This window comes from Rhea pennata, chromosome 3 (genome assembly GCF_028389875.1).
Source record: "Rhea pennata isolate bPtePen1 chromosome 3, bPtePen1.pri, whole genome shotgun sequence".
NCBI classification, from domain to species: Eukaryota; Metazoa; Chordata; class Aves; order Rheiformes; family Rheidae; genus Rhea; species Rhea pennata.
Window position 1 is genome coordinate 62,166,768 of NC_084665.1, and position 121,896 is coordinate 62,288,663.

The following is a 121,896-nucleotide window of genomic DNA, read 5'->3' on the forward strand; positions in this document are numbered from 1 at the left end:
AACCCAGCCCAACCCTCTCCCAGCTTCTGCCCCGTGTCTCTCAACCTTCCATCACTCACCGCCATGCAGTGCCTGGCTCCAACTTCTTCCAAGCTCCCTGCAGTGCTGGTGTTGTGGACGTCTCCCCTCGCAGCCATCTCTGCCCCGGTTCAGACCAGCCCCAGTGTGAGGGATCCAGCTCCAACCCTCTTGGAGGGCCTCTTCTGAGCTCACTCCCCTTGAGGATTATTCCTTCCTTTGCACACAAAGCAAGCCATGAATTGCCAAGGGAGCTTTCTTTAGACCCTCTCCACTGCCCCCCTTTTCTGTGCTGAGCCCCTCCACTTTCCCTGCTGCCCTTTTCAACTTGTCCTCTCTAGTGACCTACGTCCTTCAAAGTGGCAGTTGAAGTCTAGTGAGGTTCCTTCACTTGGAAAGGATGTAAGGTTTGGAAAACTTACAGAGACACTAAGTAGCTGAAAGTAACACCAAAAAGGTTTTCAACTGCTTTTCAGAAATAGACAATGTTTTGGTGGACTGCTTCGGTTCAGTGTTTTCCAACCCCCAAAAAACCCCAATCATGCTATGTGCAGCCAGTCCCCTGGCAAGTCTTTCCTCCTGGCACGCTGCACAGGCAGTTTATGTTTTTGTCTAGAAGAGCTATATTTTACAGCAGCGAGAAGGACTCGTCCTGGCTACCCAGGCCGCGACGAGGCTCGAGGCAGCAGCACAACAGCCAACACCCTCATCACCTCGGGAAAGCGCCGCGCTGCAACAGCCAGCGCCCGCCCCGCTGCGCCCGCGCAGCGCCAACGGCTGCCCCGGCCCCAACGGCTGCCCCTGCCCCAACGGCTGCCCTCGCCCCGCCCCCTCCGCTCAGCCCCGCCCCGCCCCGCGGCCGGCGGCCGCCCCCGCGCTCGCCCGCCCGCGGTGCTCGGGGCCTCTCAGGCCACTCTCGCCGGCGGCGCGGCGGTACCGTGGGGGCGGCGGCGCGGGGCCGCCAGCGCCGGCTCGGGGCCTTGCGGGCAGCTGCGCCGGGGCGGCGCGGCCCCGGTGTGACGGGGCGGCGGCAGGTGCCCGGCGGGTCGGGCCTGCGGGGCCTCTGCTGTGGAGAAGGAGCCCGCGCTCCCCGGCGGGTCAGCGGCCGGGCAGGCCGGGCCGAAGGGTGGCCGTGGCTGTGGCCACTGGAATTTGACAGGAGATACTGCAGCCCGACCCAGGCACTCTGGTTAAGCTGTCATGGAATAGGTCTAGCTTTCAAGTGCTTGATTCCCCACCCGCCTCCCTCCTGCACACGTTTTCGCAGTGTCATGATGCTGAGCAGAAGTCACTGCTGCATCACCTGCTGCCATATTTCTTCATAGATGTCGTCAGTGGGGACAGCAGCTCTTGGGGAATTCAGTTTCTGGGTGCACTGGGGCTCCCTCACCTGGAGAAGCAGAGCTGTGTAGGCCTAGGGCCAGCTGTACAGAAAAGCTGCTTGTGTGGAGGCAAAGGCATTGGCTTTTGGCATTTACTCCATCTCCTGATGCAGTAGTAAATGTTCTAGTGGTGTCTTATTTTTCAGAAGCTATTTATTAACAAATAATCCTATAAGAATCTAGAACAATTGTGTATTTTCAAAAGCTCCGTTGTGGAAGTGCCCTGGTGATGTTCTATAACTGTTTCTTATGGTGAATTATATGTGGTTCTGTTTAAATAGTTGGGAAGTGATTTTCCTTCCAATCCACAAACACAGGATGGAATTGCAAAGTTAGTCTGGTTTTGTTTGCTTTTACCTTCAACAGGAAGAAAGGTTCTCTCTAGCAAACAGTTCTCTTGATAAGGCAGAAACTGGATTGAAGAACTTCTAACCTTCTAAAAGCTTCCCCCAGAAGGTCTTGGCTCATTTGTGAGCAAGAACATGCCATTTTACTATCTTCTATATCTTGCCCGGTAAAAGTCTGCATGTAGAAGTCTCCATTTCCAAATAGCAGTGGATTGCTCGTAGTGTGAGATCCTGCTATTATGTGCCTGCAGGCAAACAGCGTACCTTATTAGTTTCACACTCTACATTCTTCAAGGGGACTGACCATTTAGTGAGGAACCTGAAGGGTAAATCTGAAATACTACATCTATAGGAATTTTTTTTTAATCCCTCGACATGGGATTTCCCCCTGGAAATCCTTTCCCAGTCCACAGACTTAAAAACTAGGCAAACTCTTGTGGCATACACTATTACCATGTGGTCTGGTGTTCCTGAACTGTTTTCTGTGGCCCCATCAAGCTGTTTATACCACTTCTGATGGCCACAGTGGGTAGCTGTCACAGAAAAAACTACTGGGCACAGAACGAGAAAGGCAGCTGGAGGAAAAACGCCCGCTTTCAACATAGCTGCAGCATAGATGTAGAGGGAGTGTCCCTTTTGGCTCTTCCAGGCTGGCGCTAGCAAGACGTGTTCCTGCTGCACGGTGGGCAGACACGGTCTCCACTCCCACTTGTGAAACCTGGGGAGAAGGGGCAGTGTCCTTCCAGGGCTCCCTATGCAGAAGGGCAGGAGGCATGCGAGAAAACCCAGCAGCAGCACAGGCCCCACACGGAAACCTGGGGTACCTTTGAAGGTGAGCTTTTCTGGCTTGACTTGACTAGTCCCTTTCCTGCAGACACCTGCGAGACAACTCAGCCTGTCTGCTGCTCTGGGATAACCCTGGGTTAAATGAAACACGCTCCAACTGGCAGGCTTCCCCTGGTTTTTGGAAGCTCTCCAGAGATGCATGTGGAAGAGCCTCTTGAGCGTGCAGTAGGGATGCCCGTGGAGTGATGACAAGGTGCACGTCTGGCCAGAGCCCACTGTCCACTCCTGCACACAGGCAGCACCAGGAGGAGATGTGGCCACGCCAGGAGGCCAAGCAGAGGTAGGAGGCAAAGTCCAGGCCACCAGCACTGGTGTCCCCTGGATGCAAGCAATCTGCTGCTGCCAAAGGTAGGCAGAAGCCTTGGGGAACTTCTCTTCACAGAAAGCTTAAGAGTGCAGCGCTGAGGAGGGGGCTCCTGCGTCTGCAGCAGCCGTGCTCCTTTCAGCTCCCAATGACAGGGCTGGGAAATGCTCTGCCCTGGAGCATGAGCGTCCATATTGAGAGTGGGTGGGAAAAGCCAGCTGCTCTTGTGGGTGCCAGGGCCTTGCAGGAGCACAACAGCAACTTCTGATGGACCCAGAGTTTGCCAGATTTCGAGGGATGTCACGCAGGCCTTTCAGACAGCCGTCCCTTTCTGCTCGGAAGCATTTCCAAGGCCACGGAGGCAAGCAGGAGTGCTGCAGCAGATTGGGGAGGTGTTTGGGGGATTTCACTGACACGTGTTGGGGGGATTTCAGTGAGCCAGCTGCTGAAGCCAGGCAATGCTCCAACATCAAGCCCACCTGGTGCATTTTCCCAGCGAGCTTTTGCTCCCCTGCAGCCACCAGCGGGACAGAGAAAGGCAGCTCCTAGTCTCCAAGCACATTTTTGAGACCCTCTCAGTGGCAGGAACTGCTGCTGGGCATGTGGGGCCCAGACCTCGTGAGCAAGGGGGCATGATGTCAGCCAGCAGCACTGTTCCAGCCCCACCATCCATGCTCCTACACTAACAACACGGAACCCTGGAGGCATTGGAGGTGTCGGTCAGCCAGGGACACACTCCTTTCTGCCCAGATCCCCCAGACTGCTCTCCCTTACCTGCCCCCCCCCGCCCCGAGCTGCCTCTTGGTCTGGCCACCGCATCACAATATGCCGTGGTGACACCCACTGTGACCTTGGCCACGACCACCAGCGTCCGTGCTCCAGTTCGTTGCTGTGCCGGTGTGGGGAGACGCAGGCTCCCAGCTTCCCGACACTACCTGGAGCACGAACTGTTTGGAGAACTTCTCCTGCCTTCCCGTGACACCATGGGACAGGCAAACTGCTGCGGCAGGAAGGGCGAAACCAGCCCCGCTCCCGGCGCGCAGCAACAGCCCGGGGCGCCTCGCGCCCGCCACGGGCTCTTTGGCAGGAAAGCCTCTCGGCGCCCGCAGCCGCTGAGCACCTTCGTGTCGCGCAGGAGCCCCGAGCTGCTCCTCAGCGACCGCGTGTGGGTGACTCGGCACCGGCGGACCAAGGAGAGGCACCTGCTACTCTTCCCTGATGCCATTGCTGTCGCCAGCTTCAGGTAAGAACAGCAAACACCACCCTGCTTCCTCCCCACCACCACCTCTGCCCCCAGCCCCACGGCACTGATGCACAGTGCCCAGCAGCCACTTCTTCAATGTGCCTCCTGCTGACCGAGGCTCCTTCCTCCTGACCAAGGCTCACGGGGGCCACCCAAGCCTCTGTCCCCAGGCCCTGCCTCTCCCCCGGTGGACTGCTCTGCCAGCCCTACACCACGGCAATCTCCAGGTCACTCCCCGCTCTTGCTCCTTGCAGATGCCACTCCACCTTCTACCTGAAGCACCGCGTGTGCTTCAGCGAACTGTTGGTGCTGTGCGGCGAGGACGAGGCGGCGAGCCAGTGGGAAGAGCAGAGGGAGGAGGAAGGGCAGAAGCGGGAATTCAGCCTCGCAAGGCAGAATACCCTTATCCTCGTGTGGCCCACCGACCTCAGCGTGGTCACTTTCTGGTGAGTCCTGGGGCTACAGGGTCGGCCCGTGCGCGGGTGCAGGGCAGCGTGCTCACCTTCAGTGCTCTGCGGGCTCCCTGGGGCTCCCATCAGGCTGCGGGGAAGGGGGACGTGTGGAAAGCAGAGGCCCCACTTTAGTTTCACACCAGGACCCCGTGGGCTTTTAAAGGTGAGAACAGGGACGCTGGGGCTCCTGCTTCCCCTGTGGTGAAGGCAAAGCCTTTGCAGGAAGGGAAGGAAGCAGCCTTGTTTCCAGGGGGAAGCAGAGCTCCCCCACGGCCTCTTCCAACAAGTCCCAGGGGAGCCCAGGGCCTCCCGCGTGCCCTCCCAGCTGTGTGAGGGTGCCCGTGGCTCTGAAGGAGAGTGTAGGGGCTTGGCCAGCGAGACCTGGGGAGGAAACGGCACCACCCAGCGCGTCCAGGGGTGCACAAGCCACCTGCCCCCTCCACGTCCCTGCAGCTCTGCTGAGCTGAGGGACACTGCTGGAGGACACAGGGCAGGCTGCTTTGGGGCATCACACCCCTTGGAGCAGTGCCAAGCAGCTGAGATGCTTTAGGGCCTGCATGTGTCCAGAGGATATGGAGCAGCAGGGGATGAGGCTGTTTCTCCTTTGCTCTGCAGGTCGCGCGAAGGGAAGGAGCGCTGGCTGCAGGCCATGCTCAGGTGAGTGCTGCCAGGGCATCGAGTGTGCCTGCAGCATCAGGTTGGAGGTGGTGGAGAGCTCCAGGTGGAGCTGGCCCTAGAAGCGCAGCCGTGGAGGTGGGGGGAAAGGACACCCACCGCAGAGCGGAGGTCCTGGGCAGAGCAGCGTGAGGTGCTTATCCTTGTGCCTGGAAATTAACTCCAGCCCCGCAGAGCCATCAGCACAGCTGCTTGCTGGCATGGATTGGAAGTTTGAGCTGCTGCTCTCTTTTTCCATATGGAAGAAGCCTCTAGACAGCAGGAGCTTTAGAGGGCTGGGGAGACATGTTCCAGAGCGGTGCTGCCAGCGAGCGCTGTGGGAAGCTCTCCCGTGTCAGGGTGGCGTGGAGGCACTGGGCTGGTGGCAGGGGAGGGAGCAGAGAGCGCTGGGTGTGACAGAGCTCTTCCTTTGTCCCTGCCCTGCAAAGCCGAGGAGACCAGGGGCCCACGGTCATCCAGATGCCCTCCCTTCGGTTCCTCATGGAGGCCATCAGCTTGTCGGACCCGGTAAGTGTCCCCAGGCTTTCCCCTCTGCCAGGAGAGCCACTTGGCTTTTGCAGACAGCCCCGGGGGCGAGCTGCCCACCTTGGCTCTTTCTTTCCTTGCCTAGGGGGAAGCTGCCGAGACCATCAGGATGCTGCTTTTGGCGGATGTAAGCAGTGGCTCCCTTTGCCCTGGCCCTTGCTGGGTGTTGGTGGGAGGGCTCTTAGTGCGGTGGGGGCGGCTCCGTGGCAGCTGCAGAGGCACCCCAAGGGATACAGTGCAGGAGAGCCATGGGGCTGGCCAAAGCTGCAGCATAAGCCTTTGCCACAAGCACCGCTGTGGGGCAGAGAGGGGATGTCCCCCAAGTGAGGCCTCTCCTCAGCACGTGCCTGACCATCTCTGCCTTTTCCCTGGAGCCTCTCCCACATCACTGCCTTGCAGAAGCAGCTTCCTCGTGGCCCTTCGTGCTGAGTGGCAGCTCTGTAACCTGAACACGTTTCTTGCAGGATGAGGTCAGTCAGTCCCCTGTCTGGGTCCCCTCTGACACTGAGGAGGAGAGCTGCCTCTCAACAGGTGAGACTGCAAAAGAGCCTGCGGAGCTGCCTTCTGCCCTAAGGCTTGACAGAGGCTCCAAAGCTGTTTCTTGTACTCTTGCCATCACTTGGATGGGAGCATGCTCATGCTGAGCTGCCCAAGTGACCGATGTGCCTTACAGAGATGCCTGAAATCTCTGCAATGCCAAAAACCTCTGTGCATGTCAAATACCTTGCAGTTCTCTTTCTGCCCTCTGGGTTCCTAATTTGTGGGAGGAAACTGTGGCTAGATGGTTGGGAAACCCGGAGAGGTGGTGTCCTTGGAAGGATGGTCTCAGCCTTCAATGCAGGTGGATCTTTGTTTGGGAGACACTTTGTTGTCTCTCCGTTTCCTACTGCTGAGTTGGAGTTGCTGATCCAAGTGGAGTCGCAGACATCACCGAGAGCTAGGGAATAGGCCCCAGCAGAGGCCTCCTCAGTAACCTGGTGTCTGCTTTCAGTTGGCCTTTAGGTTTTGTTTGTTCCCTTCACAGAAGTCATTTGCCTGCCCATTCGTTGGCTATCCTTCTCCCTAGAGAGCTGTCAGGGTTAAAAATCACGACTACCAGCAGAACATCATCCAACCTGCAGCTTTTACTTTCTAGAGCTGCCGTTCGAAGAGCTTTGGGAAGAGGCAATAGGAGTGCATGTGGGGTGCCAGAAAAGTACAACTGTGGACAGATCAACCTCTCCACTCACCATCCAGACAGCAGGAGGAGGACAAGATGTGGCTGTGCAAGCAGGAGAAGGAGAGGTATGGGGCAAAGTCAGGGCCGCAGGAGCAATCAAAAGATGCTTCCCATATGAAGCAAGCTTCCGATGCAGGACAGGGGCAGCAAGTACAGGAATTGCTACTGACAGAGCATATTTAAAAAAACTCTCGTCTCTAGTGTTTGCTGTAAAAGTAGGGAAGGTGCTTCTGCGAGTGCCCTGGTTGTGCTACTCTCAGCTAGTCACTACCATGCTGAGAAATGTTCTCCCCTGTAGAAAGAGCATGCAGGCTGAGAGGGGCTGGGAAGAGGGAGGTGAACAGAAACAGGGTCCAGGGGAAGGCTCTGCCTCTCCCCAGCAGCCTCCAGAGCGGCTGTGAGGGGCTGTGTGGTGTTGCAGGGTCCAGGCGAGAGGCCCAGCCTCCTGCTGGCCCATTCAGCATTTGGCCCCCAGCTGTGCTTGGGCTTCCTGCCAGAGCTGGCAAGGGGCCTCCACGTGCACAGCTCTGCACTGCCTTGAGCGCAAGTGCTTTGCTCCTCCTGCTTTCCTGCTGCGCTGTTGGGAGGGCTGGTGATCCGGGGTCATCTGCCTCTCTCTCCCGGACTGCCATCCTCAGGTCTTTGACTCTGACACCGCACTCCACGCGCTGCTGGAAGTGCTGATTGACAAGACTGTGGAGCAAGCTTTAGTGGAAGCTGTGGTGGAAGAAGAGCTGGCCTACCGGTGGCAACAGCAGTGTGTGTATATAGACCGGTACTGCGCAGAGCTGGCTGAGCACCTGCAAGAGCAGGAGAGGTGATACAGCGAGGAGAAGGTAGGAGCGACTAAGAGCAAAATGGGCCTGTGTGAATGCTTGTGGTGAGAGAGAGAATCGTTTCCAGCAACAAAAGCCAAGCTGTGGAATTAGTCGGCTTTGCCCCAGAGGGCACCATCCGGTTGGACGCACCTCCGAGCAGTCGGGTGCCGTCTGGCTGCAGTTAGCTCTGCTGCAGCAGCATGACGCTGCTGTGTTTCTTGGGAGCTGGCGCGCTCCAGGGACACCGAAGCAAGAGGCCAAACCCAAGAGCATTTTCCTTCTGTAGCCAGTGCTGCTGTCAGTCAGGCAGTTAGCTTAGCCACTTGCATTACGAGAGCAGTTGGCTGAACACTCCCAGTGCTCCAAAATACGAAAGGCCTCTGCCTCCTCTGCCTAACCTTTAATGTGTGTAGTGCCCAGTGTGCACAGGCAAGGGGGTAGTTTGGTCTATCACAACATCATTGCTTTACAGAGCTACCAAATGGAAAGAAAGGGCTACGGAAGGAAGGGCTTTCCCTCTGGTCCTCGTGGGTTTTGGTCTGCCCTAAATGCAATGTAAACTTGCTTTCCAACGCTTCTTCCTAGGAAGGGTTTTGGTAAAAGGCAAGGCCCTAAATACTGGAGGCTACCTGTACTTATTCCCTTGGTTCTGTCTTCGCCGCATGGGTTTCACGCTGTGGTCATTCTTCAGACGCCAGAGAAAAGGAGGAATAGCTAAAGGCCTCCAAGTCTGACAGGCACCATTGTCTTGGCAGGAATGCTGCCAACACCAGCAGATGCGAGGGCAGCAGGAACAAGACGAGACCTCAGAGCAAACTGCAGCTCAGGCGCCTGCCCAGTGTTGCTCGGCCGATTCCACCCCATCAGTCTTGAACAGTCTTCATGACAGCGAGGACTTCTGTGGCCCAGCAGAGAGAGGTTTGTGCTGGTGGGGTTCTTGCCCATGCGACCTGCCCAGTACAACAGGCAAAAGACCCATGAAGCATGAAGTCAGCTTCCAGTCCTGTTAGCTACAACATTCTTGCTGCATGCAAAGAGCAAGGTCTGGGAAATACAAGCACAAGCAGCAACTCTTTAGCCAGACAGACCAGCCACTTTTGGCAGATCGGAGACCAGGACAAAGTGCTTTGCACTTCTTAGTGCAAAGCAGGAACTGTTGTTAGCCTGAACTGCTCAGGACATTTTCCTCTCAAACGTTGCTCGCTTGGGTCTCACTTGTGCCTGCCCTCTGATTGCAGCAAATGAAAAGCAGCTCCCACGACCCTCTGCTTCATTGCTAATAGAAGATTCCTGTTTCTTGATTGCTTTTTCCTCTCACATTCTCACAGATACTGGGACAGAATTCCTTCCCCGGCAGACGGTGGAAGTGGAAGAAGCACTGGAGAAGAGGGATCTGGAGAGGACAGTACCTGACTGTAAATTAAGCCAATGAAAACAAGCTCCCAAGATCCTGTCCATCATCCTTAATAAAACAATTTCTTTGTCCTGTTTTCTTCCTGCCACGTTGTTTTCCCTACGCTAGGAGCTCTTATTCCTCATGCTGTGCAGCCATCGCTGCTGCGCTCTTTTCCAGGCTGGTCCCAGTTGTGCCCCACTGTGCCCGTGCCCATACCCTTGTTGTGGTAACAGACACGTTGATACTGTCTGCGGTCACTTATACACTGTAACAGCCTTTGAGCTCCGCTGTAGAAGCTAGCTGAGCTACGGAGTGCTATGTTCATGCCACACGCAAGCAGAGGTGGTCGTGCTTGGTTCAACAGTCAGGTGACCAATACTTTTCCTCAGAACAAGGGCTTGCCTCCTCAGCAGTCAATTATCACTTGCTGGCTTTGGAAACAGATGAAAACATCTGTACGTCTGCTTTCTGGCAGGCCAATTCCGGACAAGCATTTGGGTTTTGGTATCAGTCAGTCCTCAGAGGCTGTGACTGAAATGCATGAACACTCTGAAATCCATCTAGTATAGAAGCCACACCATTATGGTGAACACGTGTCCACCTTGGTGGTCCTCAGCGAAGCCATTTTTGAAACTCCCATTAAATTTTCATTCCCTTGCCTTTCCTCCCACTGTGCTTTTGCTAGCGTTACAAGTGCATTCGTGTGCTCATTCCCTCTGTGTTTATTTTCTGTTTGGTCATGACAATGAATTTCCCGGATTCAGGTATCCTTTGGAGAAGAGCAACTGGTCTGCCAGGTATTTGATGCTGTGATACGTATGTCCTGGCAAGTACGCTCAAGGATAACTTCTTCATGTAGCTCTTCTGCAGCGAGAGGGAAGGAGGTGTCACTCCTTGGAAGAAAAAAAATGTTGCATCCAACTACTGAAGAAACAACCCAAGCAGACTTGGGTTAGTGGAGCACATCTGCTTTTCTTTCCTTTTCTGCTTGTCAGAAATAGACAATGTTTTGGTGGCTTGCTTTCGTTCAGTGTTTCCACCACCAAAAGGAAGAAACAAGAACAATCACACCGTGTGCAGCCGGTCTCCTGGCTAGTCCTTGTTCCTGGCATGCTGCACAGGCCGTGCATGGTTTTGTCCAGAAGACCTGTATTTTACAACGTTCTTCAACGGGGATGAGCCACTGCAGCGCAGCCGCAGCCTTTAACAAGGTCTCCCCTGAACCCGCCCTGTATTGCCACCAGGTGGCACTGGTATCCCTGAAGCCAGCTGCATTCACCCGCGGGGAAAGCCTTCGCCCTCCCCTGCAGCCCTGCACACCCACCCGTGGTCCACGGCTTGCACCGCGGCCGCGGGCGGCTGGCGCTGCAGGCATTGCTGTGGTGCCTGCCACACGCCGCTCGGTGAGCGCAGAGCCCTGCCGAGCACCGTCCCTGCTCACTGCGCGTTGCGAGCTGGGCGAGGGGCCGGGCAGCATCTCCTCGGCTTGCACTGGCACAGGCTCGGCCACCAGCCACCCGCCCATCTTATACAGCCGGAGGAGCAGCTGCGAAACCGGGCTCAGACTGACGGAGGTAATGAGGAGGAGGTATGAGGAAAGACCCTTTCCACACCCTTGGCTCAAAACCAAAATCCTAAGAACGAAGGTGGGAATTACACTTCCACACACCACATCCAAACTAGTGGGGAATGGTTGTGGCCGGAAGCAGAGCTTCAGGCTCAGCCTCTGGAAAGCTTCATGAGGCTCTTGGTTGCCGATGTGGAGGGGACAAAACACTGCCATCGCCTCTCTGCCAGGGCGTGCAAAGGGACTGACAAGGCAGCCACAGCCCCGACACGGGAACGACGAAGGGGAAAGCTCCTGTGCCGTCGCTCCCTCCTTCCCCATAACCCTGGCCGGGCACCTCACCAGGCACGCCACCAAAGGCTGTTCTTCCCAAAGCTCTTGGACATTTTGCAGCTACCTGCCACCAGGGCTTTCTGGGGCTACCAAGTGCTCCTCGTCCTCACAACCCCACAGCACTGCTCAAGGGTTCGAGCCACATGTTACATCCAGCCTCAGTTTTGCGTCTAACTGGAGCAGTCTCATAAAAGTACATCTGTGTGCTCGTGTGGCAATACAGTTCCCTTTACTAATTAAACCTGTGGAAAAGTGCCGCCTTGTCAAAATTGCCTTCTTCTGCCTCCTCTCAGCAGTGCAGAGGAGACCTGTACCAACCTGGTAGGCCAGGTCCAAGTCTGTAAGTGAGACTTCAGAAAGGACCTACGAAGAGGCAAGTAGCTGCTCCGCATCTCATATTCTAAAAAGGGACGTCTAGATTTTTGCCTGCTCCACTTTTGTGTCTGACTTTAGAGGTACACCCACCTTTCCTCAAGTTGAGCTAGGACAGCAAATGATAGCCAGTGCAGCTGCTGCAGTGAAAATCTGGCTGAGGTATTGAAGTCAGCGGGACCACAGGTTCACATTAGTTTTGTTCTCTTGATCCTGCAGACTCCTGTCCTGACTTCACATAAATCAGTCTCGTTCTGGCTGATTTCATCTGGATAAAATTCAACACAAAAGACAGTCAAAGGTGTTCTAGCTATGCTGCTTGTGCTTTCCACCTCTGCCTGTGATGATGAGGGTTGAGAGCCTTTCTGGAAAATTAGCTGCAGCTGAGGTCCTTATATTTCTCCTCTATGGTCTTCATATCAGACAGTGACATTTTTACTTCGTTAGAATTTAGGAAAACAGTTCAAGCCTATAAACCACACCTATATTTCTACGTTTGTACTCCAGAAAGTAAATACGGCATGAGGAGAAGGCTACATGGTAAAAACGGTCCTGCAACAAATTTGCAGGATGTATTAGAGTAGCAGAACCAGCTCCTCTTAGCTCTAACAGACGGTGCAATCTACGTTCTTCTGTCAACAGTTAATGGCTGTGTTTGGGAAAAAGTTCATAAACCTGTTTCCATCCTCCTGCATACAATACTTGTTTAATGATAATCGCAGGATATATGGGTACCAGAAATGCTCACCTGATGAAAAATACTTCTTCACAGGGATAAAGGTGTACCTGTACCCCAGTTCAAAAGATTCTAATGACCACCCCTACCCCCCGCCACCTTTCGCACGTGGCGGTTCCCTGTGGGGAGAACATGATGTGCTTTGCAGTCAGCCTTGCAGCCACATTTCTCTGGCCACAGGAGAGTTCTTTAAGGTAGCCTTAAAGTTAGCAATGACATCAGAATCTACTTAGGAGCCTTTCTTGCTGCAGATATGCCAAGGAAACACCGCAGTACTCTGACCCAAAGAGTGCATCTTGCTCTTAGACAGATCAGCGGTTGGGCGGCTGCTGCTGCTTTTCCTTCTTTCTGCTCCAAAACATTTGCAAGAAGTAGCATCAGAAATGTGCAGGAGGAACATTCTCACACCTGGGGAGGGAGCTGGTTGGTAACGAGAAGCAGAGGAGTGGTGTAGTTGATGCAAGCGGAGTTCCAGCTGATCCTTGGGTCTGTGCTGTGTGGCAGTGGCTGGTGAATGTCTGAGGCTGGAGGAGAAGTGAAGGTACTCCAAGGCGACCAGTTTTCAGGCTCCTGTGAGCTGCCTGCCAAAACCTTTGCGTGGCTACGGTTTAGTGCATTGGAGAGAGCTCCAGGAGGGCTTCCCAGGCTCCCCACAAGCCCACCATCTCCATGGGGCTGGGCAGCAGCCCCTGCCCGTGTGCTTCTTCACAGAGCTGGAGCCTCAGGTTGCCTGGCAGTGTCTGGGCCTCTACAGCCTTCGGTGCACTGTGCAGCATCCCACCAGGAACCACGCGTGCCCTGCTCAAGATCCACCTGCAGCTCAGCAGCCGCAGCTGGCCACCTCTGACCTGCACTCCTCAACAACTCCCTGTCTCCTAGACTTTAAGTCCAGAAGCTTGCGTGCTGTGGAGCATGCTGGACATGAGCTCAGGAGCGGAGGCAGCAAGGTGCCTTTGTTTGCAGCCGTGCTTTGTGTTGAAGGGCAGCACAGGGCAGGGTGACTTGTGCCAGAACAGCAGCCAAAAGTCAGTGCATAAGACCTTCTCAATCTGAGCCCTGGCCTCTGCCCGGATTTTCTAGACAGTGCTTTGATAGAAATAAGTGTTAGTGCTCCGTAATTCTGAAACAGCCCACAAGCCACAAAGTTGTAGATTCCATGGTCCCAATCTGTACAGCCTTTCATTCACTCTTGAGGAACACACGATGGGACCTTACCAATCCACTGAAACTGGGTGCCGTAAGCGATGTTAAGTGGGGTGAACAGAATGGGCGCAGGGACCACGCAGTGTCTTGCCCAGCACAGGCTGCTGTGTACCATGCAGGCATGCGAAGGCCACACGGTGCCGCTGTGTCTACCCCAGTGTAACTGGGCAGGGGCTCCAGGGCACGTGGAGAGTCTGTGGGCATGGCAAGCATTGTCCTATTCCACCTCCACCCGTGACAACGCCTTCATGTTGGGCTCCTTCTGTGGCAAGGACTAGGTGTCTCCAAAGAGGCACAGCAGGCCCCGCAAAGGACTGAGCAGGGCCCTGCCAGACACCAGGCACCCAGAAGAGGCTCAAGGCCTGGGGGTGCTCTTGGACATGCTGTCGCTGGATTTCGTCCTTGCAGTTTTTCCTTATGGCAGCGAGATAGAGTTTGCCCTGTGCAACACACGTGGCTCTGTTCCACCCTGCTACCACAGGAGGAAAGTGGATGCACACATTTTCTGTTGCAGATTCAAATGCCCACATTCAAGGGCCTTCCTTCCAAGGAGAAGCCTGATTTTAGTGCTGAGCAGATGGAACCGCCCTGCAATCGCATGCGGAATGGGAGAGCAACCCTTTCACTACATTGCACAATATTCAGCACAGGTCTTCTGGAAAAGCTCTCAATTCCTTTGCTGCAAAGTCTGCAACTGTCTGACCACTCACGACACAAATCCTGTAAGGAAACGGTCTGGATTCCAGTTTTCAAGAGCTAAGCCTGATCCTCATTTGTAAGAACAAAATAAATCACAAAGAAAGAAAGAATGAAGGAAGGAAGGAAAGAAAGAAAAGAAAAAGAAAGAGCTCAGCAGCATCCTTACAACCTTGCAAGAATGCCTGGAAGGGCAGCATGCTTGTATATGTGGCAACCTGGAGTGCCTTGGTTAGCACTTGAGTCCCTGCTTAGGGCTCCGTGTAGCCTTGCAGCAGCAGCAGGGAGACTTTTGTTTGGCTCCTGGGGAACTTCACTAGAAAAAGCACTTTTCGGCATGACTCTCTGAGTGCTCCTTGTCTCTCTTTGAAACCCTGGGGCACTTACATGCACCATTCCTACGCTCATACGCCTCTACAGGCAAGGCAGTTCTCTTAGCATGAGTTGACACCTCTGCGCAGCAGCGAGGCAAGGACCTGAGCAGCAGGATCACCGCAGCTGCTGTGGCAAGAGCCTGCCAGCTGGATTTGGGGAGGGAAGGCCTCTCTGTCAGGCCATCCAGGCTCAACCGCAGAGAACAGCTGTTACCAGTTGGCAGGGAAAGAAGTTACCAAGAGGTGCTGCTGCTCCACCACTGGCTTCCTAGAAAAGGAGCACAGAAGCCTCACAGGTGTCATGTTTCCCAGCTGCAGCTCTTCCCAGGACACCAAGGAAAGGGGCACCTGACAGGGGCAGTGCCAGGGAGATGGAGAGCATCTGAGCAAGCTGCAGTGGCCCTGCTGAGCAGGGGCACTCTCCTCCCAAGGAAGCCACCTGAGAGGGTCCCGTTGCAAGGCACAAAGGACACTTGCCGTTTTCTGGAATCTGGTAATGATTTCAGGGTGGGTGGATTTACAAAACCGGGAGAAGTGCTGCATCACAGGCTAGGCAGACGGGGTCTGGGCTTTCTGAGCTGACCCTCTCCTGCAGCCCACCGAGCTGCCCACTTCTGACGCCCACAGTGGGTTTTGCCACAAAAATACCCCTGGGTGCAGCAGGAGAAGGTCTGGTGCGGAAATATTGGTCTTGTCCCCTTCCCACTGATTAATGCCAATAACCTGATGGACACCACAGCCTGGCTTCCCTGCGAACAGCCCATAGTGACTCCTGGAGGAGACAGGCAGCTGGAGGAAAAATGCCCGCTTTCAACATAGCTGTGGCATAGATGTAGAGGGAGTGTCCCTTTTGGCACGTGCTCTTCCAGGCTGGCGCTAGCAAGACGTGTTCCTGCTGCACGGTGGGCAGGAACTCCCACTTGTGAAACCTGGGGAGAAGGGGCAGTGCCCTTCCAGGGCTCCCTTTGCAGAAGGGCAGGAGGCATGCAAGAGAACCCAGCAGCAGCACGGGGCCTACACAGAAACCTGGGGTGCATTTGAAGGTGAGCTTTTCTGGCTTAACTTGACTGGTCCCTTTCCTGCAGACACCTGCGAGACAACTCAGCCTGTCTGCTGCTCTGGGATAACCCTGGGTTAAATGAAACACACTCCAACTGGCAGGCTTCCTCTGGTTTTTGGAAGCTCTCCAGAGATGCATGTGGAAGAGCCTCTTGAGTATGCAGTAGGGATGCCCATGGAGTGATGACAAGGTGCACGTCTGGCCAGAGCCCACTGTCCACTCCTGCACGCAGGAAGCACCAGGAGAAGATGTGGCCATGCCAGGAGGCCAAGCAGAGGTAGGAGGCAAAGTCCAGGCCACCAGCACTGGTGTCCCCTGGACACAAGCAATCTGTTGCTGTCAAAGGCAGGCAGAAGCCTTGGGGAACTTCTCTTCACAGAAAGCTTCAGAGCGCAGCACTGAGGAGGGGGCTCCTGCGTCTGCAGTGGCCGTGCTGCTTTCCGTACTGACAGGGCTGGCAAATGCTCTGCCCTGGAGCAAGAGTATCCACACCGAGAGCGGGTGGCAACAGCCTGTTGCGCTTGTGGGTGCCAAGGCCTTGCAGGAGCACAACAGCAACTGCTGATGGACCCAGAGTTTGCCAGATTTCGAGGGGGGTCACACAGGCCTTGCAGGTAGCCGCTCCTGTCTGCTCGGAAGCATTTCCAAGGCCACGGAGGCAAGCAGGGGTGTTGCAGCAGATTGGGGAGGTGTTGGGGGGATTTCACTGACACGTGTTGGTGGGATTTCAGTGAGCCAGCTGCTGAAGCCAGGCAATGCTCCAACACCAAGCCCACCTGGTGCATTCTCCCAGCGAGCTTTTGCCTCTACTGCAGCCACCAGCGGGACAGAGAAAGGCAGCTCCTAGTCTCCAAGCACATTTTTGAGACCCTCTCAGTGGCAGGAACTGCTGCTGGGCATGTGGGGCCCAGACCTGGGGAGCAAGGGGGCATGGCATGAGCCAGCAGCACACTCCCAGCCACACTCCCACGCTGAAAACATGGAAATCTGGGGACGTCGGAGTTGCTGGGCAGCCAGGGACCTCCAGAGTCACCAGACCGCTCCCTCCTCCTCCCCACCCCCCCGCTCCGAGCTGCCCCTTGGTCTGGCCACCGCATCACAACGTGCTGTGGTGACACCCACTGTGACCTTGGCCACGGCCACCAGCGTCCGTGCTCCAGTTCGTTGCTGTGCCGGTGTGGGGAGACGCAGGCTCCCAGCTTCCCGACACTACTGGAGCACGAACTGTTTGGAGAACTTCTCCTGCCTTCCCGTGACACCATGGGACAGGCAAACTGCTGCGGCAGGAAGGGCGAAACCAGCCCCGCTCCCGGCGCGCAGCAACAGCCCGGGGCGCCTCGCGCCCGCCACGGGCTCTTTCGCAGGAAAGCCTCTCGGCGCCCGCAGCCGCTGAGCACCTTTGTGTCGCGCAGGAGCCCCGAGCTGCTCCTCAGCGACCGCGTGTGGGTGACTCGGCACCGGCGGACCAAGGAGAGGCACCTGCTACTCTTCCCTGATGCCATCGCTGTCGCCAGCTTCAAGTAAGAACAGCAAACACCACCCTGCTTCCTCCCCACCACCACCTCTGCCCCCAGCCCCACGATTCCGCTCCTGCCCACGCCTGCTCCCCTTGGAGCAGAAAGGGCCTCCTTGGTGCTGCCTGCGTGGCAGCTGGCCCACATCGATGCGGGCTTGGTCCTTCTCACTTGGGTAGAGCTGCAGAAGCAAATCAGCCCATGCTTTCCCGTGAGCTTGAGTGGCCAAAGAGGTGGCCAGAGCTGGGCAGCAGGAGGGATTTGAGCCGGGCTCTTGGCATTTCTTTCTTACTGAACAGCATCTCTCTACAGCAAATATCAATGCTGCCAAGGATTGCTGGGTGAAGCCTCTAGTATCCAAGGGCCACATGCAAGTGGCCCACAGGGAGGCCTTCCTCCCATCCTCCCTGGTGGCGGATTGCCGTGGCAGCCCCCTGCAATGGCAACCTCCAAGTCGCTCCCTGCTCTTCCTCCTGGCAGGTGCCGCTCCGCCTTTTGGCTGAAGCACCGCGTGCGCCTCAGCGAGCTGGTGGTGGTGAGCGGCGGGGAGAAGGCAGCGAGCCAGTGGGAAGAGCAGAGGGAGGACGAGGAGGAGGTGTTCAGCCTGTCAAGGCAGAATACCCTCATCCTCGTGTGGCCCACCGAGCACTGCGCGGTCACTTTCTGGTGAGTCCTGGGGTCAGGTGAGCAGGCTGTGGTGGGTGCACACCCCCGGGCTTGCCTTCTGCAGCCTTGCTGGGGCTCCCGTCAGGATGCAAGGGAGGAGGGGGCATGTGGAAAGCAGAGGCCCCAGTCTGGTATCACACCAAGATCCCATGGGTACTGAAAGGTGAGAACAGGGACGCTGGGGATTCTGCTTGCCCCGTGGTGAAGGCAAAGCCTTTGCAGGAAGGGAAGGAAGCAGCCTTGTTTCCAGGGGGAAGCAGAGCTCCCCCACGGCCTCTTCCAACAAGTCCCAGGGCCTCCCGCGTGCCCTCCCAGCTGTGTGAGGGTGCCCGTGGCTCTGAAGGAGAGTGTAGGGGCTTGGCCAGCGAGACCTGGGGAGGAAACGGCACCACCCAGCGCGTCCAGGGGTGCACAAGCCACCTGCCCCCTCCATGTCCCTGCAGCTCTACTGAGCTGAGGGACACTGCTGGAGGACACAGGGCAGGCTGCTTTGGGGCATCACACCCCTTGGAGCGGTGCCAAGCAGCTGAGATGCTTTAGGGCCCGCGTGTGTCCAGAGGATATGGAGCAGCAGGGGATGAGGCTGTTTCTCCTTTGCTCTGCAGGTCGCGCGAGGGGAAGGAGCGCTGGCTGCAGGCCATGCTCAGGTGAGTGCTGCCAGGGCATTGAGTGTGCCTGCAGCATCAGGTTGGAGGTGGTGGAGAGCTCCACGTGGAGCTGGCCCTAGAAGTGCAGCCATGGAGGTGGGGGGAAAGGACACCCACCGCAGAGCGGAGGTCCTGGGCAGAGCAGCGTGAGGTGCTTATCCTTGTGCCTGGAAATTAATTCCAGCCCCGCAGAGCCATCAGCACAGCTGCTTGCTGGCATGGATTGGAAGTTTGAGCTGCTGCTCTCTTTTTCCATATGGAAGAAGCCTCTAGACAGCAGGAGCTTTAGAGGGCTGGGGAGACACGTTCCAGAGCGGTGCTGCCAGCGAGCGCTGTGGGAAGCTCTCCCGTGTCAGGGTGGCGTGGAGGCACTGGGCTGGTGGCAGGGGAGGGAGCAGAGAGCGCTGGGTGTGACGGAGCTCTTCCTTTGTCCCTGCCCTGCAAAGCCGAGGAGACCAGGGGCCCAGGGTCATCCAGATGCCCTCCCTTCGGTTCCTCATGGAGGCCATCAGCTTGTCGGACCCGGTAAGTGTCCCCAGGCTTTCCCCTCTGCCAGGAGAACCACTTGGCTTTTGCAGACAGCCCTGGGGGCGAGCTGCTCACCTTGGCTCTTTCTTTTCTTGCCTAGGTCGTAGCTGCCGAGACCATCAGGACACTCATTTTGGCGGATGTAAGCAGTGGCTCCCTTTGCCCTGGCCCTTGCTGGGTGTTGGTGGGAGGGCTCTTAGTGCGGTGGGGGTGGCTCCATGGTGGGTGCAGAGGCACCCCAAGGGATACAGTGCGGGAGAGCCGTGGGGCTGGCCAAAGCTGCAGCATAAGCCTTTGCCACAAGCACCGCTGTGGGGCAGAGAGGGGATGTTCCCCGAGCGAGGCCTCTCCTCAGCACGTGTCTGTCCACCTCTGCCTTTTCCCTGGAGCCTCTCCCACATCACTGCCTTGTGGAAGCAGCTTCCTCGTGGCCCTTCCTGCTGAGTGGCAGCTCTGTAACCTGAACACGTTTCTTGCAGGATGAGATCAGGCAATGCCTCGTCTGGGTTCCCTCTGATACTGAGGAGGAGAGCTGCATCTCAACAGGTGAGACTGCAAAAGAGCCTGTGGAGCTGCCTTCTGCCCTGTGGCTTGACAGAGGCTCCAAAGCTGTTTCTTGTACTCTTGCCATCACTTGGATGGGAGCATGCTCATGCTGAGCAGGAAAAGCTGTTGTCATTGCAAGCTGCCCAAGTGACTGATGTGCCTTACAGAGATGCCTGAAACCTCTGCAATGCCAGAAACCTCTGTGCAGAACCTTGTGGTTCTTTCTCTGCCCTCTGGGTTCCACTTACTGAGAGGAAACAGTGCAACAGCTAGACTGTTGGGAAACTGGAGAGGTGGTGTCCTTGGAGGGACGGTCACAGTTTTACAGTGCAGGTGGTTCTTTGGGAACCACTTCATTGTCTTTCTGTTTCCTTCCGCTGAGTTGGAGTTGCTGATCCAACACGCATCTCTGCTGTTCATTCGGCATCACACGGCACTGCACACAGACAGAAGGCAGCCTCTGTGGAAGTGCAGAGAGGTGCACAGGGCTCAGTATGTTATGGCAGGGTCTGGAACGCTTCCCAGGAGCTCCTAAGGACAGTCCTCCCCAGACAACAGGGATACCCAAGGTGAAATGTCTGCCTTTGGCGGACGCCTCAAGCACCTGCTGTTGAGGACATGCTGTTACTTGGAGGTCGTTGCTGGTAGGGCTAGAAAAAGAGCATCACTGTCCAAACCCAAGAGCTTCAGAGGTCTCTGGCCACGGCCTCTCAGGAGGAAGAGGCTATGAGGAAAGAGACATGTAGCTGCTTGGTAGCTATGCTCTCAGTGTCCTTTTGTGCACTCGCTTAATGGCAGTTTACCAAGAACAGTTTCTTCTTCAAGGTGAGCTGAAAGCTCCTGCTCTAGACTTTGCCTTTGAGAACTTGCTGCAGGAAAACTCTTTTGAGGAGGCATTCCCCAAAAAGTGCTGCAGACACCATCGAGAACTAGGAAGTGGGCCCCAGCAGAGGCCTCCTCAGTAACCTGGTGTCTGCTTTCAGCTGGCTTTTAGGTTTTGTTTGTTCCCTTCACAGAAGCCATTTGCCTGCCCGTTCGTTGGCTATCCTTCTCCCTAGAGAGCTGTCAGGGTTAAAAATCATGACTACCAGCAGAACAGCATCCAACCTGCAGCTTTTACTTTCTAGAGCTGTCTTCTGAAGAGCTCAGGGACCAGGTAACAGAGTTGGAGGTGGAGTGCCAGGGAAGTGAACTTCTGGACAGATCACCCTCTCCACTCACCATCCAGACAGCAGGAGGAGGACAAGATGTGGCTGTGCAAGCAGGACAAGCAGAGGTATGGGGCAAAGTCTTGGCCACAGGAACCATCAGAATTGTTTCCCATATGAAGCTTCCGATGCAGAATGGGGGCAGCAAGTACAGGAATTGCTACTGACAGCGCACATTTAAAAAAACTGTCGTCTCTAGTGTTTGCTGTAAAAGTAGGGAAGGTGCTTCTGTGAGGGCCCTGGTTGTGCTGCTCTCAGCTAGGCACTACCATGCTGGGAAATGTTCTCCCACGTAGAAAGAGCATGCAGGCCGAGAGGGGCTGGGAAGAGGGAGGTGAGCAGAAACAGGGTCCAGGGGAAGGCTCTGCCTCTCCCCAGCAGCCTCCAGAGCGGCTGTGAGGGGCTGTGTGGTGTTGCAGGGTCCAGGCGAGAGGCCCAGCCTCCTGCCGGCCCATTCAGCATTTGGCCCCCAGCTGTGCTTGGGCTTCCTGCCAGAGCTGGCAAGGGGCCTCCACACGCACAGCTCTGCACTGCCTTGAGCGCAAGTGCTTTGCTCCTCCTGCTTTCCTGCTGCGCTGTTGGGAGGGCTTGTGATCCGGGGTCATTCGCCTCTCTCTCCCGGACTGCCATCCTCAGGTCTTTGACACTGAAGTCAAGCCGATGCTTGAAGGATTGATTGGGAAGGCTATTGAGCAAGCTTTGCTGGAAGTCATGCTGGAAGAAGAGCTGGCCAACCGGTGGGCACAGCAGTGTTTGGACAGAGACTGGCATAACGCAGAGCTGCCGGAGGTACAGCACCTGGAAGAGCAGGAGAGGCAATACAGCGAGGAGAAGGTAGGAGTGACTAAGAGCAAAATGGGCCTGTGTGAATGCTTGTGGTAAGAGAGAGAACTGTTTCCAGCAGCAAAAGCCAAGCTGTGGAATAAGTCAGCTTTGCCCCAGAGGGCACCATCTGGTTGGGTGCCGTCTGGCTGCAGTTAGCACTGCTGCAGCAGCATGACGCTGCTGTGTTTCTTGGGAGCTGGCGCGCTCCAGGGACACCGGAGCAAGAGGCCACACTCAAGAACATTTTCCTTCTGTAGCCACTGCTACTGTAGGTCAAGCAGTTAGCTTAGCCACTTGCATTACGAGAGGTGCTGGCTGAACAGTCCCAGTGCTCCAAAATACAAAAGGCACCTGCCTAGCCTTCAGTGCATGTAGTGCCTAGTGTGCACATCTACCTCGGCAGATCTCAAAGGATGAAAAGAACTGCATTAGGAGGACCCAGTAAATCCAAGGCAGGAAGGGCAAGTCCTTTTCCCGGACCACCCACAGCTCACCCCAGTGCTCACCATCTGCTTATCTGCCACAACAAGAAAGCTTTGTTTGGGTCATGAGATCAGAGCATGGTGAGAGAACAGAGAAGGGCCTAGTTTGGTTGGTTACAACTTCATTGCTTGACACAGCTACCAAATGGAAAGAATGGAAAGAAAGGTCTACGAAAGGAAAGCACTGCGTGCTGCCTGTACTTATTCCCTTGGTTCTGTCTTTGTTGCGTGGGTTTCATGCTGTGATCCTTCTTCAGAATCTAGAGAAAAGGAGGAACAGCGAAAGGCCTGAAAGGCTGACATGCAACGTTGTCTTGGCAGGAATGCTGCCAACACCAGCAGATGCAAGGGCAGCAGGAAGAGGAAGAGCCAGCAGAGAAAACTGCAGCTCAGGCCTTTGCTCAGTGTTCCTCGGCTGAGCCCGTCCCATCGGTCTTCAACAGTCTTCGTGAGAGCGGGGACTTCTGTGACCCAGTAGAGGGAGGTTTGTATTGGTGGGGGGCTTGGCCTATGTGACCTGATTCTAATATAATAGGTAGGAGATCCAGATTACAGTTAGATAACATTCCCACTGCGTGCAAAGAGCATGAAGATTTGGGAAATGCAAAGGTAAGCAGGAACTCTTTAGCCAGAGGGACCGACAACTTTTGGTGGATTGGAGAGAAGAACGGATTTCAGTGCAAAGCAGGAACTGTGGCTACCCTTAATTGCTCAGGACGCTTTCCTCTCAGACACTGCTGTGTGTCTCACTTGTGCCTGCCCGCTGCAGGTGGCAACCCCTGGCAGTGTGGTCCAGCTCCATAAAGGTGGGGAGCCTCAGTAACAGAGGCAAGAGATAAGACAGCCCCAGGCTCCCAAGAGATTTCATCTGGCTCTTGCAAAGCAAGCGTCTTTGGGCCATGCTGTTCACCCATTCATGCGGGCAGCAGATGCAAACCAGCTCCCATGATCCTGCCCTTCATTGTTAACAAAAGTTCCTGTTTATTGTTGTCTTTTTCCTGACACATTCTTACAGAGATCAAGACAGAATTCCTTCCATGGCTGATGGTGCAAGTGGAAGAAGCATTGGAGAAGAGGCTTCTGGGCAGCACGGTGCTTCACTCTGAATTAAGCAAATAAAAGCAAGCTCCCGAGATCCTGTCCTTCACCCTTAATTACTTTTTTCTTCCTGCTACATTTTTTTCCCTACTCTAGTAACTCTAATTCCTCATGGTACGCAGCTGGCACTGCTATGCTCTTTTCCTTAGCGTTCCCAGCAGTGCCCCATTGCACCTGTGCCCTTGTTGTGGCAGCAGACCAGTCGATACTGTCTACAGCCACTTGTATACTGTAACAGCCTTTGAACTCCTTTGCAGCAGCTAGCTGAGCTACGGAGTGCTATGTTCATGCCACGCGCAAGCAGAAGTGGCCGTGCCTGGCTGAACAGTCAGGCAACCGATAGCTTTCCTCAGAGCAAGGGCTGGCTTGCTTCCTCAGCAGCCAATACTCACCTGCTTGCTTCTGAGATAGAGGAAAACATTGGTGTATCTGCTTTCTTGTGGGCCAATTCCAGATTAGCATTTGGGTTCTGGTATCAGTCAGCCTTCAGAGGCTGCGACTGAAATACCTGAACAGTCTGAAATCCATCTAGTATAGAAGCCACAACACTACGATGAGTGTGTGTCCACCTTGGTGGTCCTCAGTGAAACCGCTTTTGAAACTCGCATGACATTTTCATTCCCATCAGTTTCCTCCCTCTGTGATTTTGTTAGAGTTACAACTGTACTTGTGTGCTCATTCCCTTTGTGTTTATTTTTTGTTTAACTATGACAATGAATTTCCTGAATTAAGTTATACCTGGGAGAAGAACCATTGCTCTGCTAGGTATTTGATGCTAGGATATATGTCCTGGTATGTACACTGCAGGATATCTTCTTAAGGTAGCTCTTCTGCAGGCAGAGGCAGGGGAGAGGGGGTTTTCTCGCCCTTGAAGGAAAGAAGCACTGCCTCCAGCTCCTGAAGAAACACCCCAAGGAGAGAGACTGTTGCTGCAGGGCATACTCTCGACAAGAACCTAGCTAGTATTGCTGTTACCTCTTTTGCACTCTCGACCCCAAAATCCTTTCTAAATCAGCCCTAGTCCTTTTCCAGCAAGCCCACAGCACATCTAGCAGAGCGATCCAAAAGCACTCCTTAGCCTCTTTTGCAAACCACAGGCAAACAGTAAGACCAACACAGAGCTGGGTGCCTGGAGACACACGGGTTTTGTGAGAGACAGCTCTCTGAAAGCTGACCGCTCTTTCCACAGCGACAGGAAGTCACTTCTGCCAAACTGCACAGGGAAAGAGCTGCGATGAGAGCAAGCCTTTGCCTGTGGGGTAGTGGCAAAGGCCCCGTTTCAAGTCAGCTGATGAAGCGTTCGGAGAGGTAGCTGGACCAGAGGAGTGCTGGAAGACCACCCTCTTTAGGAAGAGGCTACAAAAAACTCTCTGACCGCTCAAGATCAGCAGGGCCGACCAGGACACTTGGCTGCCTTAGCCCTGCGCTAGCAGTTTGCAGCGGAGAGCAGAGAGTGCGCAAGGCCCCCAAGAGGTTGCTTACTCAGTGACCGGGTTTCTGCAGGGAAGGATTCTGAGCGAGAAACTGCAAGCCGCCATGCTGCTGTTAGAGTAAGCTCCCGCGTGAGTTCACCTGTGGCTCCTGGAGTTTATCGGCTGAGAGCGTTGTTGCAGTCCTGTTAAAAGAACAAACACGAGTACACGGCTCGGCAGGGCAGCCAGCCACGTAGTCCCAGGGAATGCTGCAAGACCACGCTCCTATGAAGAGGCTATAAAAAACTGTCTGACCACTCACAACATAAATCCTGCAAGGAAACTGTCTGGATAAAAGAAAAAAAGAGAAAAAACCTCAGTAGCATCCTTACAACCACATAAAAATGCCTAGAAGGGCAGTGTATTTGTACCCAGAAGGAAGACTAGGGAATATGTGGGCCCCATACTGAATGGAGCAGAAGACCTGCTGACAAAGGATACGGGGAAAGCAGAGATACCGAATGCCTTCTTTGCTTCAGTCCTTATTGCTAAGGCCAGCCCTCAGGAATCCCAGACTCTGGAGACCACGTACAAAGTCTGCAGAAAGGAAGATATTCCCCTTGCCTGCGGAGGATCAGGTTAGGGATCATTTAGGCAAACCTCACATCCTCAAGTCCATGGGCCCTGGTGGGACGCAGGCCTGAGTGCTGAGGGAACTGGGGGGTCACCATTGCTAGGCCACTCCCCATCATCTTGGAAAGGACGTGGAGATCAAGAGAGGTGCCTGAGGATCAGAAGAAAGCAAATGTCACTGCAGGCTTCAGAAAGGGCAAGAAAGGGGACTCAGGGAACTTACAAGCCAGTCAGACTCACGTTAATGCCAGGAAAGGTGATGCAACAGCTCATCCTGGATGCCGTTTCTAAGCATGTGAAGGAGAAGAAGGTGATCAGGAGCAGTCAGCATGGATTCAGAAAAGGGAAATAATCTTAATGAATCTGACAGCCTTCTATGATGGGATGGCTGGCTGGGGAGAGGAGGGGAGAGCAGTGGATGTAGTCTCCCATGACTTCACCAGAGCTTTTGACACCATCTCCCATAGCATCTGCATAGGCAAATTCAGGAAGCGCAGGCTAGGTGAGCGGCCAGTGAGGTGGATTGAGAGAACTGGCTGAATGGCAGAGCTCAGAGGGTTGTGCTCAGTGGTGCAAAGTCTCACTGGAGGCCTGTAGCTAGAGGTGTGCCCCAGGGGTCAATACTGGGTATAGGATTGTTCAGCTTCTTCCTTAGTGACCTACATGAAAGGACAGAGTGCACCCTCAGCAAGTTTGCTGATGATACAAAACTGGGAGGAGTGGCTGATACATCATAGGGCTGTGCTGCCATTCAGAGAGACCTGGAGAGGCTGGAGAGACGAGTGGAGAGGACCTCATGCTGTACAACAAGAGCAAGTGCTGAGTCTTGCACGGAGTGAGAAATAACCCCATGCCCACTATCCACTGTTCAGGAACACTCCTGGGTTAAACTGACAGCTTTCCTCTGGCTTTTGGAAGCTTTCCAGAGCTGCAGGCAGAAGAGCCTCTTGAGTGTGCAGTAGGGATGCCTGTAGAGTCAGCAAGGTGCATCTCTAACCACAGCCCTTGTCCACTCCCCCTCCCAAGCAGCACCAGGTGGAGATGTGGCCCCACAAGTAGGCCAAGCAGAGGTAGGAGGCAAAGTTTGGAGGCTAGGCCGGGGCTCTTTTTCTTGGGAACGCAAACACCATGTCCCTCACACCCTAGCAATCTCTCCCCAGCTTTTGAGTCCCTGCTGCAAAGTCAGAAACACCTGGATAGCCAAACTCCACATTTCAGAAGATATGAGCCAAGTCACTCCAAGCCAAGGTTTCCTTGCTTCTGGCCAGCTTTGTCAGTTTTCCCGGACTGAAGGGCCACAGTGCTCGGGCACTGGCTGCTAAGCGGGGCAGAATTTCTGACTCCCCTCCAGGCTCCAAACGCTCATTCACTAACTTTGGATGCCCAGGCACCAGCAAATACCGAAGGACTGCCTTCTCCTCCCTCCCTCCCTCCCCAAGGACACTTGCACCGGGCTCACATCTTGCTCCACCACCCTGCTGTCAAACACAGTTACACAGCTCCCACTCCTGTATTGACTCTGCCAGCTGCCCGTTCAGTAATTGCAGCAGATTGGTATGAGCTCCCAGCAAAACTGCAGAGCAGGATAAGAAACTACTGCAATCTTAACTGGAAACCGTGGTGTTTTTCTTTTTTTTTTTCTTTTTTTTTTTTTTCCTTTAAAAGTTTGTAAAAACCCGCAAAACCATTCCAGTGACACCTGGTGGTTACATTCCCTCACTACGTCAGCTTAGATGCTTTGCCTGCAGAAGTCTGAAACGCCACAGGCTCTGCTGTGCTTTGAGTGCCTTCTAAGACGCAGGCACAGTTACAGACGCCGTTTGCCTGCTGTCACATTCACATCTACCACGGGTCTTGTCTTGGCAGCCAGCTCTCCGGAGCTTCCCTGAAAGCCCCTCCTTAGCATCTACGCATTAACTCCTAGCGGCCACCAGACTAAGCCGCCTCCGCTGTGCGCTCCGGCGTGGGATCATGTGCTCTTGTAGCAGCTCCCTTCTGCAGAGGTCCTGCAGCGTAGGGGACTGATCTGCAGTGTGGATGCCCCTGTTTTCTGAGAACAAGAATCTGATTTGCCACGAAAAATTAAGGTCTGGTTCAAGAACGAGCGTTTTCCATGACCTTCCCTTGGTAAACTGGTTGTTTGCACCTCCCTTTGCCTGTGCCGGCTGAACTGGCAGGAGGCAGTACAGGGAGCTCGTGACCTAGTGCCATTGCCTACTAACGGCCTACGGCCTTTTTTCAGCATTGACCAAGAAGCCTAACAAGGACACTCGACCTGAGGAGAAGAGGAATAAAGACCGTCAGCTGTGCCCACAGGCGACTTTGCCTAATGGAGGTGGACTGCCCTGGGAACGGGAACAATTTAGATGTAGTTTGCATTTCACTCAGCTGGATAAGCGCTTATCTAACCCCCCTTCCCACTGCTGTCCCCGGTATTTCAGCAAAACCCATTCACAGGCAGAACCATCGCTCTTCGCTCAGAGTCCCAGCGCCTGGAGAACAGCAACCCCTCCCCAAAGACCCCTCCGGATTCAGCTGCGCAGACAGGAAAGCACAGGCACTTGGGAGCCGGAAGAAACGCAGCACAGCAGCGAGGAGGGCTCGTCCTGGCTACCCAGGCCGCGACGAGGCTCGAGGCAGCAGCACAGCCGCCAGCAGCGCCAGCGCTCGAGGCCCGCGAGGGGAGCGCGCGGCAGGAACCGCCAGCGCCGGCCCCGCCCCGCCGCGCCCCGCCCCGCCCCTGCCGTCGGCGGCCGTTACCGCGCTCCTCCCGCCGCGGGCCGTTGCCCGGCGCCGACGCCGACGCCCCCGCCCCGCTCCAGCGGCCGCCGGCGGCAGCCGAGCCCCTGCCGTCTTCACCATGTTGCCCGCCCGCGGCTCCGAGGCGGCGCCCTACAGCTACTGCCGCCAGCCCCGCGCCCTGCCCGCCCGGCCGAAGTACCGAGCGCGGCCGGATGCCGCCGAGCAGTGAGTGCCGGCACCGGGCGGGCTGCCCCTCCCGCAGGCTGCGCGCCCCGGCCCGGCCCGGCCCGGCTCTGCCCGCCCGGCGGCGGCGGCGGCGGCGGGGCAGCCGAGCCGAGCCGAGCGGCTGCGCGTGTCCGCGGGGCCCCTCTGGTGCCCTCTCAGCGCCGTTGTCGCTCGCCGAGATGTTAATATTCAGGCTGCGGCTCTCTAACCACAACGGTCGGTTCTTGACGTTGCAGAGAGAAGGAACCTGTTCGCTACGCGAACCTCATGTATGACAGGAGAGTGGTGCGCGGCAACACTTACGCCCTGCAGCTCGTACCTGCGGTATGGATTTTGTGTGGCTTGTGCTACAGCCTTCTTGGAAAGGAAGAAGTAGGGCAGGAAAACAGTAGCCGATTAATAGCTATAATTATTGGTGCTGTAATTTCATGAAAAAATATTTCACCCAGTCACAAGGCTTCCAGTTAAATTATCATGCAGTTGTTTCCCACTTTTGTTTAAAGGATTGACTTCCCCATGAACTTTGCTGGTTTGAGTGGGTTTTTTTCTTTCTTAAAGTGATTTTTTTCCTTGTTTCTTTACTGTCATGATATTGAGCACAAGTCTCAGTTCATCATCTGCTGCCGTATTTATTCACAGATGTCATCAGTGAAGATAGCAGCTCTTGGGGAAATTAAGCTTTTGGGTAAACTTGAGCTTGTCCTGTGGAAGCAGAGCCATATAGATCGTAAGGCCAGCTGTACATATAACATCTGTTTCCAAGTAGCAAATAATTGCTTTTAGTGTGAGATCCTGTTATTATATGCCTGCAGGCAGTGTACTGTGATAGTTTCATGCGCTGCAGTCCTTAAGGTAACTGACAGTTTAGACTCAGGACCTTGAAAAGTAAGTCTGAAATGGTAGATTTGTAGGATTAAAAAAAAGGGGGGGGTCTTCATTTAGCTGTAGAGATAAATTAGTAACATTTCTACATATGAAGCTTAGAGCGGGTTTTTGATTTTGTTTGTTTGTTTCTTTTTTTCCTCCCTACTGCCTGCCTAGAGTACGCAACCGGATCCCCTTGAAATTCAAAGGCAGAGGGAAGCACGGAGAAGAGCTCTGTCCCGAAAACGAGCAAAAGAGCAGATCCAGCCAAGAACACCTGAGCCTGTGGAAGGCAGAGAGCATGCTCATGTGCAGACAGGTAAAGGCTGAAGAGATTTAAATTTCGCCTGAAAACAAAAAGGTGCTGATGCATATTCACCTACTAAATTCATAATGCAGTTGGTAGCATCACCTAGAGCCAAGGTTCTCTTTTTCTTTTGCTTATAACCTCTTATTGTTAGTTGCATTTGATATCAGTGAACTTTGCTAATTAGAGTAAGATTTTTTTCCAGTGTTTTTCAGTTTTGACCATGAATTCTTGAATGCATGCCAAGACTTCTCCATTTACACTTTCTTTTACCATTACAATCAGAGAAGCCAGCTTATAGCATTTGTCATGATTATGCTTTCTAGAGCTGTATTTGGAAGAAATTAGTGACCGGATAATAGAGGTTGATGTGGAGTGTCAGACAGATGCATTTCTGGACAGACCACCCACTCCCCTCTTCATACCAGCCAAAACAGGAAAAGATGTGGACACACAGATAGAAGAAGGAGAGGTACGAGGCAAAGACTGATTCACAAGCACTCTCGGAAGATGTTTCCATATGAAACAAGTTTCTTAAGCAAAATTAGGGCAGCATGTACAAGAATTACTCCTGACGGGACATACTTAAAAAAAAAAAAAATCTGTCTCCATAATCTGCTGCAGTTTAACTGCAAAATTAAGGTAGGTGCTTACTCTTCTGCTGCTTTCAGCTAAGCACTACCATGCTGAGAAATGTCCTCCCCTGCAGAAAGAGCATCCAGGCCGAGAGGGGTTGAGAAGAGGGAGGTGAGAAGAAATAGGGCCTAGGGGAAGGCTCTGCCTCTCCCCAGCAGCCTTCAGAGTGGCTGAGGTGGTGGTGTTGGGGGAGGGGAGGGAGTGTTGCCTGATTGATCCCTGTGGCAGGCTTGATGTCCTGCCAGCCCACTTGTCATTTAGCCCTCAGTTGTGCTTCCTGCGAGAGCTGGCAAGGGGCCACGTGTGCACAGCTCAGCACTGCCTTGAACACAAGTGCTTTGCTCATCCTCCTTTTCTGCTCTGCTGTTAAGAAGGACTGTGATCCAGGGTCATTTGTCTCTCTTTCCCGGACTGCCATCTTCAGCTCTTTGACTTTGACATTGAAGTCAAGCCAGTGCTGGAAGTATTGATTGGAAAGACTATTGAGCAATCTTTGCTGGAAGTTATGGAGGAAGAAGAGCTGGCCAACCTGCGGGCACATCAGTGTGCTTATGGAGAGCTGCGTAACGCAGAGCTCGCTGAGGTACAGCGCCTAGAAGAGCAGGAGAGGCGATACAGCGAGGAGAAGGTAGGAGCGGCTAAGAGCAAAATGGGCCTGTGTGAATGCTTGTGGTAGGAGAGAAAACAGTTTCCAGCAGCAAAAGCCAAGCTGTGGAATAAGTCTGCTTTGCCCCAGAGGGCACCATCCGGTTGGACGCACCTCCGAGCAGTCGGGTGCCGTCTGGCTGCAGTTAGCTCTGCTGCAGCAGCATGACGCTGCTGTGTTTCTTGGGAGCTGGCGTGCTCCAGGGACACCGGAGCAAGAGGCCAAACCCAAGAGCATTTTCCTTCTGTAGCCAGTGCTGCTGTCAGTCAGGCAGTTAGCTTAGCCACTTGCATTACGAGAGCTGTTGAGTGAACAGTCCTAGTGCTCCAGAATAAGAAAAGCACCTTCCTAGCTTAGCCTAGTTAGGAAGTACTGAATGCATGCAGTCGTGAATGTGCACACATACTTCTCAAGATCTCCAGGTATTAAGGGATCTATATTAGTAAGACCCAGTAAATAATAAAGAGAAAAGGCAAGTCTTTATTTGCTATTCAGCAGCTTTATATGTTTGGGATTTTAATGTTTTCTTGCACCCACCTCAGTTTTAATCTTTTCTTGCACTGAGTTGGAATAAAAGTTGGAATGGTGAAAAGGTCATGAAATCCTGAACCAACCTCAGCTCGCTCCAAAGTTAACCATCAGCTTTACTTGCAATAACAAAGCATTGTGTCATAAGATCAGTGCATGCTAAGATGGCAGAGAAGGTTTTGTTTGGCCAACTGGAAAACCATTACTTTACAAACTTCACAAAACCAGAAAAGCAATACCAAAGGAGTGTATTTCTCTCTAGTCACTGTAAATTTTGATAATCTCTAGATTGAATACCATCAAATTTTCTTTCCTGTGAAGAGCTTTTGGCCCAAGTAGAGGCCGTAAATACTGGGTGGTATCTATACTTATTCACTTGATTCTCTCTCTAACTTCTGGGGTTTATGTTGTGATCATTCTTCAAAATCTAGATCAATGGAGTAACAACTAAAGACATGAAAGTTTTACATACAATGTTCTCTTGTCAGGAACGTCGCAAACGCCAGCAGATGCAAGTGCTGCAAAAACAGAAAGAGACCACAGAGAAAATTGCAGCTCGGGCATTTGCTCAGCGCTACTTGGCTGATCTCATTCCATCAGTCTTCGACAGTCTTCGTGAGAGTGGGTATTTCTATGACCCTATAGAGAGAGGTTTGTATTTTTTCTTTTTGGGGATGTGAGCTGAACAATGTAACAGGCAAAACAACCATAAAACACAGCTTAAAATCTATCACTTATTACAATGTAATAGACCTCATTTATTTAGTCATTTACACTTGTGGCTGAGCAGAGTTTTCAAACTCAAATTGTTTTCAAGAACAAACATTGGCCATCAAGTAGGTGAGATCTGATAGCTTAACTTGTAATGAGAGAGGCTGCTTTTGAATTGGTGTTAAATACATGAATATTGGTGTGAAGTATACGGATGGTTAGGATTGGTAGGACATAATGCATTTACTACAATTTGGATCTCTTTCACTATGACAGGACAGGCAAAGAAGTCACTTTTGTGTGTGTCATTCTGAATCTTCATTAATGATGATCAAAGCAAGGAAGAAGTTAGTCAGTTAGAATTAGAACTGGGCCATGAAAATAATTTCTGACTTTTTAACCTCTATGATTTCCAAGCCTTTAGAATCAACACATTTTCTCATTGGCTACCTTGCTGCTGTGTCATCAGACATTTGGCAAGTTTATAAATCCCATTAATACGGGTCTGCACACCACTTCCCAGGGCCCCATGCTGCTGCCCAGACTACTGCCAGGAAACAGTTGCTCCTTCCAACATGAGTCATCGGGGCAAATGTAGAAACTGGGTGTCTCTTGCAAATGGAGCAGAATTTGGGATCACTGTGTAGAAAGAAAATGATTTGGAAAAAAAAAAAAAAAAAAACATAAGCAAGGACTAGTTAGTCAGAGGGATTGAGCAGTTTTGGCAGACCAGAGGCCAGATGTCATTGGAGAGAAAAGCAAGAAATGTTATTCTCCTGATTGTTCAGAATAGTTATTTTCACCTAACTAGAACATGACTGTGCATCTCACTTGTGCCTGCCTTCTGAGGGTGGCAAACACCTTGGAAAGGCACTGAAGTTGAGAGCACTCTGGCCCAGATCCGTAAAGATGAGGAAGGTAAATAGAAGAGGGCAGAGTTAGAGCACTCAGTATCTTCTGAGACATTTCATCTGGCTCGTACAAAACGAGCATCTTCTAGCAATGATGCTCATCCTTTAATGACTGCAGCAAATGAAACAGCTCACAACATCCTCTCATTCATCCTTAATTAAAAGAAATTGCTTTTTCTTGTTTTCTTCCTGTCAAATTCCTGCAGATATTGAGACAGAATTCCTTCCATGGCTGATGACAGAAGTGGAAGAAGCATTGGAGAAGAAGGTTCTGGGTAGGACAGTGCTTGACTGTAAGTTACAAAATCCTGGAATATAATCTGAGCTGCTTGATATTCCTAATTGTTTTTCCCTTGTGAAGACTAATGTAACACTTACAAGGTCACCGTGGGCTAAAGCAGCAGGTGTAATTTTAAGAACTTCAAGTGCCCACAGCTTTTTGTATTCTTTTTTTCTCTTTTTATGGTGAAACACTTCTAATGCTGGTAAATCACTACTGCATATACTTAGCTAATTAGTTCTCAGCTGAAATAATAGACATGTCGGGCATCCCGCTCTACTCTTTCAGGTGGTTGTATATTGTTTCTGAAATGTGCTGCTGGAGAATGCCACACATTTGGCAGAAGTAAAATGATTAAAGGATGCAAATTGTTTTCACTATCCTAGTAACTCTCGTTCCTCATGGTACGCAGCCGGCACTGCTATGCTCTTTTCCTTAGCGTTCCCAGCAGTGCCCCATTGCACCTGTGCCCTTGTTGTGGCAGCAGACCAGTCGATACTGTCTACAGCCATTTGTATACTGTAACAGCCTTTGAACTCCTTTGCAGCAGCTAGCTGAGCTACGGAGTGCTATGTTCATGCCACGCGCAAGCAGAAGTGGCCGTGCCTGGCTGAACAATCAGGCAACCAATAGCTTTTCTCAGAGCAAGGGCTGGCTTGCTTCCTCAGCAGTCAATAATCACCTGCTTGCTTCTGAGATAGAGGAAAACATTGGTGTATCTGCTTTCTTGCGGGCCAATTCCAGATTAGCATTTGGGTTCTGGTATCAGTCAGCCTTCAGAGGCTGCGATTGAAATACCTGAACAGTCTGAAATCCATCTAGTATAGAAGCCACATCATTATGATGAGTGCTTGCCCACTCTGGCAGTTTTAGATCAAAGGACTTCTTAGACTTGCATTAAATTTTCATTCCTCTGCTTTTCCTCCTGTTGTGACTTCAGGTTGCAATTAGATTACAACTGTACTTGTGTGCTCATTCCCTTTGTGTTTATTTTTTGTTTAACCATGACAATGAATTTCCTTACGTAAGTTATAATTTGGATAGTTAAAACTGGCCTGCTAGGTATTTAATGCTAGGATATGTGTCTGGTATGTACACTCCAGGATAACTTCTTAATGTATCTCTTCTGGGGAGGGAAGGAGGAGGATCCTCTCTCTTTTTACTTTAAGACTGTTGTGTGCAACTACTGAATAAACAGTCCAAGGAGAATGTTGCTGTGGGATATGCTGTTGATGAGAACATACACAGTATTTCTTTTAAATCTTTCCTTTTAATTCTTACAACCAGATACCCCTCTCTTGCATCGCTTCCAAGATGTGCAGAGCACCTCGAGCAATGCAAACAAATAACACTATATTTTGCCTATTCTGCAGTTCACCCTCTATATTTCTTTGCTTAAACTCAATCCCCCAGTGTTAAGTAAATACCATCTCTACAACAAGAACTGCAATTTGCATTCTTCGGCAGATTTTGCAGAGGCGGATACTGCCTTAGCTAGGTTGTTTGTGGCTGCTTCTCCTCTTACAAAAAAGTGTAGAAAAGTCCCGGAGAATCCATTTTCAACCTATTTGAATATAGAAGCTACTTAAGCTTCACTGTCCGAAAGAGCTGTGAACTGCAGGTGAAAGCTTCACAGTCTAAGGAGGCTATGTTTTTCCTCCCAGAGATGCCCATTTCTTCTTTTACATACAAAACTCAACCTGTGAATTACCAGTGAAGCTTTTTTTCAGCACCTCTGCATTGTCCCGTTTTCTATATTAAACCCTTCTTCATTCGCTCTTGGCCTCAGTGTCGTATGTAATATCACTTTGAAATACATCAATTAAATACTTGAATTGTTCTTGTGTTAAACGATTTGGAAGTAGCATAACATCTAGTGTTATTTCAGTTTGTTTTCTTTTTTGAGAATTAATAGATCAAAAAACTTAAAATCACTTCAAACTACAGCTTTTTCTTCTTGTTTGTTAATGATGGCTTTCTCTGTTTCAGCCTTGATTCGTACAGTGGTTGGAAAACGCTTAGATGCATTTAGTCAGCTCTCTGATCAGACAGAAGTACGTGCCGAGGAGCCAACGTCAACAGACACAGCCTCACAGCCGGCTGGTCTGACAGAAGATGCCAGCCCACCGGCTGTACAGGAAGAGATGACTGACCAACCTGTTGTTGAGGAACGGTTTTTGCCTCACATCTCTCTTCAGTTAGAGGAATCAGATCAAGCAGAAATGGAGGATTTTGAAGCTGAGGAACAAGGAGGTAAGTCATCAACTTGTCGAATAAATGAAGATGAATAGCTTAGCCAAAGGAAGAGATTCATTCCTGTCTATTTACAGGGATTGTGCCCCAGCCATGCTAAAGGATGAACCCAAACAACAGTTGAGCCTTAAAGCGTGTTTTCCAAATGCTGACGTTGCTGATTTCAGACTGTATGAATGGAGAGAGGTTATTAATACAATGAACTACACTGAAATTCTATCCCCTTTCACACAGTCCTTGAAAACTTGGGTCCTTTACAGTTGAAAAGCAATACGGTGCCATACCCTGTGCTAGAAAGATATGAGAAGGACTTTAAGAGCCTCCTAGTAACCTTTGCAAGTGCTTTGATCATGTTTTCAGAACAGAGGTTCCCTCATTTTGCCTGTTTTGAAAGGTAACTATTATGGCACGTTTCTTCTACTAACGTTAGTCTCTCCTGCCCAGACAAACTTGGGTGGGCATCTCAGCAGGCAAGGGACAAAAGGCTGTTGTTCCCAAAGCTCACTGGGAACTTTGGGATGTGCCACTGAGAATTACTATGGGTACCAAGTCCTCCTCATCCTCCTGACTCTGCAGTGCTGCTAAGGAGTTCAAGCCGCATGCTAATTCCAGCCTCAGTTCTGTTTCAAATCCTCCTTTCCTGCTGATCCACTGGAAGGGTATGAGGCACAGTGGGCAAAATGTGCCCACGCTGCCACACAGACCTTGTGATTTGCCAGGCAGCTTTCCCGGTGGAGGAAACTCATAAAAGTACATTTTTGCCCCAGCGTGGAAACATTGTTTCATTCCAGCTAAACCTGTGGAAAAAGTGCCATCTTGTCAAAACTGCCTTCTGCTACTTCCTCTTAGCAGTGCAGAAGAGAACTGTACTAACCTGGTAGGCCAGGTCCAAGTCTGAGAGAGAGATTTCAGAAAGGACCTATGAAGAGGCAGGTAGCTGCTCCACATCTCGTATTCTAAAAAGCAATGTCCAGATTTTTTCCTGGTCCATTTGTACATCTGACTTCAAAGGTACACCTGCCTTTCATCATCCCGAGCTAGGACAGCTGATGATAACCAGTGCGGCTGTTGCTTATGCGGAAAAGCTCCCTTGGAAGATGTTGTGCTTTAACCTATTTCTTTAGGTAACTGAAAAGTAGAAATAATGAAATGTCACGAACAACAGATCTGCTCAGTGGTTTGAGCCACAGCAGATTTGAATGTGTTAAACTGGATGTTTGTACGCAGATAGCACAGACTGTAGACAAATCGACTCATGGATACTTTCTAAAAATGGAATATTCTTCTAAACTCTTCCTCTGACTGCTAAGTTCTGAGTATCTTAACATACTGTACTTAGTTTTTTCTCAAAGCATCCAGCCGTGTAGGTTATATGCCTGAAATTCAGATAACCACTGCTCTGTAAATTTGTCTGTGAGTTTCTCAGGAGAATTTATTTTATGACACACAGGACTGAAAGTGAAGGCTTGAAGTGAAAATTTGGTTCAGACATTGGAGTCAGTGGGAGATTTTCCTCAATTTCAGCTGGACCAAGATTTTGCACTACTTTTGTTCCCATGATGGAGACTCCTCTCATGACTTCACATAAATTATTCTGGCTAGTTTGATCTAGATATAAACAAATAAAAAGGCATTGAGATGATTCATGAGGATTGTAAATGTTTCCACTTCTTTCAAGGAAATTGTCAGTTTTAAGGATTTCTCATTACGTGTTTTCTCATATCTTTACAGGAGACACACCATAGTCTGGAGGACTGCTGTGGATCACTTTTGAAAAGATTCAAGCAAATGCTGACTTGACTATTTGTTTTTTAAAATGTTACAAGGTGGGAAGTGGTCACCTGGAATATTTTCATATTTGTCTCTTCTGCTTTGTGTTTTATTGCTAGAAAATTTACTTAGTGTTGAATTATTCTCTTTAAACACTTTGCAGTATTTAATGCTGCAATCTCTGTAAAATTATATTCTTAAATTATTGTAAAAAGAATTAATGAATTGCGTGCACTACATTTTTACTTCATTAGAATTTATGAAGACAACACAAGCCTATAAACCACATTATAGTGTAATGGTTGTACTTTTGGGAAAAGAAAATGTTGTTTATAAATAGGGTTTTGATATAGTCTTTCTTTCCAGTCTGTGACCTGCAATGATCCATCCTAATATTTTGTAGAATAAAATCAGATTTATAAAAAAGCCTTCACGTTGTACTACTTTGTTGGAAACAGTGTCTTTAATATGTGAATTTTGAATGTGCCCATAGGATTGGGGCCTGAGCAAACAAGTTGAGGGGCAAGCGTTCATCCTTCCACGAGGATCTGGGCCAGAAAGCACTTGGCTTTGTATCTCTGAAACCGTTTTTCAGTGACAACGTGGTTCAGATTAATGGAGGAGAGGAGCAGGAAAGTGAACGTATCAAACATATTAACTTTATGCCTCCACTTTTTCACTGATAATAGCCACTGAACAGGAAGCTCTATACCGACACACTTTGCAGTGATGACCTAGCCTGTGGCAGTAAAACTGAGGAAAAATTGCTGAAGAATAGTCTACCAGCACAGAATGTTAAGTTACAGCTGCTGAGGGGGAAGGGAGTTTGGTTTTGGAAAGTTCTTTAACACAATTTAATCACAGTTTCAAAACCTGCTTTGCTTCAACTCCTACAAACTTGAGCATTTCAGTTTAGTAAACCAACCTGCAGTGGTTTCTTCTGGGCCAGGGCCTCTTGTCCCTGGCTGCCTGGGAATGTCTCATGCTCGCTTCCACTGCCTGGGTGGTCTGATCGCCCACGATACATGTCCATTACCGCCACAGGTCAGTGAAGACACCAGTCCTTGACACTCCTCTAATTTAAAGTCATTTTCCTGGGCTTTCTCAGCAGTGTTTCTTCCCCCAGACCAAATATTCAGGCTTACCGTCCTTCTGAGGTGCATCTCGCAGAACCCTAGAGGCTGCGGAAGGAGAAATACTAGCTGATGGTGTTCTTCCCAAGCAAAGTTGTTCCAGCGCTTTTTCCATCGATCATGATTATCCACCACTACATGTGATAGACTGTCCTGTAGTCACAGAATCTCTGTTGTTTAGGACGTCCCTTCTGCTGCTCAGGCTGCACTATGCAGTGCAAAGTTTAGGTCCATTTCTTCTAGATTTTTCTCCACCTTCCTCTTTTTGGTGTCTTTAGCCCTCAAAGACTTGAAAGGCTTTCACTTGACTGTCCCAGTGCAAAGCTCTGTAGCCAGCCCTGCTGGCAGGGTCCTGCTGTCCTTGAACCCGTTTCCCCTTCTCTATGCTGTGGGTGACACGCAGGGGCATGCAGAGTGCCTGAGGCCAGAGCCGACGCTCTATGGAAGCCTCAGCAGCTTCAGCCGCCTGGGAGAAGCTGCATGGAGAGGTGTACAGCAGCCCTGCAGCTGCTCCAAGTTACGCTCACGGCCAGACTCTGTTCTGGCAGCCCCAACTAACAGGAGAGATGGAAAGGGGGAAAGATTTTTTTTCTTTTTTGTCCCTTCCCAAAGTGTTGTGGGGGGAGCACCCTTTGCACTGCAGAGGCTGCCTGAGGAGGACACTCACTGGCAGACCCCTGCCCCTTTTCTTTGGCAGGCAGAGTTTTCTCTTTCCTGTTCTTTTTTGTCTCACTCTTTTTGTTCGACTTTCCCACTATTCACTGCAATAAGACCTGATGTACACCTCCAGCTGCAGACCCCAGAATTGAACCCTTGGGCGTATGAATCTGTCTCAGCATCCTCTGTGCAACACCTGAGCTCAGCTGCTGAGCTGGTTGTTGGTGTTATACTTTACACCGAGATCGATACCTGGAAACCACACGGACAGAGGGAGGTTTTGAACAGCCACTTTGGATGAAAACTCATGAAGCCAGGGAGCCTCGCTGTGCGTGCATGGTACTGTTTGGGACTTTTTCAGACAGACACCTGGAGTCGGCATGACTTGAAGAGGCCCCAGCTCCTGAAAGCAAGTAGCACTTAATTCCTCTGTGCTGCAGGCGGTCCTTTGGACACAGTGCAGTGCCTGAGCGAACAAGCGCCCTGTTCTGATGGTGCTGGAAAAGGTGCCTAGAAGTGCCTGCCCTTCTGGGAGAGAGCAGCTCTGCTTTTACAATAGCGACCATAATCCTTGCGCACGTTCAGGCTCCTGCTGGTGGTGCTCTTGGGAGCCAAAGGATTTTGCTGAGGGCCCAAGCAGGGTCTGTGCCACAAGCAGAGCTGCGCTTTGGCTCCCTGCATTGCTGTTCAGCACTTCGCTTCCACAGCCACCAAGAGGCAAATGTGTGTGTGCGTGTGTTCGTGTACATGCACGTATGTTTAAGTGTGTGTATGTGTCTGCATGTGCACCCTCTGACTTGTGTGGTGTTTGCTCTGTGAAGCTCTGTGGATGATATCACATGGCAGAGATCCCTTGGCAGAGACCCCAGAGTGAATGAGTCTCCTACATAACATGTGAGATCAGCTCTGTGTGTGTGTGTGTGTGTGTGTGTGTGTGTGTGTGTGTGTGTGTGTGTGTGTGTGTGTGTGTGTGTGTGTTTGTGTGTGTTTGCACAGCCCAGCAAGGTTCTGTTTGGGAAGAGATTTAGCAGCAGAAAACACCTGGTTCTCGTGCTGAGTCCCATGAAAGCCTTGTGCCTTGGAGAAATGATGCCTGCAATGTTGATGGCTAACAGAGTGCAGTGTTGGTGAGGAAACCCTGCATTTGGCTGTTTGTTCAATCATTTGGTTGTTCTTGAGGGACTCTCCTGCATTTTAGCTTCAACCCTAGTGCTTGTGTCACCCCAGAGACGCATTTTCATGCTAGCTAGCAAAGTGGGGGATGCCTCAAGGACCATCTCCTGAGCTGCTGTGTGTAGGTCAAGCACTGCAACTGCCATGGATCTGCACGTGCCAAGAGGTTTCACAGTGACTGTTCAAGAGCTGTATCTTGAAAGGGTTGTTTGCTCCAGAGAAGAGATATGTTTATATCTTTGTCATGCCCCCAGCCCTGGTGAGGGAGAGCTGCTTGCAAAAGCTACTAGGCCCATGGTCTGAAGGGCAGAGAGAGGCAACAGGAGTCCTGGGAAGAAGCAACATGGCCTTTTGGACTTTAATCCTTAAATGGATTCATAGATTTCAAAGTCAGGAGGTGACACTGTTATCTTCCACATAGCTCATCCCTGGAAATGAAAGGTGCAATTCTTCTAGCTCCAGGGGTACTTCTGTAGAGCTGTCAGGCTCAGCTGTTTTCTGGCCAAGCCAGCTGTCTGCTGTTTGAAAACTTTGCTACAGGCAGCTAACCTAATATATACCCAGATGTGTGCTGAGAGCCCCCTACAGGTCTCCACGAGGAGAAAAAGTGATTAAAGTGGGTGGCTACTTAGCTGGGCTTGGAGTTCAGATGGTGTCGGTTTAAGTGTCTAGAGCTCCACTCTGGGGAAAGTGGCCAGAAGTAGACTGAATGAGTTGAATGTAGTTATGTGCAAAAGAATGAGACTGCTCTCTGCATAGTTAGAGACTAATGACTGGTACCTGATCTAGCAAGTTCATAGCTGTGGCCCTCCAGCATTCAGCCCTCATGTACACCACAGCTTTGGAAGTGCAGGCTAGGAGATCCTCCAGCCATTAGTCATGAAATGTGGATGGACTTTCTACCTGGTTTCTGCTACGTTCCCATGAGGGGTAATGCCCAAACCTTCACACATCTCAAAGGGAGTAGAGTCAGAGGGCTAGAGTGTGAATTGCTCCCTCTGGACATACCAATTTTTTTGTTAATGTGATGTATTCCCTGATGATTCAGGGAATAATCCACCTTCTTAACTGCTATTTTTCTGAATCCTGAAGGTTGACTGCTTTATGAAGGTAAGTTGTTCTCTGATTTGTGATAATTTTGCTTCCATTAAGTGTAATAGAGAATTTTCCATTTATATGGCTACAGGTACAGAGGTTCCAGTGCATGTCTACAGGCAGCAATTCTGAAACGTTGCCCCAAGATCATAATATTTAATAACTGGTGGGACATTATGGCATGGAAGCAACCTTTTAGGGAATAAAAAGGGCATTTTTCATTCAAAAAGTCTTGAATAAGGAAGGCTGATTAGGTCTTGCTGTTCAAAGATGAACAAGAAGCTGTCTCCATATGGTTTTGTGGGCATTCTCAGTTGTATCATGTCATGGTTAAGCCAAGAATGGCTTTAGCCATAGGGCTGGGAGGTCTCTTGGAGGGACTGTGTTTCCAGCACAGAGAAAGATAGGTTTAAATTCAGTGGAAATGATGCTTCCTTTTGTCACGAGTTGATTTAAGGCCTTTGTGGCCATTAGCCCCATAATGTGGGTGCAGTAAAGCAGTTGATGTTCTGCTAGGCTATTCAGCAGGATCTGACTGTGAAAAAGTTTGAGGCCTTCCTTGTCGTTGGCTGCTGGATCAATTAAGGTATCAGGAAAGATTGTCTTCCCAGGGATCCATGAGGAGAGTGGGACTATCAGTACAGTCATTCCCCCTGAAGAAAAACATGGCTAATCTAACATTTCATAAATGAGGGAGACAAGCATCCAGGAGCACCAACAGCTCAGGGCAGTCGAGTCCTGGAGAACAGCACCACTGTACAATACACAGCTTGGCTGAATGACTGGCAATGTGTGAAACAATTCTTCTACTCAAACCTTCACACCTTTCTCAGTGGCAAATGTATGGCATGGCTTCCAGATGCAGGGGTGCTCAGGACATCCTGGAGGAAGGTGAAGGGCCTCTGGAAACTGAACCCTTCCACCCATCCACCAGCCCTCTCCATAGGGGTCCACAACCCTCTGCAAGAATGGGGCAGGAGCTCTTTATCTATATGGAGAAGACAGGTGGGAACAAATAAGGAACAGCATGAGCTGCAAGTGTGACAAGCGGCCCAGGTGGACAGGATAAGCCACTCTGGGCCTCTGGGAAAAGGCTTGGCAGCTGCGTGAGGGGATGAGCTGGCTCCTGCAGCGGGAAAGCAAGGGCTTGCAGGCAATGGCTGCCCAGCTGCAGAAGGAGGCTTTCCTTCCTAGGGGTCTCAGACACTGCTTTGAAATTCTCCCAGGGATAAGATGAGGAGGAAGAGGTGGAAAGCCCCAGAGGCTGCCAGCTCCTGGTCCTACTCCATGTGCTCAACAGTTAAGCACAGTCCACACTGAAATCCTTGGTATCAGCACTTTATAACTGCAGCTGCTGAGTATTTCCATGCTGTGGTTCAACTCTGTGTGGAATTGTTGGAAAAAAAATCAGCAAACAGTTTCAGTCTTTTCTTACAGACTGGAAGAAGAATACATCTCCCTGCTTATATGCAACCACCTTTTCCGATACAAGCAATTTGATAAGCAGCTCTTTGTGCACTGGAGCCAGGATGCAGGCTTCTGGGCTCATTTTCCAGCACTTTTGGAAACTGGATGCAAAGTTCATTTTGGCACTGAAGTATGTCTGAAGGACCACTTGCATCCTGTAGAAATTAGGTACAACTGTTTTCAGGAGCTGATGCATCTTCTAGTCATGCCCACTCTGGATATCAGCCAACAAAAGCCCAAAACAGTAGCATGTATGCACAGCGAGGCTTTCTATCTTTCTGTGCATTATCAAAAGCAGCTGCTCACAATCTCACTGCATCCATGTGTTTTCCATCTATTGATTTCTGTGTAAAGAGCCAAAGCATTACACCAACAATCAGCTTAGCCCCATGTTTACTTCAACATCTACTTGAGAAGTAGTAAAGACACTAAGACTTATTGCTTGTCCCTGGTTCAGTCAGAAATCCTCTCGATACTGATGGACCAAACTGGAGTCTCAACAACAGTATAAGTCTGTCCGCAAAACCTTAGTGATTCCTGTCCTGCCCTCTTGTAGGAGACAATTTTAGACCAGTATGACCATCATCAGAAGTACTTGTGAAACTATTTCAGTGTGGTTTCTCACTACCAGACTAACTCTGCTGAAAAAAAAAAAAAAAAAAAAAAAAAAAAAGAGAGAGAGAGAAGCTAGGCTAGCTTTGGGTCCAGAGTATAGCTGTACACTGTATTACAATACCACTGTAGTTATAAACTGCCTTGTGTTTCCTCAGGCCTCCCACCTGCCCCAGACACTTGGCCCTCTCATCTTGCCCAGGCCTTAGATGCTCACATCTGGCAATATTAGCCTACATCCACTGTCACTGATAATTTAAGCTAATATATTAGACAGTTGCCTGGAGTAGCCATGGCAGCATAGGCACATATCCTGTGCTGCTGACTGCCATGGGGCTCATCATTTCTGGCAAAAAGTCTGGCTGAGAAGTTGGTAAAATAATACCTGAAGTTGCCCCAGAAAGATTGCTTCCACAGTCAGAGTCCTAGCTGGAGACAATATATTCTGTAAAAAAAAAAGATCTAACAATGAAATTTGACTCAATAGGAATCATGATTGAATGATGCTTTGAAAGTTGAAAGTGTATCTACTTCAAAAATAACTTTTTAAAGATGGACATGTTAGAAAGTACTCATATAAAATATGACAGGTTACAGAGTACATCTAAAAGATTGCTTAAGATGCAACTAATAGGCCAGATATTGCCATTTTCATTACTGAATCAAATACATTTGTTTCAAAAACAGTTGTCATAATACTCAACATATTTACAGTTCCCTGAAATGCCACACATTGAATCAGACAATCATAGAAAAATCCAGATTGAAAGGGACTTCTGGAAACCATCTGGTCTAACCTTCTGTTGAAAATGGGGCCTAAGACTAGGTTACCCAGAGCCTTGTCAAGCCCAGTTGTGGGTATTTCCAGAGAGGGACATTCCACCCTTTCCCTGGGCAGCTTATTCCTGTGTTTGTTTTCACAGTGAAGAACTTTTTTCTTAATCTCGAGCAGCAGCATGGGCTGGGGTGTGACTGGCTGAGGGGTGGCAGTGCTGAAACAGCCTCCGGGCTGGCGGTGGCCAGCTCGCTCTGCAGTGCACCCCTGCACCCATGAAGGCAAGCTGCTGCCGGCACGGCATCAGTAGGGTGCAACCAACGGATTGAGGAGGGCCAGGGCTCCGCTCTGCTTGCTGGGGCCCCACTGGGAGGACCGTGCCCAGGTTCAGTCCTTGCCAGGCAAAAAGAGATGTTGAAAAATTGGAGAAAGTCACAAAGATGACCACAGTTGGAGAACACAGTGTGTGGAGAAAAGTTGATGGCATTCGGCTTCTTCTGCCCAGAGGAGAGAAGGCGGGAGGGGAGGGAGGTCTCCTCTCGGTCTCGCTGTGCATAAGCCGTAGTTACAGATGAGGAGGGGTACCCTCTTCACGGGGACAGGACAAGAGGCCGTGGGCACAAGTCCCTTCAGGGGAAATGCCACCTGGACACTTACCCTGCTCGGTGAATATGCAATTACACCCCGTTTGCCCATGTCCAAGCCTGTAGCAAAGACCTAACCTAAGGAAGCAGAATAGGTACGTGTTCAGGGAATTTTTAATGCCGTAAGGTACCTTCCTTTAGCGTCATTAGCTATCACCAGTGAAAGGCAGGACATTTCTGCAGATCCTTAGAGGCAACGACAGCTCTGCGTTACCACAACGACAGTTTTGGCGGGCTTCAGGACGAGAATTTGCGACTTCCTTTTAAAAGCTTCCAGGCCCCAGAGGCAGAGCTGAGGCTCAGCATTACCCGCTCGTCCAAACCCCGCGAGTGTCCCCAGCGAGCCGCGCGTGTCGGTGGGGAAGCGGCGCACGCAGCCCGCCCGCGGCCGCGCCAGGCTCCCTGCTTGCGCCGGCGGCGGCGGCGGCGGCGGCGGCTGCGGGTCCGCCTCGGCCCGTCCGGTGCCGCTGCAGCCCCGCGGTACAGCTGTCCCCGCCCCGCCGCTCCCCGCGCAGCCCCGCGCCCGCTGCGCGCCGCCGCCCGCTGCGCGCGCGCGCGCGCTGCCCCGCGGAGCCGCCGCCGCCGCCACGGGAAGAGCCGCCGCCGCCGCGGGAAGAGCCGCCGCCGCCACCCGGCCGGGCGCGGGCGCGGGCGCGGGCGCGGGCGCGGGCGGCCCCGCGGAGCCGGGCCATGAGGTGAGCGTGGCCGCGCCGGGGGGTCCTGCGCACGGGAAAGCTCCCTGCCGCGGCGCGGAAAGCGAGTTACGCCACATGTGTCCGCCCTCAGGAGCCTGCTTTTATCTGTCTATCTATTTATTTAATTATTTTCCCGCTAAACTTTCTCACAAGCCTCTGCCCCCGGCCACTTCTCCCCCCCCCCCACCCCAACTTGTCCTCTTCGCCTTTTGCAAAAGCCTCGGGGTGGGCTGAGGCGTCTGGGCCCCGGCCTGCTTCGGGAATAAAAAGGCCTCAGAACCGGGGCGGCAGCGGGGGCCGCGGCGGCGGCGGGGGCCCGTCTGCCTTCGGCTGCGCTTTCTTGAGTGTTTCGACTCCGTCACGCTAAATCTAAAGGGCTTCTGCAAAGCGGATGCGCGGTGGTTGACTTGTCTTTTGACGCACGCTCTGTAGTAGCAGCCCTGTAGCATGAAACTGTGTTTTCACCTGGGAGGTTTATTTCCTCGTTAAACCAGCTGTGGGCCCAAATGTATACCCACCACTCGCCAACGGTTCTCAACGCTTGCCTCAAAATTCCTGCCGTCTTAAGCCACCACAGGGCAGTTTATGTCAGTATTTCATCCATCTTCAGCAGGATGACAGCTTGCTGTGGTCAGGTCTTTAGCTGTCGTCGGCTCCTATGGGAAACACGAGTTCTTTTTTCTGGGAGAGAAAGGTTTTGCCTCATGATAAGATTCGTGTTTTTATAAAGGGCACATAACTTTTTAAAATTTAACTTTTGTTTTTTCCTGTTAAAAATCTGAGTCCCACGTCTAAGCGATAGTTTCTTGAAAGTTGAAGTCAGGACAGCCAAACTTTTCTGCAAGTGCTGTTGCTTTTCCTGTGTGGTTCAGGCATGACAGTATGTACCTCCTTACAAAACAGGGCTGATGTTGCTAACCGCTTTTGTAGAGTGCTGTAGAACAGATTTAAATTATTTGGATCAGAGCACTAAGTAGTATTAACTGTCTTTAAAATGGGGGTTGAAATAAAGTCAGCTGAGGAGGGGTGATTAATTTTTGTCTTTTAATTTATGAAAGGCTTTATGGGACAAAATCCATGCTATGTTTTGGGTACATAATATTTGGGCACTTTGTCCAACATACGGGACTATTTATATCATCTTGATGTGTGTACTAGTGTGTTCACTAGTAAATACAAATACATGTATCTTCTTTTCCAGAAATGACAGGAGTGGAGGTACTTTGCATTATTGCCAAAAGATTAACAAATCTGACAAAATGAAGGAAGAGGTTCCAAGTCGAGAAAGCCCTCACAGCACTGCTGTTTTTTCCTCAACGCTCATGGAAGTCTGGTTTAAGAACCTTTGCTGTGATGGCCTGGTCCTTCAGAAGTACTTTTTAAGTTATTACTTAATCAGCCCTCTCAATATTGCAGTTGTAAAATTAACACCACCGCCTGGGACCTGGTTCTTAGTTATCTTGATGCTTGGCAAAAGGTCTGATAGGGCTTAGTCTTTTGTCTAAGCACTTGCAGCCATGCAAGGTGTCAAGTGCTGCTGTTCCAACTTGAACTTTTCTTGCTCACTTTGTGCTGAAATCAGTAGTGGGAAGTGGTACTTTTTTGAAATCATTAGTGTGAAATGGTATCATGATACCATTACATTTTTTGGTCAAGAGGTCAGTAGCGTTTCAAAGAAGAGCTCTCCTTTTCTCTTCCCTCACTGACTCCCATTGATCTCTTTGAGGGGCTGACTGCTGTCTTTTCGGGGGAGGGTAGTATGCTGGAGCCTGCAGCACTACAGTGATGAAATGTCTGTTCTCCTCCCATGTATTGGGTCTGGCATATTCTTTCTGCAAGAAAACTTCTCTTTATTCTTCTTGCCAGGTTTGCAGTGTTTTATTGATTCTGCACGTGCAACACCTCTGTAGTGTTCTGGCCCTTCTCTGGGGAGAAATAAAAATGCTGTCATTAGGAATTTGTTTTTGCTGCCTCTTCATGCAGCACCAGTCCGTCTCTATGAACGAGCAACAGTAATACCGTAAAACACGAAACGAGACTGAGCCAGGCAGGTGGTTCAGGGTGGAACATGAGCAGTTGCACTAAATGGGAATACGGATACAGTGACAGGATCAGTGACAAATTGTGTGATTATTATTTGATATTGCATGTGTTTGCTGCTGTGGTGCGGCTATGCATTCGGTGAATTTTCCACCACTAGTGTGCACTTAGTTGCCTTGCATTGTAAGTCAAAGTAGTCAAAATCTCATTTGCAAGCCTAATGGAAACCGGTGTCATTCCTGGAATACTATAACTATGTAATAGGCTGATTGGCACAGTGTTCTCAGTTTTTGAAGGGTCTCAGGGCATATGATTGTGATGTTTAAACAGGACCTGATGGTTCAGAATTTATGGCAGATGCTGCATATTGGTAATGGGGTAATTTGTGTAAAAAGTGTAAGCTGAGATGAGTGGGGATACAAACTAGAAATAAGATCAGAAGTATGCTCTTGCCTTTGGACCTGTGTGTCAGATTGAGAGCAGTCAGGGGAGGTATGAGTAGTTCTGTACAAGAAGGCAAACAAATAAAACAAGTGATTATTTCCTAAAGGCAGCAGGGGCTGTTAAATCACATACTTGGGTCTCCAAGTTTAGCCAGGTTGAAGCCTTAGATTGGCATCTTCAAATTTATTTCAAACTGTACTGAGTGTTTTTAAGATAAAAAGGGAGAGTTAAAACTATTTTGAGTACATTGCTTGCAGATTTTTTTTTAACATAGACACTTGTTTTGCATTCATTTTGGAAACAGACACTAAGCCAGCGGGTCACAGATTCATGCTCCATAACTAAAGACAATAACTTCTATTTCCTTTCAATTCCATAATCCGCTCTGTAATCAGAATCTCCTTGTTGTTGAGCTCTGTGAGCAAACACATTTCTTCTTCCCCTGCATGACCCTCTGCCAGGACTCAGTGGAAGGGAAAAAGCATCAGATAATTCCCCCCAGATTCTTACAACACATTTTTTCCACAATGTGTTATAGGGGTTAGGACCTGGGACTCTGTCCCTTCTTTCTTTCCGTCGCACACTTAACTTGGCTGATGTTTAAAAAAGGAAAGAAATCAAACCTTCCCCCTCACGCCACCCATAGATGAATACAAGCAAGGCACGTAAGACAGTGTGCGCTGTTGTTTGGTGTAAGTTTCATTCATAAGCACTTGAAGCTTATACCTAACTTTACAGACATACATAGTCCTCTTGACTTTAGTGAGAGTAATCTTGCTCACAAGACATTTGCAGAACCAGGGCATATATAAGATACACATTGCCAACCAATTCCCTACTGGCTTCACTGAAGTTTTATTTTAAGATGTTCCTGCTTTGAAAGATAAGCATGAATCAAGAAAGACTTGCAAATGCCAAGAGAACAGCAATCACACACTACTACTTAAGCATGTGCCACTGTACAACCTGCCACACCATTTAATAATCACTAAAACCAGAAGAAACTGTTTGCTCTTTTCCCGTGTGTATGGAAAGAAGTAGGAAATCTCTTTAAAATGATGCCAAGGACACTATTTTATGATAACTAGCAGGAAATAACAAAAGTTAGGACAGAGAGAAGGTCAGTCTCCTTGAACACTGTATAGGAAAATCCTGAAAGTTGATCATGAAGTTTAACTCCACACACATCCCGAGGATAATCAAGTAAACATTTTACTTCTAGCTTTACTTTATTGCTGACTTATTTCTTTCTTCACTGAATTCTTCTGAATATAGACTATTTGGCATTTGCTTTAGAAGAGTGTTTCAGGTTCAGGCTGTCTTCCCATATGAAGATCTTAAAAGAGACAGTATCTTTGTCCCTGTGCTTCTGGTATTCGCTCCTTTTCTCTGCTTTTTGTGAGAAGCAATCTGTACCATATAGGTACGGTACAGATTCATCTCACACTGTAAAATGGCCTGAATGGCTGTGCTAAACCACTGCCAGGGATACCCTGGTAAACTAATTCTGTCTTTGAGGGAAGAATAAGTCTGCTTTTAACTTCTCCTTCCTGCACCTAGGACACTATTTTAGTAGAAGCTGTTTCATAAGCAACTTGAGATAGGGAAATTTGTACGTTTTGAATAGCATTACCGCTCATAATTCCAAGTCTATAAATTGTATGATAAGGCATTAATTTATAATTCTGATGAGTTAGAGAGATTATGTGTGTCCCATCACATTGATTAGTTCCCTATGTTTTCTCCCATTCAATTTCTTTGATTTTAAAAGGATGTCTCTGGACTCATTGATACTGGATATTCCCTTGCTAAACCCCTAAAAAACTTCAGTAGAAATAAAATGCTGAACCATAAAACATGCATTTCTAGGCCTGGTGGTGGGTTGTAAGAAGGTTCAAGGTCAGCTGAATCATGCTGGATTGGTAACTCAGCATCTTAGTTATTTTTTCATAGTTGATATTTTTTCTCTAGAGAACCTCAACTTGGAAGTGAAGAAAAAGGTTTAGGTCTTTGAGTTGCTACTAAACCTTTGAAGACATTAAACAGATACAAAAGAAAACAGTAGTTTTTGTCTGCATCAATGAAGAGCCTGAAAAAGTAGCTGTGAGGAGGGGAAACTGTGTGCATTTCATCTCATTCATCTCAGCTCAGCTGCTGCTGCTACTGGAACATAAGACAAGGTGTAGGGAAGTCACAGGGACACACAGTCTGCTGTGAGTGGCACCTAGTCCTGACTCACCAATGCTCAAGCACTGGGCAAAGATAACCCGCCAGCCCTGTCTTGCCCACAGAAGTCAGAGAGTAAGTGCTAACCCTCATCCCCCCTCACTGCTGGGAGTCGGTCCGGTGTCATGCAGACAGGTTCGCTGTCGCTTCCTTCTCCTTCCCTACTGCCCCTGCTCTGAGGAAGCACCAAGTGGGTCGGTCCTTGGAGGATGCTTGTTCATGCCTTTTTATGTACATCTTGGTGAGAAGCAGGGTAGTTGTTTCCTTTGTACAATGAGGTATAATGGAAGATATGTGTGTAAATTGATACTATTCTTTTTGTCTCATACGGTGCAGTGGGTCTTCTGACAAGGGAGAACTTGTGGGCAGAGTGGGCTAAAGAGGTAAGGTAGTTCAGCTGGTGGCTGTCCAGACCCATGTGTTGCACACAGAGTTGTTGTAATGCTAATTGTGAACTATATGCATGGAGGGGCCTTGCAGGCGATCTGCCAGAGCAGTCCCATCACAGAAACTCCTCGTATGGGATGGCTCACCCCAGTCACTGCACAGAAGGCAGTATGCTTCATCCTTGCAGTGATACTAAGTTTCCATGATGGGGAAAGCTGTATGTGCTCTGGGTAGCCAGTTCGGGAGAGCTACTCACTGCAGCATGGCAAGGTTCATCCACAAATTAATAACTTTTCCAGGCTCATCCTGCTGGGAGGCAGCATCCCCATATCAGTCTCCTGATGCCGCTGCCTCTCAAAAAATCGTCTAAAGAACTGTGGCAAGAAATATGTGTTTGTACCAAATGCTGAGCAGCAGCTTGTAGCATGCACAGAATGTGGCCACCAGTGTGGTCAACCCTGTGGAAGGGGCATACAAATCCCAAGCGTGATGCAGGTGGGCTAGAGAGAGCAAAGAAACTGCTGTTGTGCCCTGTGCCGCCCACCCGATATCTAGAGCAGACAAGGCTGTGATACATCATTTGCTCCAAGTCTTCTACTATGGCACAGGTAAGAAAGCCAGCATAGACATGCCATGCCTTTTTTCAGGGTCCAAAGTAGAATTGCACTTAGGAAGATGTTATAGGATAGCAGTAGCTAATCTATGATGGCAAATACAGTAGCAAACAAATGTAGTGCAGTGGGCAGCATTTTACTCTCCTCCTCTGCTTAGTGCACGTTTCTAGGTTTTGTTGCTGTGAATAGTGTTGAAGGACTGTTGAGGCAAAAGGAAGGTATCTTCTGCAAAGGTATCATGTACATCTTCCAGTGAGAAGCACAACAGTAAAAGTCCTACCTGCTTTTTGGTTATTAGCTGTCATTTTAACTTTGTTAGATTACTTTGGCTAGAATATTCCCCACAGCTGTATAATGTGATCAACACCATTTGTTCGTCCTGTCTGCCCTATTCTGTTCTATCCTACAGAAATAAGTAACGTTAGAGCTGATACGGCTTTTTTTAAAGATGAAAACAAAGAGAGCGCTGCAAGGCTGAGCAATATATAAGTGATTTATAAAGCGTGAAATTCTGTTCTCCAGTGCCTTGACAGATTGTTGTCCCACCCAGAAAAGATACCGAGAATCTAAGCATTATGTTGCCTTGCAATAATAAACAATTGAAGGACCAGTGAAGTACATTTTAAAAACACGACTAGTTCAAAGTGTATTTTGTCCCCAGAGAGGTGACTATTCACTCAGTGTCAGGAAGAGAAAGAGAGTCATCTCCGCATGTGTGGTGTGTTGAGTGTACGTGCAAAGTCAAGGTTGGTGGTGTAAAAGGAAGGGAAGCGGCAGTACCCAGCACAGATCTGGAATAAGGCAGCAACAAAAGGCAAAAGAAAGATAATGAAGTACCGGAAAGTATTAGCTAAAGGAAAGAAGTTACTGTCAACATAACTGAAGTTGGATTGAAGAATAGACGAGAAACTGCTAGGTGGAAAAACAGTACAAACCCCAGAGATGTGTTTTGTTAACATAAGAAGTTTCATTCAAATCCAGATGTTTCATTCAAATCTTAACCTTCTGCACAAGGAGGATTTTGCTAAGCTTTTAATATTCTAGACAACAAAAAACTTTACACATACCAACCAGGCTGCTTTCAGGCCTTTCTTTTTTTCTTGTATCTTGGTGGGAGTTATGGCTCACCTGCATCATTGGGGAAGCAAAATCCATTATGCCTTTCCCAAGGGGATTTGTATTTTTAACTCATTAAACAAGGAGCTAGTAAGAGCCAACGTAACTATTTTCTGCTCTGACTGTGCTTAGCAGCAGTCACCCATGTTAATTAAACAGGTGACTTAATACCACTGCACACCACAGCTTCTTGCAGTGAAGCAGCAGCAGGCAGTTTGCCTGTTGAAATCAGGTGATTTGCCTGTTGAAATACAACCTTGCTGTGTTCTTGGTGCTCATCCAAGAGGAGCTCTGGGCTGCGGACCAGGATGGATCCACACTCACTTGGATGAGGCTGCTCCTCCCCACCCTGCTGTCAGAGCACTGCCCATGGAAAGGAAATTTTAAAATGAGAATGTGATGTGCCTGGTGCAAAGGCATCATTTGCTGCCTGTAAACCAGGCAGACAAAATAGGCCTTGCGAATTTTGGTGGTGCCAGCAGGTGCTGATGAGATCAAGGGAAATCATGTTAGGTGAGGATTTCCACAGTCAACAGGGGGCCTGGTATATCCCAGATGAGGGAGCCTATAGCTGTTCATTACAAATCGCTGCTTCATTACAAATTCACCGAAACTGACATTTTTGAAAACTGCTTTGGTTTCAGTAACTCAGCATCTTTGGATAAAAGTGTGGTTTACTGGAAGTATTCTGACTGGTTCATGACTTACTTACCTGTTTTTGCAAACCTGGCAGTCCTTTCCATGCAAAACAAGCAAGCAAGTAGGCGAAGTTAGCATAACGTTTAATGTGAAAGCTGTAAAGATCTTGATTGACATTCTGTAGTTCTAGAAAATATTCTGTGTTTTGTCTTCTGCGAGCACAAGGCACGGAAGGCGAGAGGATGAAACATTTCTTACCGCATATGGACAGTCACGGTGCCCTGCTTTGGAAACATGTCACTTTGGATTTTTACTTTTGCTTGGAACGAAAGATTCCAGAGGAGCTTTAGATATCCTGGAAGTTGCAGATGGACCTTAATGATATTCTTATCAGTGCTCCTGCCCAGCAGGGCTTCTGGGCCCTGTTACTCCCTCGCAACAGCTGCCAGTGACAAGAATAATTTTCACACTTGGAAATCATCTTTACTTGCCCTGGGCACGTTTACACACAGTTATTCTTAGCAAGAATGATAGACAGAATCATCCTCCTTCCCTTTTCAAAATCACATTTCTGCTTGATTTTAAAATCGTGAATTTGGCGTGCAGCTTTTTCACTGAGTTTGCTAGCGTATGTGAAGCTCATTGATTATTAATAATTTATACTAGTTTTCCAGCAAAATGAAGAGATGCTGCCCTGAGAAGTATAGATGAGGAAGAAAAGAAAACAAGAATGAATGAGAGACTAACTTGATTTTCACTCTTTATCTTATTCTAAAAGAAGAGAGAAGAGTGGGTTTTTTCTTTTCTGTAAGTTATTCTTTCAGTTTCTGTGATTTGTCTGCATTACAGCTTCAGTCTCAGAACTCTTTGATCTTTGCAAGCATCAGTGCTCGTGCAGACAAATATTTACAGGTGTCTATAAAAAGGAAATTTTATGCTCTGAACCTCTAGCAAAAATGTTGAGTTACAGAGTGTGTGAGAGCGTATTAGAGGTCATCAATGTGAGTCAGTTTTGAGAAGGAGTTGTGGATCTTCATTAAAAAATGGTTAGTCAAATTTTTGCTGATTTTTTTCAGCTCTTTTATCAGCATTTAAAATAGTTGGCATTTGAAAGTAATTTAAAATAGGACATTGCAGAAATGATTATTAACTTTTTAAATTATTTGGAAAAGATTTTTAGTATATAAAAATTCAAACGTTTTAAATTTTATTTCATACCTAAATCAGTAAAAGAGTTCACAAAATACTTGAAGACAATGTAAAATGAGCACATTTTAGATCTGGAAAATATTAGCAGGATATATTAATATAATGCTTTTTACTTGTCAAACTCTCTAATTTATGAGAATATTTAAATCTCTCTAAATTGTCTTTGTGGCTGGTGATTTACATTCATCATTTCATTAATCATCTGATTTCCTATGAAAATGAATAATCTGATTATGGATTATTCTAAATTCCAATCTGATAGCAAGAAATACCATGGATCTATTTAAGTTCTAAAGTTGCTATCAGACTTCTAATGGCATAATTGGATTCCAGACTCAGTTAAATTGCAAAAGGTAATAATTTTTTAATCATTTATTTTAGCAAAAGGTGAACCTATGGAGTTGCAGGACATCTTAAAACAACGTCTTTGGGAAAACTGTGAACTGTGCCTTCAGCATGTCCCAGCAGAGCATTGATTCTGAATGATAATGATTCTCCTAATGCTAATCTGGTTACCATGTGATGACATGGACCATTTGTTAGAAATCCTGTTTTTTTTTTTTAACACTGTAGCAGATGTTGGAGGCTAGAATGTCATGGTGCAACAAGTGAAATACGCTCTGATAGTTCTACTGGCACTCTAAGTAGCCTATGGTGGGGGCTTTTGAATTACCCTAATTTCTTCTTCCTGCAGACCTCACGTCCTGTATGATCATCTCACAGAATATGTTCACAGAGACTTTAGAAATTATTCGAATGGCCTTTTGGTAACCTGGGGTACAAATGTCAAATGTCTAGGTTGTTTTGGGTTACTTTCCATTAACTCGCTGAACCAAACTGAATGAATGCTTCAAATGTCAAAGTTGGGAGTTGAAGAGGTCACGGAACTGAGTGCAGAAATAAGAAGGACAAATGACCTCTTGCTGAACTTTTAATGAAAGGTTAAAGATCACCAGATTTTTTTCTAGATTATTGTTACAAGCTTTTCTATATCAGAAATAATGTTTAACTTGATAAATGATCTTCTTTCTCTCCATGGCTGGAGCCCTTGAAGAAATTAAAGAGAATCCAAGTTTGTTTCTGGAAAAAAAAAGCCAGGTGGATAAATGACTATAATAAAAATGATGAACTACTGAAATACTGGGTATGTTTTATATATATGCTTGTATTTGCCATTCATTAATCCGTGGTGCACCAAATTTCAGGTTTCTAGTTTAGTATTGATTTTGAAGTTAATGGTTATTTTCGTAACCATGGTGTTTTTTCATTCTGTGGAGATAGTTGCTGAACTCTTCCTTCCCAGTCTCTACAGGGCTGTTCAGCCTTGGTGTTGTTACTCTGACTTCAAAATTCCTTCCTCATTCTCCAGTATTGAAAAAAAGAAGCTGGCACAGACAACAGCCAGTCTCCTTTAATTTATTCCAGTTTCAATTTTGCTTCAGAAAAAAGTAGACTATGTTACTATGCAGGATGAAATTGCAAGACTGCAATTTTAAACAAGCATGAACATTGTACATTTAATGCAGTGGTTTTTGGCTTCTTGTTTGAGTAATGTGCAAGAAGTGGCACAAGATCCCAGCAAAATTTGTGCATCCTACAGTTGCTGAGAAGGCTTCCAAAGCAGATCTGTGAAAGGAAGGGGTCTAGTTATAACGTTATGTTACAAGCTGTCAGTCTGGAAACACCAGAGGTTCAGCTGATCTTTAGTTGTCAGCGAGGAGCAACTTTTTCCTCTCTCCTTTATCTGAGAAAGAGGTTGTTAAGCTGAATATGAACGCGGATTCAGTGTATTGCATATGTATCTATATCTGTGTTTACTCAGGAATAATCTGTGAGCCACACTTTGATTATGCAGCAATATAATGATTCTGAAAATCAACAATGTGGTCTACACAAGAAAAAATTAAGGAAAAAGCCAAATAGTATTTGAAAATGTGTAATTTTCATTAATCAAGTGTATATATGCAGTGTTTGGAGGATTTTGATTTTTTTTTTTTTGAATTGGATACCTTAGACATTCTAAACACTATTTTGAAAGATAACTCCTAAAATTAACGTACTTTTTTAAAAAAGAGAAAAATAAATTATAACTGGAAGAATGACTTAGTTCCAGTAGAACGTATTGGAATCCCTGATGATTTGATCCCTGATGATCCCTGATGATTTAGTGTAATGGCTCGAGTTCAGTAAATTAGCTTTAATAACAGCCCTTTGCACCTGAAGCACATGAAATGATAAGTTGGATTTTTCATGAAATATCACATCATTTCACAAACACGAATAAGGGTGAAAGAACTTAGGTTCGTACTGCTGAATTTGCCAGTGGCAAGTCCAACTCCAGTTGACAGAAAATCTCGGAGCATTCAGGTGGCAAAGAAATTTGAGGGAAGTGGCGGATACCTGTTAACTAGTGCAACATTTGTGGCACTTAATTAAAAAAATCAGTAACTTATCTTTCTTCCTCACATAATAAATTCTTATCCTGTTAAAAATCTTTGTTTATACTCTAGCTTGAGTTTTGAGGATGTATTAGTGTTATCGTTGCTTTCTTCAGACCACTCAAGCACTTCACTAAGTGTGATGCATCTAAAAATGTGTGCGGATAACCTGTAAAAATACCTGTATTGTGAACCTGAAGTCCTCTTTCAGGTAAAACTTCCACAGTAAGTTAATTATAATTTCACAGCATTGAATCTTAAAGCTTTTAAAGAAACTGAAAGTTTCTACTCTGAAAGTAGAATTTGACCGAGTAATCTGAATATTAGTATTCACGTAATATAGCAGCAACGCTGCCCTGAAATAGAAAGATGCCAGATACTCACATGTGGATGATGATGTAGATGTGTGCAATGTTTGTGAGTATCCGAAGCCAGAAGATTTTAAAATACTGTGATCTAAGCAAGATATATAAGTAAGAGATTGGCTTCCAGATAACTAATCTATTTTTATGATTTCCTGAAATTCAGTTATGTTGTTGAAGTTGTTACTAAATATGGCAGTATTCCCCCTTTTTGGTCACAGGTGTGATTGTTGCAGCGTGTGGGCTTACCAGCTGGTTCATCTGTGTCTCTCTGCTGTGGGTTTGATTTGTCATGTTGGAAAGCTGGCAGCTACTAGTATGTTTTATTTGTAGTGAGCTTATTAAAGATGATACTGTTAAGGCCAAGTTTTTTGTAAAACCTTTGTTTAGCTCCAGGAGACTTGTTGACTTTTTTGTGGTAGGTTGCCTGAAGAGAATGCAGTTGTGTGTAGGGAAAAAGAAAAGAAATCTGCCTGTCATTCTGAGAAAAGTGGAAATGACTGCTCTCCCCTACAGCGAATGCCTCTTCTTAAAAGGAATATTAAAATTCAAGTCTAAAATGATGAAAATGGTTTAGGCAATATGTTAAGGAAGAGCATCTCACAGAAAAAAAAATGTTTTGTCACGTGGTTTCATGCAGGTGGGATTTGTGCTTGCTTTGTTTTGGTTTAGTCCCGAGTTTCAACAAATAGACCAGCAACTTCTCTACAGAGTCATTGAAATGGAAATGTTTTTGCCCTCTGCTGTGGAATGCAAGCTATTTAAGGAATGTTCCTGGGTCTTTAGGCTTTTTTAAACTCACACTTTCAAGACTTCTTTTTAGCTTCTTTCAACTGTTTCTCATAACAAAACAAGCATCCAGAAAGATGTTTGGTGCCTTGATCTTGACCCAGCAAAATAACGAAGGGTAGTTTGTCTTTGCATGTACAAATGGTTCCCTTCAAGTCAATGGTGGCAGCATACAGGCAAAAAGCAGAAAAGCCTTGCTGGATCAAGATCAGAGAGCTGAATGCTTTGCAAAGCCAGGCTGCAATGCAGCCCTTGGTAAGGTAAGGAGAACAAGGCATTTGGGACCCGTCCCTGGGGCCCCATAGGGCCGGCAGATGCCCTGCCGTAGCCATCCGCTGGAGTTCCCAGCCCCAGAGCTTGAGGAACCCCTGCAGGTGCGCTGCTTCCCTCCATGGACTGTCTTGGGTTTTGTCCCCCAAAAAGCTGGGCTTCAAGACTCTTCCTCGCTTGAAGTCAGGATGTTTGTGGGCCTGCGACTGCTAATGCTTCAAGCTGATGCGGGAACAATCAAGCAACAAAATATAACAGTGTAAAATCAGATATATGCAGTTTCATTTCTTTCTGAGCATTGGATTAAGATTTTACACCAAGGTTCTCTCTGACATACTTGGAATTTATCTGTTTTTTTTTGCTCTCTCTTCTTAAAAATATGGTTTACTAGGGTTTCTTCTGCCATCAGTGAATAGGAGCTAGACAAAGACTCTCCTTGATGTATTATCTGACACTAGTTTTTTGCTGACCAGAGTAGACCAACATCAAGTGACATGAGGCAAGGAAAACTTTGATGAGAAATATTGCCCTGTTTCAGAATAGGGCAAACTTGCTTGCCTAGAAACAGAGTGAGTTGTGCGGGATTTTTTGTCTTTGGGTTTTCTATAAGACACAGGATATCAAGTGTGTCTGCTTTTCATGAAAATTGATTTTTTTTAAACTGGAAATAGACTTGGAGGGATTAGGCTCATATGTGGACCATATTTCATGGTGCTGTATGCAGAGGTGATTGTAACCAGATTAGAATTGACCAGTTGGTGCAAAGAATGGAAAGACAGGACTTCTTTTGTGCATTCTGTCAGAATTTATAAATCAGCATAACTTTGGCAAAATAATAGTCCAAAAATTATTGAAGTCAATGGAATGCCTGAGCTCTTGAAGTCACTGGAAATTGGCAGGGCTCTTTGTTGCTTGCATACCAAGCCATTTAATTTTTAGAAATGCTTATAAAGCTACAAAGTATCCTTCAGCAGCAGTACTATATTTATGCATTTGTATAAATTGTGTGTGTGTGTATATGTATATACACACTTCAAAACGTATCAAGAAGCTGTACAAAATATTCTTGGTAAACTTATTAGAGAAACCACATCCTTGACTGCATTACTGCTTTCTACCCACATTGTCTCCATTGTAGTTTTGTGCACAGTTCTTTTATATCGGTATAGTCCTTTGTAAAAGAGATGCTCCATCTATGTCTTACAATTGTTGTTAGTTTTTGCATTCACAAGTCAGACTTCCATGTGAGGCCACTTCTGCAATATCGATGAGGCAGATTGCTAAAACTGGGATGCAAATGCTTCTATGTTGTTATGCTGAACTTCTTTGTTTAATCAAGAAAATATAGTAAAATACTGTAATGGTAAAAGAGCTATGCTATTTTAAATTATAAAATAATTACATAATTCAAAATTATTGTGATTTTATGAATGTATAGGTATGTTTAATAGTTTTTCCATTAAGGGCTGCTCTGCAGTCAATACAAAATACACAGATTTTCACTAGTAGCTATTTGATGAGTTGTACTTAACATAGACCAAATCCTGATTGTGGATGCACATGTGGGGTTAAAAAAAAATTTTAGGAAAGATTCACAAAATCTATATAAGTATTTCTGAATGGAGATTTTGGCCCTGCATATTATTTTTCTTCTGTTAGTGCTTAAATGGTTTCTATTTCATTATAATTTTCTTTCTCTTTCATCAGTTCAAGAGAACAGAAACTGTAAGCATAAATACAGATGGTCTATACGCAAATGCTAGTGATAGCCAAAATGGAACAAGGTGGAAACGCTAATGGGATTTTAAGGCTGTATAATAGCTGCCTTGTCTGCTGAAGGTGTGCTTTCTCACGGGTGCAACATGAGGCAGAAGGCCTGCTGAAAGAGAAACCCTGACAACCAATTGCCATAAGGGGAAGAGAGCTCTTCCTGATTTAATCTCTTACAATGTAAGTAGGTTAAGTGTGGTTTTCCTGTCAGGTCTTTGCTTCTGTATCTTAAGGACACTTGCAATTGTGTTACTTTGTTTATATGTTTTGAAAAAGTTCTTTTGCTTGCATTTTACCTTTACTCCATTAAAATGTGATGAAAGGTTCTTGGATAACAGTGAGTCCTTAGGATTACCTTAGGATGTGTGAATCTATAGGCAAAGGTACAAGTGCCCTGGTTGTCCAGCACGTTCTTTATAATATCTGAAATATAACACAGTGTCCCCTTTTGAGCTGCCTGAGTAAGGTGGAGGGATGGCTTCACAGCCTCAGGAGAGGAGTCTTCCAGCAACTGATTAACTAACACATCTCTCTGGCATGCAGCAAGAAACTGAGGTGCCTTCTTGAGCCGTATGGTGTCAGATCATTACAAGAGTATGCCTGCGCTGGAAAACAGCGTTGCTTTTTGTGGCAGACCATTGTGCTGTAGGTTACGTAAGGAACTTGGCAACATCCACTGAGGGTTTGTAAGCAGCTAGTCTGTCGTAGATGCTCTCTCGGTCACAACAGCTGTGGTTCTGCTCAGAGTGGATTGATAATTCAAAAAGTGTATTCCAGGTCTTCATCTCTGCATGATATAGGTGTCTTCTGCAGACAGCATGTTATCCTGTCATTTCTCTTAGGCAGATGACATCATCACGCAACTGATGACAGCATGAGGGTGATAATATGCAAACTTTTACTCCTGCTGCTAGTTATCTCTTTCCACATCTGTGCTTGCTTTTCCTCTTGCTTTCTGGACAGGGATGCCAGGGAAAGTAGATGTATGTCTTCTGGAAGAGCATCAGGTCAAAGGGTGAGCCCTGACACAGATATCAGTGTGAGAATGCTGCGGCATTGCAGGCAGGGCTAGCTAGTTGCAGTCTTGCATTGCAGATATTGTGAAGGTCCCTCTTGGATATGTTCTTTGGCCTGCCTTGCAGTGAACCTCCTCTCTCCTCAAGAGTAGATTCAGGTTCAGAGAAGCAAGTGCTGATTGGTGAGACTGCATCATCCTCCTAGAAATCTGCAATAACCTGCAGTGAGTACAGGATTTTGGATGAGACCTGCCTTCAGAAACCTCATCCAGATGTTGTAGGCACAGGATGAGTAGAGTGGGCAGCCTTTGCTGCTCCTCGTACTGCCAGTCAGTGTTCAACCATTTAGGAATGAGAATATCCATGGTTAGTAAGCTGATTATCAAGGTAATCGTTCACAGTCTTCACATCCGTCTTATGGACATCATGAGCCATCTCAGAGGTCCTGGGCAGACTGATCTCCCCTGCTGTGCATTTGTTTGTGGGGGGCCACCTTCCCTCTGCTGCAGCATGGACCCCTGTCCTCAGGTAGGGCCTCATGGACTGTTACCAGAAACTCTCTGACTGATTTCCTTACTTCTGTACCATCCATATCAGAACAAAAGAGGCAACAGGCATTCCCTTTCCCTCTGGGGGCTATGGAAATCCCAGGACTCTCCCACAGCCACTGTATGTACCCACCACAAGCCACACACATTTGTTGTGTGCCCACTACAATAACTTCTAAAACACAACATGCGTAGTATCTAAATTTGTAGGAAATTACAACTGGTGGAACAACTAAGCAAGAAATCCCCAAACCTAAAAGTGTCCTACTTACCTCCTACACAAACATCGTCTGCAGCATCCTTCTCTGCCTGACCTGCAGTGCAGAACCCTTCCTCACTGCCTCTTACAAATGCATAACCCTCTTTCCCCACCACCAGGCACTGAACATTTCCTCATTCAATGAATGCCTGTAATCGCTGCCTTACTGTCTGTAAATGCTGTCAACTATCTCTTATACTTATTCCATCAAGTGCTATTCATCCTAAATACTTAAGCTAATTTCCTGATATCTGATATATCTTGATATCTGAAAGCCTGCTATGACCCCAGAAGTTCTTGCCTCAAATTAATTGTCAGGGCTGCAGTTTCTGTTTGTGGGAAATATCCCCCACTCTCTTCCTCCTCTTTTGCCTATCCACTCATGAGGAAGAAGAGTGTTTAAAAGCAAACAAACTCAACTTCATTTGGCTGTGTGTGCAGCATAGCAAGTTTGGCCAATCTACCTGCAATGCTTCATATAAAGACCAATGTGATTTAAAAGAAGTGAAAACACAGAAAAACACTGAAGCCAATGGGGCTGTTAAACTGAGGCCAACATGGCCAGTGGCCAGCTACCTAAGTTTAGATTGATAAGTTGCCAGTGTGACCAGAAACCACCAGGCACCGTGCCTAGTTGGCACAGCATAAGTGGCTGCCATGACTCTGCATGTGCCATTCTGCATGTGCTTGCATCCCCTTTAGACAGGGTGCAATACGCTGTGCAAGAGCTCCCTTCATTTGCCGGAAGGCTGACCTAGAAGCAGGAGAGTGCATATGGTGGTTGTTTTCTGCAGCAAGAAGGATGGGACGTTCTGGGCCCATGTTGAAGGTAACTACGGGGAGGAGTTGGAACAGCTTATGAAGAAGCTCTTAGCTCTGCTTATGCTCCCTTGCCTCTGCAAATACACCCTTGCTGTGATTGTTCTCTGTCTGTCGAAGATAACACCATGGCTGACTGCTGAAAGAGGGGTAGGTAGTTCATTATGTCAGTGCGCCTACTGCTCTGTTGTTCTGCAGATGACTTCTGTGGCTTATGTTGCAGTGATTTGGGATGCCCTCAAGGATGCCTTCACTCTTGATTTGTAGTCCAAGTACTGGACATAGGCATTATGGGGTTGCTGCTGCAAATGCTTCTTCGTCTTCCTCTGTAGGGAAGAACAAAGAAAATCTCTCAGTGTTTGAGGGCCCACGGAGAAACAACCTGGTGATTTATGGTTGTCCTTTTCATAGTGCCCTCGTTCTCTAGGACAAATTATTTTGCAGTGGAGTCTTGTTCCTTTGACCATCTCCTAGGAGGACTGTTAGGAGTGTAGATCAATATAAGGTGATCTGCATCTAGTGGCACTTGCATGCCATGTGGAGCAGTTGGTAAATGGCAGCATTAGGAAACTGATTTCCTCTTGGCCTCAGATTGAAGAAGGCAGTCTTGTCGGTATGGACAAAAGGGAGGGAAAGGAAGAGACAACCTGCGCAACAGCACTTTTCTGCTGTATTTTTTGTAGCGGATTGTGAGTAATCAATGAATTGAGAATCTCCTCATGCTTCTAGTATCTCCCCTCTCACCCCAGGCACAGATGAGCATTTCGAGTGCAGTGAAGACGCCACATATCTGTTTGTGTTGCTGTGTTTCACACAGCTTTTCTTCCAGCTCTAAGAGTGATCTGACTTTGTGTGCTGCTGTGGGTGGTCTAACCAATTCAGGTCGTCACCTTTCCTCCCCTACCCCTGGAATGCCTGCTGCTGTGGAGTACTTCTGCTTCCCCTGTTCTCAGTACGTCGATGTGGCAAGCTCCACTCTGGTAGAAACAACACCTATAGCACCTCTGGTGATGGTAAATAGAGGACATTACTCAGAGCACATCTGATGCCATTCTGAGCTATGACTGTCCTTATGCCAAGGGGAATGGTCTGCTGTCCCAGCGGATGTATGTGCTCCTTCTTCTTCTCCCTGCTCCCTCCACTACCATCAAAGTAGATGATTCAATAGAATGATTCAACCAAACCTTAAATGGGTTTAATGCATGGACCACAAAGTCACTGGAATGTGGCTGGGTGGCAGATGCTTGAAGGATGGGGAGAAGATGGGCTGAGGTTGGACTTTTTCCTGCCAAGAGACTGCTGCAGACCAGGTGTGGTAGGATGTAGATAAACTGCTGACACAAACCATATGGAAGGGGAGAACTTGTGTGTGATGCTTTAACAGATAATTGCTCTGTAAACCAAATGCTTGCAAATTAAATCATTTCCCCTAGTAATTTAGGGGAGAGATGAAATCTCTAGTAGTTCATGACACTGCTTTGACAGTGACAACATATGGCCTGCTGTGTTTGGGAATGAGAGGGCTGGCATGTATACAGCGACATATGGATGCCATTAAAATCCACTGTTCCCTCCACAGGACCAAAGTTCATAAAAATTAATACTACAAACAAGTGCCTCACTCTTGTTCAGAGTGGAGTCAAACTGCAAAGTGGTTTTTTGCGACATGAAAGTATTTTCTGGCTGATACCAGGCTAAGAAACTTGCTGCTTAGAAAGCCTGCTCTCGGCATGGCTGTTTTCATCTAGGAAAGAAGGCCTATTTCTGTCTTTTTAGTCTTATTCTCCTTTACTACTTCTGTCACACATATGCACACAGTCCCAGTCTGAGACAAAATCTAGTTTATACTAAGATGTATGTTCACTGTTTTAGCAGTGGACAGTGGCTACAGAAGAGTAGTTGATGTGCTGGCTCTTCTGCTTAGCTCCTCATGTTTAGCTTTGCCCTTGATCTGAGATGGAAACAATATACCAGCATCCTGGGTGTTTTCTGCCTGGCTTCTTACAAAAACGGACCCAAAGAGCACTACCACAGGACCTGATTCATTTGTTTAAACATAAGCTTCTAGTGCTGTCTCAGATGCCCTGGGTAGTCCTGCCTGGCTTCTAGCTCCTGGTCCAGGAAGCAGCTGTTTTCCTGTACAACCAGTGTTACTTCCCTTTGCCTCATGTGGATGCCTCAGATACCCTAGGGCATCTCAAGAGGCACTAGATAAATATACATGAGCAATTGAAGTGTCTTTGCTTGTAGTGTGCTTGTAGACCTGCTGTAGGTCTCTGATGAGCTGCCTGCTATTGATTTTATCCCCTGGATGTCAGGGAATGTGTGCAGCCCAAATGTGGGGAGAATCTTTTTGGTTTTGTACTGGAAGTCTGAAGTTTCTGAAATAAAGACTACAGCATACCTCTCAACCACCCCTCACTGCCCTCTCTCCCCCCAACACAATTACTCTTTAAAATGCAAAGCATACACTTGTTAGCTCTTTAGTGAAGGCAGCATGGGTTTGAAAGAAATATTCTAAGCGTATGGGAAAGACTGGGCAGCTCTTTATATTTTGATGTCAAAACTCTTCCAACTTCTACAGTTTGAAGCATCTATAAAGTGTGTTTTCTTTGCGTAATATCTTTTATGCTAGGACTGACTGTATTTACATCCATGAGGATTTGGTTATGTTGTGATTAGATATATAGTATTATAGCAAGCATGATTTATTAAGTGTGTCATGGTCTTGGGATGAGGTCTATGAGTGCTTACAAATGGAAATACAAAAATTTATCAGTTAGATAAATGCAATTATTGTACTTGTTATGTTGCTTAGTGGTGATCTGTATTTACATCATTGTTGAGTAAACGATGGGGGGAATGCTTATCATGGCTGTTCTTATGTCAATTGCATGTCCTCAAGCCAAGGCCACAACTTAGATGCTTATATTGGGTCACCAGGAGTTTCATCTTCTCAAACTTGAAACTGGCACTTCAGTCTACTCCTAAATGGCAGCAAGTAGCACAGTCACAGCTTCTTCATCTCACTTGTGGACAATCCAGTGAAGTCACCGCTTTTTTTTTGACGTGTTCTCACCAGCAGGTTACTGATTCCTCTGCACCTCATCCTGCTCTGTGTTCTTAACTTACCTCTTCTGTACTCCCCTTCAGGCTATTTCCTCCTCGATTCTTGTTCTTCTTTGCCGTCCATTCTTCCTGTCACCTTCATTGCCTTCTTCCATGCTTCTCCTCCCTCAGTCCTCCCAGCCTAAAACAATTAATTTGGAAGTAGCTTACTAACCATCATGCTTATCAGTATTTCACCCTAAATAAAAAAATAGATGGATTTACTCTTTTCATCCACAAAAAAAAAATGTACTTTTTCCTTGTTAGATTTCCCTAGGTATGTTGTCTCCATTTGAAGAACTGAAAAAGATATGTGTACGATACCTAAATTAAGGCTTAAGGTTTAAATGTGAATAATCTAAGTTCAGAAAAATGATCATTCTTTTTCATTTATTTTGTGTAGGTTTCCTTTGCCTGATCTGTAAACATGTCCTCAGACCTGCTGTGTAAGTACATTTTGATCATCCCACAGTGATTTTTTTGGACTATATGTTTTTAACAGATTCCCAGATATGCTCATAATTGATGTCTTTTATCTTAAATATAATGTCTGCTTTTACATTTTCTTTTGTTTGGAGACATCTGTGAAACAATATTACCATTATAATCAGTGGGATTATTCCTGAAGTAAGGCATGACTTAATATGAGTAAAACTGTAAAAATCTGGCCCATGAATAGCGTAAGAACAGACTGATTCATCGAGACTTTAAAAATTGCAGTTCTGTCTAAAATGTTTTATCTGTCTTTGGCACAAATAATATCCAAGATTATTACTGGGTGAATTTTTATGTGTTTTTTTTAAATCCTTTTGTGAATTTAACTCCTGTGTTACCAAGACACCATTATCCTAGCCACATTCAAATCTCACTCCTCATCATTATTATATATCTTTTTTTCAAGAGCAAACAATATACATATTATTATACAACATATTACTATAATTTGTTGTCACAGCTACTGCAAAAAACTACCTCCATAGCATCCCTGATACTCACACTTTCTCGTTGCAGCCTATGATCACTGCAGCATCAAGTACATTTTCTGTGCTTATAGATCCAATCTACTTTCTTTTGGAATCTGTCCAGTGTCTCATCTTCCAATTTTTTATCGTTGCCTTCACAGGCTGTTCAGCTGCCTACTGTACAGTATAAGAGGGGAATTTTGGAAACCCATATTATTAGTCTCTGACTAATAAAATAAAGATTTTTTTTTTTTTTTTTTACAATAACTGTAGCCAAATAATAGAAAAGTTAGTGGCTGACTGGCAAAAAACAGCTATTTGTGGAGGCCATATACCTACTTCAACACCAAGTTCATTTAAGACAGTACATTTTTCTATCTTTATCTACCTACTGGCAATTTGGAGGGATGTTCAAGTGCCATGAAACTACAGGGAGAACTCTAAAAAAGATTCATAAAGAATTCAATATGCCTGACACTGTCATTAGGGAAGACTACTGTCAAGAGTTAAATGCTAAGGAAAGGAGAGAGGATAAGGTGACTGCACATTTGTCCTGGTCAAAATCAGTTACAACTGCTCAACTCTACTCAGGCTTTTAAGCTAAGACAGCTGACCTAGCTTAATTTATGCACTAGCACTGTTTCATTTTCCTCTCTTCAGTTCAGTGTCAATGTCTTTCTTACACTTTTCATAATGATTAGTGGGTTAGCGAACTTGACATATGAAATAAGATTGAAAGAACTGGGTTTCTTCAGCCTTAAGAAGAAAAGGTTCCTGTGGGGATCTAATCACAGTGCTTCCAATTCCTAAATGGTAATTAGACAGACAGAGGAAGTCCTCCTTCACCAGGATGACAGGACAGCAGGCAATGGCCACAAGTTGCTTCAGGGAAAATTCTCTTGGGATTTAAGGAAAAATTCTTCACAGTGAGGTCTGCTAAACATAGAAATAGGCTGCCCAGAGAAGTGGTAGAATCTCCTTCTCTGGATATGTTCAAGGCTTGGCTTGACAGGGAGCTGGATAAACTAATTTAAGGGCTTACTTTCACAGAAGATTGGACCAGATGATCTCCAGAAGTCCCTTCCAGCCTAGATTTTTCTGCGATTCTGTATTTCCTTGTGTTCTCAGCTGTCCTTGATGCAATGGTCAGTTTTCCCTACTACTTTGGTGCAGTTCGTCTCTTCATCTTCTGAGCGTTGTACTGCTTGTGCTGTGGCAAGTATTGTGATACTTGGTCCTACTAGTGGGATAGCTATTGTTCTTCTCACTCAAGGATGTGTAAATAATTGCAAAGCAGCACTGGTGCTCAAGGGATTTTCCAAGCTGCCGCTAGTGGAAAAACACATGCATGTGGATTTATGACAACCAGGTAGTGCCTTTGAAAAATTTCAGTGAACAGGATGATTTTAAAGAGTAACCTGAGAAATTTGTTACAGGACAGGAATTCAGTATAGAGCTTTATGTCTGTGTTTATAATACTAAATAATACAGAGCCCAGCCATAGAGGCTAATATTAGCCTGTGCTAACAGGCGATACAGAAGCATGTTTGGAGTTCTGTTCCAGGGTCTGTTCCAGGTAAGGAATGTGGACATAACCAACCCATTTGTGGTGGGAGAGGGAAGAAGGGGAGAATTGTTTAGACATGTGGACTTGGTGGTCTCAGTGGCAGTAAACAGTTTCTGGCCCACATTAGTTGGTAGCAGAGGTGTGGCCTAAACATTCAGTCCCTAACCTTAACCACGGCACCCTCTTTCACTAATGCTTGGTTTAATACAAGGTCAAATTCTAGGATTAGAGATGTTGTTCCAGGTCAAACTAACAAGGACTAGATGTATAATTAAAAAGAAAAAATCTAAGCAAAACAAAACAAGAACCTTAGATTTGTAGGAAAAAAATGCTGTAGTCTGGCATGAATTACACAAAGAGAATTTCATGGCTACACAATACAGGGGCTGCCCTGACTGGAACTCAGACTTCAGTAGCTATGTCTTCAAGCCTGCAGAAATAAACCAAAAAAGCCAACATCCCAGTGAAGTTTCAGCCTGATGAATCTGTGACAGCCAGTATTTCACCGTTTTTGATGGAGAAGCTAAGAAAAAGAAGAGAGAAGTTTATAAAATGTCTGGCACTTCTTGAGGCTCCACCGATGAGGGAAGCGACGGACTTCCCTCAGAGCTTGTTTTTCTTTTTATCCTCGGATGAACTAGCGTGCAGTATATTATGCTGCCTGAATGCAGAGGTTTGTCATGGTTCGCGCCGGGGGCTGTCCCTGGGGTGTAGGAAGCAGATGAGCGTGAATGGAGCACGAGGTGGTCCAGGGGCTCGAGCCCCCGTCCTGGGGCAACCTGTCGCTGTTCATCCCAGCCAGGCGGGCTGAAAGCAAAGCAGGAGGGGAGGTGGGTCTTTGATCTCTTTGTTGGAGCTGCTCCCTGGGAATTCTCTGAAATCAATGCCCTGTTTTCCTGGAGAAATGAATGGCTGTGCCTGACTAGCTTTGTGAAGCTCTGGGGAATTCACTGCTTCTGTTTATTGACAGCTGAAAAGGAGCACATGGTGCTGAATGGGTCCTCTTGTGAAAACAAAACAGAGCAGAGTTAGACTTAGCTGAACACTGGGGTATTTGGAAAAGTGTGCTGAACGAAGATGGCATGTTTCCTGCCACCTTGGGCTGGAATAGCATGACTTTTTACTGAAAATACACATTTAAGTAAGGTAAGAATTGTTTCAATTTCCTAAAGATAGTACGATTGTGAAATGTTTGCATTTGTGTTCCTGAGCACAGAAACAATGTTTGTGTTGTATTCTGTCATGGGAAACACCTAAGTGACTCTGGTGTTGCTTAAAGCCTCAGTATGTGTTTGTTTATTCTTTAATTGGAGGTGATTGAAAAATATGGATATGAAAAATAATGGGAAATAATCTGGTATTTGGGTCTTGCAGTCAGGTCCTTAACACCAGTCACTTTTGTGGGCTCTTACGTGCAGTGCTTTGTGTCTTTGAGAATCTGCGAAACTGCATCCGATGTTTTCTCGACCAGTGCATATCACTGCATTGATACGCACACATGGCAGCTGGCTAACAACAAGTACTTCTGTCTGGCAGAAAATCTAGGAATCCAGAATCCCTTGAAATGTAAGTTTATATTTCCAAACTCTTACTTCTATGCAGAGACTCAAAAGCAAGAGACAGAGCTGCCATTATGCTTCATGTTTTTAAGAGATACTGCTCTTTTTGTTAAGACAACAAAGAATAGCAAGATGAGGATGATAGCGAAGAAGCAGTATTTTCTTCGTGGAAGTCCAGAGCAGTTTATGAGACCAAAGGAATTTGGTCTGTAATTCATATGTAAATGTCCTGCTTAAAACAGGAGAACAAATCCCCAGAATTCCCGTATGAGTTTTTGTGGTGACTGAAGAAAAAGGTTTCTGAGCCTGAAAGCTACTACTTTCAGGTGTGCCAAACTTATCGCTGAAGGAAAAAGGTTATATAATGTCACTTCTCTGTGTACTGGTTTAAGTGTAAGGGGAAGCTCCGAATGGCGTATTAGTTGTCCTGCTGCCTCTTCTGTACGAGGCTGGAGGAGTTATTGTTTTTGTGTTGTGAGCCGGATTCAAAGTATTTCTGTGTGTGCAGTTCCTTTAAAACTCTTGAATAATCCCATAATTTCAGTGGCATTGTTTGGGAAGTTTTATGCTTTATTGGAGTAGTTTGGGTTCCTCAGTCTAGCATTTTTAATTTGAGTGACTTTGAGCTAGTAGTCTTAGTAGTTTTGTCTTGGTTTGCTCTTCTCTGTGATAGATTAAGTAAGTTACCTGTTTTTCTTAGAAGTACCAGGGCTTCATATATAAATATGCTCCCTGTACAGTACTTTGGGATCCTGAAAATGGGAACATTCTATTTAGTTGTAAAGTAGCAACATTTTTGCTTTTGAGTTCTTCCTTTAAATTTCCAAGATTTTCAGAGGGAAAGACAAGTGCATTTATGATTTTGACAGAGATGTAAAAACCTTGATCTCAAGCCGGGTGGTGTCTGTGTTTGTGAGCTGTATTATTATTGTTATACAAATGTCTCACTAGTGTTAACTGATTTAGCGGTATTGATATTTACACTTGATAGGCATTGGAGGCAGCTAAAATTTAAGTTGGAAAGATATATATGTTTGGATCATTTTAATGCTATAATCTCCTAGATGTGTTATCAAAATGTTGACTAACTGGAGGTTTCTGGGTGATTGTAATGGTATAAATAAAAAAGAATTACAGCCATGGAAAGCTCATCTGATTTAGACCTTTTTAGTTAGTATAATGGAAATGAAAGTAGGTGAACTGTCTGTGTCAGAAGATAGCATTTATTTTCTGCTATTAACTGAGCGATAAGGCAAGAAAAAGTGCTATGTTTAATTTAGTGGATTGGAAAGTCTTTAACCATAGGAGTGTAGAGAAGTATATGAGGATGTTTTGGCAAGACGTTTGTACCAGGAGCTCTTCTGACATCAAGGATCTTGGTAAAATATTAATGTTATTGTGGTCTCTTGGTGATCTTGGAAGTAAAAGTAGTGCAAAATAATTGGTGTCTAATTGACAGCCTAAGATACACTAGATACCTTGTGAGTTATATGAGCATATATGGCTCAAATATGCGGATTAAATGATTAGAGTTATACAAAGAGATGTCTGACAAACGGTCCATTTCCCCCAAGACAGTGCCTTTAACATCTGCTGATCACCTTGTCCTTTGAGTTAGGAAAGTCTGAAAACTGAAATAAATTGCAATTTTACTTTTTGAGGGTGTTTCTTAGTAGAAGTGCATTTTAGTAATAAAGACTTCTGATTTCTATTTAACATTTTCATGACATAGTTTTAAAGAATTTTTGGAAATTAATCATAAACAAATGTAGAAAAAAAAATGGATTTATTTAACCTCAAAGTAAGACGACTGTCAACAGAACAAATATGGCTTTATAGAGATATGCAAAGAATTTGTATTTTCTACCTCTAGAGGGTGAGGGGTTTAACTTATGTTCATGTTACCTCTTCTCACTCTGCAGGCAGCCTGGAGCCTTTAGACGCAGTTACAATTAAATGGGACAGGCCAAAGCTGTTGGGAATAGAAGCAGAGTTAAAAAAAAGGATCTGATTCTGCTGATATCTGTGTATAGGTGTATAGATGGAGCTCTTTGGATTATGAAAAAAGGAAATTTATGTGGAGAAGTGAATATATGGATACTTAGGACTAGTTGTAGGACTGAGACTTTAGTCCTCAAAGAATACTTGCAGTCATTTAATAGGAACTAAGCCTGAATAAAAAATAGAAAATCAAGCATCCTAGAAATCAGACAAGTAGACGTTTAGTGCCATAACTGAAGTTGTTGGTTGTGCCCTCTGTTGTTCAAGAGATGTGTAGTAAAGGCTAAAGCTGTTCTACTAAGCTGTTGATGACTCTCCATTTAGAAAAGTAATGCTTTTAAAGAGAACACTTAAAATATATTTCAGCATTATAAATATGTGCTTTGGAATTCATTAGCTCAAAACAACATTAACTTTTTTTTTCCTCTTTTGAGTAAATTGGATTACTGATGGAAGATCTGAATTGTTAACTGGGAAAGCAGAAGTTATCTAGCTGCAGGATAAGTGCAACTTCCCTTCACTCTGTTGTGCCAAGCTTCTTCACTATGTTTTGTGATAAATCAGCATTTCCTTCTCCAAAGTGTCAATAGAGGTGTTTAGCTTTACATAAAAATGTATTAAATACTGGAGGATTACTATCAGCAATCAGCTAGAAATATATTCCAGTCAATAGCATCTTTGATGTGAAAGTTCCTGCAAGTTGATGTTGAAAGTTTTATCACAAATGTGAAAGCAAGAATCAGTTCGGGCTGTTTTCTTAAGGAGAGAAGGCTTTATGGCCACGCTGTTTGTTGGTCTCCCCCAGATGAGGTCTGAACTTGGTGGCCAATATCAAACAAGTTCAGTGAAAAGTTTTGTGACACTATGTGTCTGAGTAAAGAACAGGGAGACTCAGTCTGCAGTTCCCTTTTAAGGAATTGTTGCAAATGCGGGAAATAGTTCAACTAATTAATACTAAGCATTAGCCCTTAGAGACTCTGCACACTGTTTATCAGGATTGAGCCCATGGTGTTGACCAGCCATAAATAAAAATGTCATCTGTATTAACACTTGTTATGGTGTATGTGGATGTGTGCATGTATATATTAATATGTACAATACTCAGGAAGACATATGCACATCTTTTTTGGCTAGAGTAAAGATAGAAAATTCTGGTGTCTCTGTAAAATTAAAATAGTAGCAGAAGCATTATCCACTAAAAGATCTGACAGTAATGTAAATCAGCCACTCTGCCAAAAATGTCCCCCAAAGAAATGTGCTTGGTGTATTTTCTGCTGCAGGAGGTAAAACATTTGCTGTCAGAGGTGTAGATTAAGGGGACCAAAGTATGGTCCATGGGCCACATGCTGCTTACAGGCAGTTTGAATATCACGGTTGTCTGCATTTCTATGAGCAGTGGGATTTTAATTTTGCTGTCTGAAGTTGTGAACCAGAACAATTTGGACAGTGCTGGTGAACGGAAGAAGGTGCTGCTCCTGGGAGACACTGTCTTGCACCAGCAACAACAGTTGCTGCTGACTGATATAGGAGAGAGAGAGACAGAGTGCAATAGGAAGGTTTGGCTCTCATGAAGCCTTTGCTGTGCATTTTCTAGATAACTAAGACTGTTTCTCATGAAAAATGGCAGCTGTTTCTGTGAATTTGCTGTTAGCCTCCTTCCCTGTTTCTGGAACTAATTTTATGTGACTTCATGCCAAGTCAGTGGAGGGAGGGGAAGAGAAGGAAAAAAAAATCTGAAAAATCAAACTGCATTTTTCAGTTTGATTGTTTGAAATGTATTCAGCTTTCAGCAGTGAGAGAAGTGTCTTTGTTCATGCTGATTAGAAACTATTACATATAAACTATAGGAAGTGACTTCATTTGGATTGTACTCATTGTGAGTATGGATTCTGATAGCAACCAAAAACCATGAGGTGTACCAGAAATGTGACACATGCATTTTAGTCCCAAGAATAACCAGAAAAAGATTGGTTTTTACATAGCTTTCAATCAACCAATGCCTTGATCTGAAGTCCTTTTCAGATGAATGAACATACCAAGAATTTTGATAAACTAGTTGTTCTGACCTTAGAGTCAAGTTAAACTGTGATACACACCTATATACCTTCCCTGCTGTTTCTTTTTTTTTCCTTTAAGTTTACAGGAAAGTCCTGTAAGCTATTGCCCTTTTAAGAGTTCAAAATGTGAAGGTAATTTTTTAATCCTAGCTGTGAAGTCTGCAAGAGACACCAGAGCATGGGTATATCTTTTGCTGCACAGACTTCATGAGCACCTCCTGGAGCTACTATACGCAATATTGTCTCTGAGTTTCACAGCTTGAGTGTGCTCCTTGAATCTTCTCTAAACTATTTTGCTTGTTAGATTTGCTAAGCAAAAAGACCGCAGTAGAAAGCCTCATAGAGGTTGATGGGAGGATGCCTTTTTTTATGGGAAGCTAGTTAAATTCTTTCTGACTCTGCCTATCATAGTACTTTGTGGTCACTAGTCCAAAAGCTTTTATTGTTCCCAGATGTGCTTGACTGTCATCATGATCACTTCTTATTAAGAACTAGTAATGAATCATAGTCATTGTTATCATATATATGTTTGTCTAACAAACAGTTTTGGAGTTTAACTCATGCCTGTTGGGAAAATGCATGTTTGATTTGTGTTAGAAGATATATATGTAGAAGATTGTTTATAGTCAGCTAAGTGCTAAACCTCTCTGGGTCCTTTCTAAAGGCATCTTTTCATAAAAACAGGACATATTTTGGACAAGTAGAAGTGGATGCCTTGATTAATTAGCACTGCTTGAGACTACAGGGGGCCCAAGGATGTATGTTCTCTAAGAACCGTGTTTCTTCCTGGGAAGGAAGGTAGGGGCAGAAGGGAAGGTAGAGAATCTGTAAGCAAAAGTGTCACTCCAGATAAATATCTATTTCAGGAAGACAGTGCCAGAGGACTGCGCTCGTCTAGAGTCCTGAGTCCTAGTTCTTGGGAATTAGCTTAGCTTGCCAATGTGACTGAATGTAAGGGACAGCAATAAGGCACATTACTGTTTTATTTTGCTGTTTCTGTCTCCAAATATAGTAACTCATTTTTTAAGTTTTACATGTTAGTAGAATGAGGTCGTGCTACTATAAATGTGCTTAATGTTAAACATGATTGTGGGGTTGTTTGCCAACTACCTAGCACGCTCTTCCCCAGGGAATGGGTCTCCCCAAAATGGCATTAGGCACTGGTTCTCGTGATGCTGCTCACCCCTGTGCGAGATCAGGGCATCTCCTCCTCCTTCCCCCACCAACACCCAAGACCTGAGGGACTCTTGCCCACTCATGTGTGATCTCTGGGCTGGCAATTGGCAATGCGGGGCATTAAGGAGGAGCCAGCACTGCCCTCAGCCTGCGTTTCCCAGGGTTTTTGAGCTGATGCACTAGGCAGAAGTCATGGGGGCTTATGGTCCCCTTGCGTCAGACATTTGAACTAACTGTGCAAAGTTCACTGAAGGCACTCGGAGCTTTCGAATGCTTAGGAGTAATTCTCCACTGAGGTGTTGTTTTGGATGTAGGATTATAGAAAATGCATTAATATTTATTAAATAATGCTACATGTGATGAATATGCAGATCTGATGTCTTTGCTCAGGTGACTGGTTATGCCTGTAAACTCAGCTCTTAGTGTGGTTTTCTGATTTTTTTTTCTCATGCACAGCTGAGCAGTTCTAATTGTTTACAAGATTTTGTTATTAGAGAGGAGCCACCAAAAGGAGAAACTGAAATCATATTCACCTATTTTCATTTTGGACTAGGGATCAGTTAACAGTTAAAAACTGAAAATCAGTCAGTAGAAAATTTATCATAGCTAAATATTGCAAATAAGTTAATGGAATTTGAATAAAATTCTTAGCCTCTGAATTCTAATTGGCTGGAGTTTGAGCTTTCAATAATATAAACTGTATGAATTATTAATCACTTAGGGGCTTCAGCTCCTTTGTAAATGCATTTTATACATCTACATCAACCTCAGGACATGTAACGCTTCTTTCATAAACATTTTTTTACAGCGGAAATATGTGGCAGTGGCCCACAATAATGGGAAAACTGCTTGGGATTAACTGTTTGCTAATTGAGTACTTTGAATTTTTGCCAAATAAATTATATTCTGAAACAAGCTTTTCAAGCTTTTCCAGCAGTGAGTACTTCAGAACAAACCACAGAGCTGGAAAATCTCATGTGCTCTTATGTAAGAAGAATCGAGGCTTGTATCCTGCAAGTGCAATGTATATCACGCAGAAAATTTTAACAAGATATTTATGTAGCGTTCCTCCACATAAAAGCTAAGCAAGGATAGTGGAGCAGTGCAGTATAACTTTGGGATAAATTACCATTGTTTGCTATGCAAATCTTGTGATTGTAATTAGACTCGGATTTGGGCTGCTGCGTGCACTGATCTTTGTTCCCCTTGCTCACTAGAGCTAATTCTAATACTGCAGAACAGAGCAGCAAATTTTAAATGCTGCTCAGCTGAATGGTCACTTCTCTCAGGATGGCTTTACTGCAAGTGGACGTTGTAAGACGAACGGTTTGCTTCTGGATGCGTATTTTTGTGCACGTAAATAGTGTCGTAGACAGTCTGTGAGCCACGGAAGTATGCGAGTGTTGTAAAGTCCCTTGAACTCGAGGTTGGAGACAACACAGAAGGACTGCCTAATGCGGTCTAGTTTGGGGCAAGTTGGTTTTAAAATTTGTGATTCTGAAGCTGATTGGTTGGAGAAGTGGTGGTATGTTCACGCTCTCGTGACAGCGATTGCTGCCGCTGTATAGCTATGTATAGCTCCCATTATCTCCGGGCCCGGACTTTGCGCAACCGCAGCGCGTGGCGCTTTGCCCATGCTAATGAGCTCTCCCCTGAGGCCGGGCTTAGGTCTGCGGGGCTGGCACCGGCCTCGGATGGTGCTGCTGTTTTGGGAACCGGAGTTTGCCCGAGCCCCACTCGCGCGTGCTGCCACCCCGGCACGACCACCGCTGGCCGGAGGAGCAGCGTCGGCAGCCCCGGCGTCAGCTGCGGAAAGTCGTGGTGGCCGCAGAGGTGGCCCAGCGGTGGCCTGCGGGGTGCTCACAGAGGCCAGCTTTCGTCTAGACTTGGCCCAAGGGGAGCAGCACAGGTGAGCGATCCTTCCAGCCGGCTCCCCTCTCCCAGGAAGGGAGCTGTCAGCATTTTGGCTGGGCTTACATGGCCTAACAGATATTCTGCAAGTATATATGTGTATATATACATATATATATGTATACATGTATGTATGTGTATGTGTGTGCGTGTATATATATATATAGGTATAATATAGCACTCCTGCTCTGGGGCTGCAGTAAATGACATAATGTTCCTTCATTTACAGCTCGTAGTTCTCGTTGAGTCTATTTTATTTCTTTTCGTTGGCTACTCCTCATTTAAGTGGCAACAAAGCAGAACAAGAGAAGCAGGTCTATTTTTCTCTTGCATGCTTGGACACTATCCTGTAATTGTGATGTGGAATCCATTAATTTTGTTTGTATGAATATCATTTAAGGGAGTGGGGAGAGTGTGATACACTGAAGTTCCTAACAGAAAACAGGAAACAGTTTTCAGCACAAAATTGATTTTTCTATCAGAATATTTAATTCATAGTGTTAGTACTGCAAAGTGCATGTTGTTTCTGTAACAAAGTTCTGTATTTCAGAGCAGCTTACTAGAGTATGTTCTGAGACTGTTGTTGAAATCATTATTTTTTGCTGAAGTAGCCAAGTTAAAAGTAGGAATAAAACCCAAGTGAGCTGTGCAAACTGGTGCAATTCTGGGGCTATAATAATGTATACATTCCTTCTGTAACAGCATCTGTGCTATAGAATTCAAATGCAAAGGGTTAGTTGTTGTTGTGTAGTTGTCTCCAAAGACGAAAGTGAACCTGACAGCTTTTGCTGAAAAAAAAAATTACAAAGATCCCCATTCCCCAGGGTGATTTCTAAAACAGTAGATGCTCTGTAGAGTTTAGGTAGGATTTTCTTATAGTGACCCATCCTATATTTCTGGTAGACCCAACAATTTTTAGTGTGCAGTAAATTCAGAGTCAGGCAGCTAGCCTGGAGTCAGAAATACTGCACAGTAAATGTAATTCCAGGATGCCTGTTAAATGGCTAAATTATCTAGTGGACTTCATATCCCATGTAATAAAATACAGAAAATCCTATTAGCTAGTTTGGGGTATTTCAACATGCTGTCACCAGAGAAGAATCACAAGCCTTACTAGCAAGATGCTTTGAAAACACATAAATCAAGATGTACTGAGCTGCCAGAATACCAACTGAAGTGGGTGGAAAAGCTAATTAACTCTGAGCACTGTTCTAATTCTGACTACTTCCAATTCTGGAGCTAATTTCGTTCAGTGCTAGCCGGCAGATTCGTCATACAGTTTATGCGTGCATCTGTGTAGCCCTTCGTCTCTGTGATCTGTAAGCTTTGCGGCTTGTTCAGTACTTGTGCTGATTTAAAGCAATCCGTAATTTTGGAGGAGTGCCTTCCCAGTGCCCATGCTGTGGGAATTGTTTCGCACTGTACGTCTTGATCATAGGGGACAGGTTCTTTCTTTTGGGACTGCGTTGCTGTGTTTGCCTTCTGTCAACTTTGACTATGGATTCAATGTCTCTGCAAGACTAAAAGTAACAGCCAAATAAAACCATAGTAAAAGTTAAGGCATAGCTAGACTATTGCTATGATAAGTATATAGACACTCATTTGCTTCAACTATAAAAGGTACAAGTTAAAGAAGGTGAATTATCTGTTGCTTTATTAAGTCTTCTGGATTGACATCCTCAGACTCCAGAATCTCAGGTTTCATTTAGATACCTTTCTACCAACAGATTTCTTTTTTTAGCATAACTTTAATTTGCAGCCAGCATCTTCCATGTGCATGTTTTTAACTGACCCCCAAGAGTGCTGTTTCTATTGGTTCAAAATCAAATCACCCTCTTGTGTAGACACAGTTTACAGCTGTGCTTGTAAAGGCAAGTCCACATGACTGCAAGTCACTAAATTACCGAGTGGGGATGATACCACCTGTCAACTGAGTTGGATCAGCTGGCTATTCCAAACAGCAATGTGATAGCTGAACACAATTTGCAGTTGCCACGGCTGTGCCAAAGGGCACTGGGTCACGAGCCTTTTAGTTGTGTCGTGCTTGCTTGCAACTTATAACAAAATCAGTTACTGGAGCAGCAAGAGGGTGTGTGCTTGGGGGTCAACTTAACAGGGTGCTAGGGCTGAATTTGGAGGCAGACTCAAGAGAGACCATTATGGCCTGGTTTTCTCTGTTTCCTGTTTCCAGCAGCCCTGCACTGCTTGCCCAAATGTTGCAAGCAGCCTGCTGCCACCGTGGGGCCTCCTTGGCAGGTAGTGCCCCAGGACGGCTAAAAGGTTTGCTCAGGAGCTCGCAGTTGTGATGAATCACAGAGGCATGGCATGGATTGATAAGGTCGTGTACTTTATGATTAGATACATCCTCCCTGTAACAGCAGTTCTTTGTCTCCATTTTGCTTTTGGCAATGTTTTTCAGCAGTTTGCATGCAGGAGTTGTTCAGCTTGAAACAAAGTCACTATTATTCTAGGTAAGCTCAGGAAGCCAATGGAGGACCCCGCAATAATTTTGTTGCCCTCAGAAGACATAGGCTGTTGGTAATTTGTTTAAAAGCCTATTAAGTTAAATCACTAAGAAAATATTTTTTTTCTGGAAGCCTAGCTGTAAAGGACTTTCAGGCTTATAAAACAGTGTGTAGCCAGAAAAATTAGTTCTGCAGCTGGTTTGTTTTTGGGGGTTTTTTTGTTTGTTTGTTTTTTGGTTTGGGTTTTTTTTTTTTTTTTTTTTTTTTTTGCTTATTTTAAGCAAACTAAACCTATCTCTGGAGCGGCATGTTCTTTATCAGTAGCGTTAGCAAAAAAGAATCATAGATTTCAGCTATTTAGTGCAGGTGTGCAGTCTGGGAGCTGTGCAAAATATTGCATGGTCCCAAAAGTTGTAAAAAGCATGGACTGCTGCAATGTCTCTAATTAATTTTCTCATTTGCTAAAAGTGCGTTGCCTCTTAGAATGAAGATGGATGAGAGTGAAAGATGTTATCTATTAGAAATTGATTGTGATTAGTCCTTTCTGCTGTGTCCCAGTTTCAGCCACCTTATATAGCTCTCTGTAGGCTGACCAATATGTAAGTCATCCTCCTCATTTATGGTTGATGACGAGCCTAGGGAACTCGGCAGGAAAATTTCAGACTTGGGAGGGCTGGGACTAGACTCCTGAGGCCTGTAATTTAGTCAAGTGCCTAACTGTATTTACAGGCTGAAACTACATCTTTTGGAGCTGGCCTGAATACTTCATTTGTAAGAGTACTGCCCTTTCTCAAAGACCTTCTCTGACGTCTCTCCAGGTGGTGCCCACTGACCCCTTAGGGCAAGCAGCCAAAGACAGGTCAAGGGAAGCCTATCTGTTGGGAAGACTCATCTCCCCTGCCCCAGTCTTTGCTACAGCTTCCCATGGCTCTCTTGAACTCTTCTGGTTTTTCTGACTTTTCTCTTCTCTTGCTTATTGTAAGTTACTGAATAGACTTGCTCAACAGCCTTTTCAGAAGTAAAACAAGACAAGGTAGTCACAGATGACTGCTATCAGCTTTTCCTTTTAGCTCAGTTATAAGAAGTAGTTGGCTCACCAGTTTCGTTTCTACCATCTATAAAAAGATTTTGTGCAAGACCTGCTGTGCGTGTTTTTCACATCACCCTATGTAACACCAGTGTCTGGATGACGTTTGTTAAAGGGTCTCACTGCTAATTTGTGTCACTACTCAGTATGCATTTCCCCGGCAACTGGTCTGAGGTAGATTCAATCAAAAATATCATAGTGTGCTGGAGCAAAGTCTGAATTTGCAGATGTACATTCCTCATTAATGACCTTTTTGGATGAGTCGTGTTCAGACTGCAGATGTCATTACTGTGAAGCAACGATCAAGAAATGCAGAGTGTATTCCTTACAGGTATTTCCTTAGGCAACATGGTCTATGAGGAGGCAGTTCTTGATGTCATTGTCACGTGGGTTGTGACTCTAAGACCTATACAACTCATTTTCCATGGTGTCTTGATGGTCTTGTCTTCTGCTGAGAATGCTTTAGGCACTCGATCACAGTGATCTTTTTTTTTTGGACTCCCTGGATCTCGGCAAGTTACCTTGCTTTTTACTAGTAACTTTGCCCTTCTCATTTATATATAAATATATACACCTTGATTTTTAGATGTGCAAACTGTGAGCTTCAATCTTGCTGTTGTCCTAGTCTCCAGTGGCACTGTTTGCAGTGCCTCCAAATAAGTACGTGTATAAATCTTTGGAGTTCCAGACCTACCAATTCACACAGGAGAAAAAGCAAAGACTAGAGGACTTACTTCAAGCCTTCGTATTTCACCAGATCAAAACACAGATAACTATTTTACTACTTTATATAGAGAAATGCTGTAAAGAAAAACACTGGTAATTCAAGATAGTCCTCAGATGACAAAATTGGAAAATACTAAATTGGAGAACAGTGTATCTTTTTGTTTTTAATTGAATTCTCTTTTTTGGGTTTGTAGGGTGTGAGGATTGCGGTAAAAGCCTTATAGGAGAATGCAAGCTCCATGGACCACTCATCAGGGCTAAAGATAGGGTTATTCCTAGCCGAGCCCGTCTTACCCTACCTCATTACCTTACCTTGCGAGTGTTGGAGCTGCGAGCTGGAAACCAGCAAAGTAAGTATTTTAGCTCTTTCTTCCTTGTTTGAGTAAGAGAAGGCAAAACTACTAACCCTGGCTTGTTTTCATGAATAATTTAAGATGTGTCATTGGGTATAAACAGTACGAAAGCTACTTTGTTTTAAGCTGAGTACTATTAAAGTTCACATTCAGCCACTGTTTTTTATGACTGATTTCCAGTAACGTCAATGCATAGACTGATGGAAGGACAGCAACCAGAGTTGCTGTGACATTTAACTGGCAGAAGACAGTATTCAATAAAGTTTAGAAACAAAATGACAACTAACCTCCCCACTCCATTCTCCCTATTCCCCTGCAAACTCAAGAGAACAGAGGGGATTCATTTCCCTTTTGCGGCATCTTCAGGTAACATGAAGACTCCGTTGCTACACTCTGATGACAGGACAGTTTGAATTCCCAAATTTGCACATGGAAACTACATCCTTAACATGCAGATTTTCCACAACTACCTGTGCAAAACTGGATTATGCCTAGATCACATTTCAGAAAAAGAATGATAATATGCTTTTTGTGTTGTACCACTGATATTAGCTAGGGGAATAATTAGAATGAGTAAGACAGCTTATTTTGTGTTTTTATGTCCTCTCCACTCAGTTTGTGAGAGGACAACCTTGTCATTATGTCAACAAGCAGAGCACTATAGCATCAGCTTGTACATTGAAGAACATCAGCAGTTTTGAGTATTGCATGTCATCTTGCACTTTAATATCCTGTCATAGATCTAGGCACTTTTGCAAACTGCACTCAATCCAAGTTCCACTTTTGAAAAGCCTCTTCAAAGATTTACATCCTTTCAGACTCTTGCCCTTAGGGTGATTTACCTGATTTATTTGTATAGAAGATATAGTCACATGTTTGGTACTACTGTGTATATCTCCATTTTTATAGCTGTATATATACAGGAAACAAATGATTAATTCCTGATGTATGTATTAACTTAGACTGGTCTTTTTTATTTGCAGTCCTTGGAGTATTTGCTAAGAAAGTAATACAGAAGAGAACACAGTTTGGTCCTTATGTTGGTCAACTGTCTACAAAACTGACCCGCTATGATGAGAGCAGGCTAGTCCTGCAGGTAACGAACCAACTAACTAACTCAGAAACTCTGCTGGACTTTACAGGACATTTTTTTGTTGAATTTCAAGCATCAAAAAAGCAGTGCTGTATTTTTCATTTTATTTATTTACTGAGGAGCACAAGTGTCTTTCTTCTTCTGCCCCAGTTCCCTATGTAAAAGCCCTGTCACTGAATATGAAGTGTATATGTGTCTTTAACATTTGCACATTTGCCTTCTAATCTAGTTAATTAACTGTACTTCTGATCTCTAAATATATAATGAAATTAAATCATATTGTTAGATTGCAGAGCATACCCCAAAATGCCAAAGTGTTCTTATATGCTGTGTTTTTAGAAGTTTGTCTATTTACTTTCTAGGATGAATGTTATTTCCACAGTGATTTACCTATTGGTTTAACAGATCTTGATAAACTTCACAGAGCATGGCTACAGAAATAAAACAAAGGGATTTTGTCTTACCACCCTTGCTAGGTGAAGGGTTAAGTTTGTGCTCTGAGTTAACAGTAGTGACAGAAATATTCACTAAGGCACCTGCTTAGTAGAGAAGAGCAGTGCAGGGATGAAGAAACGTTTCTCAGTGATGTAAAAATATATGTGTATATATATATTCACAAATTTGATATATAGTGTACGAACTCAGTTTATTTAGACAGATTTTTATTTAGGACTAGTACTATTCTTTACTGCATATTCAGATACTGATCACCTCATCTGGACCATGACACTGTTCATTGTACTTCATCCAGTACAAATAAAGGCCTTTTTCAGGACCAGTCGAGTTTAGATCTATCTGCATGCGCATCCTTTGCCACCAGAGTTTCTTGGGAGTGATAGTTTCTTGAAATCTACTAAACCTGGTCTGTGTGCTCTGCTGCACGGTTCCAGTCTGGTCGTGCTCATCCCTTCAGCTGGGCTGAGGAAGTCCATCCCTCCTATGCTGGTCCTTGGTCAAAAGGAAACATAGCTGAAGGCATGCCCAGTCGTGCTTGGACTCTGTCTCACTGAGTCCATAGTCCAGCCACAACAGGACTCCCCGGCAAGTCCCAGTCCTTGCGGAGCCCATGCTGAATGTCAGGCCCTCTCACCACTCACGGAAGAGTGACCCTTGACCACTGTCCTGCAACAGGCTTTATGTCTTCAGTCATGTTTTCTCCAGGGGCTGGGGCCTGGGAAACAGCCTTTTGTGGAGCAAGGCAGGCAGACAGACAGCTCCTGTAATTTTGCTAGAGAACAAAGGAAATAGATTCAGCAGTCGCTTTAGGCAGCCTTTGCTCAGGGAGGTCATGGGAGTGGTCTACCAGCAAAGTAACACTATTCTTCTGTGGATTTTCAGGAGATGTTGGCACCAAAGAGCATTTATTCTTCCCCATGATAAAATTTCTTCAGTCCTTACAAGAGGCTTCAATTCTTATAAATACAGAGAATACAGCAAGCGCTAACAAGCTTGTGAGCATGGAGGGGCTAAACATCCAGTTCCTTCCTCTTCACCAAGGTAGTTTAAAATGCAGTCTATTCCCTATCAACCCAATTTATTTAGTAGTATATTCAGGTAAGCACAGTTCTGCCTGATGGATGGGATGTTTCTTCACAAGAAGAGGCAAAATTCCCCACATTTCTGACAAGAGAGAGCAGCAGGTACCTTGATTTCTGCCTGTCAGAATTATGAGTAGGTGACCAAACCAGGGCTCATCTAACAGGCATGTATTTTCCTTGGAAGTAGGACAAAGTTAGACAAAATAGTTCCCCAAAACAATGGAAATGAAACTTGTTTTGCAATTAATTGTTAATTCTCAAGAGCTTTTAAATGGTTAGCAGAACAGATACATGCAGCACTGCCATCTGTTGTGCAGCTTCAGCTCTCCATCTTCCAGGATGTGTTGCAGATAAGCAATTTGCTCCAGATTTGGGGTATTTTGCCTCACTGAGACATTCTGTTAAAAAGGACTCTAACAAGAATGAAATTAAGCAGCAAGAAAGATCTTTATGGCACAATAGTTCATTTGTGTTTACCTTTGTGTCGTTAAGGGGAAAAAGAGATGACTGTTAAAATGCCATTATGTTGTACGATACCTCTTTGGACTTACTACACAGTTGTATAATTGTTCCATGCAAAACATAGCATTAATATGGGACTAAAGTTTGAGATTATCAAGTACTCAGGAAGTACATTAAGCATAAAGCTTATCTTTCTACCTGCCTGCACTTAGTCCTTATAATATTATCTTTATATAGCATAAAATGATGAAATATAAACTGGAAATACATACAAAGGCCTATGGTTATTTTAGTAGCTGAGTGCCTTGGAAAGTGTTCACTCTTCACTTTCTTTTGCATGTTCTTTAAGAGTGATCTGTTTCAAAACATCTATGATTTCAAAGGACATATCACCGGGAGAAGGTAAATAACTGGTAGCCATGATTCCAAGTTAAAGAAAAGAAAAATAACACGTCCCTGTACAGGACTTGGTTTTATCGTGTTCTTTCTCCCATCCTCCCACTTTATTTCAGGTGTTGAAAGATGGTGGGAAGTACTTTCTGGACACTCCCAATGAGGACTGTGGAAACTGGATGATGTTTGTCCGATTAGCCCGGAACCAAGAAGAACAGACTCTTGTGGCTTATCAGCACTGCGGAGAAGTCTACTTCACAACTGTTAAGGTAGTTAAACCCACCCTGCTTTACCTATCATTTAAATGATAATTCACAGACAAAGATTGTGAAAGACTAACCCTTTCACAGATGAAAGATTGATTGTATTCAAGCAACTGCTTTTTTTTTTTTTTTTTTTAATTATGCACCCGCTTTTGTACTATTTAATCCACAGTAAAGCAAGCAGCCCGTTGGGTTTTCCAGTTGAAGTCAGTGTATAGTTACTGTTCTGGGTAGTGAAGAATTGGAGCAGAGTGAAAAACCCACAGGTATCACTCATGACAACATTCATGTTTAAACATGAATGTTAAGTCTTACCTTTCTTCAGTTTCAGATAGGTGGTGAGAGTGTCCAGCAGCATTAGATTCAGCAGTGCTTCATGCTGGAAAAGGCAAACACGTTCCTTTCTTTTATTACATTTTTGGACACCAGGTGCTCAGAAACAGGATATTATGTAGAATCTTTAAGTACTGTTTTCCATTCTCATTAAATCTGGAACCACAGAATTTCCAATACTGTGAAGTTGCTATAAAATGATCGGTTTATGCTAGAGTTTCTGGACTGTGCCTGTGCCTGAGGAAAGAGAACAAAGTACTCTGTATCTATGAATAACATTGAAATATACAGACTTGTTTTTTTTGCTTTCCTCCCCTATGTTGTTTTGGCCACTTTGACAGGACAGTTTAATCAGTGACAACTTACTCTTTTAGAAACTTATGAAATTGAAGATTTTCTTACAATGGAATGTGTGTGTTGAAGATCTCTTATTTTACTTTTTTTTTTTATCCTTTTTAATTTAATACTAGTATATCATAGTGAGCTGTATAAAAAGAAATTTTATTGAGAGAAACTGGCCAAAGAAGTTACTATAGGATTAAAAGCTAGCATTCCAATTTCATGTCCAAGTTTGACACACATTTATGTGGGGGAGTATTATTTACTTTCATTCTTCCACTTTCATTTTTCCACCTGAAAAGTAGGAAAAGTACTTACCATACAGTGATGATGTGAGAATAAGGTAATGGTGATTGATCTTTACATCTTCAAAGTCCTTTGTAACAATAAAAACGATAGTTAAATGCTTTAAAAATAGAAAATCAATGTAAAACTGTAGATACTAATCTGAGACCACTTAGGCAATGTTGAAATTCTAATGTGCCCTGTATCATTTGAGATTGAATATATGATTTTAAATACATACTAGACATGTTGAACTGTCATGGTTAGTAGTGCTATATTTAGAAAGCATGAGCAAATGCTTTTCTGAGAAGTTGTAGTTACGAATTGGTAGCTTATTGGTAATTTAAATATTATTGAGCTGGCTCTCTGCTGGCACAAAAAGAGCAATGGTCCACTAACTTCAACAAAACATTGCTCGTTTGCAGTAACAGAGGGTTGCATCCCATATACTAAAATGCGGAGTATCTTAGGCTAAAAGTAATGTGCTTTTGAACCTTAACTACAGTATGCATCATAGGGAATTACTTTGGTTTTCCTGTTCTTAAGTTCACTGTTTTGTGAAATCTGACAGATTTTGTCCTGGTCAATGAAAATTATAGCCTTTTGCTATGCTTAGGCACACCCTGCTGGTCATATTATGAGGGAGCCTTGGGTCTAGTTATGAAGATACTTTCTCAAGCTATTTTGAATAAATTTTGTTAAGTTGGGAGTAGAAATACTGGTTCCTCTTCCCACTGTTTTGTAATGAGATGGAGTAGGAATTTGGAATACAGGTAGAAAAAACCTGTGCTGTGAAACTAGAGCTACAAAAGCATACATGTGTGTATACAGGTAAATGTCATGCTAACACTGCTGATAGAGTAAGGGCTGACCTAACGTCTGCAGTCCCCATAAATAAGTGTTTTAAAAATGTATAGAATTATGAGGGAGTGCAAATCATCCAAACCTGTTGTCTGTCTCATCACAGGAGAATCTCATGTGGGTGCTGCCTTAGCTTTCACTTACAGTCCTAGAAAAGATGGAGTAAACAACAGCTTATAGTGGACTTGGATACAGGAGCTTGTTTAAGAGTCAAGATTATAGCTTTTGCATTGCCTGATTGTTTCAGACATTTCACACACTTGCTCACTTGCTCCCCCTCCAGAATTACCCTCACTTGGTCTCAACTTTCCTTCCTGGTGGGGAGATGGCTGCCGGTCCAGGACATTGAGCAGAAAGTTGGTTAGGTGTCATCCCATGCAGGTGCTTATGGTTACCAGTGTTAGGTGTCACCAGCCAAGGAGCTTGGGCATCCCCAGGCATTTGGCTCTAGATATCTCTCCTTTTTCCAGGATCTTCCTCTCACAGGTGTGGTTTACTCCATCTAAACAGTCTATATGCAGAAGTACAATGTGTGATCAGCTTTCTGTTTCTGCCTATGTCTCTTTATTATATGGAGGATTCAGCACCTATCACTTTTGTTTAGTCTAGATGTTAGCAAAATGTACAGCTGGCCCATATGAGCTGCAGCTAGCAAGCAGGCTTGTGCTTGAGAGTTCAAAAGTTCAGTTTTGGACATTACACACATAATTATCTGCCACTTGTCAGCATTCACAATCCAAGTTATTTTTTACTTATCACGCTTATGTAACAGTGATGTGATAAACTAAGTGCTTTTTAAGATGTCACATTTTGTGGAATAAGACTCAACTGCTGTCCTTCAAAGCTCACTTATTCTTTATAGTGGCACAAGTTTAGTTTAGTCTAAATAAATCTACATATACAATGCAGATTGGCTATGCACCTATTGTAAAAGTGTTGTTTTGATCACAGATAAATAAAGTGCCGGGGAGGCGGGGATGTGTGGAGGGGGCACGTAGGAAGCCAGGTAAATCCTGACCACAAAGCTACTTTTCTCCTTTATCCAAATACCTTGTGGATCTTTAGCCAGTGAGCACAATGACTCCTCTCTTTCTGTTTGCTGTATTATTGACTGAAGTATTTGTCAAAGGAGGTCACAGTCTAATCCAAGAAAAGATTTTTGCAGACATGACTGAATGGGAGACTGCAGCTCAAGGGAGTCTTATATGTGTGAAAGCTTCAGTGAAAGAGGGGCAGATGTTCAATATAACCTGTGCATCACGAGTATGACACATTAGTGACAACGCAAGTTTGACTTGGAGTCCACTTGATGCATCTGGGAGGCATCCAAGCTGTTGTGCACACACCATGCATTTTTCTCTTACCTTTTCTCTGTAGTTAAATGTCATGTCTAATGGGCTTCTAGGTATCAAGGCATCAATGTGTTCTATGCTTGGAAAGATTGCTGGACGTCTGGAAATCACAAATATGTCTCACTGAGTAGTGGTCATAAGGGCTGAAGTGCTCCTCCTTTCTACTTCCTACCCCCAAATCTCTGCCTGTGCATATACATTTTTGCTTTTAGAAACTGCAAATGTGTCAAATGATACTGGATAGTAATGCTCAGAAAGTGCTTAAATCTTGAAACTAAGTTAACAATGATTTAAACAAATTCAAAAAACACAAGTAAAGATAAGTTGCACCCCTCTCAATTTTGAATATAATATTACTTTCTATAGGAAAAGTGGCACAAATAAACATGAGCTACTTCCTTCTATTCACAGCCAATCGAACCCCACACAGAATTAAAAGTATGGTATGCTGCCGATTATGCCAAATTTATGGAAGCTTCTGCAGTCTTCATTAAAGAAGAATCTGACATCTGCCCTTTGCCTGCAGTAACAACAGTAAGTATCCTTAACCTGCATTCAAGCCATCATTAGACATAGCAAACTACAATTTGTTTATGATGTACTTTGTTTATGTAACTTTGGTAATACTAGAATAAATCTTAGAGTAGTTGGCTAACAAAATGCCTAGAGGGATTTTAATCAAACAGCTGTCTTGAAGAAGTTTGACATTAATTTTTGGATAACTGAACCATCCCACCTCAGGGCTCTTCTCCACCACTTTGTGTTTCCCACTTGTTATGCTCTGTCTAGTTGTATACAAGCACTGACTGCTTCAGTCTTCTCTATTGTAATTCTTCTGTTCTAACCCCAGTACCTTCTCTCTTTGTATGATAGTAGGAATCCTTAGACTGATGCGAAAAGTTGGGAATTGTTGAAAAAGAGAATGTCAAAAGACAGAAACCTAAGCTAGGAGGAAAAGCTAAACAGGGAATGCACACAAATCATGAATCCAGAGGTGTTTCAAGAAGGGAAGTATCCCACTTGTGCATTTGCATAGAGGGCTTTAGAGTGTAATCCAGTAAGGAGGGATAAGGAGCCACACTATAAGACACAGAGGAGAGAGGACAGGGCTCCATCTGTAGAGAAAAACAGTGGACATACATAACCTCAGGATGGTCCCTAGACCGTGCTAACCCAAGAGCGAGGAAAGTAAGGACAGTTAATGGAATGCTTAGGTAAAATATGGAGACAGCTAAGGAAGTATGTGGTCATGTATAATCTGAAAGTACATTTCCTCAGTAACTTTTCTTTTTTCATTGTTACTCATTAAATTTTTAAAATTTCAATATTTAAAGTGAATTCAAGCAAATCCAGTAGATCTGTAAAGCTCTTATTTCCTCAGAAATAATTCCAAATAATGCATTACGTGCTGAAAAACTGTTTTGGTGCCTTTAAGCCGAGGTAGACTGGTGATTCCAAAACCTCAAGTGTTTTTTACTGAGCTTAAGAAAGACAAATGCCACATACCAGCTAGGTGAAGAAGTCTCTCCTGAAAGCATTAACCATTGCCATCCAGCAAAGGGGCAAGCAGTACAGAGTCAACTCAAAACACAGGGAAATCTTGTATTGCTAAACTATATTTCTGTGCAGAAAATCAGCCAGTTAGTTAGACAGTCCCCAGCTCTAGGCTTTTTGCACAGCTGCAATAGCGGATGAATGTTGTCAGTCTAAGCTTCAACTACAATTCTCAATTGCTTTTATGAGTAATTCCATACTAAGAACAAGCATAGAGATTTTGAAATTCAGCATAGAGAGATAAACAAAGGTGAAGGACTCAGGAGCAGTAAATGCTAAAAATGCTAAAGCAAAATACAGAAAGCTTTATTTTTCTTCTTTCTTTCTGGGTTTTAGACTCTTAGAGTTAGCCCATTTCCAGCTGAAGAGCTGTGTGGTAGCATTGAAGTAAATATCATGAATGAAAACAACAGAGGTCTTGGGAAAGCCCAGGAGAAGATGCAAGGTCAGTGAGAAGAATATGACCTTTCCTTCAAATGGCTAATAAGAAAGACCTGTTTCTGTTCTCATTGCAGAAAGAGACTGCAGACCCTTGGATATGCTCCAGCTGTAGAAACACTTTTGCAACTTTTGCTCTGCTGGAATCTCACCAGTGCGTCAATAAAGACCGAGTCATTACCACCAGGTTCAGACCACCAAATAAATTGGGACCTGTAAAAGCAAAAAGCAAACTCAAAGGGAAGCTGAGAGGAGCAGCGTTAAGCAAAAGCATTGCACAGTGCTACGGGACCATTTCCTGTTCCTCTGCTGCAAAGCTTAGCTGTGCCAGCTCAGGAAGCACTTGTGATGCTCTTGTGAGGTTTATACCTAAATGGAGAAATGGCCGGTCTTCACTGTTGAAGGGAAGAGAAGTGAAGCAGCCAGACAATTACCCGTGCCGACTCTGTGGGAAGATATTTGATTCCATTGAAAAGCTCACCGTCCACACTTATGCGCACAAAGGGGAGCGCCCCTACAAGTGTTCACAGCACGGATGCACAAAAGCCTTCATTTCCAAATATAAACTGCTCAGGTACAACTCTGAAGGCATGCCTTTTCTGGTGGGTGTGTGGGGAAAAACAAGAACAACTTTTTGCTCTGGAATGTCCTACTGACAGTTCATTCCCTAGTTCCAATTTCCATTTTCCTGTGTTGGGAGAATTTGAGGAAACTAGTCTCCGTAAATTACAGTTGCTACTCAAAGATTTTGTTGCAGTATTTTTGACTTACTCAATGCTAGATGACTAACAATCCTCCCTCCTCACCAAAAGAGTTAGGTTATTACTAATAGTCTGAAAATATGCAAGAGTGCCAGTGCTTTCAAGTCTTAAAGCTGCATATCAGTTCTGTGCTAGAGTTCTGTAAAGACAATTTTTTTTTTTTTTGTCTTAGGCACTCAGCCACTCATTCTCCCCAGAAATCTCACCAATGTGGCTACTGTGAAAAGACCTTTCACAGGAAAGACCATCTGAAGAATCACCTTCAAACTCATGACCCTAACAAGATGGCCTTCAAGTGTGAAGAGTGTGGCAAGAAATACAACACCAAGCTAGGCTATAAGAGACACTTGGCTCTTCATGCAGCCACCAGCGGGGACCTTACCTGTAGGGTATGCACCCAAGAGTTTGGAGGTACCGAAGTTTTGTTGGAACATCTCAAGAGTCATGCAGGAAAACCAACTGGCAATATCAAGGAAAAGAAACACAAATGTGACCATTGTGAGCGTCATTTCTATACCCGTAAAGACGTGCGGCGACACATGGTAGTTCACACGGGCTGCAAAGACTTTCTATGCCAGTTTTGTGCCCAGCGGTTTGGGCGAAAGGACCACTTGACTCGCCATACTAGGAAGACTCATCCACAAGAGCTGCTGAAGAGCAGGTTGCAGAATGGTGACTCACTGGGTCTCCTCGACCAGCTTCTTCCATTCAGACTGAAGGAAGATGCCAGCATACTGTCCTCTTTTCCTGACAGGGTCTCTACGCAGAACGGGGTTCTGAACAGCTCAGAACCAGAGGAATACAACTGTTCGCATCTTCACTCCCAGCCAAGCCTACAAACTGCTCTTCCTCTTGAACCTCCTCCTTATTTACAAAGGATGGGCTGTGTAGACAGCCTTTCAGCTGTCCATCCCACACCATGCCCAACAACCATTCCTGCCAACCTGAACCTTCATCAGCCTAATAAATATGACCTTAGTTCTACCTCACTTGCAGCAGGAGCCCTCAAGAATCTGCCGATCAAAGTGGATGTTAAAGGTTACAACGTGCATCTTCTTGAGGACCTGCCATTATCAGAACCTCAGTTGCTTCACAAAATCAATCATCTGGAACAAGCATCCTCAGGGCCTACAGGTGATACTAATAAGTATCCAGTGCACAAGGAGACAGAGATTGTGGCTGAAACTACCAGCATGCCTTTCATGGATCTCACTCATATAATGAGCTTCTGGCAGCTCCCATCGTGCGACAACCAGAGCACTACTGGGGACATCACAATGGCATTTGGTCCAGAAGAACCATCACACAGGCTGAATGGCCTTGGCCAGCAGCAAGGTCCACCGTTAGCTGCCAGTGGCATGGCCATAAACCAGCTGCAGCATGTTCCTCGCTCCTTTCCATCCACTACAAATTCTGTAACATTGCCTCATTTTCACCATGCCTTCAAATAACTTCAAATAACTATCAGCTTTTGAGGGGAGTAAGGGGGAGGTTGTTTGTTTGGGGTTTTTTAGACTATGCTTCTTACTTAAATCTATTAGGAAAGATTTTTTTTTAATGAAAAAACTATCCCAAATGTTTTCAAAGTGCATTATGAAGATGGTAGATCAACTCAGAACATTAATAAACGAGAAGGTCTATTTTCATACTACCATTAGTTTTTAGCATATGACGGTAGTAAGACTAACATATTTCCCTCAACACTCTCCATGTTTTTTGTTTTTTACATTTCAACTGAACAGAATAAATATCATCTTCAATAGAAATTCAAAGCATCCATAACAGGCACAGTAGAATTATGGCCGCTTTAGGAGGCGAGAGAGGGTTAGGGTAAATGGAAAGAAGGCGGGGAGGGAGGGTGAAAAACATCACAGAAAAATGCAACTTTAGTGAGCCATATATCACTGTAGATGTATACACATAACAAACTGTTAAGATGGATGATTTATGAACATCACCTAGATTTCAATGTAAAGCACTTACTAAATTACTGAACTGTATGAATTTTTAATTTAAATCAAAATCATTCCAAGAGGAAATATTATCTCCTTGTTTTGCTTTTTAAAAATGAACAAAATCACTGCTGTGATTATGTTTAACTAGATTTCATTTTCTGAAATACACTTCAGCTGTGTGCATCTCCTACATTATTCCTAGGATTGGAAAAAACTACCACTGCTGCCTGATATTATGTAAGAACAGATGTCCAGTATACATGGTGTTTTCAGGAGGGGAAATGAATTGTCTCAAAGGTTACAATAAAACATATCATTTCCTTTTAGAACCTGATCTGGTGAGATATTAGACACCAGTCTCACTCTAGTAGAGCACTTAAGCAATTACTTAAATTTAAACCTGTGTTGGCTCAACATCTTGCTTGATTTAACGCTCAATAAAAATAGTACTTCCTACCTAAGGGGCCTTTAGTCACCTTCTGTTGATTAAAATGGCCTCTGTTTAGTCTGGGAAATGATTATTAATTATAGCCAGCTGAAGCCTGCATTCCTTGGCAGCTCGCCGGCCCTGGCAAGGTGGCCTGCACAGGGGAGCCCGCAGGTGAGCTGAGCTGCTGTTGGGTCAGTGTCCACCCCACATGCCCGAGGGCTGTGGTGGTCATCGCAATGCACCTCGCCCTGTGTGCTGTTCAAGGCCGTGGGATGTGAACCTGCCTCAGACCTGTCACTGAAGTTAACAGGAATGATAATGGTCACGGTCATTTTAATTCTGTGGAATTGCCTCAAAAATTTTGGACATTTACTGTTAGCCTGTGTTTCTTCCAAGTCAGGACATTAGGGTTGTTTGTTGCCTTTCTTAGGTTGTCCACATGTATTTCCAGATGACAGCATATTGGTGTCACCAGTCCTTTCCCCTGACAAATGAACTAGCAGAAACTGCAAAAAACGTACCTCCTAGTAAATTACATTATTTAAAAAAAATTTTTAAAAAATATCAGAATTTGCTTTCTTGTCTAACTCCTATTTATATAAAAATAAAATCCTCCTATTTTGGGGGTATGGTGCTATTGCTAATATAGCCTGTTGCAGCTAAAACATGCATAATTCCTGAATCTCTATTACCATCTCATGATCTGAGATCTATTTTTCCATTAAACTCAAAGAGGGTTAATAGTACCTAATCATTAGTACAGGCGTAGCGTGGAATAAGCGTGTTCCCCCCCACCCCCGCCATTAATCACAGGAGTATTTAAGGACAGCTTCAAATAATCAGTGTTGTAATGATGATTGATTGTTATTTTCATATTAATGAACTACAATGACAGATCTGAATATTTTTATAAGTTTATCAGCATTTAGATTAAGAAAAGATTGTAATACTGCAGATGGTTGAAGAGTATATATTTCAGATAAACTGTTGAGGGGTTTTTATGATGAAAATGAGATTTTTGGCATAAGACAAAACAAAAGATTTTTTTTTTTAATGATTCTTGTAATAGCAACAGCAATAGGAAGAGTGGATAGCTGCATATTATTTTTCAGTTAGTGGCTGTTTAAATTATGAATTCCAGAATAGTGAAAAAGTTGAAAACAATATTATATGCACATTTTACTAGTCAATCATATTTTTATCCAGACTTTTAAAGGCATATGTATATTCATTTACTACATTGTTCTTCCTGTTCAAATTGTATTCACTTGGCTTCAACCAAGATTATGTGCTTTTTTTTAAAAAAAAAAAAAAAAAAAAAAAAAAAAAAAAAAACACATTCTCATTTTGGTTTGTGCTTCTATAAGACATGTAACTAATTATTGAAATATTTGTCTTTGAATTAAAAGGTTCTGTTAAAAAGAAATGCAAATATTGAGCTGGAATCAGGCCCATATCCTTTGCGCTGCTCAGCAGAACAGCAGCCCAGCTAACAGCGTTCTGGGCTCTCGAAAGACCTGGGTACCTGGATCTCAAGCCATTCTGATGTCTAGAAAGATACTTCAGGGAGAGATGCTAATCATACATAACTACAGGTTAAAGTGTGAGTCTCATTCCAGCCAAAAAAAAAATAATTAAAACTCTTAGAAAGCATATTATAATGATGTTTAAAAGTAAAACAGAAAAGCAAAACCCCAAATATGTAATATTGTTGCTTTAATCTCATCAAACCATTCCAATTTGCTTTTCAGTATTTTTGCCGTTTTAAACGTAGAGAAAGCTGGTAACGGAACAATAGCATAGTATTAATGTTATTTCAGAAGGTCATGATTATGGAAATAATTGTTTTACTTTAAAATTCTCAGAACTCAGGCGATGATACCCATGATATAACACACGTGACATGTGACTTTTGCACAGTTTTTGTTCGGGAAAGTTTTTGTCAGTATGATTGAGAAGCCGTCAGTAGTTGAGGCTCGTGAATGGTTTGTTTCATGGTCTGTGTTAAAAACCAAGCAAAGCTGAACAAAACAAAACAAAAACCAACCTTAAATTGTTTTTTCCCCTCAGTCCTTTCTCTCTGCAGTCTGGCCACATTTTACGGCCCAGGCTCCAGCTACTTCAGGAGAGCACTTGCTAAAGTACAAGAGAAACATTCAGCTGCCTATACCGTTAAATTGTCGTGGAGCTCGAGCAGCACCTTCTTGCAAGCTCTCCTGGGCTCTCCTGGTCGCCGTCGGGCAGCCGCGACGGCGAGGGAGCCAGCGGGCACCGCGGACGATGCCGCAGCACGGGCAGCACCCGCGTGCCGGGACACGCTGGAGGAGAAAAGCGGCTTCACCAGCGGCAGGGGCTCCCCCCTCCTGAGACCCTGCAGGGGGAAAGGAGGATGGGATGTGGGACAACAGCTGAGAAACTCAGCTGAAATGTTTAGCAAGTGCTGGTGGTCAGCAGCTCCTGTCAGGTGGGGAAACCGCAGCTCTCCGGATTGCTGATTCCAGCTACTTTGCCGCACCGGATTCAGTTTTCATTACAAAATGGTTTAACCACATTAAACTACCTCAGCATAAATTCCAAGCTATCTATCTCAATGACTGTTGCCTAATATAATTTTGCTACTGCATTTTGCCATGCTACTTTTTTTTGTGTTCTTTATATGGTTCAGTATTGTAAGCCTAACATATTGCTGTAACCACAAGCAAAAATTCTCAAAGAGTAAAGACAAACAGGTGAAGTTTCAGCGGTCGTTTCACTTGCGCACACAACTCCACGGACCCAATAAGCAAATGGGCTTCAAGTTCTGCTCGCACCGAGGCCAGCAAGAGCTTTGAGGTTGAAATCAAGGTGAGTGGGAGCAGAGCCCTGTGCTCAGGTAAGGCAGAATACAGTAAACATTTCTCTGCTTGCAAAGTGTTGCTGTCCTCCAAGACGTGCGTTCTCACAAACACCACATCCTGTGCACAGATTTGGGAGAAAAAGCTGGGGAAGGTCTCTGGCCTGGTTAAGCACTGACCTGCAGAGCAGAAAGACCTGGTCCACTTCTAGCAGTGACCCTTTGGGAGATCTTAGTCAGGATATTTTACCTAACTTAGAACACATAAAGATAAAAATCCTACCTTTATCCAACCGCAGTTGGAAATCTGTGGAAGCAAAGTACTATGTTGCAGCTAAACAATAGGATTAATAAGATCATATGATATTGTAAAATGGACAAAATTTAGTGAACAATTACTCTCATTTAAAAAAAAGTACTCATTAAAAAAATGATAGAAGCAATGTAAACCTGGCAAAATAATGTAAAGAATCTAACATGTTACTCAGAATGAAAGAATCTGCATTAAGTCCCAGTAAACATATCCATACCTATTTCTAGTGCTTGTTCCCCACTCCATACAGGAAAACATGTCCATTTCTTTTTTCTTTTGTGTTTTTTTTTAATTCTTCCTGTGCAGACTCTCCATTTTCTTAACCAAAAAATTGCTGCTAATTCTCAAGAGTTTTCAAAAGCCCATCTGAAATGTGATGGTAAGTTTTGTATATTGATGATACTGATTCATTTTCTGCTAACAGAATTTAAGTACTATTCTTTAAAGCAGTGCTCCTGTAGTTTGCTGTAGAACACTGGAAAGTTATCTGTGGAATCACTGCCAAGAAGTTTTACACACACACAGAAAAAGTAGGTAGGAGAGAGAACAGACACAATATAACTTAGACTAACTTTTGAGTATTTGTTTATTTGGTGGTAAAGGAAAACAACTGTGATAGGATAGCTTGGGATATGTGTGGTTTTTTTTCTTATGTGTTTCCTGTGTGTTTTGTACTTCCTGGATTTAAAAAAGATTAACAAGCACTGCTTTAATATACATGCTTGGTTTATATTTCCAGATTCAGTCTAGCTATAGCAGTTTTACACTTGTTTCAGTTTTCATCCTGTCTTTATTTACCCAGTTACACTATTAACTAGATTTTAAATAGAATTCAAATAAACTCTATAAAATCTAGTATTTATTATTACTGTGTCCAATTACTTCTAATCTTTGTTTCCTTTATAAACATCTCACAGGCAAGAAAATTCTTTTTGGATTTTTAATTAAAAGCCATATTGGGAATTGCTGGGCTAAAACAAACTTCAGAGCAATTATTAAAGTTTATGCAGAGTGGTCTAAGGCCAGTAATAAATAGTGGCCAAAGAAGAAAAAGGGGAGTGTGCCTCCTCCGTATTTCTGTCTTACCAATCACTTTCTAATAGCAATTAAAACTTCTTGGGGGAGAATGAAAATTGGTTTTAATTAGTCAGAACTTGAAGTTCTTTGAAGCTGGTGCATGGTGCACTCAGCCAGTCCTACCATTCACCCCTTTTACTGGAACAGTCTATGAAGTTTGTACATCAAGTTCCACAACTCTCAACTATCTTGTTCAATCTGCCAAAGCAAAGCATTAGGAAAAAATTGCACAATGCTGGATCTTCCTACATTTTGTCCAAACCACAGGTAACATTCTCTTTTAGGCAATCAATTCAATTCAAGGAACTGATAAAATAATTAAAAGAAAAATCTCACAACCAGATTTTAAAAGCTTTTGTAAAAAATAACTTGTAGCCTAGGGAGGAAAAAAAGAAAAACAAGTAGGACAGGGAACTTCAAATTGCTTACTTTATTGTTACCATGATTGCATATGGTAACATTTTATTGTAATTACTATTATGTTCAAGGTATTAAGCCATGACATTTGGAGAGGAAGAGGTGTTGGAGAACTGCATTCTTTGGATCTTCAGTAATGCTTCAGAGGAAAACCTCTCCAGGTCCTTGGCAACTGGCCACTTTATTTTCTGTTGTGCATTTGCAGTCTGTAAGTAGCAACAGGACATTTACTTATGGGTATAGAAACAGCATTTATATTTTACTTCATTTTACCTAAGAAGATGATTAAACCAAGGCTGAAAAAGCTTACTTTTAAAATATTGTTATAGACAACAGTTGAGATCTTTCAGAAAAATGTAAATCTTAATTAAAAACTTTTGTAAAATGTTTGGCATTTAACTTTTTATGGCAATTCTACATAACTCTCTCCTGAGATCTTCTAGACTGTCTTCAGATATTTGCTTCACCTTTTCCCCTCCCTGAAATCATTTTACAAAAGGTTACATTCATAACACTTCAAGTTAGTGAAATTAAATTTATGGAAAAGTTAGTTTTACTCAGCTATCTTTCATACCAATTGCAAGAATTAGGCAAGTCTGGCAACTGTTATTGCCTTTCTGTTATTGCCTTTCAGATTTGATCTTCCTAAGCGAGATCTGCACTGCTCCAAGCCATTGTTTCTCGCAGCAGCTTTCTCACCTAAAATGAGTTCATGCTGAAACTGATCTTGTACTAGTCCAGACTCCGTCCAGCACCTGGCAAAGCTCAAGTGCTATAGAAAACACAGCAATTTCCAACAGCCCGCAAACAGATCCTTCATTCCTAGACTGAGGAGAAATTGCCTGTGTTGATCTGCAGTGTCTCTGGTTACAACTTATTTCCTACGCATTGGCTCAGCCTGCAGCAATTCATGGCAGAATGCTCTCGTGCTGTGTCAATACTGAAAGTGTACTGAAAGCAGTAACCCAGCTCTGTTCTAGACAAACTGGTGACACTGAAAATCAGATATTCCCCTTTGGGCCCTGCATGTGAAGACAAAAGGTGAAACAAGCTTCCCTTGGCATGAGTCCCCCAGGAGATACTGAGCACTGCATACATCCTGGGAAGCTTTCCTTGTTTGTAAGACTTCTTAATAGGGTGTTACAAAGGCCCAAGTGCAATCTGTTACCCCTTCATTCCTCTTCTTTTAGCCTGGCCTCCTGGATTTGTACTGTCTCTCCTCGATTGCCCCACTCCTCAAGCTCACCTAGGTCAGTTCTACAGAGGTGCTGCCCTGAAGCAGATGGTCGTAATGATTCCACTATGCTGGCTGAGGTTTTGTTGCCAGCAGTGGCATGCCCCAGCTTCAAACCACTCTAAATGCCACAAAATAAAGGTAGTGTTCCTGAAAAGAAGGGACTGTTTCTGCTGAGGATGCCCAGCAGATTTGTCCTCACTATGACGATCAGGAAGCAATCCTTGGGAGGAAGGACATTATGAAGCTATTTACTTTTCCCACAGCTTCCCTAGAGCTCTGCCCAAGGATTCATCCACCTAGGCCTAGCAGAGGTAATCCAGGGTTGCAGTTCGCTCTCCTGGTCCAGGTTCTGGACAGTGATGCAGATGACAGTACACTGCTGAATACCATGCCGTCTATCCCTCCTTAAACCATTAGGATCTCCGGTCACCACATTGGCACACTGCAGCATGGTGCATTGAGCCAGATATGCATTTGCTGCTGACTGTGGCTTATCTTTAACTTAAAAGTGACGAAAGATAGGTGTGTGATCTTTTTATTTTCTTTAACCATATGTATTTTCCATTACAAGCCTCACCAGGTTATCGTATCTATGTAGCAACTTAATGGTCTGGACACATGCCACTTTGCATTATCCCATTTTACAGCCTGCACAACTTCTAGAGAGAACTTCACACCTTAAAGGCACTATTTGGCTGAGACTTTGGTCTATTAGTCACTAATAAGCCATTTAGAAGACAGAGAGGAAGAATGGCCTGTGCACTTGACTAATAACTGACATGAGGTGGAAGGAGATGCTCAAGATGCGACAAGCAGAAAGGAACATTAGAAGGAACCTGCACTGTGCCAGAGGAGGGCAGGAGAAATAAGTTGCAATAAGTCATTTCTGTTGTCCCTACAGGTTTTTGTGGACTCTACTCTGTATTTTGGATACTAATGTGGATGTCTCATTCATAGACCTACTTGAGGCACAAACTGCCCCAGACCTCTTTAAACTACAACTACAACCCCAGATATATGTGACTTGGTTGCTGACAGTGAGGGGGCTGGGCATGAAGCTGAAGCTTTCATCCCTCCTCAGATTTCTCAGGATGTAAAGTCTCTTCCCTATACCAGAAAGTTTTGTGCACGTTCCTAAGATCTAAGGACAAAACACTCTATAAGCTCATCTTCCAGGCTCAAAACACCCTGTCAGCTACAGAAAAACTGTCTTGGCCACATTCCGTGCCTGGATTTCATTTTCTGCTGTGGTCAGCTTCTGGCAGGGGTGCAAGAAGCTGATCAACCAAGCTAATTCCTTGTAGCATAGCACTACAATTGTCTTTGGCAGGGGCTGGAGGCCCTTGTTGCTGCTCTGACATGGCTCTGCATGGGCCAAGACAGAAAAACCTCTAATTGCAGGGTCTTAGGAGCAGAAGCACCAAACACCATGGTCTGGGGAGATAAACAGTAAGGAGAAGGAAAAACCTCCACATAGTCATCCGACATAGTGATTGCTGAATGGATGCTGACATCTTTCTCAGCTGGACAACACAACCACAGAAGGAGGGCACAAGGCCAGCTAGAGAGGTTTGCACTGTTAAGAGCCAAACGCTGTTGAGATGGCTGTTATTGCAAGAACATGGGCACTGCTTACTTGAGATGAAGTTACCCTAAATCAGACTTCTCAGTGGGAAAAATTACCTTTTAATTACCGTAAAAATGATACCATAAACACAGCAACAGGATATTGCATATACATAGAAGCAGATGAGGTCCTTTTTTGTTATTCTGTTGAAATAAAGAATATTCCTTACCCGAGATCCCCTGAGGACTTTTTTCCAGCAGATACACCCAATGATTTCCTGTTTTTTTGCAGCGTCCCAGGAGAGGCCTCTGCAAATAATTATTTAAAAATTGTATTGGCCATAAAAAATTACTACATAAGTGAATTCAACATACAACACAGATATGGATTCACTGAGTAACAGAAAGTCATGTTATTATCATGCACATGTTAAACTATAAATATCCACGAAAATAACTTTAAAAACATCATTTAAATGTAAACCAATGCTGGTTACGGTTATTGGTAGCAATGGATGCTAGAAAACATAGAATCCTATTTAAAGGATTTTAAGGATTCACATTTTAGGGATGTGGTTTGTGTTATCAATTTTAAGGCTGAATCAATAGAGTAAATGATAGCTGCATGCCACCTGTAGCTTATATTTTAGGTTTATATGGGAACTTCTGATTGACAATCTCTATCTGAACAGGTCAAGATGTCCCTTAGAATCTAGGTGAAATCCTATGTGTATATGTGCAATATGATCAAGATAATGACTTGTAAAGCCTTTCAATACCAATAACATCCACTTGGAAAATTTTTGACTGTTCTTATTTCTAATATATATTGTAGGGAAATGAGTCTAGGATTTCATATCAAGGCCTCAACTTCTTAAAAAAACATCAAAAAGCCACTTAATTATCCTATCAGAAAACTGGATTTTGAAGTCCAAGTTCTATTTAAAAAATGCTTTCCCCACCTCAAACATATCAGAGTTTATTATCAGACAAATTTAAATACAGCCAACTGCTACTTCTTACCTGTCCTAGGTTCATTTGTATTGGCAGCTTCTTGTGCTCTCTTCTGAAGTAATGACAACACAGCACCCGTTAAGGTTGGGTTTTTCTTCTGAGTCACTGGTTGCTTGCCCTGGTAGCAAATAAGATAGCACGATGCATGCTCACCTCTAGCAAAGAGTTTCTGGAGCCTGATGATGGCTCTCCAAATCACTGATAAGGCAGGACAGGAAAGGCCAGAAATAACATGTGCCCTCCTCCCACTAGGAAGTTAACTCTCTCCTACTAAAATAGATAAAAGCATAACAAGATTTGCAGTGTTTTCTTTTAAATCTCTGCTCTCTTAAGGTAATGGTTTACTTTAAAATTTTTTTGCTGTAATAAAATAGTAGCTTACATTAAGACACTACTGATTAGCTCCACTTTTCTGGCTCTCCATGGAGCTCAGCCCTTTGGCCTTATGTGTAGCATCCAGGAGCAAATCAGCTGTCAGTTTTCAGGGAACAGCTGAAGAACCTTCATGAATAGGAGGAGCTTTCTCCAGATTCTGCAAAAACTGCCCAGATTTCTGTCTCCTTACAACTGTTTCCCTGGAATCTAATCATAGAAGAACCTAAATTATTCTCTAACTTTTTCATACTATTGTATTCTGTCATTTTTTATAGCTGACAAAAGGCTCTGGTTTCAGAGAACACCTCTTTGATATTCAGTTTGTACTTTGCCTTAAGGTTTTCCCAGCTTCCCTGGAATGTGTGAATATAGGTCTTCGGTGACCAAAAAACACTGGAAAATCTGTCTTCCAGAAAACACACGCATGAATATGTTTGCTTACTGGAGCCTGTCTGGTGGTCTTTGAGCCTGCTGCAAAGGCATGGCGAGCAGCTTGTTCTTCACAAAACTTCACGTGCCTCTGTGCTGCAGCCTCATTAAATCTTCTCAAGCAGTATGGACACTGAACATAGTCTGATCACAAGAAAGGAACAGGCTGTGTCACAGTTCACACTCCGCTAGGAAGAATTCCTCCTTCCTCGTGGTACCGCAGGCTGGTGGGAGGAACACGGCACCTTGACACTGCAGACGCAGTTCCAAACCTGGCTTATCAGTGGGTAATTCTGGTGAGATCACACCAGTTCTTGGTGCTTCACTATCCCAAATTGTAAACTCAGGAGAATTACAAAAACCTCTTCCGGAAAAAGCACCTGAATCCTAGGATATATGCTCAAGGTATTAACACTGCAAACAACTGCTTTCAGAAATATGTTCCTGGGCATTAATAAAGGCAGAAGATTTTATCATCTTTGTCTTACCCCCTTTCTCCAACTCCCACCCCCACCAAACAGACTTGAACAAATGGACAGGAAAAGCAGTATTTAAAAGCAAGTTTTCCTCTTGAGTAATCAAAACCAATGATTTTAAGACTACTTTTGAAGACTGGCCATTAAGATTGTTATTTGTTCTCACTAAATCCATTTCCTTGGGACATTGGCAAAATCCTGCTTAAGAAGCTGCACCAAGCCAGCTGAGGCACATCACAGAGCCAGGCTTCTGGGTGGAAAGCAGCACTGTAAAGTCAGGAGAGTTATGTTTGAATTAGAGCTGAGAGAGTGATACAAAAAGCAGCACAGTAGTTAAGAAATTCAAGAATAGAAATTCAGAGAGGAGTTTGACCCTAATCAAGGAAGGAAAGTGTGTCCTGTTGCTTATATTGCATTGCTGTCATGTAGAAGAGGGGAAAGACTGGAGTCATCACAGCTAGTTTTGGTATCAGTCATGAATTCTTGCTCTGTAAATGAGCCGAGAGAAACCTCCCTCCTTTGCCTTTATAACTCCACTGAGACCCTTTCCAAGATTGTTCCCACGTTTCATAAAATATGAGAAATACACACTGCATACGTATATTTTGGATTCATAACTTCTAACACAGTGAGCTCAGTGTAGAGACCACACCTAGTATTAGTAGTAAAAACAGACCCGTCTTATTCTAAATGACTTCCCCTAACTGCACACTTGGGGTGAGAAGTGGGTAGTGGAACAGCTGCCACCTGGGTGTGAGGAAGACTTTGTGCACTACAGTTATTTGCAATAGCCAGGGGATACATTTCACCCTTGTTATGCCATGGTACCATCTGTGCTAGGACACAGGCATCCCAACTCCCCTCCCAAAACACTGTTGAATACCAGACCCAAGACTTTCTGCCTTTAAGCTTAAAATATGCAATTAGTTTTCTTCTCCCCTCCTGCCACCTCTTTACTGCACTCCTACTCAATTTAATCCAATAAACACATCTGAAAAACGGAAAGGATGGAGGGAGCTAATGTTCACACTGGGTTGTGCAAGTAGGTGCAAAACTCTTAAGCCCTGCTGTGAATGAGAGTTCACTACAGTTGGGTACAAGATCAGTAGTAAGACAAACCAGACCACAAACCTGGATTAACACTTGGTGGGGGAGGAGGAGGAAGAGGCTGTCCCTCTTTCATAGCTTTTGTGACTTGTTTGGCTGATTGAATAGCATTAATAAAATCCTCGTGGTGCTGTCTCCAGTTAGATTTCCTCTCCAGTTGGCTCTGAAAAGGAATTAAAGGAAGACACAAATTATATTTCCCCCTTGCAAGGGACAGAGTGATGGTTCTTCTAGTATATGACATTTCGAGAGAGAGGAAAGAAAAATTCTACAAACAGAAGAAACTTGCTTTTCTGAAAGGTTTAGGAAAGCTGATTAGCCCTTTGGCATCTACTGACATCACCAGAAGCTGGATAAAAGAATAATGACTCCAACAAAAAGAGTCTAGTTGTGGCAGACTGCTTGGCACAGGGTTCTTAAAGGAAATAGAAAAGGTAATATAACCAATGCCTTCCCTTCTGCTTCACTCTTCACTTCCTTACTTTTATTTTCAAACTTTCCTTACTTTTATTTTTAATCTTTGTGCACTTTTGTCTTTTTTTTCCAGCTGCCTCTCAATTTTACAATGGCAGCCTGCATGGATACCAAATCAGCAGTGATTTGGCATCTCTGTGTCAAATTATACACACATATGTACATGTGTATTCACTTCCTCCTCCTCCAACTACTCACAAAGAAAATCATCTTCACCCAGTAAGACCTTAAGCCTCTTCCCCTCCAACTCTTTAAATAAATAAAATTTAAATACATTTTTAAACCTTTTATTTCAATAGCAATAAATCTCTGTAGCTTCATCTGTACAAGATCTGGGGCCACTGAGAGCTCTCAGATTTAACCTGAGACCTTAAAGCAGACCAGCTTGGATCATGCAGATTTCTAGAAAACATTCATTTTCCAGAACAGAAACACTTGTGTGCCCATAGTAGTCATAGTACTTACTACTTTGGCTTCTGAGCTGAGAAAAATTCTGAAATACTAGCAGACCAGAGAAGAGGAGGAAAGAAAGAATCTAGCACTGAGTCAAGCACATACGTGACACTCACTCACAGCATCCAGGTTTTGTCTCTGGAGGAAACAATAGTGTTAGTGAATGGAAGACTTTGGATCAAGGTAATACATAAGCTTCAGCTTTGGCCATACCTTTCGTGGGGGCTGCTTTTTCACAGTGGTAATTTCCGTTCCCTGCAGTCTCTGTTTCAAAGAACTGAAGGGCTTGCGCTTCTTGTTAAAGACTTTCTTGCATATTGGACCATGCCTCAGCTGGGACGCAAAGAAAAATAATCAGTTGGGGCTGAAATCATGCTCTGTTAATGATGTTTGTTTATGAAGGCTTTGAAAGTATTTCTATTTCTACTCAGGAACAGGGAGATTAAGTTTTGTTGGGGGGGGGTTAGGTTCAGTTTTGCTTCTGAAGGTGTTTAACAGAAATTTTTAAAAAGCTGTCCAGGTACAGCTCCAGTTTGAGAAAAAAGAACTAGAATCCATTTCCAGTTTGTGCCATTCAAAGACATCTGGAGGACAGCACAAATAACTACTTGCAGAGAATAACAGATTGGGACCGAGAAAAGCAATCAGTCTCATTGGATTCTCCCTCTCTCAACTCAGTTTTCTTACTTTCCTGGTTAAGAAGGAGAACAGATTGACCCTGTTTAAAGAGCTGATATTTATATTATTAGTTCTTTGAGTTTACATAAGTATTCCAGACTCAGAGCTCCTTTGACAAGCAGCAGCACTATTCATCCCATCAACACCACTAAAATAGTGACAGTCTTGGGATAAAACAGCTGCTTTAACAGCACGTACTGACCTGACAATTCAGAATGACAAGTAAGAATACTGCATACAGCTGAACGCTTAAGGAAAATTCAGACAGATGGATACCCATTGCTGAACTTGGGGAAGAGTCGTACCTCACCGCAAAGCAGCTTTTAAGACTCAGCAATAGCACCGATTCTCAGCATTAGCCTCACTCTTCTGCAGTAGCATGGCCAATTTTCCTCTTTGTGAAGAGCTCATGATGTGGACTGCATGCATTCAAGCCCATCTGCAGGCAGTACATTAAAGCCCCCACTCCTATCACTCTCTGCCTACCCTTGCCCCTGTTCTCAGTTATTCACCTCGGCCTTCTCACTGAGCTTGCTGTGTTGTCCTCTCCCCCACCACTCTCTTCCCCAGACTTAAGCAACTGCCTGAGCAAAGCGTTTCAGCTACAGCTCAGCAGAGCCCAGAAGTGCATCCTTTCACCATAGCTTACATTTCCAAACTCTCACTTCCCTTTGAACCTTGCTACCCTGGTGCTTCAAGTCCTTATCATGTGTTCCTGAACATTTTTTTGACAGGGAAGTTGAAAGTATTCCTTCGATGGACAAAGGGGGCAGCAGACAGCGCTGTCTTGAGCGCACCAGTCCCGTGTCGTTCAGGCACTAAAAGGCATTAGAGACTTATTCCTCACATTAGTCATAGTGCCAAGAAACCTACCCCTCTACTCCTTCCCCCACCCCCACCCCCCAAAAAAATCATAAAGAGCTTTCTTCTCCAGCAAAAATACTAGATTAAACTATCATGTTCTTCACATGCCTGATTTAAGACACCAGAGGTGGAAATACTAGAAGGGGGTAGCTCCACCTTTGTCCCTGCACTTAGTTTTGCTTTTATCCTACCTGTCCCCCATGAAATGTCATTTTTCAGTTATGCTGCGGGGCTGATCTGATTTACTGCATTGCCACAAGATCGCTGATATAAGCCTTAAGAGGAGGAGGAGTGTGCGCAGTACCCCCCCCCTTTTAGAAAAACCTTGCTATTAAGTTGTTTTAGCCAAATTGTGAAGCCCCCCCCCCATTTATCTGCAATCTAGGGATCAGTGAGGTCAATGAGAATCTTTTTCTTCACTTCAGCAAGTTTTAGCACAGAGGCTGGTGCCAACACTATGTTGTCAAAGGAACTACATATCAGTTGGTTTATTTGGAACCTAAAACGACAAATTCTATCTAGAAACCTAGAAGACAAAGGAAGCTTCAAGCTAGTAGTTTATGCCTCATCAGTAGATAATATGTTATTTTAAAAGGATATACAGTAAACAACAGTTTTGGGGCAAGCAAGTTAATTAAGATCGTGCGAGACATCTTTAGATTAAGTCACAATATTTTCAAAAATGTTTATCACGTCTTTAACCCAGTCTACTCATGAAAACATTTTTTAGATAATTTGCTTCTCAAACATATGTTCAACCCAGTTCTCCACCTACCAGCCACTTCCTTCTTCCCCAGTGCTTACCACCCCTTTCAGAAGAAAGCAAAAAACTGTTGTTTTACCAGAACATCCCGTGCAAAATGTCTTCCACAGATTTCACAGGGATCCAAATCTTGGCTTCCAGCAGCTATATAAAATTCAAAACAACAAAGTCTCGGTTACACAGGACTTCTTGACCACAACAGAATCAAAGTGCAGACTGGGCCCTGCTTGTTGAAACCAGCTGTTTCGCTGTCAGAAAGGGACCTCGCAGTCACACGGCAGGGCTCTCTTTTGCAAACTGCTTGCTCTATTTTTCTTGCTACTGTGAAGCATAAACTTTCTTTTAATATGATTGAGAGCTTTTTTACCAGAAATTATCACTGGTCAACCTTAACTGCACATGTGCATCTCACGTTAAAAGTCATGAGGTGTAATGTATTAACTCTGGATAGCAGGCAATTTGCCCTCAAAGGCACGTTTTTGGCGACCTCGCAGCATTTCCAGCTCTTTCTGTGTTCTGCCTCTTTCACTTGCACAGAAAGGCTCCGACTTTCTCCTTCCATGCCTCTTTTGTCAGAGGACAGCTTTTATTGGTATCTCTACTTACTTTTCCCCATCTTTGTCAGCACAAACATGTTGTAAAGTCTTGGCCTCCCATCTTTCTTTATCCCAGGTGAGCGAAGGTGCTAGTCGGGACTTTTATAGTCCTTGTGATAAGCTTTATAGCAGGAGTCAGGAGCCTGGCAGCCGTAGAAACTATGGCTGCAGGGACAAAGTTGCAGAAGTAGCATCAAACATAGGGTTTGCTGATGCACAAATAAATAAAATTTGTAGTTCACCTTGGAATAAGTATAATTACAGAAGGCCTTGATCACTCCGTCAGTAAGGACGTGTACTGTAACAGCAACAGTTTAGGTTAAAATCTTAAGATCAAATCATGCTTAATTTTTTTGTAAATCAAAGCAAATCAGGAATAACTCCTAGTTGGTGCCAGTTCACAACCTCTAAGTCTCCCAGAATATAGGATGCACATTCCCTCCCTGGTTACGGCAAGCGAGATGTTTTAAATAACATCATATGTGATTTCAGCAATACAGCCTTACAGCTGCATTTAGCTTCAGTTACACCCCACAGCTCCAACCAGCAAAGAGTAACGTAATGGAAACCTGGCCCGGCTCTGGTTTCCCCGGGAAGGCGTAGGTATGGTGTTTCACCGTGACCTCACAGTTGGGAGAGAAGGCTGGCAGAGCAGCATTCCTAAAGGCTCTTGCGGAAATTCTGGGCGATGGACTGACCAGGAAGAGCAGCCTCCTTGTACTCAGATTTCCTCTTCATTTGCAAGTCACAGAGTCAGGGTCCTCAGTTATGGTACCGTATAAACCTTTACTATGCCAGAAATAAGTAGGTATCACACTAAATGTGTCACGATCTTAAGACAGAACATTCCAATGATGAACCAAACAGAGTCCCATGAATATTTTACTTTGTAGAAGTAAAATCGAGTCCTATATTCCTATATACCAACTGAGAAGAAAGACCAGGTTAACTTAGTCCTGTCCTTTGTAAACACAAAACATCCACACAGACAGATGCCCAATTTAAGAAGAGCCCATAGATCACCTACTCCATACACTAACCATCTGCCAATGGCTGAACACTTTACCACCTTCCATAAAGACATGTAATAATAAAAAAGTGACTTGCAGGACAGTATTTTCACCAGTTTTTCAAAGCAATTTGTAATGAACCAGACTCTATACCCAAATAAAAAGTGTGTTTGGTAAGACCTATGAGCCAGTATCCAGTCCCCAGATCTTAAAAATTACAAGTCTAGATGTATTTAGGCACACACAAACAGCGTATGCATGCCCATTTAGTTATACTATCCCAAATCAAATGTGAAGATATAACTGCTGGTATTTTTTAAAAAAGAAGTGAGTGAGTATTTTTTTCTCAGTTCTACACTTTTACTGAACTGAAAAAAATCCAGAGAGGCTAAAATCCTTATTGAAACAAGAGAAATTTCTGTTTTAGTGAGCAGATACTTGACTGCTTTTGTTTCTTACTTCTTCCTCAAGATCTTACCACACTCCCAGGTATACAGCAGTTACTACAGAACTTCCTTAATCGAGGAACAAAGTAGTTCTCCAGCCTTTTTGACTCTATCACCTCAGTTTAAATTTCATCCCCCTCTTGTTCCTAAGCAACAGCTTTCTGTGCATCTATGCTTAATCTTGACTACACTCTTCCTTTGATGCCTCTTTGCCTCTCTCACAGTTTAATCTGCTCCTGTCCCTTCAAGATTTGAACTGAAACTGCTTATTTTTGGCAAAGAAATTTAGGTACAAGTACAGTACCACTGAATCAGCAATATGAAGTCAGAAAAATGGGTAATTTACTACAGAGGATTAGTGATTTTAGACCTACACAAAAGCATATGCACCTGTGCACTGTTTTCAGGAAAACCTTTTTTTTTTTTTTTTTTTTTTTTTTTTAGGAAATCATAAAATTACATTCCACTCAAAATACTAAACAGCATCTGTTACTCACTTGTTCCATTTAGCTCCTTTCCTGATAACTGACTCATCTCAATATGCTTGTTTCTCAGATTTCCTCTTCAGCACTGTTGTCAGGAGTCATGAATGCTAGGTGGTGTATCTTCATTACTCAAAAATTGAGAACTTACCATAGCTCGAGTTACCATGCATCAGTAAGCAAATAATCAACAATTATGACACACACTGACCCTGCTTCAGCCTGAGAAACACATGAGAACAAGCGTACACATGAGCTAAATGAAAACCCCCAAACTTTTTCTCCCTAACACAACAACCAAATCAACTGAAATTGACTAACACTGAATCTTGAACATTTCTGTAAAAGAGAGGCTTAGTCTAGATGTGAATACTGTATGGACAGATCAGTTTGAGACTTGGGGACTTGAGCATTCATCTGTTCTCCCAAACTGTTTCACTTTATCAATTCAAAGATGCTTTAAAAGCCTTCCTCCATTAAAAATAGATATTACTGAATTATTTCTGTACATTAAAAGCACTTCTAATAGCTTGTACTTATTGGGCATTCACAAAAGAGAGGACTATTTAAGATACTTCTGGTAGTCAGTTCACCCTACTGATACATTGATTAGTGTTCCATACTATAAAAAGTTAACTTTTCACCCAAAGGCAGGGGAATGCTCAATCTAGAGCTAGAGGTGAGGGCCTCATGAACACAGAGAGTCATAAGGATGTAAAATAAACCCTACTCATGTCATTCATATGTATGGGCTGTTCACTATCAGAATTACTCATATACACACTATGGAAATTCAGGGTTAGACTAAGTCTAATACACTGGCTCTCTGGCCCCTTTCAGAAGCTGTCTTAGTAACAATTGTGTTAGGTTATAAATTTATATTTTAGTGAAATCAAACTGAATGTAAGACTTCAGGAACAGTACTTCAGGGAAACCAAAATGATGGCTATCTGCAACAGATGGTATTTTTCTAGTTTCTGTATGAAGTAGCTGCTGTTTATTACATATTCTTTGCCACAAAATATTCAAACTGAGTCCTTGCAATAAAGTTACTTTTAATGGCAACATGAATGGTCATTGCCTACTGCATTTGCAACACTAGCTGAAATTAAAAAAAAAAAAAAAAAAAAAATAAGAAAGGTAAAACTCAGGTTAGATAAGAGGGTTGTCCAGCTATGCAACAGCTTTTCAGACAGCATTCTTCACAAAAGTTTATTTACATCTTTTATACTACTACCCAAACAATAAATAACAGACTACAGAAAAACAAAAAAGGGATGAAAACTCCTTGAATTGAGACTGCTATATCAAGGCACCATAGCTAAGTGCCAATATAAGGGAAGGAAGACAAATGGGCACAGTGCTCTGTACAAACTCAGATAAATAACTTAATAGATGAGTCCAAGTGGATCAAATCTTCAGAATTTTGCTGATTTGCTGAATATATTCAACAAATTCATGAAATTTTGTCCAGTGACAGCTACTTAAAAAATATTTTTATTATACATATCTAGTATAATGCTGGTTCTCGATAGTTACTATGTCATTCATGACAGAATGCAACATTATTAATACATTGTTTAAGTTTGTTTCAGAATGTATAACTTCAATTCATAAAGAATGACAAGTTGCTGGCTCTTATTACAAAAATATTTTAACAACTTGTTTGTGCATGATGGCCAAAATTGTAAGTTAGCAGTTCCCTTTTCAATACAGGCAAAAACATAAGGGCATTTTTACAATGAAAGCTCCCCCATTTCATTAAGATAGCTTCAGTCCTTGTACATTTCGTTTCAGATTGAGCAACTCTTTTTCTTGTCTTGTTTTCTCCAATTTGAAGGCTAGTTTGTTGGCTTTCTTCTCCATTCTGCGTTCCTGTGCAAAAAAAAAATTACATATTTATAAAATAGACATAACATGCAAAGAGAACCATTCAAATTAACTCTTCCAGATCATGAAAACAGCATTGATCTGGACAATAATCTTATTTACGACCACTGATTAAAGTAGTCAGATAAACCCGTGTACCTTCAAATTATCATCTCCAACTAACTGAAGCTTCTAATATGCTGACAGTATCTGTTCCTGAATAAAAGCAACTAGCATATTATCATGGCCAATTAGGTTTTCCTCCCCTTATTTCAAAGGCTCTCTCCACTGTGTTATCTGAAATATTATTTTTCTTTTCATTTATAAATGCTGCAAGAGGCCCCTTAATTTCCTTATTAACTATGTAATAGTGGCTACAATAAAAGGTTCAAAATTTCCATGTAGGAGATAGAAAATGACAAAATTACAAAGTTTGCTTCTTTTCAAAAAAAAAAGAAAAATCCATTGGAAAGAAAGTTATCATTAGCCTTTGGGAATAGCAAGTTTCTCCCACTGATTCCCAGACACAAACCAAATGGGCTTTGAAAAAGTTCATCAAACAGAATTCAGATAGTATAACACATTTTTGCATGTTTTACTTGAATAAGGTGTACATCTTACCTTTCGTTCTTCTTTTATTGCCTGCTTTCTAGCTTTGCGATCTTCTTTGGTCTCATTTTTGGAACGTGGCTGTGCTGATGCTCTCAGCAGGTCACTGCCATTTATCATTTGCATGCGTTCAACTTGTTTAGCTGTAAGACCTTTCTGAGGCAAGATGTGCAGAGGAATTCCAGTCTTCTGGGAAATTTTGATTGGCTTGGGCTAGAATAAAAAGTACATATATAAATGGTCTTTAGCTTTCTCTCCAAGAATTACAGAATTACCTTATCTATAAAGTATAAAAATATGACTTATAGTTCAGATTTGACAATCATAAATATATAGGGTTCCTCACACTATGCTTTTCCCTCAGAAAAATGGATGTTGTTACACCTAAAGAAAGAAATCAAGCAAACACCTGTGGACAGAATCTGGAACTAAAAAAAAAGTTCTCTCTCTTGTTTATATAAACATTACTGAAAAAGGATTTAAGGGCACACATAATGCTTCTTGATAAAGTTTCAAGAAAGTTGCCTTTAAAATCTCACACATCTGAAAACATCAAGTTATGCTCTGATTTTAATGGGGGAAGTTCTTGGAAGGCCAAAGAACTAAAATAGTTTCTCCGAAAGCATAAAAAGGAATCAAAAAGTATTTTCAAAATAAAACTCTAATATGTGGTTGTAAGACATATATTACAAAGTTATATTAGTAATAACAACAAGGTAAGTTTGTCTCTAAGTTTGAAATTCTGAATTTCAAATTAATCAAGGCCTTCCTCAATTTTCTTTTTAATAAGAAAATGTTATCCAAATCTTTCCATGATGAAATAATACCAGAATACCAATAATATTTTCCAATTCTCTTTTCTGCTCCCTCCTTCCTTCACATATGACTGTAAAAGTAGGCATCCATAGAGAAAATAATCACTTTTGTCTCAACTATTCTCAGGACTGGCTGTTTCTCAAACCTGGCTGTTACTCAGAGTAAGTTTAATGATTTTACCTTTGATGGTTCCTCAATAAGCTTTGGGTGATTATACAAGTTTGAATACGTACCTATGGTTAGGGAAAAAAAAAGTGAAGAAGTAGTGAAGAAAAAGCTTACAAATAGAAATCAGTTTATTATGAATTGTACTACTACATAATTTTTGAAGATACAAAATTACAAGAATTAAGATATCTGCATACAAGCAATAATTTTATTTGGGCAGAATTTCCGCTACTGTATACCAGAAGCATAAACCATTTTACTTAGAAGCATTGTTCCAAAAATCCTGAGATCACCACTAATTTACTTTGAGATCTAGGAATAGACATGAGAACTCCAAAATACTTACTCAAAATTGATTCACAATCCCACTTTTCTTTGGATTCCTCAATAACTAGAGCTACTATTTCTTCCTTTTCTTCCTCGCTTTCTTCATTAATGGGAGAGTCTAAATCTTCACAAGGTTCGAGAGCATCCAGTTTCACACAACTTGGAAGAAGTACAAAGAACAGAGGTAAATAAGCAAAAATACCAAATTAGGGGAAAAAAAATGGGGGAAAAAAAAAGAAAAGGATCATCTTTTATTGAAAATATGTAGTTTTGTAAAACCAGCCTCCCCTCAACAAAACAAGCTAGCCCTAATGTAAGCTTGAGACAAAAATACTTCTCCTTATATAAGCATCTCAAAAATAATCTAAAAACATTTAAACAAGAAGGATAGATGACAACTCAAATATATCTGCAATTTAGATGCATCTGGAACACAATATTTGTGACTATAGAACAGGAAAGGAAGAAATCTAGAAGCCTGAAGGCAAAGAAGCTACAGAGGTGATTACTCTGCTACTGACCAGTCGTCCTTCACTACAAAGTGCACATAACAGTATCTCTCAGGAAATACAAGACTGACTTGTAAACATCTAGCTATTTAACTTCTACATAATATTACCAACTTTAAGTGAACATACTGTAGAACTGCAACCTCACGCTGGCAGTGAGTTGCTTTGTAAGCGCTCATTTATGCAGTGCTCCAAACAGCTGTTCACTGGCAAGAGGTGCCTGTGAGTTTAAAATCATGTAACTAGGTAAACAGTGGAAGCAGCTGCATACCTGCAGAGACAGAACATACTTGGCCATAGAGCCTGTTAAAAATGAAAGCTAAGGTATAAGGAAAAACATAAGCTGTACAACAGAAAAAAAAAAAAGAAAGAAAGAACGCCTCTTACTAGTTACATTAAATATAATAAAATTATACAAGAAAAACACAACCTCACAAACCTGAACAAAATGCCTCCACTTAATTTAATCATTTCATAACTCAGAATTGGCTTTCATTTGAAATGACAAAAATAGATAACACTGTAATGTAACATTATTTTCTTGAAAGATGTAATCTTCATCTAGAAGAACTGGAAATAACACACTCAAGCTTATAGCTACTTATACGAAGCAGTACTTCTGAATACATACTTTTTGGCTTTCTCTTTGTAGTAATCATTCAAGACTTCCTGTAACCGAGTGTTGTCAGTGTTAATATAGCCTTCTAATTCCACATTATCCAAAGCTCCAATTTCATCCTCATCAAATTGTTCAAAAAACTAAAATAAAGTAGATATTTGTGATTAGATTGCATTTGTCACACAATGTCTGGACAGACTAAACAAGATCTGCGTATTTCTTACTAAACAACCATCGACCAAGAAAAAAAAGATTGATTTGCAGTAGATTTAGTCTCCGCTCTCAATATTCTTTCAGCATAGGAGCCACAAGATTATCTTTTAGTAATACATAGATCAGCTTCTAGAAGATGTGTCTTATTTTGATGCACTATTTCAGTGTGGACTTTAGAAAGCTTGTCACTGTCACTGTTCAATACAAAAGTTGTGTTTCCACAGTTCTCATGTTCACTTCATGAATGTGAACATGGCCCAGTGGTGAGACATGGTGAGAGCAAGTCTTTGCCAGAAATTTGTGCTTCATTTACTGCATAGAACTGAACCTCTCAGACAGAAGTGTAACACTCACTATAAACGCACACCACAGCTACTGAAAAACTTAGCAGGATATTTTAACTATATCAATTAACATTACAACCTATTAAATACAAGCCACTTCACACACAAAATACAAAACAACTGTTTGAAGTCCTGAGAACTAAAGGCAATAAGAATTTACACACGCATACAGGACACCAGCTTATAAAAAGAGGGCTCAAAAGTCAAACAATGTTATTTAACACCCTTAAATTTAGCAAATAAGTTCACATTCTTATTCTTGAGCTGCCCCACCTTCTCAAATCTGTCATCCAATAGGGTTAATTGTTCATTCCTTCTCATTACTGAAGATGTCATAGAATATTCTGTGAAACGACTCCTGGTTTCTTCTTGCATGAAAAGAAACTCTTTCATCTGTCCATTAACTCCATCTTCTGATAAAGGACCTTCTGAACCACAATCTTCATCACTACTACAACTGTCTTTTTCATCCTCATCATCCTCTACATCTTCCCATTCATCTTCGTCCTCAGCATCTGAACCACTGAAGTGTAGAACAGTTTTAGAATAATGACAATTGCCCTTCTATCCAATCTTGAGTTGTCTGACACAATTTGGTAAAAAGAGATTTAAGTTTTGAGGAGCAAAGTTAAAAAGTAATTATTCTCAAGCCAGTTAAAAAAAAAATTAGTAATAACAGCGCTACCAAAGTCAGGATAACACTACATTTTGTCTGAAAGCTGAAAGAGTTTGTTAACCTCTCTTTTTGTCACCAGATGTGTGATTCAGCAGTTATATTCACATTCACTTATGTATGTCAAAGTGGGGGGGGGAAACCACCACCACCACAGCCGCACACTTGAATATTAAAGCTTGCAACACTTCTCACTGGTTATCAAATGAGAACAGTCCAAAAGCCTAAAAAAGTAGCATTCAGTGAGATATCACATGAAACATTTCTAAAGGTGCTGTAAATGCACTCTAGTTTTGGTCAATAATATTCCTGAAGCATTTTCAGTGTGACAGATGGTAATGCTTTAAATAGCTCAAGAATTCTATGTATTGCATACATTACATATATTAATATTTAAAATTTGCAAAGTCAAGGTAACAAGTGAACCCTATCTTCTACCTTGAATAGCACAGGAAAATTTGATTTTTTTTTTTTTTGAAATTATCACCCATGTAACACAAGGTAAAACTTTTTTCCTTTAATACACAAGTATTCCATTTGAAATCCAAAACCACTCTGCTTCCTACAACAACAGCACTTAAAATAACAAATAGCATCATTCCTATTTACTTCTGATATAAACAGTTCTATAAAGCTCCATGTACCCTTTTTCTGGTTCATTTGCTTGAAGAACAAAATCATCTTCCAGAATATTTTCTGGATTGTCAAATTCAAAATCATCATCAAGAGCTGCAACAATATCAGGGTCAAAATCTAGCCGTGGCCCTAAAAAATTAAAAACATAAAGTTGCTGTGACATCACAAAGCCAGTTCCCAGGCAAAAAAACAAAAACACACACAAAACACAACCCCCCCCACACACAATCCAATTGGACTACTAACTTGTGCTAAAGAGAGATTAAACTTAAGAAGCACAAAATTCCTCATTAATATTTGTATTCTGATGCACACCAGGGCAAATCATCAGCCTCTTGTCAAATTTCCTCATTCAGAAAAGAACACCCTCCTGAGGTCAAAAGTTGACAAAAAAATATTTTAATGTATTCTACTTAGAATATTATAGAAGATAAATTATCCAAGCATACTACATGATCAACTGCCAACCCTACCTCCCTCTCCTCAACGTTTCCTACATTACAAAAGCTCAGAAAACTGTTTCTCTATGGCAATTCACAGAACTGTGTTTAACAGCCAGCTTTTCAGATAGGGAGAACTACAGTGTTGGTCCCCCTTACAAGAAATTCCAGTAGCTGTTAAGTGAATGTTTAGTGCAAACACAGGTACATAATAAAAGCATACAAACCATGAAACACTGAAATCATACTAGTGAAGGAAAGCAAATACCCTTCAGCATTCAAAAGGATGAGATATTTCGAGAGTGAAAAATCAAGTTCTGCACTTGAATTCATGGCAATCAAGTACTAACGCAGTAACAATACAGTAAGAGCCTGTTCCAAAGCAAAAATAATGACACCGTAGTCAAAGTCATAATTTCCATTTAGTACCTAAAAGGCAATTCACTTATAGAAGGTGAAAGATTTAATGATACCTGAAACAGGGGCAGCTTTATTTAACAAGCCCACATCCTCTTCAAACTCCGTTGCAAATACTGAGGAAGGCAATTTAATAGATGGGGCCTATTAAAAATAATAATAATAAATAAGAGTTGCTCTCAGTTTTTCGGTTGAGTTTCCATTAACAAAACGCACAGATAATTATGTGACTGAAAGAAACTCTGCAAGTGCTACTTGCACAGTAAGACAAGTGCTATTTTATTGATACCAAATTTCCAGAGTTACTAGAGTAACAAAGTTACTTTATAACTAAAGTGTTGGCAGTATTTATCCCCACATGAATACTCAGTGTAATTAGCAACAGTATCTTTTCATCTCTGAAGCTTTTTGGAGAATAGCTGTCCTGGAGGTACAGTGAAATTTACAATTATCTTAACACATATTTGAAATTATCCCTTTATTGAAAGGCTTACTAAAAAGGTTACAAACATATGTACCTAGAATAATTTTAGATCTTACATGGGGTCACCAAACTGTACTTGAAAGGTACTTCTAAGAACATCAGTTCTAATCAAAATCACATTATTTTGTAAAACCAAAGTTCCTCAATTAAAAGTGACTGATTGGCAACTGAGTACATCATTGCTTGAAATGATTTAATGATTGTCCAGTCCAACATGATCTAGCAACAGGTAATTCCAAAAGTTACACCAGCAAATAAAAAGCTCATTCCTACTCCCTGGTAACATACCCTGGTATATTCAGAAGTCCTAGAGTAATGAACAGGTTTGAGCTTGTTAAAAATAAATGCCAACATCAGAAAATACACGACTTTTTCAAACAAATATCTTTGGAGATCCTATCTGTCAAGAAAAGCTTGTCAGGGTATATAAAATGTTTTAACACTGCTGGCTAATAAAAATTTGATCAACAACAAACTTTGGCTTGTCAACTTTTCTTTCTATTTGTAGGAAAGTCTTTGATTGTGGGTCAAAAGGACGATTTTTATACAGATCACAACCACTGCAACATTTGTGGAATAGGGCTAATGCGTCTATAGGATACCAATCTCAAAAGTACACGATAAGTAACAAAAATACCACACTTACTGGAATTTGTTGAATCTCCTCCTCTATGCGCCCTTCCCTTGTCACCACAATTCTGTTTTGTTGACCACGCACAGAAGGCACAAGCTCAGAAGGACCACATGCTTCTTTCAGATGCTGCAAATAGTCATAGTCGTCATCAAAGAACACTCCATACTTCCGCTGCTCTTCCTTTCTCCGCTCTTCATGCCCCTTGAAATTGTTAAGGAAAAAAAATAGCAAATTAAGCCTATTTAAAACTTATTAGCAAGAAAGTAACAAATCAATTAGAATGCCTAAATTCTTACAAACCATACGCACACACAGAGAAAAAACTTTTAGAAAGAAATTAATAGAAAATATAGCAATAAAGTGAGCTTCAGTGTAGGGCAAAAGATGTACTGAGAAAGAAACTCTTGATTAAAATACCACTGGATAAGTTAGTTTACATGGAAAGAAAAAAAAAAGGCACACTTTAGAAGCAAGAACTAATCATTAACTTAACTGGACCACTAGCACAGTGTTCCACATTTTTGCATTAAAGCACTTGAGCACAATTTTTACAATCCTCAGTATTAAAAGAAACGGTAAACTATTGAAAGAATTCTACGGAGTGAATTTCTTTAAATTGGTCCAGATTATATTGACTCCACAGCAGTCCCTGTAGTCCCCTCTCCACTCCTCATCCTAACACCCAAACAACTAGAATGTTGTAACCACTTAGTCAAGTGTTTAGATGCTGTCTGAACAGGAATTTAAGCAACTTAAAAAAAAAAAAAAAAAAGCACAACCAACAGAGCCTGTTTTTTCAGGGTGTATAAGAGGATCTTTTGTTGTGGTTGTTTTTAATATATTTGTATCCCTGTTGCCAATTAGCCATATTTCCATCCATTAGGCAGTAATTCACAACTATCAAATTCCCTACAACTTCCCTTCCTTCTACCCCAGCCATACCTTCAACAATCTGCATGATCTTCCTTTTAATAATCTTTGTTCTCATTTCTCTGTTGTCTCCTATTTCACCACCTACCTTCAGGCTGAGTACACGTTTGTTCAGAAGTGTATCTTAACTGGCCAGCAAAAAGAACAGACATATGATGTTCTATCTCTATCAATCTTTCAGCAACAAAGTTTTAGCTTTCCACACAACTGATTTTTCTGAAAGCATTGCAACACGACACTTCCAGAACTTCTGCTGTTCTGTCAGAATGCATCTGAATCATTTCAAAGGCGTGTATAGTACATGCGGGGAAACCAAATACACAGACAGGTCAGCAAGATGATACTCAAGTTTCACCTCCTTAAGGCAGCAGACAAAAATTACTAACAAGATGCATCTGAACACTGGCATTTAACCATCTTCTCTCTGAATTGTAAGACTGCATATTTGCTTTTTTCTACTGCAGCATTTCTTATTAGAATCTCAATACTAAAAGCAAGTATTTACTTTCTGTGCAGGCAGCAGCACTCTCTGGGGTGCAGTATCATCAGCAACAAGAGGATCCCTCTGACTTCTGTGCACTAAGTGAAATGTTACAGCTTTCTTCTTCTCTATGAAGGGTTTCTTCCTCTTGTGAGGCTGCAAAAGAGGCTTGGTTATGTCAATCATTAATAAAAACTGATATTAAATGCATTAAAGAAGGATTTTTTGCCTAAAATATACTCTATTAACATAAAGTCTTAAAACATATACTTAGACACAAAACAAGAAATTAGTTATATTTCACTCAGCATTTCTCCCCACATGCATAAGTCACTTCATGTGTTCCAGTAGCATATGCAGCTGTATTCAGCTGTAAAATGGCAACACACCAATATGAAATAAATACTTGATCATAGCATATACCTCTCATATACAATCCTTCAAAGAGATTTATAAGTAACTTCTTTCTAAATACTGGGGCATATCTGAAACAAACTTCATCAAAAAAAAAAAAAACACGAGAAAAATTCATCGAAATAAACACAGCCTCTTGAAAATTGTTTAGGCAGATGTTTCTACACAAGTATTCCAACATCAACCCTGACAATTATCAGTTGCACCATTACGCAGACATAACTTGAAAAACACAAACACATTCACGTTCTAGATCAAAAAAAAAAATGTTTTTTTCTTACATGAGCAAAAGCCATATAAGTTACAAGGTAATGCACCTGACTGAAACATTTTAATGTTTTGATGGCAAATATATGCAACACAGAAACTATTGTATTGATCTAAGCTATCCTCTTTTAATGCATAAAACATTACAAGTTATTTAGTGTCAAGATCCAGAGCACATCAACTGTCAAAATTCATCTCTAGTTAAAAACATAAAAAACTTAGAATAATCATAAAATGAAACATAAGAAGCTCTAGGAAGTAGACAACATTATCACCCCTACGAGCAAACTTTCTGCTGACTAGTAATACAAGCGACGTGCTTACAAAACAGTAACGCTGCCGGACATCACGCAGCGAAGCCGGACGCCGCCTCTTAGCACTGGCCTACGGCGAACCCAGAAATCATTCCAATGGCCTCAGCCACCGCCGCGCGGGCGGTGCGGGCCGCCCGTGAGGCGCAGGCTGCTGCTCCCCGCCGCCCAGCCCAGCCCAGCGCAGCCCTGCAAGCAAGCGCGACGCTTCATCAGGCGTGCTGCTCCCCCCCAACCCCACCGAGGAAACGGCCTGATTTCAACCCCCAAAAATGGAGGGGGGGGGATGCGCTAGGGGAAGGGGGGCGACGGTTAAACGGCTGCAGGCTCCCAAATCTGCTCCCCTCCCCCCTCCATCACCAGGCAACCGACACAAGCGCGCGGCCCCGGCGCAACGGCCGCACTCACCATGGCGCGAGAGCGCCGCGGCGACGGCGGCTCCTACCGCACACGCGGCCTCCGCTCGCCCTTACCACGGCCGGGCTGCCAGCTTCCTGCTGGGACAAACCACTGACCGCCGGGGGGAGGCCGATAGGTCTGCCACGCCGGGCACGTTGCTTTTTCTCAGTTACGAGAGCAACAGGAGTTTTCTCAGGCTAGATAGCTCTGAAATTGAAAAAAAGAGCCGACCTGAATGCACAGAAGGAACTCCTCTGCCCCCCCTCCGCGTCCGCGTCTTCTCCCCTCCCGCCCAATTTGTCCAGAATGGTTCTGCCCGCCAGCGGGCCCGCTAGTGCGGAAAGCTACGGGCGGGCCAAAGGGCAAGGCGCGTGCGCAGCTGCCGCCCCCGCCCACCGGAAGGGGGCGGCCGCAGGGCGAGGGGCGGAGCCAGCTGACAGGAAGGCGCGGGTTTAGGGTCCGAGGCCCCGCCCCCTGCTGTGCCCGCCGGGCGCGTGCCCGC

General features: G+C 44.2%; 3 protein-coding genes and 1 long non-coding RNA gene across 6 annotated transcripts; 2 read left to right on the forward strand and 2 right to left on the reverse strand.

Moving 5' to 3' along the window:
- The first annotated feature begins 27,931 nt into the window (after window positions 1-27,931).
- Window positions 27,932-37,169, forward strand: LOC134139311 (radial spoke head protein 3 homolog). The gene is made up of 9 exons (XM_062573744.1): window positions 27,932-28,092; window positions 28,329-28,416; window positions 29,134-29,275; window positions 29,590-29,735; window positions 30,324-30,527; window positions 31,562-31,724; window positions 32,902-32,988; window positions 34,965-35,228; window positions 36,960-37,169. Exons 1-9 carry the CDS (start codon window positions 27,986-27,988, stop codon window positions 36,971-36,973), a joined length of 1,215 nt encoding a protein of 404 aa, XP_062429728.1. The 5' UTR covers window positions 27,932-27,985; the 3' UTR covers window positions 36,974-37,169.
- An 8,030-nt stretch (window positions 37,170-45,199) lies between these two features.
- Window positions 45,200-94,390, forward strand: PLAGL1 (PLAG1 like zinc finger 1). 3 transcript variants are annotated; one of them, XM_062572437.1, is made up of 8 exons: window positions 45,200-45,249; window positions 65,707-65,749; window positions 81,009-81,164; window positions 82,151-82,263; window positions 84,773-84,922; window positions 88,498-88,620; window positions 90,156-90,652; window positions 91,012-94,390. In XM_062572437.1, exons 2-8 carry the CDS (start codon window positions 65,731-65,733, stop codon window positions 92,288-92,290), a joined length of 2,337 nt encoding a protein of 778 aa, XP_062428421.1. In that variant the 5' UTR covers window positions 45,200-45,249; window positions 65,707-65,730; the 3' UTR covers window positions 92,291-94,390. The 3 variants fall into 3 exon arrangements, with proteins under 3 accessions (XP_062428421.1, XP_062428423.1, XP_062428422.1); XM_062572439.1 differs by lacking the exons at window positions 45,200-45,249; window positions 82,151-82,263 and having other exon boundaries at window positions 65,726-65,749; XM_062572438.1 differs by lacking the exons at window positions 45,200-45,249; window positions 65,707-65,749; window positions 82,151-82,263 and adding an exon at window positions 76,387-76,534.
- A 3,472-nt stretch (window positions 94,391-97,862) lies between these two features.
- On the reverse strand, window positions 97,863-101,702 carry LOC134138583 (uncharacterized). The gene is made up of 3 exons (XR_009957934.1): window positions 101,691-101,702; window positions 100,898-100,976; window positions 97,863-98,070 (listed from the first exon to the last, which is right to left on the reverse strand). It is a non-coding gene; the product is annotated as an uncharacterized LOC134138583 (long non-coding RNA).
- A 9,317-nt stretch (window positions 101,703-111,019) lies between these two features.
- Window positions 111,020-121,638, reverse strand: LTV1 (LTV1 ribosome biogenesis factor). Its single transcript, XM_062573745.1, has 11 exons — window positions 121,404-121,638; window positions 120,028-120,159; window positions 118,605-118,793; window positions 117,531-117,618; window positions 116,626-116,746; window positions 115,582-115,831; window positions 114,764-114,891; window positions 113,643-113,782; window positions 113,309-113,361; window positions 112,325-112,525; window positions 111,020-111,709 (listed from the first exon to the last, which is right to left on the reverse strand). The coding sequence occupies exons 1-11, from the start codon at window positions 121,404-121,406 to the stop codon at window positions 111,596-111,598; spliced, it is 1,419 nt and encodes a 472-aa protein (XP_062429729.1). The 5' UTR covers window positions 121,407-121,638; the 3' UTR covers window positions 111,020-111,595.
- Window positions 121,639-121,896: the final 258 nt, after the last annotated feature.

What these genes read in the sequence shown, in the direction of transcription:
- PLAGL1 (XM_062572437.1), top strand. An exon ending in GCGAGCTGGAAACCAGCAAA is followed by an intron (nt 81,165 to 82,150) that starts GTAAGTATTTTA and finishes TTTTATTTGCAG; the next exon opens with TCCTTGGAGTATTTGCTAAG. An exon ending in TCCAAATATAAACTGCTCAG is followed by an intron (nt 90,653 to 91,011) that starts GTACAACTCTGA and finishes TTTTTGTCTTAG; the next exon opens with GCACTCAGCCACTCATTCTC.
- LTV1 (XM_062573745.1), bottom strand. An exon ending in TAAAGCTGCCCCTGTTTCAG is followed by an intron (nt 116,747 to 117,530) that starts GTATCATTAAAT and finishes TTAATTTTTTAG; the next exon opens with GGCCACGGCTAGATTTTGAC. An exon ending in CAATAAAAGAAGAACGAAAG is followed by an intron (nt 111,710 to 112,324) that starts GTAAGATGTACA and finishes TTTTTTGCACAG; the next exon opens with GAACGCAGAATGGAGAAGAA.
- LOC134139311 (XM_062573744.1), top strand. Translation starts at nt 27,986, where the DNA reads ATGTTGCCCGCCCGCGGCTCCGAGGCGGCGCCCTACAGCTACTGCCGC. An exon ending in GCATGCTCATGTGCAGACAG is followed by an intron (nt 29,276 to 29,589) that starts GTAAAGGCTGAA and finishes TATGCTTTCTAG; the next exon opens with AGCTGTATTTGGAAGAAATT. An exon ending in GGGTAGGACAGTGCTTGACT is followed by an intron (nt 32,989 to 34,964) that starts GTAAGTTACAAA and finishes TCTCTGTTTCAG; the next exon opens with CCTTGATTCGTACAGTGGTT.